General features: G+C 39.3%; 10 protein-coding genes and 2 pseudogenes across 18 annotated transcripts; 3 read left to right on the top strand and 9 right to left on the bottom strand.

Annotated features, from left to right (window-relative positions):
- Positions 1–578: 578 nt before the first annotated feature.
- Positions 579–2,673, bottom strand: LOC110770302 (uncharacterized). The gene is made up of 3 exons (XM_021974414.2): positions 2,292–2,673; positions 1,891–2,183; positions 579–1,702 (listed from the first exon to the last, which is right to left on the bottom strand). Exons 1-3 carry the CDS (start codon positions 2,482–2,484, stop codon positions 797–799), a joined length of 1,392 nt encoding a protein of 463 aa, XP_021830106.2. The 5' UTR covers positions 2,485–2,673; the 3' UTR covers positions 579–796.
- A 6,889-nt stretch (positions 2,674–9,562) lies between these two features.
- On the bottom strand, positions 9,563–14,470 carry EULS3 (hydroxyproline-rich glycoprotein family protein). The gene is made up of 4 exons (XM_021974422.2): positions 13,690–14,470; positions 13,467–13,589; positions 10,104–10,332; positions 9,563–9,836 (listed from the first exon to the last, which is right to left on the bottom strand). Coding segments are annotated over exons 1-4 (1,017 nt in total). The 5' UTR covers positions 14,353–14,470; the 3' UTR covers positions 9,563–9,834.
- Positions 14,471–52,932: 38,462 nt separating this feature from the next.
- LOC110770315 (NAC domain-containing protein 2) lies at positions 52,933–55,017 on the bottom strand. The gene is made up of 3 exons (XM_021974428.2): positions 54,625–55,017; positions 54,201–54,511; positions 52,933–53,965 (listed from the first exon to the last, which is right to left on the bottom strand). The coding sequence occupies exons 1-3, from the start codon at positions 54,788–54,790 to the stop codon at positions 53,285–53,287; spliced, it is 1,158 nt and encodes a 385-aa protein (XP_021830120.1). The 5' UTR covers positions 54,791–55,017; the 3' UTR covers positions 52,933–53,284.
- Positions 55,018–55,256: 239 nt separating this feature from the next.
- Positions 55,257–65,321, bottom strand: LOC110770319 (Tetratricopeptide repeat (TPR)-like superfamily protein). 6 transcript variants are annotated; one of them, XR_002528729.2, is made up of 8 exons: positions 64,868–65,320; positions 62,884–64,766; positions 61,839–62,066; positions 59,593–59,666; positions 59,383–59,493; positions 58,339–58,394; positions 57,844–57,885; positions 55,257–56,480 (listed from the first exon to the last, which is right to left on the bottom strand). XR_002528729.2 is itself a non-coding variant. In XM_021974435.2 (2 exons), exon 2 carries the CDS (start codon positions 64,762–64,764, stop codon positions 62,971–62,973), a length of 1,794 nt encoding a protein of 597 aa, XP_021830127.1. In that variant the 5' UTR covers positions 64,765–64,766; positions 64,868–65,321; the 3' UTR covers positions 62,617–62,970. The 6 variants fall into 6 exon arrangements, 1 of the variants encoding a protein (XP_021830127.1); XR_002528727.2 differs by lacking the exon at positions 57,844–57,885; XR_002528728.2 differs by lacking the exon at positions 55,257–56,480 and having other exon boundaries at positions 56,576–57,885.
- A 307-nt stretch (positions 65,322–65,628) lies between these two features.
- On the bottom strand, positions 65,629–69,264 carry LOC110770308 (apyrase 2). Its single transcript, XM_021974421.2, has 7 exons — positions 68,185–69,264; positions 67,967–68,059; positions 67,343–67,548; positions 67,092–67,183; positions 66,540–66,757; positions 66,241–66,430; positions 65,629–66,120 (listed from the first exon to the last, which is right to left on the bottom strand). The coding sequence occupies exons 1-7, from the start codon at positions 68,707–68,709 to the stop codon at positions 66,008–66,010; spliced, it is 1,437 nt and encodes a 478-aa protein (XP_021830113.1). The 5' UTR covers positions 68,710–69,264; the 3' UTR covers positions 65,629–66,007.
- Positions 69,265–71,512: 2,248 nt separating this feature from the next.
- Positions 71,513–76,954, bottom strand: SIP1A (small and basic intrinsic protein 1A). Of its 3 annotated transcripts, none has more exons than XM_021974430.2 (4): positions 76,621–76,940; positions 76,099–76,482; positions 75,493–75,765; positions 71,513–71,915 (listed from the first exon to the last, which is right to left on the bottom strand). In XM_021974430.2, exons 2-4 carry the CDS (start codon positions 76,393–76,395, stop codon positions 71,751–71,753), a joined length of 735 nt encoding a protein of 244 aa, XP_021830122.1. In that variant the 5' UTR covers positions 76,396–76,482; positions 76,621–76,940; the 3' UTR covers positions 71,513–71,750. The 3 variants fall into 3 exon arrangements, with proteins under 3 accessions (XP_021830122.1, XP_021830121.1, XP_021830123.1); XM_021974431.2 differs by adding an exon at positions 72,201–72,333 and having other exon boundaries at positions 71,777–71,915; positions 76,099–76,954; XM_021974429.2 differs by having other exon boundaries at positions 76,099–76,940.
- Positions 76,955–80,719: 3,765 nt separating this feature from the next.
- On the bottom strand, positions 80,720–82,293 carry SYP111 (syntaxin of plants 111). The gene is made up of 2 exons (XM_021974433.2): positions 82,096–82,293; positions 80,720–81,944 (listed from the first exon to the last, which is right to left on the bottom strand). The coding sequence occupies exon 2, from the start codon at positions 81,879–81,881 to the stop codon at positions 80,931–80,933; it is 951 nt and encodes a 316-aa protein (XP_021830125.1). The 5' UTR covers positions 81,882–81,944; positions 82,096–82,293; the 3' UTR covers positions 80,720–80,930.
- A 326-nt stretch (positions 82,294–82,619) lies between these two features.
- On the top strand, positions 82,620–85,486 carry LOC110770318 (uncharacterized). Its single transcript, XM_021974434.2, has 7 exons — positions 82,620–82,779; positions 82,936–83,006; positions 83,949–84,052; positions 84,357–84,463; positions 84,837–84,886; positions 84,998–85,080; positions 85,156–85,486. The coding sequence occupies exons 1-7, from the start codon at positions 82,722–82,724 to the stop codon at positions 85,268–85,270; spliced, it is 588 nt and encodes a 195-aa protein (XP_021830126.1). The 5' UTR covers positions 82,620–82,721; the 3' UTR covers positions 85,271–85,486.
- Positions 85,487–86,560: 1,074 nt separating this feature from the next.
- GLYR1 (glyoxylate reductase 1) lies at positions 86,561–94,744 on the top strand. Its single transcript, XM_021974423.2, has 8 exons — positions 86,561–86,842; positions 87,765–87,875; positions 87,950–88,051; positions 89,775–89,876; positions 91,634–91,749; positions 92,342–92,420; positions 92,491–92,661; positions 94,450–94,744. The coding sequence occupies exons 1-8, from the start codon at positions 86,738–86,740 to the stop codon at positions 94,546–94,548; spliced, it is 885 nt and encodes a 294-aa protein (XP_021830115.1). The 5' UTR covers positions 86,561–86,737; the 3' UTR covers positions 94,549–94,744.
- Positions 94,745–96,702: 1,958 nt separating this feature from the next.
- Positions 96,703–101,408, bottom strand: CAC1 (chloroplastic acetylcoenzyme A carboxylase 1). 2 transcript variants are annotated; one of them, XM_021974437.2, is made up of 7 exons: positions 101,128–101,407; positions 98,409–98,462; positions 98,155–98,315; positions 97,749–98,058; positions 97,564–97,635; positions 97,103–97,168; positions 96,703–97,019 (listed from the first exon to the last, which is right to left on the bottom strand). In XM_021974437.2, exons 1-7 carry the CDS (start codon positions 101,278–101,280, stop codon positions 96,996–96,998), a joined length of 840 nt encoding a protein of 279 aa, XP_021830129.1. In that variant the 5' UTR covers positions 101,281–101,407; the 3' UTR covers positions 96,703–96,995. The 2 variants fall into 2 exon arrangements, with proteins under 2 accessions (XP_021830129.1, XP_021830128.1); XM_021974436.2 differs by having other exon boundaries at positions 98,155–98,462; positions 101,128–101,408.
- A 3,543-nt stretch (positions 101,409–104,951) lies between these two features.
- LOC110770304 (uncharacterized) lies at positions 104,952–107,382 on the bottom strand (annotated as a pseudogene).
- A 7,171-nt stretch (positions 107,383–114,553) lies between these two features.
- Positions 114,554–116,903, top strand: LOC148292740 (uncharacterized; annotated as a pseudogene).
- The last annotated feature ends 25,076 nt before the right edge of the window (positions 116,904–141,979 follow it).

Raw genomic sequence — 141,979 nt, 5'->3', positions numbered from 1 at the left:
CTTTCTTTTATAAAAATTATTCGATACAAAGAACCAACTAACGTAGTGGTTTGGAGTAATTATTCCCCACGAAAAGTTCTGGATTCGAATCCTAGCATCTGTGTAACGTGCGTGAGGTTAGTATGTTATCGTCTTACTCAATGGGAAAGGTTCTAAAAAATATATATATATTCAACAACAATTTTTAAGACAGAAGAAATCAAACAATCTCTAAAACTTTTAAGTACAGTGCAACCTTTATTTTGGACTAATATATATCAGAATGAACACAAGATTTCAAAGCTTCTGAATGAGAATTAATATTTCATATATATATCAGAATGAGATGATAAATATCACAATAATTTTGGACAAGGTCCAAGAATACCGTTCAATCAAAGATCACCTCCTCTTGTGTACCACAAATTTAACAAATTTGAATGCAGGAGAGGGAGGAAAGCCAGTTAACAAATTTAAAAACCATGAATTGCACACACACACACATATATATATAATATTTGATAAAGAAAAAAAAGATTTACATGAGGTTCACAATAATCATGAAATCTTGCTTTTTGGTATCTAAAAAGGAAAGAACGTAAATCTGAAAAATTAAGATCAATATCTGGAAACCATGAAATTAAAGTAGTATACAGTATTTGTGTATGCAACAAACTATTCTGATGCCTAATTAATCACCTATACCAGATTAAGAAAGAAATAAAGAAAAAAAAAACCCCCATTAATCCTAAATTAGACAAACAAAACAAACAGCAGGCGCCAGCCTAGCTATAGTTTTTGAGTTGGATGAATGTTCTCAGAAGTCCCACAAGCCTTCAATGTCCGAAATGGGGACGACTGATGGACGTTGATCGTACGATGAACAATTGTCGGCGGTGCTTCCCAATTCTTGCTTTGATGAAACAAGAGATGACGATATCTCGGTGGTGTTGATGTCCGTGCTGATACCGGTGTCTTGGGAGATGCTAAACATGGACTGTGGTGCTGATGAAAACTGCTCCACTTTGCACTGCCTCTCTAAGCCACCTGATGATCCAAAGCCTGCAGCAGCTGATGAAGATGTTTCATTATTCATATTGCTGTTGTTGTTGTTGTTGTTGTTGTTGGCTGCAGCTATTGCTCTTAGCATGGCCTGATCATCTTCGTCATGATCACTAGCAGTATTATTAGTAACTCTGATCATGCCTTGTTGAAAATAATCAGAATTATTGGGATTTGGCTGAAACCAGAAACTTGAAGGATTTGGATTTGGATTTGGATTTGGATTTTGAAACTGATGGTGATGAGGGTATAACATATTGGGGTTACTGAGACTAGTAGCTTGGTAATAACTGCTGGTAGGCTGCACCTGAAAGCTGAAATTTGGCTTCTGGACTTGACCCCCGGAGCCGCCAATCGAAAAGTAACTGAGGTAATTATTGTTATTAATTGCATGATGATCATCTGATGATGACGCTTTAGCTGATGATAGAGATGGTGCAGTACTAGCCAGATTGGTGCCGGGCTTTACGTCATGGTCTCCATAGCCACAAGCCTTGTTGTCGTTGTTGTTCATGATGTTGTTATTGAAACTAGTAGGATCCATAAGAGGTGGGAGGGAAGAATAATCCAAGAGATCATGATCCCCAAAAGAGTTCATCCTGGTTGGTGTCTTTTTGAGCCCCATGTTCTTGTGGAAAACCCTGCACACAACCCATTCATCCTGCGCAGCGCAGCAAATAATAATTAAACTCTATTATTAATTCATAATTAACTTGCAATAGAAGAGAAAAAGGAAAAAAAGGGACCTGGCCCCTACCCCCAAATGAAAGGAAAATCTCAACTAACAAAAGAAAAGTAGCAAAAAAAAGAAGAAAAAAAGCTTGGCATGATGATTTAATATAAGGTTACCTTTGCAGCCTTGGAAAGGTTGGTGTATTGTGAGATTTTGCCTTCAAGTCTGTATTCATGCATGACCCAGTTGGTCTTCTCTCCTTTTGGGGCTCTCCCTCTGTAGAACACAAGAGTCTTCTTCATCCCAACCAGACAACCAGATTTCCCTTTGTTATTGAAGATCTCTTTATCTTTCCCTGTGGCCTTCCAGTACCCAGATTCCGTGGCCCGATTCGTTCTCATCCCCGTAGGATACTTCCGGTCTCTCTGGCAGAAGAAGTACCACTCCTTCTCTCCCATCTTGGCTTTCTCTGCTCATCAATCAAACCGTTGACTAGAGAGATTAATAAGAGTAATATATTCAAAAACATAAACTCATACTCAGGAGGAAAAATATTTCAAAATTAATTACTACTCACTTGGCAAATCCCATGGCTCACACTTGTTCAAATCAGCTTCCCCGATTGCAATAGCCACGAAGCTGCTGTCGATGACCTTCTCCGTGAGATAGCTAGTTATGATTTCCTCATCCGTGGGATGAAACCGAAAACCCGGAGGCAACTCGATGAGCTGATCTTCTTCTCCTCTGTTCGCCACCATGTCTTGTTCCATCCAACAACAAGTATTCTCTTCTTCTCTAAACCCAACAAACAATTTCAGCTGGCTAATTAAGCTGCTATATCTATATATCAGAAACGAAGACACGAAAGGAAAGAGAAAGTTATTGATGAATCTGAGAGAGAGAGAGAGAGAGAGAGAGAGAGAGAGAGAGAGAGAAGAAAGGGTAAGAGAGCAGTTAAGAAAGTAGAACAAATGGGAAAAAGAGGGCTTAAATAGAGAGGAGTTTCTTCTTCAAAACAGCTCACATTCGCAAGATCCGTGGTCCGCAAGGCACTTACTGAGGAAGCCACATAATTTTTTATTATTTTCCCTTTTCTCATCATTATTCTATTTACTGTTTTTGTTTTTGTTTTCTCTGATTTCTTTATTTTCTGTCGCGTCTGTGTGCTTTCTCAACTCTATCTACCTGTTTGAAAACGAAAGCGCCCAAATTAAAAAATTAAAATAAAATAAATATAATATATGAAAAAAGGAGCTTTCTATGTTGGAGGGACCCATGTTTCCAGCGTACCACCACGCCCTTTCACATTCACTATTAATTAATATTATTTAATTAAATTGAAGCTTCGATGAATAGTTGAATCTGTAACCTCCTTTAGAATTTTCATTGCATGTTCCAATCAGTTAAAATCTTTCCAAAAAGTCTCTGTTCAAAGCTCTGGCAAAGGTTCACATCTTTCCTCCTCCTCTTCTTCATGCTTCAATATACATTCATGAATCTATATATATATATATATATATATATATTTATATACCTGCTACTAGCAGGCTGCTAGCCTGCTATATAAGTTTTTTTTTTTCCCTTTGATTCTCATCTTTAATTATGAATTTGTCAAATAAATTAAATACTTAATTATAATTAGGAGGTGCTCATTGGCTTACTGGCTTGGCTAGCTCATGAGCTGCTTTCTGTTTCTCTTGCTGCTTCAAAGTATAATGTTAAAATGTTAAATGTGTTTTTCATCCATATGTAGTGTGTGTGTGAGTTTAGTATATTATCGCCCCTTTCAATAGAAAAGGTCCTCAAAAAAACAAAAAAATCTTAACTGTGCCTTCCACGAGAATATATCAATTAGTCCACATGCCTCCATCTCTAATGTGTAATGTATATATATAAATAGTTATTACTAGAAAATATATGGCGTCCGCACGATAATTGTTAAGATTTCAGAGGGACGGGCATGTGGCCCACCACTAACAATATCGATATTGTCCCTAACTTAACCACCTATTTACCATGTGTGAGATTTTATACAAAAAGCCTCAATATTATTAGGAGTGGAACCATTTATTATAAGTTGTAATTTATTTAGTCAAGTTTCCAATATGGGACTTTATATTCTTCAACACTACTCATCATGTGAGACCACTTTTTTAGTGGGCCACACGTGCAACCAATTCCACATTGGTCACATTTTTTTAAATAAAAAAAATTACGTTATTACCGTGCAGACGCCATGTGTTTTTTATTACTCCTCTATGTTTACAATAATGTTTGTAAGATAATAATATCTAGATGTCCGCATATGAGAAGAACGGATATGCATATATATATATAAAATATGCTGAAATTAATAATTTAAATGCATGGTTCCCGCAAAAATGCAAAGCAGGAAATGACTACCCATTGGAGCGAATCTAGGGGGGGCCTCACAAACCCATAAGTCAAAAGCACCAGAAAAAAAAAACACACGAATTTTCCCAGAATTTTCCAAGTTATTAATAGCTGGCATTGTGGTGAGAACCATGCATGATCGATCAGAATGAATGAATATATGTGTAATATAAGACTTTATTGAAGCAATAAAGCTTTGCCAACTTTTTTTTCAAGTGTTCTTTTCTGTGTGTAAATAATTTGTAAAAATAATAATTAATTAGGGTATTTTTCATTGTTGAAACTACTGCTGCAGCTTCCAAGCAGCTTCAATGAAATATAAATAAAAAAATAATATATCTTATAAGTATCCCTTCCCCACTAATTGAAGCTATAAATTACGACAAAAAAACAAAGAAAAAGAAAAAGAAGCTATAAAAAGTGTGTGTAATAAAATCGTAGCATTTTAAATGGAATGGGCTCACTTGAATTTGGGAAGTCCATATATCGCATGAAAGTGTGCAAAAAGGACCTCAACCTTAACTTCTCAAGTACCTCATTTGGCCTTTGGAACTTAAGGGAGACAAGTACCTCAAACTAAAAAACCATTTCATCTCATGGCTTTAGGTCCTCTTGGAATGTCCCTTAGGTTTAGATAAAAGTAATGATATAAAGAATAAAATAAAAGCTTTTCATGATTGAGTAATTTTATCTACACTTTCAGGCTCCCAAATGTTGAAAGGGTTTTGGTTCTCTCTTGTGTGTAAAGGTGCTCATCTACTCATCTATGTCACTCTCGTGTTCTTTCACTTTTCATTTTTCTTCAATAATTTATCACTTCTTCTGCAAACACGAGCTTAGTTGAGTTGGCAAGACTGGAGCGGATGTACTCCCCATTTTGCATCCGAATTTTAATCCCCCTCATCGTAGTTTAGATTATATTAAATTTGAATATCATTTGTATAAAAAAAATAATTTATGAATTATTCTTAAAAATAAAAAGAAATTGAAATGAACATTACGGCCGCCGACAAAGAAAATCAGCCGGCTTTGCAAAACAAAAACATGACCTCTCTCTATAACTGGTCGATTAATTTATAATTAGAATTATGATTATTTATAATTAACAGTAATTAATGGATTAATACCAGACAAAGGAGATAGGGGCCAACGAAATCCATCCCGCACCCCCACGTGTTGACATTCTCTCATGTTGAATTTTTGATGTTTCATACATAGCTGAGCTGGATATAAAAATATCATAATTAAATTAAGATCATAATTAAGAAGAACTAAGCTAAAAGTAATCAATTCCGTAATCAAGTTCTTAATCAAGACATAGCTCATAGCTCATAGATTGAGTCATCACCTCCCCAAAACAAAACCCAAGAATTGTATTGAAAAATAATTATTAGAAAAATGGTAGAAAGACGTGAAAAACGGAATTAATTCCGGTGGGTGATATAATAATTTAATGAAAACCGGAGAAATATTCAAGAGAAACGCGTGGACCCACCTAACCATGCGCTGCCACCTTAGCAGCACAATAGGGGGGAGCAAATCAATCTCGTAGGAAAGAAGAACAATTGGAATATTTGGGATTTTATTTGGAATATTGGATTGGAATACAAGCTAGTCGAGTCTAGCCTTGAGAGAAAGTGTTGGCTTCATTTGCGTTTGCCCAACTCTCTCTCTCTCTCTCTCTCTCTCTCTCTCTTACACAACACAACACAACTGTTGACTTTTCTACAACGAAACTGCAAAGCAATAGATAGATTAAACAACCCTTCTCCTCTCCCACCATTTAGCTGACATTTTCTGACGACACATAACACATCATCTCTCTCTCTCTCAACCATCATACATACATAAGGCGGATGTCATGTATTTTCTACTATCCGTCTCTGGTTTTATCTCTGTTTATAATGACATCTGCACGATAATAATATGCAAACATCCGAATCAGAGAATAACTGTATGTTTAATATCCAATATTTATCCACCACCATCCAAGTGAATCCGTGTTGTAACATTAACAATCATTCCAACAATTTCAATGAGGAGATCATGATGTATGCAGTTAACAATAAGATGTATGTATGTAGTTATCATGATAATTTTTCATATGAAACATCATCCTGCAAATGACAAGAGGCTATCTAATAATTATAGAGAGAGATATATATGAATATTTTGTTACTCTGCAATCTCTGCTTTATTAAAGATGAATTTCATAGACAAACAACTTTTGATTCAGAAAAGACATATGGAACCAAAACTTAAACTTACTTAAGCAACACCACTATATATATATATATATATATATATATATAAATGTTTTGTTTTCATTGTTTCTAACAAGATGATACAGGACAACTTGAGATTTGAGAATTCACATGATGGGACCATCACCATGGGCAATCTTAAACCTTAATCTTCTTTAATATTTATAGTTTTTTCTTTTTTGTGTATGATTACCCAAGTGGGATCTGCATAAGCATCATCACATATATATATATATATATTAAAGGGATTTGTAATGAATTTCATCAATGATGGAAAATGTAAGCTCCAGCATCAGCAGTGGGGCCCCTTACCATTCCCCTTAAGGCATCACCAGCCAGCCAGTCATCCTAATATCAATATCCTAGTGATATATATATAACTGTTTGTTTCATGGGCTGAGACAGTTGGCTGGCCCCATTATTCAGACAAATTGGGGAATGACCAATCCCATCCCCCAATCCCCCTTGAAAGGGAAACAAATTTAAAAAGCCAACCAAGTTTGGATTGTTGGATTAAGAGATAAGGCCTTTTTTTGTCATCTAATTTCTTTATAATTAATTGCTAATTAAGAATTTAAAGTGGGGATTTGATTCACTACAGGTCAATAATCAATACTGACTTTTTCTTTTTGGGTTGGTATCTGTGTTTTGTGTATAGTCAATAGTCAGACCATTTTAGGCTAACCTCCCCCAACTCTCTCTCTCTCTCTCTCTCTCTCTCTCTCTCTCTCTCTCTCTCTCTCAACATACTGCAATGTATATACATATGCCTAACTGCCCCAACTATATCAAACTAACGGACTAGAACATCAAGAAAACTGTTAGCGTTTCTCTCTATGACTTAATAATTCCTAGGAAATACTTTGCTCTAGGTTTCAAATTTTTTAAGCTTGATGATACAGCTGGGGGAATATGAGCAAGGACTTGATGCACAACATAACATCATGTATCACATAAAATTCAGTGTTGGGTGACATGGACAATGTCAAAATAAATAAAAAAGGGTTCTTAAACATTAAAAAGAAAAGTAAAAGCATCTCCAACAACTAAACTCTTCAAGTTGTATACTTTGTTGACTTATGTGGCTATTGGAAGAGTCAAATTTGCTACTTTAATATTTTGAACCCCTTCAATTTCATTAATGTATTGTTTAACTACTTAAAATTATCATTTCTCACCAACGAGGTCTAGCTAGGGGTCATCATTTGGCCTGCAGGTCAAAGTGGGTAGCCCAAGGCCCAACGGGCCAAAATTCAGCACCGCTCGATAATTAGGCACTTTTGGCCTGGCCCATTCTAAGGTTGGGTAGGGCTTGGGCTTATGTTAGCCTTACATAACTGTTAAACAATACTATAGATTACTACATATCATAACTTGAAAAATTGTTTTCTCTCAAAATTTGACTAAGTAAAATAGACTTTTGAAATGCTAATGTCTTCAATGATATTTTTGGCTGTTTGTATTTCTTACAACTTAAATAATCAAACACGATTTTACAAGATTTTTGTATAAAGTATACATTGACTTATTGAGGTATCAATATTGATATAAACTGTATCTTATACTAAAACTGGATTTTCATATTTTGATTTGTTGAGAATTTGATTTTCTAGTATTTTTTTTTATTGAATTCAAATTGGGGGATACTTCCTTATTTACATTGTAACCTTAAGTAAATGTTTTGTCTTTTTATTTAATTTATTTTTATATTACTCAATTTACTTAAATGTTTAGAATGGAAATAAGGCAAAATATAAAATAAAATAATAAAAAGGCAACGGGTGACCTGGTCCAAAAAATAAAAAAGCCCATGAAGGCTTGGCCTGAACCCGAAACTTTTAGGTTGGGCCACATCGGCCCAATGATGAACCTTAGGTCTAGTCCAATGGAAAAAGAGCCTTGATTTGTAGACCAAAGGTCTCAGGTTCGAATCCCCACGACATCATAGTTGTGTGTGTGAGAAATCTCCCTCCCATGTAGTAGACTATCGCTTATACTAAAATTAAAAAAAAAACTACTACTTTAAAATTATCAAACAGTAAAATATAATTACGAATGTAATATTAAAATATGAAAAAAATCACTCACCACACTTAAGATTTGAGCCACTTGATGGTCTAGCATTGATTTATTCAAATATTCTGAGTTTTCCAAATTGGAATGGATATGGAAATTCTGAATTTTTTTTGGAATAGAATTTTCATTCCGAATTTTTTTGGATTTTAATTGGAATTCCTTGATACCGATCTGATCTGTTTGAAAATCAGCCATAATGGCATGGGTCATACTTCTTCACTCATGTGGATTTTTCCGGCATGGAGGGGGTCATACTTCCTCCTCTGTGGATTCGTCACAGCACTTGGATACTAGTGCCCAATACACCTCAGAAATCAGATAGTAGAATACCCGATGTTGCTTAGTTGGTCTTCGGTTCTTCTCACAATAAAAAATGGGATTTAGGAGAAGCAAAAATGCATGTTTTCCATGGCTTTCAATACGATCGAAAACAGGCCACACCATCATATTTCCAATGCCAAACGCAACAAAGTTGCATACAAAAAAGAAAAGTTTACTAACTGAAACGGGGTAATTATAAAAAAATCACTAGGTTCATTTCATGATATAATCGTTTATAATAAAAAGGGTGATTTGGTTCAATGTATGCAAGTGCTAATCTCGCTGCATCACCTTGCTTATGGTTGGATTAACTGAGAAACAGATTGGTTTATGAGAGATTTAGCCAACCCAAGCACTGAAGCACATGCACTTGCCCATAATGAGATTTATTATAGCCTGCCTGGTCAATAGACAAGTGCAATCTTTTTTTTCTTGGTCTGAACCACGAGGTGGTCCTGGATGGGCCCCAACTATGGGTGGCACCTTTAAGCTTTAACCACAACCCAGACTAATCCCCGCTCACACCGGGTCGGCCCGTAAGGGGTAAAGTATTGGCTAAAGTGGTGACTCCATACAAGAGCGAGGATCGAACCCTTGACCTCTCTTAAGGAATGAGAGTGCCAAACCACTCACACCAACCACCTTGGTTAGACAAGTGCAATCTTTCACCATAAAGACAATAGCACCATAAAGACAATAGCCAATTGCAATCACACACTTCTGTGATTGATACCAGAAGGTAAAACCATAAGCTTCCTCAGTAAACAAACAAATAATGATGACAACCACAAAATTAAGGCATTTCGGAAATACTAGATTATAATGTCAATAAATTAAAAAAACATACAACCAACCTTTTGTTCTTGATAGGTGACGCATTATACATACGAGCCACAGTTGCAGTAGTTGACAGTTGACACCATAATCACACTTTAATATTTTCACACATAATAAACATATAAACTCAAATCGCTCACTGTGAGAACTAGAAGTAGCCTTCCAAACTCAATACTTTTTTAAGTAGACAATATCACGATAAAGCATGGCACAACTGCTGCAAAAGTATCCTGCATTTAGCATCATTAAAGTAGAAATAAATTAGTTGATAGATATAACAAACAAAACACAACTTAGCAGTTGTTGAGACACTTGCGGCTAAAAAAAATAAAAGAATCTCATACTGCAACCATTAAACCTCTTTATTAGGACTTATAACTTATTACATATATAATATTGCTCAGGAAAATTATTGACAAGTCAAAAGACGGAACTAAACATAATGTAAGCTCTGCAGTAAATTGCTTGATCTTTCTCATAATATGTTGAAAACTTACAATAAGGTACAATCTTCCATCGCTGGTTATCTCCTTTGTTTTTATTCCACAGAACTATGATAGTGCCATCATGAACACCTCCAGATTTCTTATCACCATGAAAAGCATCCAGATTAAGGCGAATGTTATTAACCATCCTAACAGTTCTGAAACCATCACCTAGGTCTGCACTCTCAGTCCATAGTATAGACTCATCACGAATATCTGGATTATAAGGTATCAGTTGCACCTGCAGATGAAATGGGATAAATTTAATAAGAATTGTTGAGTTTTCATAGAATCTCTAGATTCTGCACAGAGAAATGCACAATTTAGAATCACATGCATTATACTTTACATATGTGTAAGACTGGGGAAATAACATGATTTTTTACTAGTCTCTCCACATGCACTAACATGCATGTGGACATTGTGAAGAGAATTTTTTTACTGCATATAAATTGATAATTTTTTCAGAATAGAAATTGTTATTTTCTAAGTTTCTAATTCATAGAAAAACATATTTTACAGTTGCACACTTTGTACCCATAAAAGATAAAAATATGTAGCAGGAAAAAAGAAACCCAAGAGAGATTGAATGTGAAATTCTGAAGATTTCAGTAGAACGGCCTCCATACCTGTTTGGCAGAGATTGAGAGACAAGGAACACTTAGATATTTTTGGATCGAGAAAGGAGGTTATTTTGCTATTAATATGGCTTTAAGGATGCAGTTTCTTGATTTCTTTCTAGTGGGTTTGTTAACTAAGAGAACGTCGCTAGTATTCCGCATTCCTCGTCCTTTCCTCAATTTTTTTTTCTAAAACATTTTGCTTGGTTTTTTTGACCATTCTATTCTTTCTATATATAGATTTTCAGCTAGAACTTTCTTCCTTAAGCCTTGATGGGGTTTTTCAAAGTTTCACCAAATAGGGGCTCTTGCTTTATAATATCAGAAATTAAATTTTAGGTCAAATTTTGTACATGGGGTGCAGATGAGACCTTAAATGCTAATTTTGTGTTTGGAGGAGGACATCATTGAAAATAGGCATTAAAAGGAGCACCCTCATGATAGCCTTAGTCAACTTAATTGGGTTCATTTGGGTACAAAGCTGGAGGTGAGGCAATGCCATGGGCATCTGGTTGAGACTTATTTTTCTCATCTCTGCATAATTTGTCCAAGTGGCAATTCATGGTGTAGGAAGAAAAGCTCTCAGTAATATATTAATCAACTGCTAGACCTACAATATATTAGCAATGACAAACATAATACATTGAACCATATATGGCCAGGTTTAGGAAGAAACTTTAAGGGGATATAGAGGCCAATCTTGTCAAGTATCTAGAAGAGTAGAATAGATGTGTTTATCATTTCATTAGCAGAGTACAATGAAGAAATTAAAAGAGACGAAAGGTCTTTCAGTAACTTTTACTCACCCAGCCTCAAGAGTGGCATATATCAACTTTACCATCTAAAATTCCAACTTTGTAAAGAATTTAAGGGTCTGACTGATGTGAGCGTGCCAACTAGCTCTTGGTCTAGTGGTCTCTTCCTTGGAAGAGGTCCAAGTGCAAATCCCCCCTCCCCCAAATCAAAAAGGATCCAACTGATGTAGAATGATAAGGGAAATTTAAGGTGCTAAAGCAATTGAAGGTGCTGGAAATCTATCCATAACAAAACAATACGAAAGAGTATGGAAGTTACACAAAGTAAGTTGAACGCAACTAGAATCACTACAGTTTAATTGGGAATCATTTCCAGCTAATCACTATAGTTTAATTTTTCTGAGACATCAAAATTCCAGAACTTGTATGTGTGTGGGTGTGTTGTGGAGGCCTGATTGCTCTAGACCTCTAAATGGGTATGACTCTGGGGTCTGCTGCACCCTAGAACTCTTCTTGGCCTGCTTATAAACGTTAAATGGAGGAGGCCTGATCGCCATCATGTGACATGATTGACATTATTGACAGTAAACAAAAGCAAGAAGAAATTTATTGTCATGAACATCAAACATGAGATATATGACAGTAGAACAAAGCTAAGGATGCAATACATATGTTTCAGCAGTGTATACTTATGTACAAAATAAAGCAACATCAAACATAATAAATGGAGTAAGGGAGATATGGGAGATAGAAGAAGGACCACATCTGAAGCTGTTTAACATGATGGAAAGTTAACATGAAAATTATGTTTTAAGAGCTTTTGATACAAATATATAAAACATAAAGCAACATGAAACATGAGAAATGGAGTTAGAGGGTACAAGGCAGACAGCTAACAACAACATCTGAAACTTTATAACATTTTGGAACATACGACAAGCAAACAAAATTGGTTTGCATTCTAATTTCTAAAGGTTAACTCTGTTGTGTCAAAACACACACTCATCACCCAAACCATGTGAGAATAGCCTCCAAGTATAAGAAAGACAGAGAAAAAGAAAACACATGTTTGGAAAACTTGTCCACAGCAACAAAAGAGGGAGATCGAAAATCTACTATAAAAAACGCTCATTCTCACACACTCACAATATCATAAGCCCCAGTTTACCCAAACTCTCAACTCTCTTTAACTTTTACACTTTTTTTTTTTTTTTTTGCTAAAACAATATTGGTATCTTTTCATACCCTTACACCCTTTTGGTTTTAGTTCTCTTGGGCACCACTCTCTCTTTATATTTGTCATCTTTGGCACAAAGACTATCCCTAGTCATTCCCCACTTTGGCACAACTACCCTCCAACACACCCTCTCTCTCTCTCTCTCTCTCTCTCTCTCTTGGTGTTTCTCATCTTTGGCAAGGATACTATCTTACTCATGACCCTCTGAGGCAACATTCTCTAGGGTCGTGGTCACTCTCTTAATGCAGCACACCTTCAAACATACCCTAAAAATCTTGTCAAGAGTAAATCAATTAGAAGTACAAAGAGATACGAAAAAAATGAGGAAACTTTCTTTTTTTAAGAGAAAATGAAACTTCTGCAATAATACATAGAATAGGATAAACTAGGAGGTTTTGAATCTAATATGATCTTCATGTGAAATAACAAGTCCCGTTACACATATACGTACATATATGAAATGCTGAAGTGTGACTATTGAATTCTGTCCAAATTCTGGAAAGGGAAACCAAACACCCTTCACTTTTCCCTTTTTTCTAAAAGTAAACCCTAAACCTAATGTATTTTGTTTCCAAAATCACACAGAAATTTTAAAAAGCAGTATGTTGACAAATTAACATTGAAACAAATGAACTTCAAGCTGAGAAGGCAAATAAGCAACGGCATTTTCTCTGATGTATGGAACAAACTGTGCAGATTAAGAAACTTATTACTTCCTAGCACTCCAAATTAAAATCGTAATCATGAGGAGTAAGAATCTTACAGGATGAGTGGCTCCAATGGAATGCTTGAGAGCCTGCCCGGTGGCTTTGTTAACCAGAGCAAAGGACGGGAAGCGCTCCTCATCCTTCACACTTGTGCTGTACTTCTCATCTTTGTACCAGTGCTGCAACCCAATCAAACAAACGCATACAATAATTAAGAGAAATTAGCAAACCGATGTGGAAAGTAGCAAATAAATCAAATTGAGGGAGATGGGTAGTCACCTGGAAGTCATCGGTTTCATGGGAGCGGGCAAGAATGACCTTTCCCTCTGTGATGGCGAGAGAGAAATTGGGGTCAGCCTTTGTGAAGACTCTGAAAGTGGGTTTGTTTGAGAAGTAAGAGGAGGAGGCATGGGGATGGAAGGAGGGCAAATGAGAAGTGTGAGAAGTGTGAGATGTGTGATGGCTTTCAAATTGAGCAGGGGACTGTTGGTCATGGTGAACTTGATGAGCAACATTATGCACAGTAACAGGTGGAGTAGGTTTTTCAGATTTATAGTTGAAAGAGTGAACAGGTGGTGGTGGTGGTTGGTGAAGAAAGCCTTGGGAGGGTGGAGGCGGATGACCATGGAAGGAAGAGTGGGACACGTGGCTCACTTGGGTAGGTGGAGGTCTATCTGCTCCTCCATAGTAAGAATTTGAGGGTGGTTGATCTTCTCCATGGTATAAAGGTGGAGGTGGAGGTTGATCTGCTCCATAATAGGAAGGTGGAGGTTGATCTTGTCTATAGTATGAAGGTGGAGGTTGATCTTCTCTGTAGTATGAAGGTGGAGGCGGAGGTTGATCAAAGCCAGTTCCTGGTGGTGGGTAATTCTGTCTTTCTTCATCATCATCATCCCTCTGATGATGCCTATGGTGGTGGTGCCTTTCATTTGGGAATTCCATTGCTGATTGGTCTGATCTTTGCTGTCAGGATTTTCTTTTTTACATGTTCACTTTTCGGTAGAGATTTTTAAATTAATAAAATTACAAGTTTATTCTCTTGTAAGTACACTCAACCACCGTCTCCGCCTTTAGCCCTTTCCTCCCCGACATCATTATTTGCAACAACTTCCCAACTGATCCTGTAAGAGCATCCACAGTGGGGGGTGTATTTTCGGGGGTGTAAAGTCATTTTTACATCCCCTTTACACCTTCAGGGGGTGTAAATACGCTTTTTGCTCCAATGAGTGGGTGTATTTTCGGGGGTGTAAAGCCACTTTTCTCCATTTTCCCTCATCTTTTTGCAGCTGGGTTCCACCTGCAAGAGATGTAAAAAAAGATGTACAATTGCATCTAAATATACATCTCCAAGGTGGTGATGTAATTATACATTCATATACACCCCCCCATTGCGGGTGATTCCGATCACAATGGGTGTATATTTAACATACACCCCCTTATACACTCCCCCACTGTGGATGCTCTAAGACGTATGTGAGAGTGATTTTCCTCCTTGAGAATATTCGTCTCAAGATCCCTTCTTCCTCTTCGCTTCTTTTTCTTTTTACAAAACAACACGGAGTGAAAAGACTACACTCGGGGGTGTTAGCTAAAGGCCCTCCGATGCCTAAGTTAGGTCGACTGTATTCAGGAGAAACAATAATTAACAAAGAGTACAAAGATTTCTATCGAGGAGGACCGGGTGGTTGGAGCCGTGTGTTATGTGTGTGTGTGTGTGAGAGAGAGAGAGAGAGAGAGAGAGAGAGTGGCGGCTAGGGTTTGTGAGAGGGGATTTCTGTAGAGTTTCAGATGTAGCTCAAGCCTTGTGCGTGACCATGTATTTATAAGAGTTTTGGTGGCTAGGGTTTCTAAAGAATAATTCTTCATATGGAAATGAATTATTTTTTCCTCACTTGAAGAGATCGAATCAAATTAGGGATTTAATTTAGAATCAAATCTCCAATTATGGCAAGAATCCCTAATTCAATCAAATAATCCCCAAATAGATGGGGTTAATTCTTTGACCCAGGGTTTGCAAATATGTGCTTCCACAACATACCTCTCTCTCTTATCTCTTTCCATATTTTTCTTTCTTTCTGTTGAGGCCCAAAAAATCCAAGGATGGGCCCAAATATATTTGTAGCCAAGTACAACACTCAATCGAGAAAGAAGCCCAACCGGCATACGCAAGAATTTGTCGTATGAGCTTGCACAAGTTATGGTCTACGTGCCACACCAAGCAAATACGCAGCTCGCCATGCAGAGAGGTTGCAACAAGCTTGTAAAATGTACTAGTTCCATGAACCCGCGCTTATTGTCTTGTCAAGCACCCCTTGGCCCGGCCATAGCCCGTTACAATATGGTAGAGCTCGAGCACAAATATGCCACATGACACGCAACGTCGAGCAAAAAAATCTTTTATTTTAGTATTGAGCCACTCTACAAGCTTAAGTGGGCCCAAGCCATGCAAATGCATGGGGCTTGCTGAGCGGGTTGTGGTATGAATGGTTATGAGTGTTCATGAGGCCCATTGATGGTCTAAGGAGTGGAAATTTTGGGCTGCTTGGGAGCTCCAAACTCAAGCCCATTTCTTAAGCCCAAATATATGGGTAAGCATAAGAGAGAAAAATAGCCTAGCACCTTAGAAAATATCCAGTATCCAGCATCTTCGAAAATACCCCAGCACCCTATTAAAACCAAATCAAAACCAAGCCATCGTTAAAACCAAGTGAAACCCATGTTCACAGGCTGCTGGAAGTAAGGCACCTTTTAAACCAACATCCTTATGCATTCCTTCCTCTGTAAGCTTTGGTAGGAAAACAAGGAGGACAAGTAAGAGGCGCCTCACCTAGGATGGAAGGAGTCAGCTACAAGAAAACCTTGGAGCCCCAAAAAGCTCTACCCCAGAATGCTTGGATTAAGGAATTTTCACCAAATAGGATTGAATCGAAGGAAGTGAAGAGACATAGAGGAGAAGACTTGGTAAAATTTAGGGAAAGCCAGCAAGGGTTCCTAGGCCAGAAGAGGTTCCCAACGTCTATAAAAGGAGGCACCTCCTACCCAGCAAAACAACCATCCAGAGCATGACCAAGCAATCGTCAAGCTACTGGAATATCTACTCAAGCTACCCATCCTTTTATCCCACTCTCTCCTTTTCTTCCCTCATCAAATCTTCCCAAATTTCCCTCTCCCATTGCTCTGAACCTCTATTTCCCATAAGAAATCCAAGCTTTCTCTCTCTATTGCTAAACTCATGGAGGCTTAGCTCCCATGCCACAAGCTCCTTAGGCCAAGCCATAATATTGATCTATAACAGTTGTCTGTCTTGTTGGTGAAAGGAACCAAAGTGCTTCCTGAGGCTGCATGAACTTTTTGAAGCACTCTTGGGTCCTGATTCTTGAACTTGGGCACATGAGCCCAGGCCCATTTGTAGCTACTGGAACGAAAAAGCCCCTACATAAATCGGCGACTCTACTGGGGAATTTAGCTCGTGCTGTCTTTGGGGCACGGGCCATCCATAGCATGAAGTCGTTACTTGGTTTTGATGAGGTAAAAGCTGCAGTTGATACTTTGAACCTTAAGCAACGAGAATTGGAGGATTAGCGTCGTGAACTGCATGCCCTTCTTTTTGCCAAAGGAGATTCTGCCGATGGCGCGAAATGTGTGGTGGAGGCAGCAGCTAGGTCGTCTCATAAGGCTTATTCTGTTCTCTTCAGGCATATTCCGTAATTTTGACGTTCGTAAGTTTTCATCCTTTCTTTGCTTCCTCAGTTTTTTTTTATTTTTAAAAACAGGATATATCTTCTAGCACCATCTCATCTTGACACCTATCCTTATTCTATCTTGCAGATTGTCTTTCTTCAGCTCAGGGACCAACCGGCTTGGCGCATAGTTTTTTTTTTCATTTTTTTTTTGAAACCATAGGGTGCATTGATCTTTGACATGTACAACTTCGTTTTGCTTGGGCTGTATTTCTTTTGGATACCCCAAAACTTATGTTATCATGGCCTTGTAATGTGGTACTGTTATGTTTGAACTGCTGGAACTTGGATTAATTTCTGGAATGCTTGAGACATGTTGTAATCATGCTTGTCTTATATATTTTGCTTGGTTGGTGGAATTTATTCTCATGAACTACTTGAAACTTTGACAGGTTGGGTAGTCTTAAAACAAGGCAAATGCTGCCAAAATTTTGACAGGATCTTTAAACAAAAGCTCTGATGCATTGCTTTAACATTTTTTGCAAGGCTTTCTTAGTTGTTTGATCCAAAATACGCCTTCTTATCATGCTTTAGAGAAGCCAGATCAATATGTGCATGATTTTGAAAAGGTTCTTGTAAATCCATAAATGCCGTGAAGTTTTGGGCATCCTGATCACCTTAGCTATTAATGGGAGCCAATGGTTTCGTTGTTCCAGCACCTCAATATACATATTAGGTCCACACGATGCAAGTAACTAGCATGATTCTTCCTAATAGCTTGGCTTCGCCCTTTGTTTTTTTTATAAAAATATTTTATTTTACTTTAAAAAGCATATGATTTTCCTCATGCATGGTGTTTGTTAACAACTTGGGATCCCATCTAAGTGGTTTTGCTTGGTATACTTACTGCTAAGCGATGTTTTTCATCTCTTGTGTTTTTTTTTTGAAAATTTGCTTACAATTTTTTTTTCTTATACATATGCACATATATACTCTTTTTTTTTGTTTTCAAAGCAAAGGAAGTTCGAAATAAATAAAGTAGAAAGCTTTAGGGACTGAATTTTTTTTTTTTTTTTTTTCGAAATACTCCTTCATTTCCATTACAAAGTTCATTTTACACCTTGGCAGCTACCATGATGGTGCTTTTTATAAAAGTTTTCCAAAAGCATAAGGTAAGAATATAGAAGGAGTTCATATCTGAAATGGAAAGAAAAGTAATAACAAAAGGATAGAATACAAAGTTAATTTAGCAGTAGTAAGGCTTGAGCCACTTCCCATTGATGGGATCCATTAGTGCGTCTTCCTTGATAGAGACCAAGCGGTAGTAGCCACTGTTGTAAGCTTCTTCGAACGCAAACGGGCCTTCCCATTGCGGGGCAAATTTGGAGGGGCCCTATCTGCCTTCTCAGGTGTTCAGCAACTCTTAGCATGAGGTCTCCCTGCTTGAAGTTCGAGACTGGACTGTCTTGTTATAATCTTGGGCAACAGCTTTGTGGTAAAATGTCGTCTTCTTTTCGGCTTCTGCTCTTTTTTCTTCCAAGGCTTCAAGGTCCATCCAGCGCCAGCTTGAGCATGATTTTGCATCCCATTCAAGGTCATTTACGGTTGATACTCTGGCAGTGGGGATGGTGATCTTGACAGTTGAGATGGCATTGGACCTGTACACGAGTGAGTAAGGAGAGAAACCTGTGGCTCTTCTTGGAGAGGTGCGGGAAGCCCACCAAGCATCCGAGAGGTGAATACTCCAACCCCTTTCATACTTGTATACCATCTTGCTTAGAATTCTCAGTTAAGTTTTGTTTGTGGCTTCAGCTTGACCATTTCCTTGTGGGTAGTAAGGTGTGGAGTGACGATGCTTGATACTGTAACCATTGAGTGTTGAGCTCACTTGCTTGTTAACAAAAGGCGTGCCACTGTCGGTGATGATTTTGTATGGGATTCCAAACCTGCACACGATGTATTCAAGGATGAAATTTGAGACGGCGGCCCTCGTGGCTTTTCAGAAGGGAATTGCTTCGACCCACTTCGTAAAGTACTCAGTGGCAGTAAGGATCCATATGTAGCTGTTGGAAGGTGGATGGATAGTTCCAATTAAGTCAAGCCCCCAAGTATGAAAAGGCCAAGGAGTGCACATGTCCGGTAACAATGTGGGAAGCTTCTGGTTTAGGTTGGCATGGATTTGGCATGCGTGGCACTTCTTCACAAAGTTGTGCGCGTCATTCTTCATTGTAGGCCAGTAGTACCCAAAACTTAGCAACTGCTAGTAAAGCTTCTTCATTCCCTGGTGCTCACCACATTCTCCAGCATATGTTTCTTGCAAGACTTGGTATGCCTCTGCTCCTCCTAAACATTATAATGGCTCACCATTGAATCCTTTATGGTAGAGAGCTGATCCGTCTATGAAGTACCTCTTTGATGTATTTTTAAGCGTGTGAGAATGTTTTGAGTTGGTTGGTAGGGTTGATTGGTTCATAATTGTATATCATTTTGTACCCTTCTAGCTTATGATTTGGTTATGTTATTGAGTTAAACTTGTGCTTTTAATCCATTTTCTGTTTTGATAAGTCCATAATTTCATACACTTGCTTGCCTTCTTTACTTAGTGATTTTGCTTAGTTTCTCTTTATTTTGAGTCACTTACCTCTGTTTGTGTGTTTTGTAGGTTAAGATAGCAAGAGATAACATTTGATGCAATCCATGCATGTTAAGGGCTGATTGGCATATGAGGAATATGAGCTTAAAGACAAACACATTTTGGCTACAACCCCTTTCCAGCCCAATTTCGTAGGTCAACTTCTTGGCCTTGGATCAGCATGCTATGGGGCTCGAATGAGGTGAAGATCTTCATGAAACTTGTTCCAATGGGTGTCTACTACAACATATCCAAATTTCAGCCCAATTGGATATTTGTGGAGTGCTCAGCCCGTCCAACACCCAACCTTGCTCAGCAGGATTTGCAGCTGCCAGCTTTGAGCCTTGTCTCCTCCTTTAAGCCATGTGCCTCACCCATGCTGCAACTGACTTTGGATCCAACATAATGAGTGAAGTGGGGAGGCATTCCAGCTATGAAATTCTAAAGGATCAAGTTGGTACATGCTGGAGTTATTATAGAGAAAGCATGTGCATGCATGTAAAGCAAAGAAATGAAATGAAGTCAATTCCAGTCTCTGTTCGGCTGTCAACTTGCAAGGCCCAAAACGCACACTTCTACTGCTCCGATGGGAATACTTTCTTCATAGAAGTTGTTCCAATGGGTGTCTAGTATAACATATCCAAATTTGAGCACCATTGGATACGTTTTGAAACCTCTGGCCTTCCTACACCAAGACTGGTTCAGAAAACTCGTTTTTCAGCAACCAAAAAGCAACCACATGGGTTGGCAACCAAAAGGCAACCACATGGGTTGGCAGCAAAGGCAGCCACAACTGATCACCTTTGAACCCATGTGAAGATGCTTGAGGTGCAGCAAAAGATGAAGGATGGTGTGGGAGTTCATCATGATGTTCCTCCCTCTTAGCCCTATAAATAGAGAAGCCTTCAAGCTTCAAAACACACCCCAAGGGGGGGAGCTCTCAAACACTTCTCTAGAGCTCCCTTCCCTTCTCTCCCTCAAATTCTCTTAGTTTCCTTTCTAGTTTTCAATTGTTGTAATGAAATATTTGTGCTGAAATTCTCCTTAAGTTTTTCAAGTTCTACTTTACTTTTATTTGTAATGTACATTCTTTCTTAAGTATTCAAGTTTAATTAGTTTCCAAGTTTCAATTATGATTTTTGTTCTTATTCATTATGCTTATAAGTTAATATGCTAGTTTGAATGATTGATCACCATTTAGGCTTGCATGTTAGCTATCTTGGTTTGAATTAAGAGTAGACACCATGCTTTAATTCGAATTGAACTATGGATAAGAAGAGTATGTATGGACATTCGACAACAGGGATTAGATACATGCTTGGTTGTTTAAATTGTTCTTCTATGCTTAATGGGTTCCTAATGCTTAGTTTTAGGTTAGACAACAAATGATCAAATTAGGGAATTAGGAACACAAGGTTTTGACCAAACACCATGGCTTAATCATACTTTAGCTAGAATCAATCCATTAATCTAATTAAACTTGGGAATTTATTTGCTTGAGTTATTTCCTTTTTTCTTGTTTTATTTATTTTCTTTTTCATTTCTGTTTTATGTAGGGGAAATGAATTGGATCATTCAATCACCAATCCTCGTGGGATCGACCTCGCACTTACATATGCTATACTACCAAACGGCTCGTGCACTTGCGAGTATCACAAGTTGAGGATGCAGCTGAATCTATTTTGGTGCAGCTGAATCGAAGCAACAAGTTTTTGGCGCCGTTGCCGGGGATCGGTAACATTGCTTGATTCTATTTGGTTTTCCTATTTTTTTTATTTATAATGTTTAAAGTCTACTTAGTTCTCTATTGTTCATTCCTAATCCTTTTAATTCCATTTCAAGTTTGTGTGTTGGTTTTAGCAATTTATGACAGCTTAATAAAAATGGAGAGAGATGGCAACCTCAATCGTAAAAATGGGAAGTGTGGAGCAATGGGAGAAGTCGACCTCCAAGTGCATCCATGCTCGACCTAATCGCTTCAAGGGGGAGCATTTCAATCCTTTCTCTTCTTTGAATTCTGTTTATTTCTGTTATTGTTTTTGCCTTTTGGTCCGCGTTGGGTTCTTTGTTTTTCTGTGCTGAATCCAACCATATAAAGAACGTGAAATTTGGACTTGCGGTTGGAAAGTTATAGCCTAAAAACTGAACAGAGGTCGAAGCTGAAAAACATAGAAACGAATCTGTCCAAAGGGTGATAAATAGGTGATAGAAAGTGCTGTTTGTGTTTTTCTTTGGTTTCTTGGTTTGTTTCTTTTAGTACAACAATTTATTTCGTTTGTTTGAGTTTGTTTAGAGTACTTAGTTCATTTTCATTTATGGTTTGTTGTTTCATTTTATCTTAATTTGTTTTTGTTTTTTTTTATCTTAGAAAATAAAAAAAGATTTTTTATATGAGCTGACTTATGGTAACCCCAGTGAGCACTTCCGTCAATACAGTGTCTAGGAGTTCTTTAGGCGACACCTTCGGTGTCTAAGAAGTTTGGGTTTTAAGCGGGACCATTGTGACCCCTCCAACCTTCCCGGATCCCCTGGCTGTGTTTTCTGAGGCCCTTAACTGGTCATCCGTGAGTTGCTTGTATATTCGTGTGTTTTTAAATTAAGTTTTTTTTTTATATTTTCTTTGTTATCTTTTCTGTTGAGTATTTGTTCTTGTTTTTGTTTTGTTAAGTTAGTTTATGTATTTTATTTACGTGGTATGGTTAGTTAGTTTATTTCTGAGTGTTAAAACACATTTTTATTTTATTTCAAACTCTGCATTAAAAACAAACAAAAACAAACAACAAAAAAACAACAAAAAAAACAAAAAAAACTTCTTCTTCTTCTTCATCTTCTTTATCTTCATCTTCATCATCATCATGGCTTGCTTCTATTGTCTCGCACTTGTAGAATCTGCAGCAGCTCTACATGGTCATCATTTTTCCTCTGCAGTGCTTCCACATGCTGAGTGGCACAGTAAAGCCGCTTCTGCAAATCTGCCACCATAGCCTTCAAGGAAGCCACTTCCTCGTTCAGCGCTGTGCACTCCCGCATCCTCGCCAGTAATCGCATGCCCAAATTGGTAGCTGAGACTGCATGGAGCACAGATAAAGAGTGGGACTCATCCACTGCCATCTTGTCAGACCTACGTGCCACATGCAGATGATCTGCCGGTGTGAGTATACTGCCAATCATGCCACCCAGCAGCACTGCTCTGTTCGGCCTTGCCTCAGCAAAGTTCGGTATTGCCTCAGCAAAGTTTGAGGCCGTGCCGTGATGATATGTGGAGTTTGGGAAGACAGGAGTTGGAGGAGCCCTTGTCTGGGCATTCGGTGGTGCAAGTGAGAGCTCAAGGTTGAGATCATCAAGGTGAGTGCATGAGGATGCCATTTGTTTTGCTTCTGAATTTTTTGATGTTTTTCCTTGAGTTTGCAGGAAGAAATGCTGGGTATCATCCGCTTGCAGAGGTGTGGTTTAAATAGACATATGCTGATGAGAGAGAGCCAACACCATTTCGGATTTCCCGGGCATGCTCGACCTAATCGCTTCAAGGGGGAGCACATTAACTTTCACTTTACTTTTCTTTTTTCCGTGTTTTCTGGTGTTTTGTGTTTTTGCCCGTTACTTTCATTTTCTAGAGCTTTGTGTTTTTGCTTTTCCCTTTCGGCTATCATCTTTATTTTATTTTAGTTAGGGAACTGTGCTTTCTTTTCCGTTTGATTTAAGTTTGGGAGATGTGCTTTCTTTTTCCGTTTTCTTTTTCCTTCTGCAACTTTACTTTTATTTCCGAAACAAAATAACCAAATACAAAAACAACAAAATAAAATAAAAACAACAATAATGCAGTAGGAAATCATTTCTTCTCGGTGCTTGGTGTCTCGACCATTGGAGCTTTGAGTTTGGCCCTCTGGCTGTCCTCTTCCGGGGCTTCACGAACAGCTTCTTGGGGCTCATCACTTGAGCTCCCAAAGATCGCAATCTTAGCTTGAGCGTAACTACTCTCGCGATCTGCTTGTTTGCGTTTACCCGGTCGGTCTAGGTCCTCCAGCTGTTTTCGCATGTCGCGAGAGTACAACTCTACCATTTTTGATAGGTTTTTATTCTCGTCCCGCAATACTTCTAGCTGGTGTCGATTCACCTCCACTATCCTTGCCCTCTCCCTTTTCAAGCTTTTTATAGCACTCTGACACTCTTCAACCATACTTCGCTCCGCCGCCAACTGACCCTTTAGCACCTCTACCTCATGGGACTTCGCAAGTAGGCGATGACCCAAACTTGCGACTGTTGCCGTACTCTGCACGCTCAGTGCCAGGGCATCGCTCACGACCCGGTTGTCATCCCTTGTCCCCAGCACACGTATATCTTTAGGAGTCACTAAATTTCTAGCCACTCCAATGGCAACATCGTTGTCCAGGAGTATTGAGTCAGTTACTGTCACAGGCCCCCGTGCGGAAGCAAAGTAGGGCATCCATACTGGTGCCGCTGCTTGGCCTCGTGTCTGAGTCGGTGGAGCTAGGTTGAGATCCAACGAAAAAGGGTAGGAAGAGGCCATTTGATTTCTCACTCTTTGTTCTTCTTTCTTTTCTGTTTTGTGTGTTTCTGAGTTTGTGTTTTTCACCCGTTTTTTTTTACCTTTTTATAGACTTAGTCTGCTAAACCCTAGCCGCTGCGATTCTGGGTTATGTGTGGCCCTTACGGCTTATCTCTATATATCGCCGCACCCATTTCCCAACCTCCCCTTAATTGCATTTTCACCTTTCACAACCTTCAAAGTGAAAAAGTCGTCCCGCTTCACCCAAGAGGCCAATAATTCTGGCTTGGGGGATGTGAAAGCGGCCTCTGCGCGCCGACACGTCCCTCACCTCTTTTGCCCGTGACCTCACAGGAGCCGAGACATCAGGGACCACATTCTCTCTTTTCAAAAATCCCGTCTTTGCACTCCCAATTCACGTGTCATCTTAAAAATTAAAAATTAAAAAAATAATAATAAAAAAACGTGTGGGCTTCGGATTTCATTGTGGGTCGGGTTTTCACCGTTGTTTAGGTTTCAAAGTGAGTTAATTTTCTTTTGGGTTGGGCTTTCAATCGTTTGGGTTTTGGTTTGCGTAAGACTGTTTGTTTAGAGCTTTCTGTTTCGAGTGTTTTACTGTTTCGTTTCTTTTGTTTGTTTGTTTTGTAATTTTTATTTTGTAATTATTTTGTTTTTGTATTTTAACTCTTGTGTGTTTTGTGATTTTTTATTGCTTTAATACCTTCATTTGTTATTTTTGACATTGCTTGTGCCTAAATTTTAAACATTGAGGAGAATGTTCATTTCTAGGTTTGGGGGTATTGGAGTTTAACATGTAAATTTGGTTTTTCCTTAATTTAATTTTTTTTTATTTGCTTGTTTTTATTTTTATTTTATTTTGTTTAAGTCTTGCTTTTATTTTATTTTTTTATTTTGAGTCTTGTTTTATTTTGATTTTATTTCACTTTCCGAACACATTTGATGAGATTGTGATAAATGTTTGCATGACTTAAATGAAAATTGAATTTTATTTATTTATTATTATTATTTTTTGTAAAAAAAAATTAATTAATTAATTTGGCATCGTTCTAGCATGATATGTTCGAAACCTTCTTTGCACTTGCCATTTGTTTCATAATTTTCCAATTAAAGGATTTGCATGACCCAAAGAATTGTATCAAGCATAAATTAGACTTATATAACCATATAATGTGAGCTTTTGAGCCGTGTGCTTCATTTCATGAGTGTTATACACATACTCTTATTTTCTTGTCATCAAAGTTGTTGTTTGATCTCATTATTCATTGATTTGGTTGAACACTTAAAAGTCATTCATTCTTTTGCAATTTGATTTCATGACATTTAAGAAATGATATTAAGGCCCTCTTTGGATCGTTTGTGCCTTTCAAGCTAACCTTATGCATGCTTAAGCATGATTTTCCATTGTTAACCATTTTGAGCCTACATGTAAACCTTTTCTTTCATTTTACCAATTATATTTCCTCACCTTAGCCCGAAAAACAAATATTTACCTTTCTAAGGAACTCATGAGCTCTAATTCGGATGTGTTTTTCATGCTAAGTTTGGGAAGGGATATTACATAAAGAAAAAAAAAAGAAAAAAAAAGAAAAAAAAAAGAAGAGAAATTCACACAATTGGTGAAAGAAAAAAAGAAAAAAAAAATGTTGTGATTAAGTGGTGGTTGATTGAAAATTCATTTTTGGGCCTTCAAAAATAAATTGGCATTTGGAAAGGAGTATGAATCATTGTAAATGAAGGTATAAGGAGTTTTGATCATATAAAAGAAAAAAAATCTAATCGTGATGATTCGAAGTCTTGTAAACAATTTTATTTTATGCTCTTACATTTTGTGTTCCTTGGACTTTGTATTATCCATACCTTTCATTTCTTACTCACCTTACACCCTTGGCCCCATTACAACCTATAATAAAGACCTAAATTGATCTTAAATGTCATATGGTTGAATTGCATGCATTTTCTTACTTTTAAGTGTTTTGCATCCTTCTTGAGATCATATTAATGCAAGTTCTTTATCTTCCTATTTTGAGTTAAGTCCTTTATGGTTTAACTCTAATCTCATGTTTATAACTGAGTGATGCATTGTAGCCCTCTTCTGAGTGATTCATTTGTGAGAGGACAACTTTGGTGAGATTTGAAGTTGCATTTGTGTTTGGTATGATTTTTGAAATTGTGTGAAAACTAAGATTGGGGAATTTGTTGCATTTGGCTATCACACTACTACACTTTGAGCATGTTGTGTTTTGAACTTTGCCACCCTGTAAATATTGAAAAAACAAAAAACAAAAAAACTGAGCTTTTATTGTTAAAACTTTTGAGTCATGTGCATGAGTCATTTCTCTTCAGAAAATGTTCGGGAAGATTGTTTTGAGTCTTATTTTTGTTTTATTTTTATTTCTATTTTTGTTTTTGTTTTTGTTTTTGTTTTTGTTTTTTTTTGTTGTTGTTTTGCTTAAAGGACTAACACAATTTTTTTTTTTTTTGTTTTTTTATTTTTTTGTTTTTTTGTTTTTTTGTTTTTTTTTTAAAGTTTTCTAATTACTTTGTTTTACAGAGTCAGTAAAACGTTTGTGGGTATCGTTTCTGTTAAACCCTCAGGAGACACAACTCCTCCTACTAGGGATGCCTAGAGGTTTAAAGGCTTGTTGCATATGCTCAATGCAATTGAGTTACCTGCGGAAGTGGTTTAGTTAACTTCTTGTTTTGTTTTTATCTTTGTTTTCCTTTTGTTTTGCTCGAGGACTAGCAAAATCTAGGTTTGGGGGTATTTGATCGGTTCATAATTGTATATCATTTTGTACCCTTCTAGCTTATGATTTGGTTATGTTATTGAGTTAAACTTGTGCTTTTAATCCATTTTCTGTTTTGATAAGTCCATAATTTCATACACTTGCTTGCCTTCTTTACTTAGTGATTTTGCTTAGTTTCTCTTTATTTTGAGTCACTTACCTCTGTTTGTGTGTTTTGTAGGTTAAGATAGCAAGAGATAACATTTGATGCAATCCATGCATGTTAAGGGCTGATTGGCATATGAGGAATATGAGCTTAAAGACAAACACATTTTGGCTACAACCCCTTTCCAGCCCAATTTCGTAGGTCAACTTCTTGGCCTTGGATCAGCATGCTATGGGGCTCGAATGAGGTGAAGATCTTCATGAAACTTGTTCCAATGGGTGTCTACTACAACATATCCAAATTTCAGCCCAATTGGATATTTGTGGAGTGCTCAGCCCGTCCAACACCCAACCTTGCTCAGCAGGATTTGCAGCTGCCAGCTTTGAGCCTTGTCTCCTCCTTTAAGCCATGTGCCTCACCCATGCTGCAACTGACTTTGGATCCAACATAATGAGTGAAGTGGGGAGGCATTACAGCTATGAAATTCTAAAGGATCAAGTTGGTACATGCTGGAGTTATTATAGAGAAAGCATGTGCATGCATGTAAAGCAAAGAAATGAAATGAAGTCAATTCCAGTCTCTGTTCGGCTGTCAACTTGCAAGGCCCAAAACGCACACTTCTACTGCTCCGATGGGAATACTTTCTTCATAGAAGTTGTTCCAATGGGTGTCTAGTATAACATATCCAAATTTGAGCACCATTGGATACGTTTTGAAACCTCTGGCCTTCCTACACCAAGACTGGTTCAGAAAACTCGTTTTTCAGCAACCAAAAAGCAACCACATGGGTTGGCAACCAAAAGGCAACCACATGGGTTGGCAGCAAAGGCAGCCACAACTGATCACCTTTGAACCCATGTGAAGATGCTTGAGGTGCAGCAAAAGATGAAGGATGGTGTGGGAGTTCATCATGATGTTCCTCCCTCTTAGCCCTATAAATAGAGAAGCCTTCAAGCTTCAAAACACACCCCAAGGGGGGGAGCTCTCAAACACTTCTCTAGAGCTCCCTTCCCTTCTCTCCCTCAAATTCTCTTAGTTTCCTTTCTAGTTTTCAATTGTTGTAATGAAATATTTGTGCTGAAATTCTCCTTAAGTTTTTCAAGTTCTACTTTACTTTTATTTGTAATGTACATTCTTTCTTAAGTATTCAAGTTTAATTAGTTTCCAAGTTTCAATTATGATTTTTGTTCTTATTCATTATGCTTATAAGTTAATATGCTAGTTTGAATGATTGATCACCATTTAGGCTTGCATGTTAGCTATCTTGGTTTGAATTAAGAGTAGACACCATGCTTTAATTCGAATTGAACTATGGATAAGAAGAGTATGTATGGACATTCGACAACAGGGATTAGATACATGCTTGGTTGTTTAAATTGTTCTTCTATGCTTAATGGGTTCCTAATGCTTAGTTTTAGGTTAGACAACAAATGATCAAATTAGGGAATTAGGAACACAAGGTTTTGACCAAACACCATGGCTTAATCATACTTTAGCTAGAATCAATCCATTAATCTAATTAAACTTGGGAATTTATTTGCTTGAGTTATTTCCTTTTTTCTTGTTTTATTTATTTTCTTTTTCATTTCTGTTTTATGTAGGGGAAATGAATTGGATCATTCAATCACCAATCCTCGTGGGATCGACCTCGCACTTACATATGCTATACTACCAAACGGCTCGTGCACTTGCGAGTATCACAAGTTGAGGATGCAGCTGAATCTATTTTGGTGCAGCTGAATCGAAGCAACAAGGGTCCCTTCGATGAAGAATGCTAAGTATGGAGTCCTCCAATCTTCAGCGAAAGAGATGGTGAATGATTCTTCGGCAGAGGGTATCGTAGAACACTTGGGTTAATTAGATTGAACTTCGGCTGCTTATTTCTTCATTTCTGGCCAATAATAACTTTTGCGCTGCAGGCGTCGATACAAGCTAATCTCTGGCTCCAAACTACAAGTGGCATCGTGTATTTCCTGCAGCCTCTTTTATGGCTCTGTTATTCCTATGCAACGGGTCAAAACACCTCATGGGAGATGTTTGTAGAGTAGATTTCCCCAAAAATGATTACATAGTCCTTCAAGTCTCTGATGTCACCTTCTTCATATAGCTTCTTCTTCACAAGCTTTCTCTAATCACTTTCTTCCAGTGGCTCCTCTTGAGGCATTGCTTCGACTGCTGTCATGTCCTTCTTTATCACTGTAATATTGGGTTGCTCATTGACAAATGAGAGCTTTGATCCCAACGTAGCTAAAGCATCAGCATATCTGTTGGTGACCCCTGGGATGTGTTCCATCACAACTTTCTTGAAAGAATTGACAAGCCTTTCAGTTGCTGTACGATACGGGGCCAATGTTGCCTCTTTCACAGTGAAGTTCCCTTGCAACTGACTTAGCACCAAGTTTGAATTGCCAATGACTTTAATCTTCTCTATGCCCATCTCCTTTGTCGTAAACAATCCCATAACAAAAGCTTTGTACTCAGCCACATTATTTGTGCATGGGAAATTCAACTTGAATGAAAGGGTCGTGGCCTGTCCCTCAGGACTAATGAGTACCACACCTGCTTCTTCACCGTTCGATGTAGAAGAATTGTCAAAGTAGAGAGTCCATGGTTCCCCCTCTATAGCAGTGGCAACTATTTCCGACATCTCCCCTAGAACTTCTTTGGAAATAGTGGATTCTTCAACTTCAGGAAATAGAGCCAACATATCAATCACAACTTGTCCCTTGATGGCTCTAGGAGTTGTGCATGTGATATCAAACTCAGATAGTTGCAACAACCAACGTGCAAGGCATCCCGACAACACAAGTCTTGTGAGCAAATACCTTACGGGGTCGCACTTCAATATGGGCTACAACTTGTGAGCAAGGAAGTAATGTCGTAGTCGCTGCGCAGCATAAATAAGGGCAACACATAAGAACTCGATCTTCGGATATCGCGTTTCGGCTCCCTGATATGTTCATAATTGTATATCATTTTGTACCCTTCTAGCTTATGATTTCGTTATGTTTTTTTAGTTAAGCTTGTGCTTTTAATCTCTTTTGTGTTTATCATTCAGTTCATTAAGGTTTAGGTAGCAATGGTGGCTTTGGATAGGAAAAGGTGCAAAATGGTGCAAAAACATGCAAACTGAGTTACAAATTTGTTTCGGCTGAATTGCTTAAGGGAAGCCCAATCCGTGAGCCCATGAAGTTGCTAGTCATGCTGACCTAAGGATGAGCTTATTGTTGCTTGGTCATGATGAGCTATGCATAAGCTATAATTTCTGGTGGGATTTGATGGTGAAGTGCAACAACCAAATAAGAAAAGAAATTGATTTTGTATTGCATTGGTGTGTTAGGTAAGGTTGGTGAAGTGGGTATTGTAGGTGAAAGTCATACTCAATTCAGATTTCTTACTTCCTTCTCCCAATAAATACTATTTCCATTCCACACCAAAAGAACACACATCCTGGGATTCATAATCCCACAAATCATTCCATCCATCCTCCATACTCTCATCTAGGGGTGGGCGCGGTTCGGTTCGGTCCGGTTCTCACCTCAAGCTGGAATTGGAATCGGTATTATTTAACCAGTCTGATTTGGTTCGGTTTAGGCAAAAAAAAATTCAAAAACCGATCGGTTCCGGTTTTGAACCGGATTATTAATTTATTAAAAAAAAATTTCCAAAAAAAAAAAGTTCTAATTTTTTTAATTAAAAAATTATAATAAATAACTTATTTTTTTGGCTTAAATTTTAACAAATAATCCAATTCACACATTTAGAAATTTTTTGAAGTTGAACTTGGAAAAATAGTGATTATAACATTTAAAATATGGCTTTAGATTTTAAAAATTTGTAAAAAAATAAAATAAAATATATGGCTGGTCTGGTTCGGTCTGGTCCGGTGCGGTGTGGTGTAAAATTGAAATCAAAACCGATTGGAACCGGTTCGGTCCAGTTTCGGTCTTATTTGTTGACTTTTTTGGTCAACTAGTTTTTTTTCCGATTTTTTTTCACCGGTTCGGTTTGGTGTTCTGGTTTTCCAGTCCCGATGCCCACCCCTACTCCCACTCCATCCTCCACACTCCCATCGTTTCCCAAACCCATTCATAAATCACCCTCAAACACTCTCACAACCCCAAACACTCTAGCAATCAACCCAAAGCTCTAAACTGCCCTAAATCACCAAAACTGTCCCAACAAGCCTCTCTTCCATTTCCCTATGAATTTCCTCTTTCTCAGTCATCACCACTCACCCAAACTCATCCCAAATCACCTCCTTAATCTTCATACATCCTTCTAGATGTGGGGAAGCTCTTGGAGAAGTATTAGACGTGGAGAAGCTCTTGGAGAAGCATTGGACACCACAAGAACTTCATAAAAGGGTTTTTCTACTCTTATTGCGTTCATTATGTTTTCTCATTTTTGCTTATGTTTCTTTCCCATTATGAGTAGCTAAATCCATAACTAGGGCTTCGATGTAATCGAACATGAATATTCTGGGTTTATAAATTTCAAGATTCAAGTTTGGTTCTTGATTCATGTTCTTATTCATTATGCCTACTTGCCTATATGGTAATCGGAATGCCTAGCTACCATTCAGATTTGTGTATCTTGGTTGGAATTAAGAGTAGACATCATATGCCTTAATTCTAATTGAACTATGAATCTTGGTTGTTTAAAACGTTCTTCTATGCTTAATGGATTTCTAATGCTTAGTTTAGGTTCGATAACAGGGATTTAATTAGGGAATTAGGAATACAAGGTTAGGACCAGACCAATCTTTGAATATGAATTAGACTTGTCACTTGAATCCTTATAACCTAGAATTGAATTGTTATGGTGAATCAAATGCCCTAGTCTCCAAATCTATTTTTTAACCTTCAATACCACCCTTTGTTCCATTTGCTTACTTTGCTTTTGTTTGCAATTTCATTTTGCTTCATTTGTTTTGACAATCACAATCACTCTCCCTTTAAATTCTGTTTTAGACTTAACTTCCTACTTTCTTGAATTCGGTAATCTAAGTACATAACTAAGATTAACTTCTCAGTCCTCGTGGGTATGTGTGAGACCCTGTATATATATATATATATATATATATATATATATATATATATATATATATATATATAATAATAATAATAATAATTATTATTATTTATTAATATGAATTTTTCTTATTTAAATATTTATTGTGAAGATTTATATGTTATTAAATCTTAAGCCTAGTATGAGATTATGCTTTTAGTTGAAAGATGATACCATTCTTGTTATCCATGTGTAGAGACTTAGAATTGGTTTTAATCAAATCATCATTGCCATGCCACCTTGCATGCTACTAAAAAGTGGTGTTGTGATATCATTGGCCAAAGGTGGATGACTCACATTATTCACTCATCTTTCTATCTTATCTTTTGGTGGTGGTGTTGTGATATCATTGGCCAAAGGGGGATGAGTCACATTATTCCATTACATTTCTATCTTATTTTTTTGGTGGATTAAAATATTGTATATATAAATATTATTTAGGTGCATGCATATCCTCTCCTATAAGTATCATGCTTCCTTACTTCAATCATTCATTCCAATCCTTTAAGATAGATTTCTACCATGAAGTAGTGTTAGAGAGAGAGAGAGAGAGAGAGAGAGAGAGAGAGAGAGAGAGAGAGAGAGAGAGAGAGAGAGAGAGAGAGAGAGAGAGAGAGAGAGAGAGAGATAAGGAAGAAAAAGAAACAAGATGAAGAGCGTGTGTGTTTGTCCTGCAATATTTCACTTATCATGGTGAGTGGGTTATGTAATATGTTCTAAAAGTTCTTATTTTGTGATAAATGTTAAAATCGTGGGTTTATTCTATTTACAAACCTCTCTCTATTTTCAAGTCAAGCATGTCTAATTTATGCAATATTTCACACAATATATATTATTTGGAGTTTTTGTGAAGTATGTATTATTCATGGAACATGAGAACTTCAGTGACGGGGTATCCGAAGGATAAATGTACCAGACGGGGACATAGGGCAGTGAGGCCAATAGAGGTCACGTACTGGGTACAATTTGTAAGATATGAAGTAATGATGTGATATGATTTGTATTGTGTATCTTTTTATTATATTTTTCTAGAGTGTGTAAAATGACATTGTTTGACTGACATATTACATAATCTACTCACTGAGCGGTGGTTTGCTCATCCCTCACCTATTTTGGCTTTCAGATTAATTAGTGGGCAAGACAAAGCCGAAATAAGAGAAGTTGGATTAGTTTAGAGTGATAAACTTTTATTTATATCTTGTACCCCTGTAAGATTATCATAATAATTTTTTTTTATATAAATATAATGGTAATGTATTTTAACCAATATTTCAGTCTTTTTTATTTATTTATTTCAATTCACGCACCCTGATTCGGGAATATTCTCTATTCTCGGATCGGGGCATGACAAAATGGTATTAGAGCATAGGGATTAGATACCCTTGGGGAAGAAATGTGATATAGTGTCAGTAAATTTCGAGGACGAAATTTTTTTTAAGGAGGGTAGATTGTGAGAACCTGTAAATATACATATAATAATTATTTATTAATATGAATTTTTCTTACTTAAATATTTATTGTGAAGATTTATATGTTATTAAATCTTAAACCTAGTATAAGATTATCCCTTTAGTTGAAAGATGATGTGAGGGAGCTTATTGCTCTGGTTTTTTCGGGATCCACATATATGCTGCTTTGGTGTACCTGGAACCCCAAGAACTTGCCAGATGAAACACCGAACACGCACTTTTTTGGGTTCATCTTCAATCCGTACAGTTGACACCTTTCCAGCACCCTCCTTAGAACTTCTCGATGGCTTTATCTGGTTTTTGATTTTTCTACAAGATCATCCACATAGTCCTCCACTTCTTTCCCTATCATATCATGGAACACGGCCGTCATAGCCCGTTGGTAAGTAGCACCAACGTTTTTAAGACTGAACGGAATGACGGTGTAGTAGAAATTCCCATATGGTGTTTGAAAGGCCTTATTTGATTGTAGCCACTTAATCCATCCATGAAGGACAGTAAGCCTTGCTTGGAGGTTGAATCGATCAAAATATCCATGTTAGGCAGTGGGAATTCATCCTTTGGGCAAGCTCTGTTGAGGTTTCAGTAGTCAACGCATACCCTTATCAAGCCAGTCTTTTTGTTATTTTTATTTTTTAACAGGGACTATGTTTGCTAGCCAAGTTGGATGCTTGATTGGATTGATGAATGCGGTGGCTAGAAGCTTCTCAATTTCCACCTTGATCTACATTTCAACTTCAGGATGCAAGTTCCACCTTGGCTGCACAACAAGTTTGGTATCATGCTCAACATTCAAAGTGTGACATACTAAGTTTGGATCCAAATAAGGCATCTCCTCGTAGCTCCAAGCGAACATATCTCTGAACTCTTTTAACAGACAAACCAAACCCTCCTTCTCTTTGGCTGTTAAGTGTGTACTGATGGAAATGGGCCTTTGAACAGAGGGATCATCACTTAAGTCGACTGTTTCTAGCTGCTCAGCTACTGCATCAAACCATCTTGCATATGCCTAGGTGCCGGCATTGGCTCCTGGAAGTATAATTTAAGGGAGCTGTGTGATTTGGACTTGCGTGGTTGTCAGCTTGCATAGACAATTGTTATAAGCGATATACCGTATGTTCGTTAGGTAGCGTGACTTTTGAGCACTGAGGCTGAGCGTAAGCACAGTTGTTGACTTCCGAGTGTCTCTTCCTTTCTTGCTCGACAATTGTTATGAGCTCTTCATTGCTAAGATCATGAATTTCAGTCCACGAAGGTAGATACGTTCCAAAAGCTTTGGATGGGTTGCTTCCCGCACCTATACACTCGGTGTAGAATCCTGCTTCCAAATAATGGGCTTCGTTTTGATTGAATGGCGTCTGATTTCCTGGTATGCGAATTGGCCTTAGCTCAATCCTTCCCTTCACACATTAGTGGTAGGTGGAGACTACAAGCTTATGCTTGTTGAGCCATGGGCTCTCAAGCAAGCTACATCCACATCTACCACATAGAACTTAGTAAGCGACCAGATTGGCCCCACCTTCAAGTCTATTTGTATGTAGCCGATTATAACGTCACTCTTATTCCTAAAACCATTGATGCTTGTTTGAGACTGCACTATATTTTATAGTGGGATGTTAGCTGTCATGAGCACAGACAGAGGCAATATGTTGACAAAAGAGCTTGTGTCCACCAAAGCTCTCCTTATGAATACGTCATTGATTTCACCCTTCAAGTAAAGTGGCCCCCTGTGATTTGGATACGGGACTTCCAAGTCCTCGTCAGTGAAGACAATAGCATTGTCATTTTCCAAAAATGACCTCTATGGTTGGGCATTGAAGCAATGAAGACTATACTATGCAGAGATGTTCATAAGGGCTACGGTAGCTGCTTCCCTTACTTGTGGTCCAAAGTCGAGTTGGTCGAAGAGTGACTTGAACTTTGGATTCCTTTGGAGAACCTATGAAGTGGTAGGCCCCGACTTCAGACCTAGATAACACTCCATCACACTCATTTCAGCTTCTGTGAGATTACAGAATGTTACTGCGGTTGTTTCTTGATAATCTTGTTGGCCAAATAGAGTCCCCAAGTGGCATTCTTCTGGCATGCCCAATGTGAGTACTTCGCTGCTGGAACCATCCTCTCATCCATCAGCAAGTGACCAAGGGATGTTATAACTCTAGGGTTTTGAATATTTATGCCAGTAGGCTTTCTCCATGTTTTTGTAAGGGTCCAAATAGCCTCTGGTAGCTTTGGGTCATTTTTCCACAGGTGGCACAATTCATCATCGTTGAGCAAGTCATCAAAGCATGTAATGATGGCAGCCATCTTCTTTCCCCTTCGTTTTGGCAAGGGGTATTCGTCAATAGCTTGCTTCTTAGAGGGTAGCTTATAGGGTAGCCATGTCCATAAACTGGTGATAACGGCAGTATCTCGGATTGCCTTTTTCTTCCCTGGTAAGGCCTGGGGGGTTTGATTGCACCATTAGCAAACATTGTATCAAGAATGACATGGAACTCTTCATCTTTGCACTGCAATGGCGGATACATTTCCTTGTCCTTTCTTTTGCGTTGCTTTGTAGTCACTGGATGATTTGTCATCCACAGCTAATGTCTGGTGCGCTTCCTTCTTTTCACTCCTCCAAGCTTTCTGTCCAGTTGGTCTAACTGACATGCTTGTTTTCCTCACTGCTTCCAACAGCCGGGAAAATTGGCTAATGCCAATATTCTCCAAATAAACTCTGTAGCCTGCCACAATATTACTTATGCAGATCTCTACAAGTGCTTCCTCATCTTTCTCATCATAACAATCCAAAGCCAAGTCCCGGAATTGGCACTAGAAGCCTCCTTATGCCTTTGGTGGGTGTTGTTGAGTTGAGTTGTAGTGATCATTTCCTCATGCTGGAAGTACTTCTTACAAAACCTGCTGGCCAAGTCCTCCCAAGAGTGAACAGAGCCTGGTGCTAATGTTGTGTACCACGTATAGGAATGATCAGTAAGGCTTTTTGAAAATTCCTAGAGACGGAGGTTATGATCACCGGTGTGTGGTCCCAAACCGTCAATGAAGCGGCTGACATGCTCCTTCGGGCTTTCTTTCCTTCTGTCAAAAAGGACAAAGCTTAGTGTCTCATAAGCTTTGGGGTACGGCTGCTGGAGTAGATTTAATGGATATGGTGGTTGAGGGACATATTTCCAATCTTCCTGGCTTTGATTTAGTTCCTTTTCAAGCATGGCAATGACATCTTCCTGGGTGATGAAAGACGGCCCCTTTTGCTCAGAAGCCTTTTCGGCAGTAGCAGCAGCAGCAGCAGCAGACTCCTCTTGGGGTGGTCTCTCGTGTTCTTCGCTTGGCTTGGGGACTGAACTTTTTAGTTCCTTGATTGTGTCCACAATCTCCTTCTGGGTTTGCCTCATAGCATGAATGGTTGCAATGAGATCTGTGAGGGTATAAGCTTCCTTGCTTACAAGCTCTTCTTCTCTACGAGAGGCATTTTGCCTTGACTCCGAGTCATCGTGGTCCAGCTCATCTTGGGAAGCCATGGTATTGTTTCTAGCAGCTTGACGATTGCTTGGTCGTGCTCTAGATGGTTGTTTTGTTGGGTAGAAGGTGCCTCCGTTTATAAGCGCTAGAAGCCTCTTCTGGCCTAGGAACCCTAGCTTGCTTTCCCTAAATTTTCCCAAGTCTACTCTTCCATTTCTCTTCACTTCCTTCAATCCAATCCTTTTTGGTGAAAATTGCTTAATCCAAGCACACTGGGGCAAAGCTTTTTGGGGCTCCAAGGTTTTCCTGCAGCTGACTCCTTCCATCCTGGGTGAGGCACCTCTTGCTTTTCCTCCTTGTTTTCCTACCAAAGCTTGCAGAGGAAAGAATGGATAAGCGTGCTGGTCTAAAAGGTTTCTTACTTCCAGCAGCCAGTGCACATGGGTTTCACTTGGTTTTAACGATGGCTTGGTTTTGATTTGGTTTTAATAGGGTGCTGGGATATTTTCTAAGGCGATGGGCTATTTTTTTCTCTTATGTTTATCTATCTATTTGGGCTCAAGAAAATGGGCCTGAGTTTGGTGCTCCCAAGCAACCCAAAACTTTCACTCCTTGGACCATCAATGGACCTCATGAACACTTGTAACCATCCATACCACAACCAATTCAGCAAGCCCCAGGCATTTATGTGGCTTGGGTCCACTTAAGCTTGTAGCGTGGCTCGGTACTAAAATAAAGATTTTTTTTGCTCGATGTTGCGTGTCATGTGGCGTGTTTGTGCTCGGGCTCTGCCGTATTGTAACGGGCTATGGACGGGCCTAGCGGTGCTTGACAGGACAATAAGTGTGGGTTCATGGAACCAGTACATTTTACAGGCTCATTGCGACCTTTCTGCATAGCGGGTTGCATATTGGCTTGGTGTGGCACGCGGACCATAACTTGTGCAAGCGCATACGACAAATTCTTGCATATCCCGGTCGGGCTTCTTTCTCAATTGAGTATTGTACTGTGGTAAAAATATATTTGGGCCCAGCCTTAGATTTGTTGGGCCTCAACACTTTCCACGCTGCGAGAATGAAATTGGAAATATGTCCTCACTCACACAAAAGAATCTAACATTCTTTATCTATCTTTTTGGCTAGGTTAGTAAAACAAGATAACAAATGATTGGGCATACCTAAAATATTGAATTTTTTTTTAGAAGATAAAACATTGGTTTTGATATCACATGTAACACTTCTTAAGCATTAACAACTAAAAGGCACTATCAATGGGGTCTAGCCAAGTGATCTAAAGTTCAAACCCCAATAACATCTTGGTAGTGTGTGTGTGTGTGAGAGAAACTCCCCTCCCCCCTTAGACTATTGCTTCTATTTTATTTTTTTTAAATAGCTAAAAGGCACTAGCTTCATCCTCACCCTCATCTTCTTAATCATCAAGATGGTATGCTTGTAAACACTGTAAACCTACTACCATAAGTCTTCTCCTCTCAACAAATCTTGTGACACCTAATTTGTTATTCTATTTAACAATTGTGTTTCATGATGCCAATTGTAAATTGATGGTTTTACCAAGGTTAATATTTTTAATTGTTTATGATTAATAAGTTTTTCTTAATTTTTTTTATACAAGCGATATGGGGCAGGAACAAACTATACATATGACTAACCTAGGCTCATCCCACCCAAGTCCACCACCTACCCCATTTTGAAATCTTGGGTCCATCCCTGATATGGGGGTTAGGGGGAATTGGTGATCCACTTGGCGTTAGGGCGGTAGTCCTTGGGAGTCACTAAAGATATCCTAGAAGCATGTGAGTAAAGGTTCGATTGCTGGGTGTGCTGCCAAAACAAAGAGGCAGAGTATGAAAACAAGGGAGATGAGAGGCCAACTGTGAGTAGGGGTAGCAATTTTCGACGCGACCCAATTAACGACTTGAAACCCACATGTAAAATTAGGGTTTTGTAGCATCAATTTTATTGCCGAATCAAGTAGCAACATAGGGGTTGAGGAAATTCTAGTTAGCACCTAAGTTGATAAAAATGCGGATAAGGAGAGATTCGATGGAACACCACTGGATCTGTCAATGGACTTCTCAATCCGATAATCCGATTACAATTTGAATCTAGCAATCCGATTATAAATGGATCCATATATGCATTATAGTTGATCTGATTCGATAATAATCTGGTCCGACTTCGTATGAAGTATAATTTAGTTCTTCTATGCTTTATATTAATATTTTATATGTGTAAATGAGTAATTTTAGTTTTATATGAACTAAATACACTTAAAACAAATTTTTATGTTAAAATATCAAAATTTAATATAAAAAGTAGATAAATACAATAAAAGAACGAGGCTACTAATGAAATTTTGATTTTTTGTACATCTCAAAATAAATCCGATAATAATTTGATCTGATCAGAATCCGATGCGTACCGGATATTGATTGATAGGTGCAATTCAATAGTCCAAATACGATTTGAATCCAATAATCCCATTATAAATGAATTCAAATTTGGATTGAGATATATCTAATCTGTTTACAGGTTTAAACACCAAAGATGCATTGCTCGTAGCCAATGTGTTGGTTGCGCAAATCTCACGGCCTGGGGTTCCGGGCCGAGGGGATGTGCGTTAACAAGTGGCTTCCTGCTTTTGGATGCGGTGCGGTTGTGCACGGGCGTGCCAGCACGGTCTACCGTGCGTCGATATGGTGATGTGGATGAAAATGGTTAAGTGGTGCGCCTGTTTGAGTTCGACTCCTAATCAAACGATTGTGACCGAGAGAGGAACTGATCTCGGCCGTCAGGTTCACGGCCTGAGCTACAAGGCCGTTTAGTGGTGGTGTTGATGGTGGATTTTGGGCGTTGCTCCGGCGCATTGCTCAGGGAGTGACGGTCGTATGATATATGGGGTGAATGAGAGAGTAATAGAGATGGTGCTCCGGCGCCTTGAATTCAAGGGTCGTATGATATATTGATGAATGGATTTTCCTTAAAATCTAACACTACTCCTAGGAAAGCAAGTAAAGATATTGAAAGTGCATTATAGGAAAATATAATTTGTTCCGTGGGAGGCTTTTGTTTAGTGTTTGAACCCTTTGAATGTAGCTCGAACTTGGTATTTATAGGAGGAGGGCTTGGAGGAGTAATCGAGGCTGAAAATCTGCATGGTGGAGCCTGATTAGAGCAAGTGGGTAGTCCAATTGACATTTGGGGTCGTGAAGCATGTTGGTGTGACCCCATGAATCCTGGTAAATCTCGGCCGCCGCCCTGATCGTGGGTTCTGCGCTTCTGGCCGTGGGAACGCATTTATTGCTCTGATAGCTGGGAACCTAACCTCTCAAGCTGTGAGAATCCTTGTGAGAATGTTTGCGTCTAATCACTCTGATTCCTATCACCAAATCCTGACTTCAGTCACTTCCCACCTTCCCTCGTGCATTAAATGCTTATTCGTGGCCAGTGGGTTTGCTGCAATAAACAGAGGCATTACTTCATTAAATGAAGCATGGGACCCTGCTGTCACGTGATGATTTGACTTTAATACCTTTGGCCATGATTTTGTTCGGCCTCGGTCTCGGCTTATAATCGAGGCCGAGGTGATCATGCCTTAGCAATTTTTCTTCTGATTAGGAAGGCCAAACATCTTGGCGAAACACCGCGTTTTAGCCTTACGAGCAAATGCTAGGGCCGAGAAAAAGGGGCTCCTTCTGGCCGTGATTTATTAGGCACAAACATTGCCCCCACATCCCCGAATTCTTCGGTCTCGGCATGCGTAGGGGCCGAATGGATTCCAGGGGATGGACCCTTTGCATTCTTTCTGAAGTGATTGACAACTGGTGCATTAAATACGCAGGACAGTCGGCGCATTTAATGCCCAAGCGCATTTAATGCCCAAGCACGTCGTGCAGGCCATAATTGCCCAGGCTTATGCGAGGCGTCGCTTCGCCTCGTCAAATGAAACGACGGTCTCTGGGCTTCCGACACGTCATCGTGCTTTTTGAGCACACTGTCAGAGCGTTACGTCTCTCTCTCGAGAGACGCCCTTTCATTTCGAATTCTAGCGCCAATATAAAAACCCAAACTTCTTTGCTCTTTCCTTACGCTTTCAGAATTCTCAGACGCCCAAGCTTTGCCAAAAACCTCTCTCAGTCCTTCAATCCCACCGCGCTCTTAAGTCCCTAATTTTACCAGAGAACCTTGCCTGTAACCACGATTTTCTTTCATTCTTGAGTTCCGTCTTTTCAAGAACCCACAAACCCTTACCCTTTTATGGGCTTTCTTCCGGTGTTCTTTACGTTCATCGCCTTTTCTCTGCATTTTCCCTCCAAACAACCAACTTAGATCTGTTTCAATGGCCTCCAGTACCTCTACATCTGTTGAAGCTCGGTCCCAAGCCTTCCAAACTGAGTTCGAGGATATTTGCCGAGAAATCCAAGACTCGGTCCTACCCAATATCATCACGCCTTGGACTGATGATGACGGCGTTGCCACTGATTCCTGCGTTCTCGGCCCCTCTGTTGATGGCGGAATGCCAGGGAGGCTAGTGGCCCATTTGAAGAACAATCTGGTGGACCTCTCGGCCTTTGACGGGGGGGACTTCCAAGATTGGAATGTTGCCAGGCCGCAGCAACAATGGCCAACCTCGACACCGGATTGGGAAAAATGGCTGCCGAGGATGGAGCATTTCTTCGGCCAGCAATGGAAAGATCAAGGCATCTACCACTTGATCAAGCTGTTCGATCGGCCGCTCGCCATGGACCGATCGATCTTGGCTGCCGCCCTGTGCTTTTGGTCGTCGGCCACCAATACAATGAACTTTCGGTTTGGCATGATGACGCCGACTGTTCTAGACATGGCCGCCCTTTTCGGCCTCTCTCCTCTCAGCGTAGAAGTGAACGCCGCACTTGTTGCTCCTGAGGCAGAAGGGAGCTTCAAGGCTGCCTGGCCCGCGGTCACCAAGATAGCCGGGAGCAAGGCGAAAAACATGCTCAACTACTCCAGTTTTTACAGCAACTTCGGCGTAGAGGATGATCGGTTCATAATTGTATATCATTTTGTACCCTTCTAGCTTATGATTTGGTTATGTTATTGAGTTAAACTTGTGCTTTTAATCCATTTTCTGTTTTGATAAGTCCATAATTTCATACACTTGCTTGCCTTCTTTACTTAGTGATTTTGCTTAGTTTCTCTTTATTTTGAGTCACTTACCTCTATTTGTGTGTTTTGTAGGTTAAGATAGCAAGAGATCACACTTGATGCAATCCATGCATGTTAAGGGCTGATTGGCAAAGAGCAAGAGCTTAAAGACAAAACCAAAGTTGGGCCACACTTCTTGTCAGTCCAGTTTCGTAAGTCACCTTGCAGGTCTCATTTCAGCAATCTTCACAACTCGGATGAGGAGACATTCTTCATAGAAGTTGTTCAATTGGGTGTCTAGTATAACATATCCAAAATTCAGCCCAATTGAACATATGTGGAGTCCTTAGCCCGTCCAACACTGAACCATGCTCAGGAGGATTTGCAGCTGCCAGCTTTGAGCCTTGTCTCCTCCTTTAAGCCATGTGCCTCACCCATGCTGCAACTGACTTTGGATCCAACATAATGAGTGAAGTGGGGAGGCATTCCAGCTATGAAATTCTAAAGGAGCAAGCTGGTACATGCTGGAGCTATTATAGAGAAAGCATGTGCATGCATGTAAAGCAAAGAAATGAAATGAAGTCAATTCCAGTCTCTGTTCGGCTGCCAACTTGCAAGGCCCAAAATGCACACTTCTACTGCTCCGATGGGAATACTTTATTCATAGAAGTTGTTCCAATGGGTGTCTAGTATAACATATCCAAATTTGAGCACCATTGGATACGTTTTGAAACCTCTGGCCTTCCTACACCAAGACTGGTTCAGAAAACTCGTTTTTCAGCAACCAAAAGGCAACCACATGGGTTGGCAACCAAAAGGCAACCACATGGGTTGGCAGCAAAGGCAGCCACAACTGATCACCTTTGAACCCATGTGAAGATGCTTGAGGTGCAGCAAAAGATGAAGGATGGTGTGGGAGTTCATCATGATGTTCCTCCCTCTTAGCCCTATAAATAGAGAAGCCTTCAAGCTTCAAAACACACCCCAAGGGGGGGAGCTCTCAAACACTTCTCTAGAGCTCCCTTCCCTTCTCTCCCTCAAATTCTCTTAGTTTTCTTTCTAGTTTTCAATTGTTGTAATGAAATATTTGTGCTGAAATTCTCCTTAAGTTTTTCAAGTTCTACTTTACTTTTATTTGTAATGTACATTCTTTCTTAAGTATTCAAGTTTAATTAGTTTCCAAGTTTCAATTATGATTTTTGTTCTTATTCATTATGCTTATAAGTTAATATGCTAGTTTGAATGATTGATCACCATTTAGGCTTGCATGTTAGCTATCTTGGTTTGAATTAAGAGTAGACACCATGCTTTAATTCGAATTGAACTATGAATAGGAAGAGTATGTATGGACATTCGACAACAGGGATTAGATACATGCTTGGTTGTTTAAATTGTTCTTCTATGCTTAATGGGTTCCTAATGCTTAGTTTTAGGTTAGACAACAAATGATCAAATTAGGGAATTAGGAACACAAGGTTATGACCAAACACCATGGCTTAATCATACTTTAGCTAGAATCAATCCGTTAATCTAATTGAACTTGGGAACTTATTTGCTTGAGTTATTTCATTCTTTCTTGTTTTATTTATTTTCTTTTTTCATTTCTATTTTGTGTAGGGGAAACAAATTGGATCATTCAATCACCAATCCTCGTGGGATCGACCTCGCACTTACATATGCTATACTACCAAACGGCTCGTGCACTTGCGAGTATCACAAGTTGAGGATGCAGCTGAATCCATTTTGGTGCAGCTGAATCGAAGCAACAGAGGACAGCGCCGAAGATGATGTCATCGCCCCCCTCGGCGAAGTTGAGCACGCCGCATTCTTGCTGTACTGGCTGTACAAGTTTGTGTTCTGTACCCATGCGAACAAGGTCACCCTGGAGTTCGCCCACTTGGCCGACTATCTTGCGCAGGGCGGAAGGTTAGAACTCGGCCCATTCCTGCTCGGCCACATCTACCGCACGCTTCATGACATCGTCACCGATGGGATGAAGCCGAAGCACGGTGGTCCACTGTGGGCTTTCCAGTTTTGGCTGCAAGCTTACTTCCCAGAGCTGAGGGGGGTGGCCAACATTACTGACACCGAGCCGTTGGCCAACGCATTCGCCCGAGCCCCCAGGAAGCATAACACATCGGCCCTCTGCTATAAATTTTTCTATGGCCTGGCCGAGAGAACTGGCGCGCAGTTCCGCACCTGCCTTGCTCGGCCATTCCCCCTGTTCCTGGCACATGACCTCTCCGTTATTCCTGATGGCGAGACAGAGAACGATTTGAAGGAGATCTGGGGCTCCTTCCTAGTTTCACGTGATCTTTACTGCGGCCTATCTAAGGCCGGGGCCGAGGTTTATCTGCCAAATTTCGTGGCGCGGCAGTTCGGCCTGATCCAGACGGCCCCACTTCCCCCCTTGTCAATCAACCGGCTCTCGTCCTGGAGGGCCGATGTCACCCAGCAGCACGGCGTAGTTGGCATTTCCTTCCAGCTCCAAAAGGGGATGACCTTCCTGACTCTGACGCCTTGGTCGCGTTGCAATGCATATGACGAGGATGGAAGGGTCTGGTACGAGGAGTGCATATCGGCCAGATTTATCTGGCCCGTTCAAGAGGCCGCGAGGGTGGCTCTGAAGGATGCAGATTGGGACCCCCTCCCCCCTAAGGGCAGCAAAGTGAAGAAGGTATCAACCGGGCCTCTTCGACCGAGTACCCCGGCCGTCGCCGTACCCAGGGTGACGGCCCCTCCTTCGACTGGAGCAACGGTCGCTGCTTCGACCGCGGCCCCAACTCCCAGGACGACGGTCGGGGTGGGGGCGCGGAAGACTATTGCGCATAGGACCGTGCCGTCCTCTCCTCTTGCTCGGCCGAGTGCCGTTGCTGGTAAGCACTCCTTTATATATTTTTTATTTCCTTCGTCCTCGTTTATCTTACTCTTTACTTCTTTTTGCCTCTTTCTCTTCGTATACGCAGGCCCGGGTCGCAAGAGGGGTCGAGAGGCACCAAGCACTGAGGCTGCCCTTGCTGAGGTGGCGCCGGCTGGGAGTGTTGCGGTCGAGACGGTGGCGCCAGAGCGGCCGAGAAAAAGGGCCCTCCTTGTTTGCTCGGAGGGCGAGGATGAGAAGGAAGTCCCCCCTGTGATTATAAGTGAAGCCCCTCCTGTGGCCGTGAGTATTCCTCGATTTCTTCCCTCTTCTCCATTCTTTAGGTCACACCCTCCCCTTGTCTATAAATTCTGATAATTCGGTTCTTCTCTCAGGCCGAGGTGCCGAATGTAGAGGAGGTGGCCGCAGCCGAGGTGGTGATCGAAGAGGTGGGCGCCGCGAAGGCGATGGTTGAGGGGACGGCCACTTCCGCCGAGGTGGTAGAGATGCTGGATGCCGAGTCAGCATTCGAGGAGGTGCCGGCTGCTGAGGAGGCCGCTGAAGAGGTCGCTGAGGAGGCCGCCGAGGAAACTGCTGCGGACGTGCCAGATGATGAAGTCATTGTCGTGGAACGCGGACCGCCCCAGCGGAAGTCCTTTCGGCCGTTTCTGTCGTGCCTTCCTTGGCTGCTACCGCGCCTGCCGAGCCGTTGCCGTCCGCTCCGAGCCGTTTCTTTCGGCCGTTTCGGTTCTTCTCTCAGGCCGAGGTGCCGAATGTAGAGGAGGTGGCCGCAGCCGAGGTGGTGATCGAAGAGGTGGGCGCCGCGAAGGCGATGGTTGAGGGGACGGCCACTTCCGCCGAGGTGGTAGAGATGCTGGATGCCGAGTCAGCATTCGAGGAGGTGCCGGCTGCTGAGGAGGCCGCTGAAGAGGTCGCTGAGGAGGCCGCCGAGGAAACTGCTGCGGACGTGCCAGATGATGAAGTCATTGTCGTGGAACGCGGACCGCCCCAGCGGAAGTCCTTTCGGCCGTTTCTGTCGTGCCTTCCTTGGCTGCTACCGCGCCTGCCGAGCCGTTGCCGTCCGCTCCTAGCCATCCAAGCGACATCGTGTTCCGCTCGGTAAGCGTTTTGCCTTCATTATACTTAGCTTTTATTATTTAGAATTGCGCTACATGCTTCTGACCGAATTTTCGCTTCCAGCCTCCTCGCTCGTCGCCGCTATCCATGGTTGCTGTAATCATGCCCCCAGCGCCGTTGTCCCAGGACTCGACGGTCGTGGCCAAGCTGGCGGTAACCGGGGCCACAGTCGTGGGTGTGCCGAGTCTCGTGCGGGCTATTTCGGCGGTCCCGACCGAGCTTTCGGTCGCCGAAGTTCCCGCCGCGTCGCTCGCCACTACCGTGAGTATTCGGCCTTTTTCTTTATCTTGTCGTTCCTCATGTCCTGGTTGGTTGGTTCTCACCCCCCCCCCCCCCCCCCCCCCTTTTTTTTTTTTTTTTTTTTTTTTTTTTTTTTCCTGTTTCCAGGAGATCACCTCCTCTGATGATCTTGAGGAGTTATACGCCAGCCTCCATGAAGAAGGAGGTAGTTCAACCCCGGCTCCCCTGGACGAGGATTCCAAGACCGTTGTTGAACGGCTCCGAGAGTTCCTCTTCCTTGGAGTTCATCAAATGACCACCGCCAAGGCGTCCTGCCTGGACACGGCTATGGCGCTTGGTCTGTGGAACTCGGCTCAATTGGATGAGTTGCAAGCCCGTCTGGCCGAAGGCGAGGAGATGATCGGCCGGTATGCTGAAGCCGTTATGAGGATGGCCGAGGGAAGCTCGCTCGAGCAAGAGCTGGTGGAGATAAAGGAACAAGTCCGACCCGCTATGGCCTGATTGAAAGAAAATGACCTCGTTGTTCGACGGGAGAATGAAGAACTTGCGCAGGTCGAGGCTCAGATTGCCGAGCTCCAGGCCCGTCGAGACCTCATACTTCAACGCCGAGATGGCGCGGTTGCGGCCGAGAACGAGCTGAAGTCTTCGGCCAGGCAAATCCTTAAAGCAGCGACCGAGACGAAGACGGCATTGGCCGAGCGGAAGCTAATCCGGGCGAGGTGGCAGGCGGACATAGACGGCGGGGATATCGCTTGGCGAAGGATCACCTGCCTGATTTGGGGGATGTTCAGCGAAGGGGTATGAGCGGCGAGCGGCTGTTTTAAATGTTTCTTGGGGATGTAATAATTAACCACATACATACACTTTATTTTATACATATATTTTTGTATGACATCTGTATATATTCTCTGATCGGCCACGATTGGCCGTTCACTCTTTTTGCAAAGACAAACCTTTTAATATGAATATAAGGCCAGGGCCTTCTTTCTTGGACGATCAAATGTGTGCTTCTTGCCTCATGTTGACCGCACCGTTTGTTTAACTCGTTCGCCTATTTCCCCCTCTTTTTCTTTTTGACTTTTTTGTCGTAGGCCCTCGGTGCCATTTTTTCTGGAACTTGGATCGAGTTGTAAGCATCGAGTCTCGACTGTTCTAAGTTTTCTGAACTCCAGGGCGTGGTTTGCGAGCAGTCATTCCTCTTTGGGCTATCTTGCCTGATAATTTGAAGAAATCGAACCCCCAGTTCCAATAGTCTATCAATGTCATGGCCGTAGGTCAAGACGCAAGGAGATGTGTTTACGACCGAATTTTTTGAGGTGCGGCGTGCTAAAAGAACTTGAGGAAATAAGTTGCGCCAAACCCTGGGTTTCCTTGATAGGTACGGCTTTGTGTCACCTGGCGCCCCCGGCTGCCCCCGTGTTAAGCCGTTTTTCATGATAGGCCGGATATCTTCGAACTGAAACCCTTGAAAAGGCCTCTCCCGTTGCGCATCGTTTCGCGGCTTTACCTGCTGGGTCGTTCCAGCAAAGGGCTTGGCCGCTGCAACTGAGCCGGGTGGTATCTGAGGAACGTCGTGGGCTTGACCGAGGTACGTTTGATTCGCCGGCCATCGAGGTACGGCCACCTGGTTCTGTTGGATCGCGTCATAATGGGAACCTAGGTGCGCCTGCGTTATCGTCGGAATGGCCGGATCGTATATTTACAGTGGTAGTGCAGCGGTCAAGCCATTCTGATCGTATTGTTGTGATGGAGCTTCGGTCACGTTGCTCTGGCCGGGTGGCGCTCGGTCGGCCAAAGTATAGGTTGGGCCGAATTGCTGGACCGTAGACAATGCAGGGTTACCCTGCCCTAACGCTTTGGCCAAAGCATGGAGTGGGCCACATGCTGTCTCTGCCGGGTAGGTTGGTCCGGGATTCGCCCATGTGGGCTTGAACTGCCCCCAATTGTTTGTCGGCGGTGGAGAATGCTGGCCGTATCCTGACGCTTGGGTTCGGCCAGAGATGTCGAGGCTGCTGCTTTCGTCTTAAGGCTCGATCCTTTCACGCTCTTGGCTTCTCTGTCCGGCCCTAGTAGGTGTTGCGGGCGAGGTCGCCGGCATCCTTTCCTGGAAGAGCGTCTGCAGTCCCGAGGAGAACCTGTCCATTGCGGCTATAAAGGATGTCTCTATCCTGTGGGCCTGCTTAGACATGAGATCTTCCACCACGGCTTGCTCCTGTATGGACTCGGCCGTGCGATCCGTCATCACTGGGACGCTGGCCGAGACTCTAACCGCGTGTTCGGTCTCGGTGACAGTGATTGGTGAGGTGGACTCATGAGTCTCAGAAGTCATTTCGACTGCTTTGTTTTTGAGCTTTTCCTGTGCCCTAGTTTCCACCATGAGTTTTTGACAAGAGTCCCACTGGGCGTGCCAAAAGTGTTGGCTGCGCAAATCTCACAGCCTAGGGTTCCGGGCCGAAGGGATGTGCGTTAACACGTGGCTTCCTGCTTTTGGATGCGGTGCGGTTGTGCGCGGGCGTACCAGCACGGTCTACCGTGCGTCGATATGGTGATGTGGATGAAAATGGTTAAGTGGTGCGCCTGTTTGAGTTCGACTCCTAATCAAACGATTGTGGCCGAGAGAGGAACTGATCTCGGTCGTCAAGTTCACGGCCTGAGCTACAAGGCCGTTTAATGGTGGTGTTGATGGTGGATTTTGGGCGTTGCTTCGGCGCGTTGCTCAGGGAGCGACGGTCGTATGATATATAGGGTGAATGAGAGAGTACAGAGATGGTGCTCCGACGCCTTGAAAATCAAGAGTCGTATGATATATTGATGAACGGATTTTCCTTACAATCTAACACTACTCCTAGGAAAGCAAGTAAAGATATTGAAAGTGCATTACAGGAAAATATAATTTGCTCTGTGAGAGGCATTTGTTTGGTGTTTGAACCCTTTGAATGTAGCTCGAACTTGGTATTTATAGGAGGAGCGCTTGGAGGAGTAATCGAGGCTGAAAATCTGCATGGTGGAGCCTGATTAGAGCAAGTGGGTAGTCCAATTGACATTTGGGGTCGTGAAGCATGGTGGTGTGACCCCATGAATCCTGGTAAATCTCGTCCGCCGCCCTGATCGTGGGTTCTGCTCTTCTGGCCGTGAGGACGCATTTATTGCTCTGATAGCGGGGAACCTAACCTCTCAAGCTGTGAGAATCCTTGTGAGAATGTTTGTGTCTAATCACTCTGATTCCTATCACCAAATCCTGACTTCAGTCACTTCCCACCTTCCCTCGTGCATTAAATGCTTATTCGTGGCCAGTGGGTTTGCTGCAGTAAACAGAGGCATTACTTCATTAAATGAAGCATGGGACCCTGCTGTCACGTGATGATTTGACTTTAATACCTTTGGCCGTGATTTTGTTCGGCCTCGGTCTCGGCCTATAATCGAGGTCGAGGTGATCATGCCTTAGCAATTTTTCTTCTGATTCAGGAAGGCCAAACATCTTGGCGAAACGCCGCGTTTTAGCCTTACGAGCAAATGCTAGGGCCGAGAAAAAGGGGCTCCTTCTGGCCGTGATTTATTAGGCACAAACACAATGTTTATGATTGCCTGTTAGTGCATTGATTGTAATTAGGTAGGTGTCTCCATCTGTGTTTCCTATGTTTATTGTTGCATCAGGATCCAAATCTAGAGAGTCAAAGGACACAATTAGAAGGATCTAAGGCTTAACACCCCGTTTCCCTTTGGTACAACATTCTTAAAGATCAACCTCATAACAACAATAAATTAGAGGGGTGGAGGTAGGTGGGTTATGTTTCGAGGAGGAAGTGGGTGGGGTCATGTTGAGCGGTTAGGCCATGTTTGGTAGGCTAGACTGGATTGGATATATTCAATTAAAATGGCTCTGGAACCCAACCTCAAACGTGGGTTTACAACAAGCGCAAGCTTCTCGTCGTCTCCCATGCTCAGCCTCTAGTACATCTTCTTTCTCCGGTTTGCCTTCTTCTCTCTCTTCTCACTCTTCTCCTCTTTCTCTCTCCTCTCTCTCCTATCCTCTCTCTTCTCCTTTCTCCTTTCTCCTTTCTCTTGCCTCTCAATTTCTTCTCTCTCCTTTTTTCAGGAAGAGATTGATTTGGCTTTGATTTGGCTCAAACAATGTTAAGATTTCTATCTAAAACTTTGGTTTTTCAATTTTTATTGTTTTGATTTTATTCATTTGGCTTTGATTTGGCATGTGTTTCACGGCTTCTATGCCTAACATGTCAAGCTCATCTCGGCAATCAAATCCATTTTCGTCTCCTTCTTTCCTTTGTTGGACACTGTTCTCATTTCCCAGATCCTTGTGTTATTGGATTGATTACAAATTTAAAAAATTTGTATATTTTTACTACAAATTTAAAAACTCTGTTCTTGTTCTTGTTTCCCAGCTTGATGTTCTTTGTTGGTTGCACAAAATAAATAAATAAAAATTGTCCTGCAAATCTTTGGGTACTGTTCTTTGTTCGGTATTGTTCTTTGATGTTGCTTTTCTGATTTTTCATGGCGATTTTGGGATTCTGTAGTTGGGATTTGGCATTGGATTTGGATGGAGATAAAAATGGGTGTCAATTGAATAAAATAAAATTTTGAAGTCAAGTCCAGTGTGTTGTTTGGTACAAAACTAAACATGATTGGACTTAAGATCCAGGTCAGTGTGTTGTTTGGTACAAAACTAAACATGATTGGACTTAAGATCCAGGTCAGCCCAAACCAGCCCAATTCAATACCTAACAATCAATCTTAACTAGTCCAAGTCAGCATGCCAAACAAGGCCTTAGTGTATGTGAAGTGGTTTGAGGCGAAACGGGTTTGGGTCTTGCATTTGAGGTGTTAAAATGTAAGCCAATTCGATAGCACGAGCCAAAGTGGGCGGTGTGAGGGGGAGAACATCATCCTCAACTTCATCTCTTAATCCACCAATAAAAGTACCTTTAGGCCTTGTTTGGTACACCTCTCAGGCCTGGATTGGATTGAATTAAAATTAAGCCCATGTTTGGTTTACCTACTTCTAGTTCTAAGTAGGGATTATCAATGCAGGCCCACCAACAACACCTCCTTAGAAAGCGTTAGTGAATCCCATGCGGAAGGGGGAACTCAACAATCCCGTGCATTCAGCGCACTTCTGTGCTCATACTTAGCCACTCAATTCAAGTCCATGTAATTACCATCATCCCCCTATGTCGAGTTCTTAATCGACAATGACTCCAACCCTGAACACAACGAAGTGCCCCACCCAATTGCCGAGCAAATCCCATGGATCTGAGTGGGTGTGAGGGCTCGTGCTAGTGCCTACAATACCTAGGCAAATATGAAATCGCCATTGAATGGAAGGACCAAAATTGAGAGAGAGAGAGAGAGAGAGAGAGAGAGAGAGAGAGAGAGAAAGAGAGAGGATGGTGTTACAACTCTCGCTTCCCTTGGAGAGAGCCAGTGGTCCACGAGCTTCATGGCTAGGGATTGGCCTTGTGGTTGATGCTTTTGGGCGATTGTGGCTTTGGGTTAAATAAAAAATAAATATTTATTAGTTTTTTTAATATTTTATTTAATTAAACAAACATATTTTTATTTAATCAAATGAACATATTTTTATTCAAGTCCTAGTCTCAGTCCCGGTCCAGCATTATACCAAACGCAGGACGAGTCTTATTTTGCTTAGTCCTAGTCAAGTTAATTCAGGAAAGGCCTTAAGCATAGTCCATTCCTTAAGCATACTCCATGCCAAGATAATCCTGAGTAACAAATGACGGCTTAAGTTGGTCATCTGTCCAACCTTCAGCTTTTCAAGATAGCTTTCACTTGACTAAAAGTATCTGCCCAGAAGTAAGAGATTCAGTCGTGGAGGAAGAGAAGGGAAGGATTGGATGGTGTAAGTAAGGGACAACGGAGGAAGGAGACTATATGGAAGGGAGGGTGGTGGTGTTGGAGGAGGGAAGGGTGGTGCGGGCGGAGGAGGGTTGCTAGACTAGAGGCACAGTAATCTAATCGGAGTTCTTCCACCATCGATTTTTGAAGGTCGATGTTGGGATTGTTGAGAGTGTAAGGTAGTGACAGGTTTCTGAATATCAGAGAGGTCCGTCTGGAACCCATCTGGGCGAGCGTAGCGTTGATGGTGGAAACAGTGTCCTAAAAATCTTGGAGGTGAGGTGTGAGCTGATCTCGTTGAAGGTCCAGAGTCACATCCATGGTGGAAACGGGGCCGGTGGAGGGCTCACCCTTTCTGCCCATGGCCAATTAGGCTATGATACCAGGCTGATGGCACCGAAAGTAGTAAAACACAGAGAAAGTAAGAACATGTTTGGTATTCTATTTGAATCCAACTTTTTTAAACTTAAAAACAAAATTTGAGTCGAAAGCTCAAATAATCTGTTTGATAGGCCTAGTTTTGAAAATCTGAACTTAAAAATAACTCAAAAAATCCAATTTGAATAAAGTGGTAAATGGTGCCACATGAGACAACAGTGGTGGAAATCCTTTTACACTTTACAAGTTGAATATTGATTGAGATGGGGAATTGGAATCACATTTAATTGGGAGGAAGAAGAAGAAGATCCTCCTGCCAATTGATCTCATAAATATTCATATACCGAGTACCTATATATCTACAGTGTGAAAATCTCATCTGCAAATTCAACCCTAGCTTAGCATGTTCTACTTGTAGAACTTGACCAAAGCTTGGCTTGTTCAACCCTAGTTATTCTTTTTCTTACTTTTCTTTATGAATATAAATTTTTTTGATTTAATTTTGGTTTTATTCTTGAAACTGGAACTGAGGACTACTCAATACTAATTGCTGATGATTCAACAATGAATGGTTGAGTAAGTGTCCTTGAGAGATATTGTCGGACTGAATCGTTGCGTTATTGAAACTGCAATTAGAGTTGACGTATTTCTTTGATGGGTATAGTAGTCCATGATCATCTGCAATTGGATGATCATGGCGCTTGAGCCGGTTTTCGATGCTTGGGATTGCTGGGAAGTTCAAACCATTGAATTGAGGGAGCTTTTGAAGCAAATGACTGTTGATGCTGCCGCTGCTGCTGCTGCTGATATTGGAATGGTCATTAATGAACAACGGTTTCTGGTCTAAACCGGTAGTCCTGGAACAGGGAAACCTATTTGGAGTTGATTGGAGTACGGTTCCAGTTGGGTTAGAGTATTGGCCATCCGCCAGAAAACTAGTGAGTAATGAGTAGTCCATGGCGTCTAGTAAGTTGGAGAAGGAAGAAGATTTCTGGGGCTTGAGATCAGTATTATTAGTACTCATGTTGTGACCAAGGCCGGGAAGGGGACTTTTCAGGCTTGGTAACAGGACATCATTGAGAAAATCTTCTTCTTCTTCAACTTCTTCTTCATGATCGATTGGCAGCACCGCTGCTGAACTTGAGACGTTGGACTTCTTGTAGATTCGACAGAGAACCCAATCATCCAACTGGAAGAGAGAAAAACAAACCAACGAAAGAGTACGTATTGGTCAAGTTATATACCACAAAGTATAGTTCATAAACAGAAAGTGTTAACAGCTCTAAATTAAACTGATCTGCATCACCATCGTGATTCATGATATAAAGCGAAATCGGGGAAATAATTTAGACGCGATATGGAATGCATATGTAATGCAAACAGCTCTAAATTAAATGAAGTAGAAGGTATATATAGTTGCTCACCCTCATGGATAAATCTTTGAGCTTCATGGTTTTGCTGGTGGTGGTGTAGTTGTTTGGATTCTCTGGAAGGCGATATTCATGCATGATCCAGTTGGTCTTGATTCCTTTAGGGGGTCTTCCCTTGTAGAAGACAAGAGCCTTCTTCACACCAACGTTCTGGCGTCCTCCTAATGACGCCACAATCGTCTTATCTGTTCCTGTTGCCTTCCAGTACCCTGACGCGGCTGCCCTGTTCGGCCTTGCGCCATTCGGGTACTTGCGATCTCTAGGACTAAAGAAGTACCATTCTTTCTCACCAAACGCAGCTTTGGCTAATTAACGATATATCAGCATCCATAAAAGAACACGCAATTAGCAATTAATGGCTTAAAAATGCATGTTAACCTTATAAAGTAATGAACCAATGAGGAAATTAATTAATCACCTGGCAATTCCCATGGATCAAACTTGTAGATATCAACTTCAGCTATGATGGAAACGGGTAAGGGTGTGGAGGCCACCTTCTTTGTAAGGTAGTGAAGGATGAGCTCTTCATCTGTAGGGTGGAACCTAAACCCTGGGGGCAGGCTTGATTCTGGGTTTTTCATCATCAAATAAATATTTCCTTCTGGTAGGGATATGATACGCTTGCTATATATATATGCACTAATTGAGCACCTGATTTAAAATTAATACAAGGGGCTGGCTTTGTCTGGTTTAGTTTAGTTGGGTAATATGAAAGAAAGAGGAAAATGGATGTGGAAATTAAGTGAAGGGAGGGGGATATATGCCTCTCTAGACTCCAGTTGTGACAAGACAAACTGGAAATTAAAGAAGAGGAGAATTGAAATTTTTAGGAGAGAAAGAAACGAAGGGCTTTTATGGTTGTGGTTTTTTGTCGGCATGCGGAAAAAGAAGAGATTAGGCCAAGGGGTTGGGATGAAGAATAGAATAGCAGATGATGGTGAGGAAAAAACAAATCATCTGTTACATTTTCTGGAAGAAATATAATACGAGGCCCACAGATACGCTCCCCTCCGATGTCGTATGTGTGCCAGCTGTAAGGCTTTTTTATGTACGTACGTATGTATGTATGTATGTATGTATATCTACAATGTGTCCGTCCATTTATACCAGAGTTTGATTTCCCTTTACACTAGAGTAGTCATAATATCATTTTGTCAACAGAAACGTATGTATGTATGCATGCATGGTCCAATCTCCAATCTCCAATCTCCAATCTCCAAAGGGAATGGAACTGTTGGTTTTGTCCTTCCCAAGTTTTGTTTTCGCGTAAAAGGGAAGAGGGGAAGAGGGGAAGAGGGGAAGAGGAATGAGAGATGACAAAATAATAGATAGATATCATGGAATGGAATAAAGAAGATGCATGGCGGCTAGACAAAGCTCCAAGGATGAGACATCATCAACCTCTTCTCAGATAGAATCGTGACACGTGTTCTTTCATGTTTGGAGAAGCTAGGCCCAGAAGCCCATAATAATCAAGTCCCACACAGTTCACAGCACAAGTAGAAGCCTACTCCTATGATGCCTGCCTAGTCATCAATCATCTTCCTTTTCTTTTTGGTCGAAAAGTCATCAATCATCTTCATCATGCCGTAATAATGCATCTCACCTTGACTTTATTCTTTTTCTCATTTTTCCAAGTGTTTGTTTGAACTTTGAGGTTACTTTTAAAATGCAGATAGAAATATTCCTATGCCCTATCTCTCCCTGCGTGCGCTTGCCACGAGTACAAGCCTACTGTCAGTTTGGTACACAAACTTTGACAGCATAAGTGTTTAGGGCTTTAGTGATTGTCTAACATGGCGTTTCTATCGCCCACATATGTTCAATTACTTTATGCAATGTGGGATGCGAAGCGTGCAGGATCTACACTCTTTCTCGAGACTTCTAATTTGTCATCCTCTAAATCCGTATAATGTTACTAAAGAAGAAAGAAAAACCAATAATAATTCATGTTCACAAATAAAGATAAAAAAATTACTAATAGCTTTTCTTCAAAATCAATGATAATACATTTGATGGTTTCAGAAAGAAGAGATAATAAATGTGATGTTTAAGTATGTCAATTCAATATGGACGTACTCAAACAGCACAAGAAGACAACACAGAAAATAATGGACTGATGGGATTGGCTGGAAATCATGCAAAAAAAGGTTTGAAAAGCAAATTATATTAAAGTTGTCAGATTTACATACGTGGGTGGCATTCTATGAACCAAATTTCTTTCCTCTTTCTTCTTTCTTCTTTCTTCTTTCTTATTATTCTTCTTTATGAAGCCTGCATATATACAAGATTTACAAGAGAAAAAAGAAATCAAATTTCAAACCAGATTGATTTATGAAATGAGCAAAATTAATTTGATGTTTTGTACAAAATCAGTGTGATAGGAACCCTTGTTTTATAGTCTTTTTCATTTTAATATAGCCAACTTACTATATTAAGAGGTTGAATTGTATTGTGTTTGTTGAGTAATATGAATACTTCTCTCGGTGCATTTGGGTTAAGGTTGAACGGTGTTCTATCATTGGTATCAGGCCAGTGAACCTACGCTTCCCTTCTCACGGTGCATGTAATTCCTCTAAATTAGAAACTTATTAGAGGAAACTAGAAATTTCGAGCATGTGGTTGAACTTGAAACTCAAGTCCTAGCTAAATTCTAAAAGAAATTAGAAAATATCTCCTGTTTTTCCTTATGAAGCAAATTCAATCCGGTAATTTGGAGTTGGGACCACTCACTTGTGTTCTTTAATGCTTCACCAATCCTAATATTACTAATTAATATTATAATTATAGTAAGAAATTTAGATGGTCTAGCAGAGGCAGGCCGGTAGCTAAGTAAGACAGACTTGGAGTTTTGGAGGTATTTATTTGGTGAACATTTTCTTTGGTTTAGGTGAACTCAGTGGTTGAATCAACGCCACACTATCATGCCAGCTAAGCATTCACATTTCCGCGTGACATGTCCATTATTGTGGCACCTCGTTAAAAGTTTGACCATGATTTACGTGTCAAGTCTTAAGCTAAGCAACCACATCCAGTTTCGATTCATTTCGTGAGGAATGTTACGGTCAGTCGCCGGACTCATCTTAACGGTTGATGTATTATAGGCTCCACATCCATTAACGACAACGACTACCTATCACTACCTTTATTTCATTCATCTACAAAATTGTGATTTGTTTAACAATGGAAACATCGGGTATTTCATATCAGCCAAGGAAATCCCATTGAAAAAAGTTCCTTGACAAGGACACTCGCAGCCCATACATAATTCATAGATGTAGAACAACAACAATTAAGTTAATTGGTTCCTTCCTTCCTTGGTACCACACGTGGAGGAGTACGTGCGGTTTTGTGACTATTAATTTTGACTTGACTTTCTATCAGCTTTAGTGTTACAGTAACAGATACCAAACAAGGAGGAATAGGAATCTAACCATCACACTAATTTCAAGAGTCTAACCTACAAAAACAGCCTGGATGATATTTCATTCATCGAAGGTTACAAACCCTAAACTGTAGATCCACGTGTCCCAACCATAGCAAACCAAGTGTCCACAGCCCTTTTTCTTTCTTTTTTCTTTTTTCATAATTGAAAATACCATAATAATACTGAGTTATGCAAAATGCAGAGATTTACCAGTTCAAAGCAGCAGCCCTAGTTTGTGGACTCACATTAAATCTGCAGCAATTTGTTTGTTTTTGTGCTCATATTAAATCCTAGTTTAATAATAATTTCCTACTAATTGAAAACTTTTAGCATTCAAATTGAGCACGCCATGATTCCTTGTAAGGAAAAGAAAATGCCAACAAGTGCATCCTAGATTTGGGGAGCTCCCACGATGTATGTATGTATGTATGTATGTATGTATTTATGTATGAAGCCGAACAAAGGGACAAATTGGTGTGGTCATAAGATGATGCAAGGTTTTGGGAGCATCTGCTAAGAAAACGAATAAATTTTTCTATTAAGAAAACGAATGAAACCCAAAAAAGATGATTTTACACTACTCATATTAAACTATTGTTATTCAAAGATGAGCTTTATTTTATTCAACCCACAATGGGCTTCACATTATCTTTGGTTTTATGCACGACTACTCCTTTAGGTCATGCGTGATGAAAAATAAAGTACCTGGAATTTCAAATGTTCTTCCCCTGCCTCCATTCCTCTCCTAAATAAATATTCACCTGAAAATCAAATACTCACATGTCAAAAATGCATGACCGAAACCAACCAACACACCGTAATGTTTTGTGACAATTGACAAAGTAAACCATACTCATGAGCCTTAGACTGAAAAAGACAGATTAAATAACCAAGTGAGGAGTGTAAAATTACCATGGCTAAGGTGGTGATATAAAATATATAAATAAAAAATAGCTCCCCAGATAGAAACTTAGAGGGAAACAAAACAGGCTAACCTAAAAGTAGCAATGAGAATGAGCAGCCCTCCGTCAGATATTCCCATTCAAATCCACCAAAGTGATCCCTTTCAATGCCAGGTGATTAATTTTATCACTACTGTATTAGTTTATAATTTTAGTGTAGATTAGGTCAATGATAGGTATTTCCGCAACACCCGGTCTCAGTTCTTACCTTTTACCCCAGCATGCATGAAGCAACTTAATCTCCTAGCCTAAAACAAAATGTCATTGGTTGTCACATTGAGTTGGTTAGATAGATTGACTTAGCAAATGGGGTAACGTTTTTTTGTTTTTCATAAAAAAACATATTGGACTAGTCAAAAGCATGGAACAGCATAAAAGAATGAGTACTATAAGTTGATTGCCAGCTACAAAAGTCTTGAGTGTGACCCCCAGTAGTTTTCCACGTGCAGTTCACCTAATCTAATGGATAATGCTTATCCAATGTCAAATGCTCATGCACCAATTTTTCCCTTTGAGACAATACAACATGAGCTAGGCCTAACCAGAAACTACGTCACATAGTTAAAACACTATACAAAAGGAACTGCAAGCATATTTCAACAATATAGGAGTTTTTCCATGACCTTCCTAAATATTACAATACTGCTGTGCCGGCACTGTCATTAAAAAGGCTTATGCAACACAAAATATCACGACTAAATAAATGCAGTAAGAAGAAGCAATAGAAATGAAAAACATGATATAGCAAAAGAGATCCATTTCTGGTGGAAAAAAACAGTCCACTAACCGTGAATATGAGTAATTGATAAAGGCTGCTCCATAGTCCAAAGTAGCTAACCATGGTGAACAAAAGTTTGGTAAAAGTTCAGTTTCAGTATTCCTCTAACAGCACGAAAATCTGCATGTTATATAACTTCACCGCAATCAGGCTATGACAGATATTCACAGCACAGAAGCAAAAAGTTTTATTCCAGTCCTTTAACGGGCGAGCAAATACCTGAAGCACTATAGCATCAGTCTGCCAGACAGTGTCACAAAATCACCTATGCACCAATTTAATTTGATTGGATGCTGCAAAAAAGAGTGGAAATGAGGGAAGCTATGAAGTATACTCTTCATATTTCAAGATAAACACACTTTCTTTAATCCATTACTATTTTACATCTATAAAACTAAAAGTTAAGAGAATTCCAAAGTTTTGTCATACAATGAGTTTAGAAACAATTTCTTATTGCAAACTGTTATGATAATGAGCCAACACGAAAGATACACCAGAATTAACTTTACTTAAAGACACCAGCTGCCATAGTTGGTAAAGTCCCTTCGGGTTGTACCATAGACTTGAATCAAATCCCGCCTAGTTGGAGGGGTTTATAGATGGAAAGTACAATCTCTCCGTGTGTAACCCATAGGCCATTGGAAAACAGGAAAATGAATGAACTTTAATTGCTTACACTAAAGTAGCGGAAATGTAATCACAAAAACTTAGAATACCCAAACACCAGAAATTCTCAAAGACAGTGGTCCCATTGACAAACTCACTCAAGTGGGATATCAACCTTCTCCTTTGGTTTGTGAATGATTTGGTAGATTTCTGAATGGAATGATTACAAATGAGGGGATGAGTTCCATTTTATAGTTGCAAACAAATTTCTTTCATGAATGAGCTGAAGACCATTTTCAAGGAAACATCAACATGAAGTATCAAGATCAACTTCACACATACCCAAGTGCGTGTGTATTTATACCTACACGCATCTCCTCTACTACTAGTTAGTATACTAAAAAGACTGAGAAATCATTTGTATCAGACCATCGAGTGACAGTGACACAGGTCAACTTTGACCAGAGGTCCACCAGTAACACAATTATAGTTGACTACAATTGGCTAGAGTGGTGTAATCCATCTTAGATTTGAGGACTACTTGGGATCCTCTATAGTCCATAGTTGGGTTAATGGGCCTTTATGGTATCCCTTGGAAGTTTGTATATGAGATCAAGGAGTCTTACACTCTTTACTTTTTCCCTTTCCTTTGATAAGGATGTAGCCTGACACTCTTCTATCTATGTCTAGGTTATAGCAACTTCAGGACTACTACTTTTCTTTGAAAAAACTTCATTACTATACGCAAGCAAGAAGAAGATACCAAATGCCAGTGTAATTTTGCTCATACCTAATTGTCACGCTCAAAATTTGTGAAACTTCATGAAGTGTTAAATAAGGAAAACATCATTATTAAATTGATACGAATTACTCCGAACAATTTGACCAGTCGTAAGTTTAGAAGCAACTTCAGGACTTATGTAAATGCAATTTCAACAACTACAAAGTAATTTGACAAACTCAAATTTAAGGATCATTTACTGACTTCATGATCTGTATATATACACTTTCATTATCAAGATCATATTATGCAAGCAATCATATAATAACATCCATAACTTCAATTGATGATCATTAAATAACTGTGATAAAGGAATTGTCTAATACTCATAATAAATCCATAACACTGAAGCCCCAAACCCCAAAAACCTTTAATATCCAAAGATCTCCAACTAGGTCAATATTCCATTTTTCCTCAAAATATACAACAGTAAAAAAATGCATGCAAGGGATTTCCACAGACTAATAAGAATATCCACAAAGACTAGAGAAATCCTAACTGCAAATCATCTCTTTACTTTCTTTCTTCAACTCATACCTGAAGGTTGAAATGCAGGCATTAGCTACTAGTTCGGTAAGTAAACTATGCATGATGGTTTTGATTATTCTTTTTCCAATTACATAAGGCAGATAACTACAACTAATCTCGAAACCATTTCTGTCAAATCAAAATTATACCCATTACAAAACCTAAGTCAAATCACAAATAACACTACAATAAGAAACATGCTATATTAAAAAAAAAAGAACATTACAACAGGGGACAAGTTGTCCACTGAACAAGCTAGACTACTCAACTATAACTACAAAACAGAGCTAAAACATAACATTACAGGAATGAAAACTATGACACAGCAGTACTCTAATCATAAAATAAAACTTTAAAAGAACTACTCCTAAACTCCGATCACAAATAACAGTCACATGTAATTTTCCCATATAGAGATTAATTGTGTTTCAAGTAACATATAATTTGCCCATGTAGAGAATATAATTTCTAGTAAGACCTTCCAATACATACCAAAAATATCATTTCCAGTAATATAATCTCCATACCATTTTCACATTACTATACATACCTGTACCATACTAGTCACCAACTGCCAGAAAAATACAACACAGTAGCACACAACGGTTGTCACCAATGTATGCTACAGGGCAATTACAAGGAAGTTGCCACTGTAGGATGCCCCTCAGTCAGTAGTAACAGCCCACAAAGCCACCACAAATGTGTGTACAGTCATACCCACCAGCCATCACCAACAGTATAGACCATATCAGTGAACTAACTGCAGGATGACTCAGTCCTGGTCGAGTCACCAATAACATCAGTTCAAATATAGCAGTGGAGTCGCAATTAGAATTAACGGTTTAGGTGGTGTGTTGGCCTTAACACATATATCACAAATTCTTGAATAAATGATTTTAAACTAAAATAATGTTTTTGAATTGCCATGAAAGATTTCAAAAAACAGTCAACAAAGTGTCGGCATTTATTGGTGCAAACCAAGATTCAAAAATGAAATCACACTTCCTGGTAATACACAGTGGAGGAAAAAAATTTAGACAAAAAAGAAAAATTCCTGCCAGCGTCCATGATCCACAAGATATTTGTTATTAACTTAGAGATCAAAATGGTACAAGACACCCTTGTATAAAATCACATAATTCAAACCATATTCTGTTCAAACTTTATAACTTGAACCTCGGTAAATGGTCCCTACACCTCGGTGTAAGTGTTTCTTGTGGTTATGCATGCACATAGATTTTTTATGTTCCAATTTTCTTCTCAATATTTTGCACTCTCCTGTCACTCTTCTCCAAACCATATTCTGTTCAAACTTATAACATGAAGTGTATGATATAAAGTATAATTAAAAAAATTTATGTATAAAAAAGAAAGTTAACACAAGATGGGATGAGTTACACTGAGAAAATAAAGGATAGCACTCGGTTTAACAGAGGATATAACCCAATTACAGCCCAATTTGCGTGATGGCAAAACCCATATTGGACTTCACAGCATGTTTGAGTTGATCCACGAGTCTAAAACATTTCAGTTCTTTGTTTGTGACAACAAAAGTAAATAGTTGAGTGCACATTGTGACAGAAAATGTTAGGCACCTGTACAAAGTCGATGGAAACTTGATGCTGAAGGTTGCTGACCAGCCATGACCATGTGTACACAGAGATTTCTTATTTCATTTAAACCTACTGCTCCCAAAAAGAAAACCCCCGCTCCCTTACAACTTTCCTAGTTTCAGGTTGCCGAAGGAAATCTTTTTCCTGATGAGATTTATTGGATATTACACTAGTTTTCATGTCTGGCTGACTACAGTCCAGTTGATCTCCTTCTTTATCAGTTGTTTGGAATGTGGAGATCTGCTTACCAGACAGCCATGACTGAAGCATCTCTTCTGTACTTGGTTCTGGTAAATACTGTTTCTCTTTCATCTCCATATAATATTTGTAGGCTTCCTCCAACTTTCCATTCAAAAAGAGCCCATGTATCAGCACAATATATGAGCTACGATCAGGATTGACTCCATTCTCACTCATTTCACTCCACAACTTGAACACGTAATCAAGCTGGCGCCATCGACAAAATTTTCGAATCAACATTATGTAGGTATCAGTATTTGGGTGGCAACCTGTGTATTTCATCATCTCCAAGAGCTCAAACACTTTCTCTCCAGTCCTCAAAATACGGAAGAAGGCATGGTAAGTCTGAATTGTGGGAAGATGGCCTCGCTGCAACATGTCATCAAGGATGTGTCTAGCCTCATCAATTTTCCCGGCCTTGCAGAGAGGTTTGATGAGCGAGTTATAAGTGACAACATTGGGAGCAATACCCTTGTCTTGCATTGTTTTCACAAGATTGGTAGCCTCTTTCAGGAGCCTGCGCTTTCCAAGAGCGTAAATGAGTGCATTGTAAACTTTCCTATCCGCCTCAATCTTCATTGCCTTCATCCGATCGAAGAGCTTGAGCACCCTGTTAATGTTAGAGGCTTTTGAATAGCAAGATATGAGACTTGAATACGAGACAGCATCGTGCACAACACCTCTCTTGCTCATCTCAGTCCAAACTCTCTCGGCCTCACGGGGACTTACAATGATATTGCACCAACCATTGAGGATAATGTTAAAGCTCTTGGTGTTAAAGGGGAAGACATTTCTGTTGCAGAATAGCAATTGCTCAGCTTCTTGTACATTTTTGTAGCGGCAAAGGGCGGAGAGAAGGCCATGGAAGTCATCCATCCCAGCCACCAAGTTAAAGCGCTTATAAGCGTAGAAAGTGTTGATAGCCTTCCCAACATCATGTACACAAGAATATTTTCTAATCATGATCAAGAGAGTGTGAGGAGTGACAAGTGACAAACCTCTCATTTCATCAATCAAACCCCAGGCAGTGTCAAACTTTCTCATTTTGCCCATAATGGAGATCATGCAATGATATTCGCGCAGCGAATGAGCATAGCCTGGCTGCTTTCCAGCCCAGAGGAAGAAGGCGAATGCCGATTCCCAATCGTTGCGAACGCGTGAAAGAACTTCCACCACCAGCTCTGATGAGGCTGCTATGCAACATTCATCAAGCTTCCTTGTCATCTCAGACCCCAACGATTTTCGCAGACTTAATATATTCACAATGCTTTTTACATCTCCAGCAAGACCTTCATCACCATTATGTGAACTGGAGAGTCTCAAGTCGCCGTCGTCTAAGTCCTGGTCGTCGTCGTCAACATCATCATCACGGGCAACAAATTTGCTATTAGCTGTGGAACTGCCATCATCTGAGCTCTGCAACTTCGAATGTGGGCTGCTAGTAGAAGACGACCGAAGGAAGACCACCGGAGTAAAAGAATGCGTTGGAGCTGAAGATAAAGCTGGGACTTGCTTCAAGGCAAATGCAGCAGCAATGGACATAAAAACAGAGGAATGGCTAGGCGTTGGTTTATGTAGCAAAATCGTATACAGGGATTTTATTCTGGCCATGTTTCGCATCATTTCTACAAATCACAGCAATGCCTATCAACTGTTTGTAAAAATAACCAAACCAATCCTTTAATAATCCTTTAATCCTTTAATACAGGGATATGATGTGATGTACCTTTTTTCGGCTGGCCTTCAATTGCGCAGACGCAGACGCAGAGGCAATCAATCCTAAATTTTCAGCCCTTATATCTCAAATTCTGAATGATTTCGCCTTTCATACACTATCAACGAGCGACGAGAGTCTCTGTGTGGCAGTGGGAAGGACTTTTAACTAAAGATTATGTGCATGATATGCATCACTAGACTAGCAACTTGTGCAAATGCAAACTCTCTGTTCTGCGCACCCACAGCTGAAAATTCTGCTATGGCCCGAGATCAAACCCACCACCAACTCCTAACCCAAGGGGCCAAGTAGCAGAAAGAAAAGGACACTCCTACCATTTCAAGCCCAAATGTTTTCCTCGACTAGGCTTGCGCATGGATCAGTTTGGTTCACGAGAAAGCTCAACCCTTTAATCATATCAAATTTATACTAAATTTTGGATAGGCTAAAATCACTACTATAACCGGTACTTTGGGCACAGATCAGTTCGAGTCGGTATTCTAAACTTTCAGTTTGGTTTGGTACAATACGGATATTTTACATTGTGTTGGTTTCATGAGAGTTTTTTTTTTCCTGTAACAAATTTTTTCTTTTAAATATTATGATTTTTCAACTCACAGAAGTGATGATTACAATTTAGATTATGGAAATGAGAATATTAGCATTGGGGTGTTTTATAATCTGAGAGGGAAATGAGCTAGTTCAGCACATCGTCACATTAAACAGAACTAGACGTATTTCCCAGCTCACGGAAGCAGAAAGAAAACCAAAGGTAACGAACTGAATGGTTATGGTAAACATAAATTAGGAAGAACAATCCGTCTCTTACAGCCCCACACACACGCACGAATGAAATGGTGATACCATTTTGCTTACTCAGCCGGCAAAACTAATACAACTAATTGAATCAAATTGTTATCTCAAGAATTGTAAGTCTGAGCTAATTACAAATGAAGACAAATTAAACTATATTCTCTCATTATTCCCAACATATAGACCAAATCCAATTCCCAAATCAACCCAATATCAGTTTATGAGGTCGGCTTCTGAGCATTACCAATCGTGCCGCTCAAAGACCACTGGTCGCCAAAAACTGAAAAGGCCACTGAATTTCTTTGCAATAGGTGATTTAGCAGATAATGCGACCTGCAATTATAATGAGGACACAGCCTCTATGGCACTGCCTAGTGGCCATGCTGCTTCAACCAAGGCGTTATTATACTTGACCTTCTTCACCAACGTAATCTCTTGCCACGGATCTAGACCTGTTTAAGATATAGATGCAACCAGTTTCGACGTATTAGAATTCAGATCTAATTTTATCTTAGATGAAATTTCATTGTCAACTTGCTTAACTAGCTAAATCACAATTGAATGAAACCTACCAAATCCATCTACAAGCAATGTAAATTGGTAAACAAGATCCATGCACAAGAATGGCAGATTGTCCTCCTCAGCGTGTGGATAAATGGATTTAGCATCCTCAAGTTTAGTTTCACAAGCACGCTTAGCTGCCTCCTCAAAATTCCCAGGGCGAACTTTGGCAACAGGTTCGTTTGGGTTAACAAAGCCAGCCTGCATATATAATATGTGGTCAGCAAAACCACGTTGTTGTGTAAGATGAACCCTAAACTTTCCATGCACATTACACAAAAACATATAAAAATCAAGAATGATGAAATACCTCAGCAGCTCTGTCGAAGAAAAATGAAGCTACAAAAAGGTTCCGTTGTCCATCCCCTCCTCCACCGTTCCATACCCCTCCAAAGGTGCACTTCATGTGGGTACATGTTGCTTCATTTACTTTGAGTGCCTTCATAGCTACCCTCTTGCATCCCTCAACACTTGATCCAGATGAGGAAGCCGATGCTTTATAAATTTGACCTCCATAATTGTAAGAACCTGAACAACATACCAAAAGTGCCCAACAAACAGCCTATTACGCACTAATCCAAAACCAGAACGTAAAAATGTCAATGCTCTGTACTTCACATAGAGCTGCCCACCCACATGTGATGATTTCTGACTCATTTAAAATATAGAATACTGTCAATGGAGTTAAAGACCTATAAATTATGACAGTTTTGATATTCTAGAGAATGTAAATGCAGCAGCAATGAAGTAAAAAAGTATAAAAAATGATTCAGCTAAAGTGATGAAGAACAAGAATTTGGGATATATTTATAAGAAAGGGAGAAAAAAACTGTCCGCGTGGAAATGGAGCAAATCAACATACCATCATATCCAGCTAAGATGCAGGGGTTGCCAGAATCATCAGAAACCTTTAAAATCTCTGCTCGAGCTGCTAGTAACCCGTAATGCAAGTAACTGCATAAAAACAAAATTAAAACACAATTAACCTAGTCACACAATCCTATAAGAGTTATGTCATTTGAAATGATGTTGAGGAAATAAACGAATGCAAAACAAAACAATGAAACAGAAAAATAAATCCTGACATCATTAAGCAGGAAGAAAGAGAGAAACCTGTGAACATAGAGGTTATATTTTGTTCCTTTAAGAGTCATTTCTCTTACATACGAATCATCTCCATCTGATAACCTCGGTGCCTTTGCGGCATCTGCCTCTGAGATGGCATAAGCCATTTGAACAGATCCACCCCCAAGATCGACTACACCAACAGTATCTGAATACTTCTTCCCAACATTTCCGAGTAGATAGTTTATTGTCACCTGAAGACAAGAGAAAGTAAAACCATGACTGCTTTTTTTTCTTCTTCTTCTTGGTTATGGATACGTATGCACATACAAGTATGGCAATTATTCCCCAAATCTTGGGTGTTAATCTCTCCATCTTTACTTATGTATGCTTCACAGATAACAATTTCATAAGTTAGTTTTTCAAAAAAATTTGGATTGTTTAATATACTGCATTGTCTGCCATAAAATAAACACCATTGTTTAATCGTTAGGAATTGCATTCAGACTTCTGAATCTTTATCAATTTTTATTCTATGAAAAAAGATATTTTACAGATACCCGGAGAGCAGAGTCCAGAAGGCAGAAGCAATTAAGGGAAGGTATATAAGTGAAATAAATGAGTGCATAAATTGAAAGAATAAAAATAAAACAAAACAAATTCCTAGCATACCCATTGGAAGGAACCCTCTTGAGTTCCATCAATAACAGTGACGGAATCGGGTTTGGAGCTGAGGCTGCTTCTTTCTTTCAGCAGATCCCGAACCTTTCGAAAGAAAGACAAACAACTATGTCAATTGAGTTTCAAAAATGGAAATGCAGATGAATGGAAGAAAAATTAACCAGATTCCGGGGAAAAAGAAAGAGAAAGAAGAAGATAGAGATACATACGGCTTGGAGAATGCGGTCAGAAGCATCGCCCTCCAAAGCCCTCAAACCAGCAGTAGCCCCAACGCGGACGGGAGTGAAGGAGCGCAGGTCTTTTGGGACAGCCCTTTCGGCCTCGTCGAGAAGCCCAGTGAGGGACTCGGCAGCAGAGCGAGGGTCCTTGGCATAAGCGCTCAAGCCAGGCTTGACTTGATCGAAGAGCTCGAGATCCTTGCCGATGGGGAGGAGCTGGAGGTTGTGGTCGAAGCAGAAGACGTGGACGCGGCTGCCGGAGCTGCCGGCGTCAAAGATCACGGCATAAGAGGTCTTGGGAGGCAGCTTGCGGTGGTTGTGGTTGGTGGTGACGGTGGTGGACAGCTCGCCGCCTCCGCCCCCTCCTCCGGGCATGACGTAGAGGACCATGGTGAGGAGGAGGAGAGGGACAGAGATGACGAGGAGGACGCTCCTGTATCTGTACATTTTGTCGGAGAAGGAGTCGTATTGGGGATTGCCCATGCCGATTCCTCTTCCGCCGGGACGCTTGAGCATCTTGTTGTCGGAGTAGTCGGAGAGGGGGTCGTGCTGGGAATGGGAATGATCGGACGGTGGAGAATTGGTCTGGATCAGAGTCTGAGCCTCGAGCAGTTCAGCCGACGAAGGCGATCTGTATCGGATCTGACCGTTGAGATTGAGGGGCTGCTGCTTCCCTTCCTGTGCCGGCTCCAGATTGGAGTATTAATCCTGGGATAAAATAATCCCAACTCTCTGACTCTGCCACTCGAGTTACAGACTGCTCTGCCTGGGATCTAAATCTCTCAGTCTATCTATCTCCTCTCCTCTGTGTCAAAAGGAATTGATAAGCAAAGGAGTTTCAGCCAGCCCCAACCTACAATGCCTTTTGCCTTTTGCTTCCCAGAATCTATACATATACATACATATATATATATATATATATAGAGAGAGAGAGAGAGAGAGAGAGAGAGAGAGAGAGAGAGAGAGGCCACTGCAGTGCAGAGTCTGCAGAGTGCAAGAGACGAGAGCAATGGTTGTTGGGTTGGGATGATGTTTGCGGACTTGGGATGAATGAACCAACATTACCCCTCACGCCTCACCCTCTGCCTACAATTTTATAGCTACAATTTTACGACAAAAAAAAAACACAAAATATGAAATATTGCATTACCATAAACAAATAATTAATCTTAAGAAAAACTCTTTGTGTAAAGTAAAAGTATACACAAAAATAAAACGAATTTCCTAAAAGTATACACATTTCTTATATTTCCCGTAAAGTTCCTCTTTACGTATTTCGTATGGGGCCAGCCTTAGACATACATTACACTTTACATTACCAATTTCAGTATGGTTTCAAACCCACATTTATCTCAAAGTTTTTTTTAAAATTCTTTTTTTTTTTGGTCGAAACAAAGATTAGATTGAGCATTGTCTGAGGATCTCTAAATTCTTACAATCATACATTAATTTTAAGGCTAATGTAGTAAGAAAATCACAAAACCAAATACAATCTCTCTCAAAAGCTCTTTTCCTCTTTTGTCAGAAAACTCAGGCACCTATTCAAAACCCAATTTTCTTTTTGCCCCAGATCTCTACGAAAAAATAAGGAATTGTTGTCATTTTCTAATTGGTTCTTAGTGTGTCAAAAAAATTTAAAAACTAATTAGAAAATGACAAATGACTAGTTTTTGATTTTTCTCTCCAAATAGGCTATGTATGGGTATTTGTAGAATATGTCATGTTAGAATAGGCCTATTTATGAAAAGCCCTTCATTTTTCATCCTTGGTTGTTTGTTGATTGGAAGAATATTTACTTTACAGCTTTAGGGTTTCAATTTCAAGAGGATTGAGGGTTAATTTTAGGAGGAGAAGTCATTCAATTCGTTGATTTCACATAGTCCTGCTAGACAAGAGTTGGTGCTTTGAAGATGCTTTGATTAGTGTCAGGAGAAATTGAGTGGTATGCTCTGTGTCTTTGTGGCACTCTCTCCTCATTTCAGTAGCGTTATGAGGCGATTCATCGGATGCAAGACTCCGATTTGGCACTGGTATTGCTTGTTGATGTTGCTCTGTATTATGAGTTGGCTTCTGGTGAGTTTGTTTTATTGTTTGATTTCTAGCATGTATGAGGTGTTGTGAATTTGTACTGATTTAGTCTCCTTCTTTAGGGGCTGCTGTGTAATGCAAGTTCTGTAGTTCTTCAATGGAAATCTTATTTATCGCAAAAATAAAAATAAAAATAATGTTCTTCTTCTCATGTCCAATGGAAGCCAATTCCTCAACTACCATATTTGATTCTCGAAAAACATACCGAATTTGTAAAATCGGCATTTCAAGCAAGAGATATATACATTGCTTCATAAAAGATGCATTGTTTATTTATTTATTAACATAAGCGATATTCTAAACCGCAGAGGAGGAGCAGGAGGTTTCTCAAACACACTGTCAATGAGTCATGGGGGTTCGAACCTAAGACTATTGGGCTGCAAGTTAAGGCCTTCTTCCACTATGCTAGACCTCGTTGGCAAAGTTGCATTATTTTTTGTTGACGAGGGTTGAAAGATTTTTATATATATGATGGTCACCTGTTTTGGACGATAAGTTGTTCCAATTTAAATGACATGAGAGTGAAGAGTCATGTACGAATGACTTTAGGATTCAATATCTTAAACTTCTGAATAGGTTACATAGAATGGTTAATGCAAGTCTGTTAATTAGGTTGGGATAGCCTAAAGGTGTGACCATGACAATGGACACTCTCTCAACTTTATCATGCATGGTAAGAGCAGTTGGCCTTATGGTCATTGCAATGAGTAAACACTTTCTCCCAGTTGTTATCACAAGCTTAACTTTATGCTTTTCGCTATTCTCTCTTTGAAACCTTTAAACACCGTGTGTTAGTACTATGACTGGCCAAACAACTAGATGCAATGTTAAGAGTCCCACATCGACATATTGCAAGACGTGAGGGCTCTCCCTTACCTACCTATAAAGGGAGACCACTCTCCACTTTGAAGGGTATTCGATATCTTCTTCCCCCTCTATTTGGGATCAACCCTTTGTACAATGTAATCACAACTACTTATTACAATGAGAACATCTCTTTTTGCAAACGAAGCATATTCTAGCAAACTATGTACATCTGTTGTCTGACGCATAATCACACCCAGATCCTGGGGACATTAGGCCCCCCATCAAAGAATATCACGGTGGGCGTTTCCAAATGCCTCGTGTACTATATCGGGCATCGCTTGGAAAAGTAGATCAATCAAAAAGATGGCGGAAAATCTGGAAGAAAAAAAAGGATGGCAGAAAACAGAGCTGGAAGGGAGAAATATCTAATGAACGGATGGCAAAGCCTGCCATTTAACCCAGCTATTATCAATGCTCTCTAGTTGAACATGCTGAAATTCATTGCCAGCAGGCGCATAAAGAATGCCAACGCCAAAACACAACTTGACTAGACAGTCATTTTATTTGATCCACAATTTGAAGACAGGTTTACCAACCCTAAGGTCCTCCTTATCTTCGGATGAAAATGACCAGAAAGAAGCTACCCGCCTCGCCTCTTCTCTTCAGGCCTTCTTGGCCTTCTTCTTTTTGCCTTTGGCAGGTAGGGGGGGAAAGACAGCACGGAAGATCCAACCAGCCAATATTGCTCCTATGAAGGGGCAAATCCAATAAACATAAAACTGCTCCCATGTGTTGTGCCAATTGTTTAGATATGCCCAACCAAATGCCTGCGAACACAACAAATAATACATTTTATAAGGTCACTAGATATGATAACAGCACAAAAAAGATCTAATATTATTTTATTTAAAATCAAATGATACAAAAGAATAACAGCAACAGATTTAGAAAAGAGAGAAATAACTTGACCAAAAAACAAAAGAAAAAATATCATAAATAATTCAGTTGCCAAGCCATTTGCTTCTCCATTCATAAATCAATCCAACAGAGGATTCAGATTCTGAAAACTATTCAAGCAAAAGAAATGAACAAAGGGATAGTGGTTGTAGTACCTTAGCAGTTGTAAAGTGAAGTCTGAGTTCAATACAATCCAAAGGAAACTGTCCAAGGTGCACAACTCAACACATAAAATTGCCATCTCTTCCCACGAGGGAATAACCAAAACAATGAACGATCAGTCTTTGCCTATAAAATTCACGACATGTATCAGAACTATATAAGTTCTAGACTATTTGAAGTGATGAAGATTGTACATGCATTGTTCTTGAGTGAAACAAGCGAGCCCCTTCCAATTTATCTAGTAACCTGACCATCTCAGCTATCTCCGCCTCGTTCAGATTTTTCTCCTAAGACCAAAGTTCCAACTATAATGGTACAAAGAAGGATCCGCAAAACATGAAATACTCTCTTGATGTTTTTTGGACAGTCAGAATAATCTGGGATACAGTTCTTTCAACAGTCCAACCTCCAACCAACAATCCCCCCAGAACATCACCCTCTCCCTGTTGCTTACTACAAATTCACAACAGAAATGAAGGAAACCTGAAGGAAATATCTTTCCAAGGGCTACAACTTGAGCCTCTCACTAAAAGGTTTGCATCCCACCCATTAGTAGCCTCCCCATATTTACTTCTTATCACCTTATGCCATAACAAACTTGTTTCCCTCAGATACCTCCATAACCACTTAGCAAGTAAAGCTTTATTCCTCTCACTCAAATTGGCCACACCTAAACCCCCATCCTCCTTACTTAAGGCCATCACCAAAGTTCAGACTCTGCTTTTTCGGGAAGGCCATTAGTAACTGAAGAAGTGTAATGTTAAAAAGTTATATCTCATGGAACAAAAACAAGACTAGTCCTCTGCTATCAACTTTACGACCAAACCCCACTATATTTCTCATCCTAGACACCATACTTGTTGAATTTTCCTACAACACTAATTCTAAAATTTCCCCTTCCCGTAAATCCAAACTGGCGAGACCAATTATCCAACATTAAATTCAATATGAGATGAAAAACAACCTAAATTCCTCTTCAACTAACGCGGTAACCTTTCAATGTTGTCAAATAGAAGTATAGGGAAATGGGCTATTAATGGCTTGAAATCTTAGATTGAACATGTTTATCTTGCTTATTATATACTTGATCTTACAATTAACAAAACAAATTGGCAACAACTTTCTCTGGATTAAGAAGTCATCAACGCATTTGAGATTTTGAGTTTGTTATCATTTCAACTATTAGTCAGTTTAAGTCAAGCATTTGTCATTCACCAAATGACTTGTCAAAAGATAAACAAAGCATTTACAAACGGCCTAGAAAGGAAATACAAGATCAAAATTAAGAAGAGGCAAAACATCATCAGACATACAATAATTCAAACAATAAACCTAACTGGAAGCTCTCCTTAGATTTTAAATAGAAGAGATGTATTTTTCAACTGAAGTTAGAAACTCACCAATTAATACATCTTACTCTCTTCTTCCCAGGAAGATTATCTTTCATTTAAAGAAGAAAACAAAATACATTTCAAGGAAACAGTAATTAATGCATTCACACTAGCCTATTCAGTCCTGTATTTCCTTCATTACCCACAATTTTCACTGTTTAAAATCTAAACATAACAGCGATACAGAGAGATACTTCAAGAAAATGAAATCATTGTGCCTTGACTTCTTTTATACTCAGAAATTCCCCAAACCCGCTTCGCGAACTTGGACTACCTGCCCAACCCTACAATCTTTTGTGCCTTGACTTTTCAAACTGGGAAAATGGTTCCAGATAGGGGGAAAGTAGAGAGGAACCTTTTAAACAATAAGGAAACATTGGCATTTATATTTTAATCGTTAAGGTCCTATCAAAAAAATATCATAACCAGTAAGGAAATACCACTAATGTGGTGAATACAGCAGTCCTTACATTCTATTGTTGTATTACTTTTCCAGTGATATATTACAACCAAAAGAATTTTGAAACTAAAGCTACGAAAGGACTGCTGTCACGAACAAATTGAAGGGTTATTTATGTCGAACTTATGAACAGAAGATGGCCACAGTAAAATAACAGAAATAGAACTAGAAACGGAATTCATACTTAATGAATCAGATGAAAATAAACAAAGTTCCTAACATCTGTGCGCAACTCTCTTCCTCCGTCTCTCTTTCCGTTTGTCTAACTTCTAATCTAAGATGGCCGTAAATTTTTTTAATCTTTTATAATGTCGCATATTCATACTCAATGAATCAGATGAAAATAAACATGTTCAAATATTTATGCACAACTCTCTCTCACTCTCTCTCTCTCTCTCTCTCTCTCTCTCTCTCTCTCACACACACACACACACACACACACACACAAACACACACAGGGGTGGAGCTAGAATTGTAAAGTTGGGGGGGCCAAAATAGAAAATACAAGTATATCAAACACCAAAGTATTCAAGATACATGTGAGAGCTAAATATTTCTAACTTAAACATGTCTGCTTTGTTTGAGAGGGGCCATTAACTTAAATTATAAGTTGTCTATTACTAATTCTATATATTATATATAATACAATAGAGGACACATAAATAATCTTGGGGAGCCAGGGTCACTCATGGCCTAGGAGTGGCTTCGCCACTGCACACACACACACGAAGCATACAAAGAGTAGTGGCTGGAGAGGTTTTTTTCGAGAGGGTGAACACCAAAAATGTGGGCAAAATAAAGGTGATAGTGCAAGGAGACAAGGCATTTATAAGGAAGGTAGAAAGTACATTGAAATAGAAGCCAAAGAGGATAAACGTTTCTTGTTTTTCTCCTCTCCTGTAGCTTTTATATTTTTTAGCATAATTGTGTTTATTACTCTGCTTTACAGACAGGAAGATGCCATTTCCATTTTGTCCATGTGTCCCATAAATCATATATTGACAACTACCGTACAAACAAAAGCCGAAGAGCATAATAGCAATGTCAAAGAATAAAGAAAGATATCACAAGGGGTTCAATGATAGTAACCAAACACACTTAGTATTATGATAAGCACCACCAATCTGATATAGCGTATCTCATTTACTACAATAGAAAATATCCCATCCTCGTAATGGATCAAGGGGAAACAATGAATTTCTTAAACATGAGTTCCAATAGTAAAACATACATCTTAAGGACGAGTTATCAAAAAGCAGCACACTAGCACAGGAAAAGTATAACCATTATTGTAGGATTTTTATAGTGATGCTGTATTAAATTTAATATGTTTCCTACTACTGCAAGGAATCGATATGGTATATGCAAAAGAGAAAGAATGACATTATAACTATGATTAATGAAAAAAAAAAAAAAAGAGCATGGTTTACTTACATTGGCTGGATTCATGGAAGGGCCGGTATAGACAGAACCGGCAACAACCAATGTGACAGTGACCACAGAAAGTAGCAACATCTTCAAAACTGGGCTACGAGGACCCTTGAGTATGATTACAAGGACAAGAAAGGAGATTACGAAAGTCAATACCCCCTCAGCGATAGCTCCAGTATGCACGTCAACTTTTAATGAAGGCCCTCCAAGCATGTGCTTGTACTGCTGTGGCATGACCTCGTTAATGGCTAGTACTCCACCCACAGCACCCAAAGCCTATGGAAGAAAAGAGAGATGTATTTTATATGAAATTTTGATCGTTAATTAGGATTTTTTATATTAAGCAGCCTAGAATCATTTTGGGTTCTTTTCTATACATCCATAGGTTGAGAGCAAGGCATAAAGTAAGTTTCTTTTTTGCAACAATGAGCAGAGCAGATTCTGTTAGTTAAATTGCAACAGCAGAGCAGTCAGCAGCAGATGATAAATTCTTAAATGATGCATTGCATAGTTTTGATATGGGCAATAAGAATTGAACAAAACTGAGTAGAGAGAGAGAGAGAGAGTGATTAATTAGTAAGGAAGGCTTATGGTTTAGGGTGAGGTGACCTGAGCAGGGAAGCGGAGGGCCATGGAGAAGAGGGTGTCGGCGCCAAGGCCGGCGGCGTAAAAGGAGGCAGTGCCAGTGGGGTTGAAGCTGGCCCCACCCAAGGCGTCTCCGAGGAAGGTGAAGACAAATACAAGGACGAAGACAAGGGCGGTGGTGATGAAGAGAGGCGGCCATGAAAGGTCCTGAACCCCAACGGCATTTGCGATGAAGCTGGTGGCTAGTCCAAGCGTCGATGCGCAGGAAATCCACAAGAAGGTGAGCACAGTGTCTCCAACAGCTGCCTTAGTCGCACCCATCTCTTCTGATATCTGATCTCTTTTCTTCTTCGTTGTTGTCTTTCCAAGTAAAAATACGAGCAGAGCAGATGTCTTTGCTTTGTCTATCTATTTGGTCAAAGGCAGAAGGGAAGACACCATCAACATTCATTCAAGATTCAAGGATATACAGCCTTGTTGGAGTTTATAATAATAAAATAATATACAAAAAGAAAATTGACAAAATAATTGAGTGAGAAACTAAACTGACTGACTGACTGGTATGTAATGTAATTGTAACTGAAATTAAACAAATTGGTTGGAGGAGAGGAGATGAAGGAGATGATGGAGATCCTAGACTGATGTGATGAGACTAGTAGGCGGTTATAGAGTTAGCAGGCGGAAGAAGACGTTTCCATTCACCACACACACTCTCTCTCTCTCTCATACGCAATTGTTGGAGATGAGCCTTCTCACTTCACTACTACTAGGATTGGGGCAGTTGGGTTGGGCCCATGTATTACTTTCTTCCTTCGCTTTCCTGGACCTTTTTATTCGTGAAAAGCTCTTCTTCTTTTTTATGAGCAAGGAGGACAACCCCCACTTACAAACAGGGGACCAAGTTTTGAGTCTTCTTATATTACTAGACCAACTTCTGAAAACCTCTGCTAAAAACCCCTTTACTCAAATAAAGTCATCTGTTACTCATGCCGATACATGATGATGTGGCAGATGTAGGCCCAATTTATTTTTTTGGCTGCTACTTTTTTTTTATTTATAAATGGTGACAGAAATTTATTAGATCAATGGAAAAAAAAAACAAGAGAGAGTACAAAAGACAAATATTGTAAAGCAAGTCATCTTATTAGCAGCGAACATGGGTAAATCTTCCCTAGCCAAAGAGCTGAAAAGATATGTAGAGAAAAACTCAACAAACTCAACAAAGTCTCTAAAATTATGAGAGAAAAATAACATATACAGCTGAATAGAGTTTTTGAACTTTTTGAACAAACAAGATCAAAACCAAAGAACTAAAACAACGCTAACAAAAAGGAAAAACAAATGTCATTAATCTTCCTTTAGGACATGACGTAGAGAGCATCACCTAGTCACTCCATAGCCTATGTTTGTGCAAATTTCTCACGGAAGAATATTTGCATGTAGATCATTCACCTTTTGAGCTTCCTTATCTCTCTTCCTCGGTTCCTGCAAAACAAATAGGAGTAAAAGACCACACCCGAGAGGTGTTGGCCAAAGGCCCTCCGATGTCTAAGTTAGTTCAATTGAATATTTGAGAAACAATAATTAAAAGGGGTATGGAGTTTTCTCTTACGGGGAGAGTTAGGTGGCTGGAGCCGTGTGTGGCGGCACTTGGCCGTGTGACATTACTATCATTGAAAATGATTAATTTTCTTTGGAGTAGCAAATGCAATTAATCCAACACTTCCTTCAAGAAAAATTTATAGTTTCTATAGTTTGATGGTTTTTTTGTTGTCAACAATATGATGTTTTTTTTTATACATATATTTTATGATTTTATGTAGTTGAATGAAATTGCTATGTTTAAAAATATATATATACATGTGCAAAAAAAAAAAAACATTTCCATGTTAAACTGTGATTACATACAAAGGGTCTCATTTTAATTTATGGCCCTAGTGTAAGATTTGCATTCAAAACCCTAAGGTGGTCTTCTAATCATTTAAGGATAACTAGTTCAATGTCAATTAGGATTACATGGATCGATTAAATTTAAGACTTGATATATATGACTGATTTAAGATAAATACAAGTGCTTAAGGTTTCCTAATTCTAAATGGATTGAGATACCTACTCCTATTGGTTAAAGGAGTTTAAGTAATCCATGATGAGGAGGATACTTAAACTACACCTATAAAAGGGAGGTCCCTATGCTAACGGCATAATAACGTTCTCATATTATTCTACCCCATCAAGAAGAGACTCGAGAGCCGTATAGCATAGAGATACTGCCCTAATACAAATCTGCCCGAACCAGTCAAGAACACAGCTCCTGCAGAATTCCAGTTTCTTCCCAAGCAAGTAATCAAAGTTCCTGCTGCAGTAATTCTCACAATGTCGAATTAAGGTATGTGTTGTGAATATATAAACCTAGTAAAGTTTACACCTAGGTCATTCAAAAGTCAGGCCCGTCGTGCTTTGAGATTGGTGTCATATCAGCACAAATCCTTAGCTTCACATCCATTCCATATACTGCAACCTAACTAAGTTTAATGAACACTGATATGTGGCATATTGGTTGGCCCAACTATTGTTCCTTCTTTGTCATTGCTTGTTATCACAAATAGGGCTTAGGCATCACCATTCCAAAGAATAAGCTACTTGGGAAGAATACTATAACTTTGTACGTGCCAAAAGTATTTGTGGGCTTTTGGTGAACATTGTGATGCCTTAGGTTTCTAACATGCTATATTTTGGCTGCTATGGTTTACTTGTTGATCAAGAAATGAAAGATTGGACCCTAGAATGGGCTCAAATATTGGTTTTTCTCAAGTGCGTTAGGTGTGCCACTATTAGTGTTTTACTCTCCTAGTAAAAAGAGGTGAAATTGTGTAATGAATGTATTGCCCTTGTTTGATCTTAACCTCTAACCAAAACCACTGTGCTCCAAGTGGGGAATCTAGCTTCAATAGGTTCTTTTCTAAGCCTCAACTAAGAGGACTTCAATATTTCACTTGCTATGAAATAAAACTCGAAAGGAATGAAGATTTTAACTAAATATCGGACAGAAAGTACAATACAAGTTTAAAGGTAAAAAGTGTTCGATGAATACAGTGCAGTTACAAGAAAGCAAATACAAGTCCAAGTATACCTAAATAAACTCAAATGAAAACAATAAAAGGCCTAACAAGGCCTAGGGGAACCATATCGGACAGAAATAACTCTTCTCGGACACAACTATAATCTACTTGAGATAGTACAATATGTCCAATAAGATTTTGTCAACAATATATGCAGTATACATAAGATGTGACATATACAAAGTTGATTTTAAAGACGCTGGAATTGGTGACCAACTTATAAAATCATACCAAGCAATAAAGTTGGAAAAGCATTAAAGTTACAAACAATAGCAATGTAATTCCAAGGAGTTGTCCATTGGGAATTAAACATGTTATGTGTTTGGGAGAAGTTCCAATTAGGAGTTATCAATTGGGAACTCAAAGAATATGAGAGGATTTGATTCAAGTCCTGGCTTTGGTCTGCCGTGAGATACTTTGACAAGGTGTTTGAGTCGAGGGCATTTGAATGTTGTTCAAATTGGTTCTTTGTTCTTGGAATTGGCTGTCCTTTGGATCGTAAGTTCTGCTTCCATTTATAGACTCCTTGAATCCTGAAATTGCACGTTTGGTAAAGAGATGTCTTAGCCTTGTGCCCATTCTTTCTCTGTAGGTGAAATGGTGGACTTTGATTTTACTTTGATCCACGTGTTTATCTGTGTTTTACCAAGTTTGATGATGATGATGAGTCTCACAGTTTAAATCACATTTAATGCGATTGCTCAACCTTTCTTTGCCACCTAAGTCTTCTTTAGCCGTCGAAATCAACTTTGAGTTCAAATTTGGGTACTCACACCACACTATTAATTGGGTAAAAGCTGCTTAACAACTGTTTTATAGGAAAGTCAAAGTTTTTGGAGAAGATTGACATTGGGCCCCAATCTTTGGACATTTAGTTTTCTAATTCTGAACGGCCCAAAAAACCATTTTACTGAGAGAGTCCTTTTGTTGGGCCTTTAGACATTCTTAATCCAAACGTATTGTATCGTGAAAACAAATCAAAGCGCGTTACGTGTGGCAACATCATGGTTTGAAATATTACTCAAAGTATGTTAATTAATTATTTGCGGTATAAGAATGAACTGGGTATTCTGAATTAACAATAATTTGTATTTAAAACCATTCATCTTGGCTATAATTACATTAATTGATTTCTTACATTCTGTCTGTCCGACGGGTCCTGGTCTGCTTGATTGACCATGCGTTGGTCAATGTTTATCATTTAGAGTTGACTTTTGTTCAATGGGCCTGGGCCTTAGACATGGTTGATTAGTTTGGTCAACGTTTGACCATTTGAATGGGTTTTGTTTATTGGGCCTTCGTTGCTTATAGAATTTGCCCAAATAATTAGGAAATTGGCCTATGCTAATTTTGATCCTTGAGGAGAGTCTATCTATTGGGAGGGGGGAATGTTGCTGAGTTGGGCATTTAATCTGAGCTAGCTAAGTCAGTTTCTGGTTGGGAAATGTTAGCTAATATTAGGGTTTAGGTGGAATTATTTATATTGTATGAGATATGCCCAGTTAAGTGATACTAAAAAATACCAATAGTAGTAATGTTTTAATCATATTTCCATGAATAAAAGAATGAACCAAAACAAACATATCCAACTTCACAGAAGAAATTTGACCCAACAAAAAAGAAAAAGAAAAAGAAAAAGAAAGAACAAGTCCACAGACGAAACTAAACAGCATTAACATACCCCCCAAGGCCTCAACACAAGCAATTGAAGCAAACTCAAAGTACTGCCAATTGAATTCAAGAATTAGCGAAGCTAGTGGCAATGGGGATGACAATGACAAGAATGAGCAGGAGCAGGATTATGACTCCAATACACATCCACTTCCTGCTGCTCCTCTGGTATCCCTTGGCAGTCGTCAGATGTTTTGTTCCATCCTTCACATAGTGGGAAGCGTTCATGACATGGTGTTCAATATCATCCATCTGCTCTCCCTGAGCCTCCACCATCACAGCCATGTCTAAGAATATCTGATGCAGCTCCAGCAGGCTCTTCTCAATCTCCTTCGCCGCGTCGTGCCTGTCCTGTATCTCCACCACAGTTTCCAGCACCTTTCCCCTCCCATGCTCTTGTATGGCCTTCCCAAGAAACTCCTCGCCGCCGTTTCCATCCCCATTCGAGATGATCTTTTCGATAACCTCCTCATCCGGGTGCTCTCCAGTCACCGTGAAGTAGCGTCTCCCCACAGTCTCCTTGTACTCGGTCATCATCCTCTGTCTCAGGCCCTGGAAATCCATCATAAGCTCCTTGAGCTTCTTTCGCAGTCCGTTGGTGACGGCAATTCTGGTCCTGTAAATCGGGGTGCCTTCTTTGTAGGCGGAGAGCCTCCTGTTGGCTGCGTTGGCGCGGTCCATGTCCTCCAGCTGAGATCTGATAGTCCTGGTTTTCTTCAGCACCGTCATAATGTCCGCATTAATTCTGCTGCGCAAGGACTGCAAAGCTTCAGACTTATGGAGGGACTTGCTCTCCTCGTTGGTTTGCTGTAGACGCCCCAGAATGTCCCGGACAGAACCCATCTCCTGCTTCACCTTTTCGGCCTCTTCCAAGAACAGACCAAGGTCGGTGTGCATATGGGTCGTGGAAGATGACATCTCCACATTATTATGCCCAGCTTCAAGGTCCAAATCTTTCATAGCCTCTTTCTTTAGATCCACATAGTTGGTGAAGGATTTTGTCATCAGGTCGTTCATCTTTCTTGCCTTTTCTTTTCCTTCCCTTTCCTTTCCTTTTAAGTTTGTTGGCAGCCAAAGATCCTGCATTTTTAATCGATTTGTACAAATTAAACAAAACTAGATTATAATTTATACCCAGATTCAAAAATTGCCTTTTTAATTCATTTAACTAGCTACTACTATATAAAGGAAATTGTCGAAATGGATTAGTTTGAAGAGAATTTTTGCCTACCTTTGCCAAATACAGAGTGGGAGGAGCTGCAAGCACTTCGGTTGCTTATTTTTGGGAATGAGCGAGAATTAGGCAAGAAATCAATCAGCGGCAAGATATCTCAGGTTCTTTCTTCACTTTCAAATGAAATGCAACAAAGAGCTAAGCGGATGACCAGCTTTATCACAATGAAATTTCTAAACGGCTATATTCAAGTTTTAAAGAACTCTGTATTAGAAAAGTAGCCGTTGATTGGCAACAAAAAATTTAAGAAAAGAGAAAAGTAGCCGTTGAGATCCCAACGGCTATAATTCAAATATAATCCGTCAGCTGAGGAGAGGAGAGAGGAGGTTTGGGCTCTGCTTAACCATAAACCAAGTAGGAACTTCACTTTCACTTTTGAGGCCCATTCTCTTCCAACGTCTTTCTTGGCCCATAAAATCTTCTGAGGCCCATCCATTTTTACCTTTGGAGAATTGCCCAATCGCTATGCTTGTTTCTAGAGCCCACCACTTCTCTTTTCATTTTCATTTTCTTTGTCATTTGAGAAAAACAAGAAAAGAATTATAAGAGGAGAGCTGTTTTTGTGTTTGCAGTTTTTCTGTTGGAGTTTAGGGTTTAGTAAGAGGAGAGGTTCGACAATTATTATGTTTGCTTCTAGAGTTTCAAGAATCGGAGTTTTGATACTCAAACAACTCTCCGAAGGTATGCACTGAAATTTACAATTGTTTATTTAGCTAATGTCTGTCTGTTGGAAGCTCACATTGTTAAAAGAAATCCCATTTTTTCTCAAGTATTTTTCTTCTACTTGTCATTCTCATATGGTTGGTTCCAATTGCATCCATCTTTTGCAATCTGCAGGCAAACCCACATCCATAAGCAGAGCAGGATACAATACGAGTAGTTGTTACAACCAATACTTGCAACCTCTGGTCAGTTTCCTCCTCTGATAGAATTTGCTAGTTGGTGTAACATTTTGTTTCTTGTATTCATCCTGGATGCTTAAGTTTTAGGTCTATCAATCAGTACATCATGAAGGGTTGAAGAACAAGAACATTTAAACAAAACCATTTAATGAAATGCCACAAATTGAATTATTCTGGATCTTCTTGTTGTTTTTTAGTGATTACTTCTGTCTTCGAATAATGGGTGGCTGTCGGCAAAGTTTAGTCCTTTGAGAATTATAAGGTAGGAAAGGAGAGCCTGAACCATATATGCTTTCTTCTTTCATTTCTTGGTGGTGCCATATTAGAAACCATTACTTGTTATATTACATTTGACATTTGGGAAGCCCAAGTGATATTAACTACTATCTCTCGTCATTCTTTTCCTCTTAATGTCACATAGTGTGCATGATTCTTTGTTATATGGTATATGGTATAGAATGAGATACTCTTGCAGGACACTGTAGAGTGCCTTGCAAATTTTGAAGTTAAATGGACTGTATTCATTCCAAGTTAAGTTTTATTTGTAAAAAGGTGATCTTTATCATTATGAGTGAATTAGTCATGTTTCATTATGTTGCTAAACTTAGGTCAACATTTAAGAACAATGGAAATAAATTTAATAAAACAAAGTTGGTTTAATGATGTAATTTTGGCAAGCAATTTGAGAATTGCCAAGACCATTTTAAATTCTAAATGAAGGCATATATGACATTTTCAAGTTCTTCGTATTATTTTAGGTATTTTCTGAAGAAGTTGGGAACTGAAATCATATTTGAATTGTGAAACGTGGATTGAAGGATGATTAATGTGAAGTGTCGAGTAGTTTTTACATTTATGTATTTTAGTAGAATGAGCTTGCGTAGGTGCATTCATGTTTTTGTTCTTATATTTATGGTTTCTTTGTCTTATGAACAATTTGATCAACAGTCTGAAAGTAAGTTGTTGCGGGGAGCCATATTTCACACGCATCATCTTTTTTCTACTGTTAGTGCTGGCAATTCTTCAAATGAAGGGATTGAGCAGAAAGAAAAGTAAGTTCTTTTGGGTTTAAATGGTTTAACTCTAATGCATTAAAAATTGTGATCAGTAATGATGTGAGGAGATAGATTCAGGGGAGTATAATAATAGGGAGAGAAAGCAGTCAAATGCACATGCACGGATTAAACACATATTTCTGCATTTATTTGTGCAAAATTAATTGCAAATTGGTTTAGCTTTAGCAATGTTTTTCTGTATGTCAATTAGGAGCACCTCATGGCCCTAATTTTCCTTTGAGTTGAGATCTGATGTAAGATTATTATGTTGTTTCTTCACACACAGATGATTTATTTGCAGGATATCTGTGACATTTGTTGACAAGGATGGAGAGGAAATACATATTAAGGTTCCTACTGGAATGTCTATGCTAGAAGCTGCCCATGAAAATGATATAGATCTTGAAGGCAAGGTTCTGGTGCTTATTTAATGTAGTCTTTTTGATCTTAAACCCAAGTCTGTTCCATCAATTGCTGTTGTCCCCTGGACATTTGTTTTACTGGAGTCACTTGTTTAAAGTTTCATCATTTTCATGCATCTTTCTACTGATAGTACTGATAGCATAGGCCTTTGTCAATTAGATTGGCAAATACTTATTGGTTGCTTTGGACTGTACATTGGGTGATCTCCCCTCCCTCTCACCTGTATTGTTGCATACTTATTTCTTAAAATGGATCAGACTTAGTTGTTTGGAACCACAAGAGAGATAGTCACTGCTATGTCAAATAGTTCTTAATCATATTTGCAGAATCTGATGCTCTGTTGTGTCTCTCATATCAGGAGCGTGTGAAGGTTCACTTGCCTGTTCAACATGTCATGTGATTGTGATGGTACGTTGTTTATGTTACAAAGAAATATGCTTTTTGAACTTAAATTTGGTTTTAATAGAACTGAAGAATGATCCTGCAGGATATGGAGCTAACTGTAGAATCATCCTGCAGGATATGGACCATTACAACAAATTAGAAGACCCAACTGATGAGGAAAATGATATGTTGGACTTGGCCTTTGGGCTTACGGAAACGTAGGTTAACAAATTTTCGTGTGGTATTTTTTTTGCATTTGGTTCATACTGAAATATATGTTTGTGACATTGTAGTTCACGCTTGGGTTGTCAAGTGATTGCAAAACCTGAACTTGATGGAATTCGTTTAGCTATTCCTGCTGCCACCCGAAACTTTGCTGTTGATGGCTATGTTCCTAAACCACACTAGAGATGCTACAACGCTTCTGGAAGAGTTGATTGAGTGTTACGTTTAACATCCCAGTTTTGTAACTCCTGTATTTTATTGGACCAATGAGCACAACTTGAGTCCTATTATTTATTTATTTATTACTAATACGGATTATAGGTTTGCAGCTTATTCATGAACTCTCTGTGACATAATATTTACAGTTTGATCTCAATAATCCAGGGTCTGTTATTTTTATTCGGTTTTTTGTACTCGGGGCCTGTAAGCGCTTTTTGACCATAAAATTAGCTTCTGATAACTTTTGGCAGAAAAAACTTGTACTTATGGGTCACAAAAGCTCTTTCTAAGTGCTCTTTATGAATCACTTTTTTTTGGTGTTTTTTTAAAAAACTTTCTTCCAATATAAGCGCTTCTAAAAATGCACTTATGAGCAGTGTTTTCTACAAACTGGTTGCTTGTTTGCTTATTGTGGCTCGACTTTCAACTAAATTTGGAATTGACCAATCCTTGCTCGAAATTCATTTTTGTTCTAAAACACTTGAGAAATCTCCCCCTCTCTCTCTGACCGGTCGGCTAGCTAGACTAATTGGTCACTCATCAAGCAACAAATTCCGACGGGTCAGTTAGCTACTCTGACCTTCCTTTCACGACGACAAATTCCAACAGGTCAGTTAGTTACTCAAATATTTCCCTTCGCGGCACATCACTATTTCCCTTGGAGGCACAGGTTGGTTGGTTACTCAAATCTTTCCCTTCGTGGCACTGTAATTTAAAGTATTATTAACTTTTTACAGTCGCTCAAAACCTGATAATTAGTTGGACCTTGTAATAATCTTGTTTTCTTGCTTTAAACTTCATATTTAAATAGTGAGCTAATTGCAAGGGGCTTGTTGCTCTAGTAGTTAAGAGTTTTATCTTTATGTTCTAAGTCTTAGGTTCGATTCCTCTGTCTTCCAATACCGGCTTGTATAAAAAATAAAAAATAGTGAACTAATTAACAATGAAGTTGCCTTGCAACACTAAAACACTGAAATAAATAAATAAATAAATAAATAAATAAATAAATAAATAAATAAATAAAGATGCAGAACTCAAACAAAACAAAAAAGATAAAAAAAGAAAGAAAGATGCAGAACAGCAGCAACGTGGACGGCTGCAACTGGCTGCCCCCCAAGATTAGTGGGGGAAGTGAAGAGACAAACAGAAGAATCAGGGATTGACGTGGAACCGCATCCACCCGTCCAAAAAACGACAGGAGAGCACCCCACCATTGGCTTTCATTTCAACCTTTATATCTGCCATTTCTTTTGTTTTAAAATTGAAATTGAGCTTCACTCCAATGTCTGCTTGATGATGATACAGTGAATATCTCGATATAATTGCTGACACTCCTTATTTTTATATTGAGATTGAGTGTGTACTTATTTGTTGGCGAGAAAGAGAGAGACATAGAGACAGACAGAGAGAGAAACAGAGAGAGAGAGAGAGATGGAGGTCGGGTTTTTGGGGCTGGGAATAATGGGGAAAGCCATGTCCATGAATCTGCTTCGCCATGGCTTCAAGGTCACCGTTTGGAACAGGACCCTCTCTAAGGTACTTATTGTTGTTATTGAAGAAGATACTTATTCTTTTGAATGTTGCTTAATGTTATAATCATCACTGGTTACTGTTGTTACGTACCCTATGAATTCAAGAGCCAAGTTTGTCTACTAAATCATGTATGTATGTATGTATGTATGTATGTATACATGTAAGAATGCCAAGTGCTAACATATGTTGATGGACTGAGAATCTGGGCATACATTCAAACAAATATTAATCTGGGATTCTGACAAGAGAACATTTATCTAAATGTATGTATGTACTTGTGTATTTTTCGAGCTATCTATCTGGAAGTAATTTCTTCTCGGTTTTTTCGTGCAAAGTTGTTCGGCTGTTAATTTACATTTATACTTGTCTCATCATATTAAACAGAGTGGCTTATTTGAAAATTTTCCTGCTTGGTGTAAGTAACTCTGGACTTCAAGCATTACAGAAAAAGTTGGTCGTAATAATAGTTATTGCCTACATTTATTTTCTTGCAACCTTTTAAAAGAAGTTGTAGATAACGTGGTCTGCATAAAATTAAGGTACCAGTTGTGTTAATGTTTTATGTGGGTTACATATACACTCGTTATTTTTGCACCTAATCAGTGAGTTAAATCATTGTAGAATGCACACATGGATTTGAGTGGGGCACTGAAAACTGTAATGTAAGGAGCAATCCATTATTATTTGAGAAATTTAAATTGTTATTAAAGTTAGAAGCTTTTCAAATTTGAATAAGCAACACATTGCCACATTGCTTTTGGGTTTCAAGAACCAACCTGCTAGTTAACCTAATTCAAATTTTATTCCATGGAAAGCTCAGTGTGTTCCTGTTATCGTCACTGAAAATCTCCACATGGTCTGTAATTGAGCTTGAGCTTAGGCTAAACCTCTACCGTATTTTGTGACCTGAAAACTTCAATTGCAGTGTGACGAGCTCGTGGAGCATGGTGCTTCTGTTGCAGAAACCCCTGCAGCAGTGGTTAAGAAGTGCAAGTATACAATTGCAATGTTATCTGATCCTTCTGCTGCTCTTTTGGTTGGTATTTTTCACTTTGGTATTTTGACATGTCATTTACTTGACTTCTACTTATCGAAATGCAAAATACCTAGGTGGTTTTTGGCAAAGATGGCATTCTTGAGCAGATTTGTGCCGGAAAAGGTTACGTCGACATGTCTACAGTTGATGCTGATACTTCTTCAAAGATTAATGAGGTTTGAGTTACTTACTCATGCTCCTCGATTGTTTTAACTTAAATAATAAATATTTTACTGTTGTTTAGGGTGTTCTTCTGGAGCCCACATTGTTTTAGAAATTTAGAACATAACTAAGATGTTTTTATGCATATGTCTGTGGTAGAATTTCGTATCTGAAAAATCTAAGTTAGAGGATGAACTTGTATGAGTAGGCTAAAGAATGAATATTCCCAGAAGATTGTCTCAAATGGCTGACAATCTGTGAACGGTTAACTGCTTGTGTTCCATGGTAGACTTTCAATGAGAAAAAGGACATAGTTAATACTTAATGCAAATGAAAGACATTTTTGATCTGTGGTTTTCTGATAGATGCAGGATTGTTCTGACTCAGCACATTATGTTTTGTATTATTCATGTATTGTTGATGTAGATATGTAGGAAGGTAGGGTAGGTTCTTGACTAAATCTGGATGTAAGGTGAAGGATTTGCTAGGGTGAAGTTTATCTGTATCGTGGTGACCAGTGAAGACTTGGGGCTGAAAAAAAGTATGGTTCTAAGATGAGAAAAACCAAGAATTACTGGTTTGGCTTTGTTTCCTATTTACTATTGCCTTGCAGGAATTAACGTCTAAGAAAATAAAAAAGAATAGGAGATGAAGAAGAAACTCACATCACTGTAGAGTTTTAAATTTAAAATAGTAGGTGATGCATGTCCATGAGTTTCACCACCAATTTTCATACTGATAGGGGCAAACCTAGAATTGTAAGGTTGGGGAGCTGAATATTAAATAAAGTACAGAACATATATTAATATTCGAAAGTTACATGGTAGAGCTAAATATTTACTTGTTTATGTTGGAGAGGGGGCATTAACTTCAATTACAATCAATATCTATTTACTATATATATGTTACTGAACTTAGGATTCTGAGGCTAGACTAGGCAGTAGAGTAGAGTTAGAGTTCTAAGCTCTGTAATAAGCAGCCTTCATCTGTTATAGTATTTCCGCACTCTTATGGCATATTATTTGCATAAATTGAAAGTGAAAAAGAAACTAAACGTTAAAATTCTGGGTTCAGTACACATCAGATGAAGGCAACTCATACTCTTTCAAAAATCTTGAAATTTAGGAATCTGCAGAAAGTTCTTTATATTTGTCTTTGAGAAACTGTTTGTTTAGAAGACTTTTTACAGGTTGGTAGCTGTTCCTTTTCCTGGTTGGATGAACTTGCAGTATGAAAGGAAATAGTTAAATATTTAAAACCAGAACACAAGGGTGTTCTATAGCCAAGTTAAGTTTACCAGATTATAGCCGACTGAATTAAAGAAAGGAGAAACTATAGACTGAAAATTTGTTTATGCAAGGTCCAAAAGAAAGGCTCTGCATGATTAGACATATCCCTAGTCAAGGCCTGCACAATGCAACCAGCCTTTGCCTGACTGTTTAAGTCCCTAAGATTGGTCCCGAGATGTGCATCACCAATTATGCATTGATTTGGAGATGCTACTTTGCACTGACGATACTACAAACTGTTGAGTTTTTACTCATCCATATATTTCCTTACCTGTTAAAGCTTCAGGATGGTTTCTGGATTTTTCAATTTTTTGGAAAATGACTGTAATTTTTATAATGTAATTTCCTTGGTATCTACTATTTTGATTCATCAAATAAATGAATAAAAAAATATAATCGGAGAAGTATCTTTCTACATATTATTAAGGTTCGCATAAAATATCTACAGGCAATTACAGCAAAGGGTGGTTACTTCCTTGAAGCTCCTGTTTCAGGTAGCAAAAAGCCCGCCGAAGATGGTCAATTGGTTATCCTTGCAGCTGGGGAGAAGGTAAATAGAGTAACGGTTGTTTTGCAGTTTGTCGCTATATACACAGTCCTTGCTACCTGCCAGATATATTTTGAGATCTTATAGGGAGTAACATTGTTATAGACATACTTGTGAATGTTCTTGGGGTACTTATGTATTTAGTGTCATTTTACCTTCAGTTATGAAACATAGATGAAATTTTTTTACATTTCACCTTCTTGCACATGCTTTGGAAGGTTCACCATTGAATACAAGCGTGCACATGGGTTGGGTAAATTTGCGTTGGGATAATCAGGTTTATATCTGTTAACCAATGTGTTGAATTCAGTAAGAGTCTTGTATAACTTGAAGTTAAGTCGCTTAGAAATATGGGGTTACATTAGTTATCAATTTGAGGGTTACATTAGTGATCAATATGATCTTATTGTTTTCAAAGTTATTTTGATCGAGGGTTTTCTAGGAGCTTTAATTATAAAAAAAGGGTTCTCCAGGAGCTTTTTACAATGGTAGTTTTCTTGAGTCTAAATATATCTGTTTATTCGGCATTCACCTAAAAAGCAATCATAATATTTGAAGGAAGAGGAATCATAGTTCTATTAGGTTGAATAAATCCAAGGTTCCTTTATGTATACTTTATTGTTTACAAAGTATTTAGATTTTGGTTATGGAATAATCAGGTTTTGGGGCTTGTTTACGTACTTGGTATCAGAATAGGAATAATAAAATTAAATAAAAAGAATCTGGATAGGAAGGAATAGAAATGAGGCATTTCCTATTAAAGTGTTTACTCATTGTCTGAAATGGAACGAGGATACGATTGATTTTTCATTAACATGTTTACTAACTTCCAGGAATCAGATTCAAATCTAGTTTGATTACTTCAGTTCTATTGGGATGAATAAATTCACAATTTTATAAGTATACTTCGTAGTCGAGAAAAAAAAAAGAGATATTTGATTACTGAGTTTTTGTTGCATTTTTAAGTCTTTGGATAATAAAAAGAAATCTGAATAGGATTCCACTTACGGCATCAACATGTTATATAACCAAGTTGAATAGAATGAAAAAGTAATAACAGAGCTTTAGCTACTGCATCAACATGTTATGAGTGCTTTTTTGGAGCAGTCATGACATGAGTTTCTTTCTTTAATTCCACTGAAGTTTGTGATATGTGCAATAGATATGAGTAACTACGCCGTACCTCTGTATGGTTATCTTCAGATTTTGGATCTCGTATTGCCACTAAAAGAGTAAAGCTGGCTTTTTCGAATTCTAATCCATGCTAGGCAAAGTTAAATCTTAGTTAAGAGTCCTTGACTGTGAAAGTTAGAGCTTGTACCACATGGGCTTTACATATATATATATTCGCAAACACCACTAGATCCCTGCATAACCCCACCCCCCAAACAAAAAGAGTAAAAGAAGTATTGTTTTTATTTTTATTCCTGAACACCTCAAAGTTGTACATATCTTGCAGTTTAAAGAAAGCGAAATTCAAGCAGAACAATATATAGTGAAGGGAACCAAAAAAAAAAAAATCTCCTCTAGGGTATTATAAAGTTCTTCTTTTCCCAGGGCTAGAGAGTTGCAGAGTTTTTAGTAAGGGATGGGCGACAAAATACAAATAACTATATTATACTCTTCGGTTCAGAGTCAAGATTGCAATACCTATGGTTAAGTAAGGAGTAGGATTCCTTCACATGCTTATTCCTGTCCATAGGTTACAAATGTGTTTATTTGTAACATTGCTGCAACAGTTCAACTGTTTATAAATGTAGGCATTGTACGAGGAAGTGATTCCTGCTTTTAATGTCATGGGAAAGAAGTCTTTCTATCTGGGGCAGGTTGGAAATGGAGCAAAAATGAAACTTGTTGTCAATATGATAATGGGAAGGTAATGGTTGCTTCCTCACAAATATCCATATTACAATGGAGACTCGTTTTTGCAGCTGTCTTTTCTAGTAGGAAAATATGATACACTAATATTGTGTTGGAAGTTCAGAAGCAGTATTCACAATGTCAGATCTAATACTGTCTCATACTATATCCTGGCCTATTCCTTTTAAGAATGCATCAACTTGTTTAAAAATGTTTTCATGCTCATGGAATAAGGTTGATATATTATGTGATGTTATTCATTCTGTGGTAATCTACCGAGTGCTTTGACAAATTTCAGTTAACATGAATCCTTTTCTTGCAATGGAGCATCTCTTATTTTGACAATGTAAAGATATTTAGTTTCAAAAGTTTTTTCTCCTATTTGAATATTTCAGTATTTACATATCTGGCTTGAGTATTTATATGTGCTTTTACATAGATGGAGCATCTTACTGCCTAATAAAAGAATAGTAATTAAAGATTAGAAAAAATCTAATGCAAGTTGACATCACATAATAATGAACTTGTTCCTTCTCATATTGTATGTATGTATGTTCATACAACCAAAGCAATCATGATTTCATATTGTGCTGTTCTCTCCCTTGCAGCATGATCAATGCATTCTCTGAGGGACTTGTTCTTGCTGGAAGAAGTGGACTGGATCCTAGTGTTCTTCTTGATGTATTGGTGAGTAACAACGTAGACTTTCTTTTACTGGTAATGGATTCTCTTACCATTTATGAATTTATACTGGCAGGATCTGGGTGGAATTGCAAATCCAATGTTTAGAATGAAAGGACCCACTATGATTCAGGGCAGTCACTCTCCTGCATTTCCTTTAAAACATCAGCAGAAAGACATGAGATTGGCTCTTGCCCTTGGGGATGAAACTGCTACATCAATGCCAGTAGCTGCTGCGGCTAACGAGGTTATGCTCTTCATTCCTTCTTTGATAACTGTCTACAAAGTCAGTCTTGTAAGATTTCTGTTATACACATACAAAAGGTATTAACCTCGAGAAGCCATAGAAGCCATTGGAGATTCACGGCAAGGGCCAAAGATCTTCCTCTCTCTCTACACTCCTCATGCACACTTATATGGGGTAGGTATTTTGTGCTTGTGTAGTGTATAAGAGGGGGGGGATCTAAATCTTATATTTATAGGTGTGAGTATTAGGTTTTCTTGCCATAAAGAAAACCTTAACACTTATCCTTATCACCATCCATCATCCACAACCTAGTAGGATGGATGTCCCTATCGTTTTAGGACTTTACTTCACCTTAAGTAACTGGATCACCAAATAAATTTTCATTTTCTTTTATCCTTAAGCAATTAAGATTCCTAGATAGATAGATGCAAGCTCAAATTAAGTGCTACATGCTCCCACTTGGGTGCCACATCTATACAAGAACCATCTTTAAGATCAAGAATCAATATATCCTTATTCACACAACTTTGGAAGTAGTTTGATAACAATATTTATCTCAAACTTGTGTCAAATATTGTCAACTCATAGGATTATAGATAGTAGTAATCTCTTATCAAGTAGACAATACTACTCTATAGTCAAATATCCACAAAGTACCATCAAGTTATGGTCTGAGTTATATGATACGTGATCTTGATGTGAAGGTTAATACACTTAGTATATAGTCCAGTTTATGATCACAATATGATCTATCCTTAATGCTTTATGAGAAATCCTTAAAGTCAATAAAGACAACCTTAACAATGTAGCAAAAAAGTGTAAATAGAACTGTACCTTAACTTTATCCATTGTAAAACTTTAAAACAAACATAAGAATCCTATCATGGATAAGAATCCTATCATATCCATGTATTCATAACTGAAAAGAAAAGTGATCTAGAAAAATAATATAATACAAACGCGGATCAGTGGATCATATCACCTGTGTTGATGTAATCTACACAAGTTTGTCCCTCTACTTTCTCTTTCACTAGCAGGTACTTGACATCATCATGCTTAACTCCAGTTGATCTTGTATTTTTCTTGCAAAAGAAGATGGCTCCCTTACTATCACAATATAACTAAGTGAGCTTAGACATTGATTCGACAACTTGTTCCTTATTATCACTCTCTCTGAAAACAAGCATCTAGTCTTTGACAATCCTTCTTAGTTAGTTTGTCAGAAAATATCAGTGACGCCAACCTAATTTTGAAAATCCATAATAAATCCATTTCTTGTAAGTGCCTAAAGAAACATGTGATTTTCACAGGAGTTTATTCGAAGTGCTGAACAATATCCACATGTGATACTCAAATTGGACAACATATTCCAGATTTCTGTCTACTTAATCTTTGACCTCTTGCTGAACAATTTTCTTCCATTAATGATAACTTTTATGCAAGAACCATTAACAAAGACTCCATAACTTTCATGATAACTTATCATATATTGTAAATTCTCAAAGGTGAGCAACTTATCTCGAAAACCCTTTAAATTCAACATACTGCCAATTGGTTTTTTTTTTTTTTAAGTGTTTGTCAATACTTGATAGTGTTGGTATCCGTCGTTTAAATTGAAATCTCATGTGTTTATACTTTGAACTACTTGCAGTTTATCTTGAAGCAATGAGATTTGAAGTCATAGTACAGTATTTTTATTTGTTGGAAAGAAATGAGTTTTGGAAACTATTTCTAGTGGAAAAAGATTGATATCAGAACTAAAATATTTGTTATTTACATGTATCTTAGGCTTTCAAGAAGGCAAGAAGCATGGGGCTTGGGGACCTTGACTTTTCAGCTGTGTATGAGACCGTGAAGGCTCTTGAACAACCCTCTCAAAAAAGCTAACTGCTTGAAGCAAAGCTTTGTATCATTACTGAAAGGGTGATTCTATGCTCACCCTAAAACTTTGCTCTCAACGCTGCAGGATTTAACAATAGACAAGTTTTATGGGCACGTTTCTCTCCTTGTAAAATAACTTAGTTACTTCAAAGCTCAAAACTCTAAGCAATAAAATATTTCTTAAAATATTTCAAGAAAAAAAGGGATATGATGTTTAAGCCAGCAACTATTTCCCTCTACACAATTATCTCAATAAATATCACGCCATTGATCCTAGAACTGATCCAAAACAGATTTCAACTTATGGTTTAGAGATCTCAAGTTGACAACTCCTTTTCATCACAGCTTTTCAGATTGCTAACTTTTCAGATTGCTCTGCCATCTTGCTAGTATGATTTCCAATTGACATACCATCCCAGTTGTTCTTTGAAGACCCGAGCGAGAAGACCTTTTTTCGGCTTGAATATAGTATTTCTGCCTCTAGATTACATTATATTTATGTTATTTACTGAGTTGAAGCAAACAATTAATCCCTTTACCTATGAATCGAATCAAATTAAATTTCATGCGTGTTTTCAGTTCATCTTGCTTGTTTTGCTTTACAATCAAATTTCAATCCTCCTTTTTTTTTTTTACTAGATAAATATTAAAGTTCTCAACGCATAGAAAAAAAAATAATTTGCGACAGTTTTCCACACGTAGCACAATGGTTTGGTTTAAATGTCATGTTATGTAATACAAATGTTATTTAATTTCTCAGTCTCTGGGACTCTTTGCAATGCTTTATAGTGACACGCTCCCATGCAAAACAATCTACTGGCCTATCTTTGAGGCTGGTTAGATTAGGGTTCAACACACCAATCTTTGGCATCAAACAGAAAACATGTTATGGAAAAACCTCATGCTGAAGAAAGTTAAGCCAACTTTGGGTTAGTCTGGCTTGTCTAATTATTGTAACAACAGTTTCAACTCTTTCGGGGTTAATGCGTGTTTCTTGTTTCTCTGTGGGAGAATGGAGGTATGCTGGACTGGTTTATGCTCGACGTGATATGATTAGTGTTTCCGATGGATCCCTCCAATTCGTTAACCTTTGTAGATAGTGTTTGTATTCGCACACCCCTTTGTGGGTAATGTTTGTAAACTCGTTGTGGGTCGTATTGGCCTTTGTGGCCTTTGTGTTTGTGGTTGAAATTATACAATAGTACCGTAGCACCAGCTGGCGTTGCTGAGTGGTACTACGATCCAATAAGATTAAGCCATGTGTACAACTTAGACATGTCAACAGAACCATAAAGTTTTGCCGTTAGTGCCGACGTTAAAAAAACAACATGTGGTTATGCCCACCCAAAAGCTTGAAGTCCTCCCAACGCTGGCTTTTAGACCCTGATTGCGTCAATATTTCAGATCTAAGATTAGATCAACAAATTTCTATGCAATAATATTCTTTGACCAATTGCTGTGCAACAAAATTATTTGACATTGGGTCATTACCCAAAAAGGCAAAGGCTTTGAGCCTGATGTGGGAGGCGAAGGGGTCAATTTTAAAGGGGATATTCAACGGCAAGATTTTCGACCAAAAAAAAAAAAAAACGGCAAGATTTTCAGCGTTGTATCCACCGCCACAGTCGTTTTAACAAATTTCAGCCATAGCTTATGGGAGAAAATGAAAAAAATCTCGAAGAGACCTCATCGGAGACAATGGCGGAGGCGCTGGAACCCAAAAACTGCATAAATTCAGACCCGAAATCAGTAGCAATTGGCGCAAGTGACTTGATAAACTCCCGAGTCTGCGATGGGTATCGGTGAGCAGTTAATTTTGGCGGCGAGTTTGGGTCAACTTCTCAGGCAGCGCAGCCCACAGATATATATATATATATATTTTTTTTGTCTGAGCCCACAGAGAATTTAGTCTCGGGTATTTCTAATTTGCAGCGATGGCGGTGGTTAAGGGTTAACGGCAGTCTATTAAGTTTGTTGCCGACTGTATAAGCTGTACACATGGCTGAATCTAATTGGACCGTAGTACCACTCAGCAACGCCAGCTGGTGCTACGGTAGTATTGTATAATTTCTCCAGTTCAAGAATCAGTAAAAGAAAGATGAGCCACCAATAGCTTTAGGGATAAATTGTCATGTTACGTCACAACTTAAATACGAGCAATAAGCTAATACATTATTTTATTACAAAAGCATCAAGAATTGCATTGTCCCAGCCAATATATACACAAAGAAAAAGAGAACAAAAACAGGACAAATAGCCCAGTGTAGAGAACATTATCAGCTATGGTAAGAGATATTCGTAGAATAGACAATCGAAACTTTACCTACTTTTAAAGCCAACAAAAACGTTCTACCGTATCAAAACAGTGCCACAACACAATATTTCAAAGTAATGCACCCGTCTCTTGACCTTCTCTCAGACCTTCGCGTACTTACATGCTCAACCATTATGCTCTAGGGTTGGATGGCAAACAGTGGCTGCAAGAAATCAAAAGAAGACAAGATAATGTTATAGGATATCTTCATGTGATCATTTCTCAAGGATGTCCAAGAGAACTCACCGTGTCGACACTAACAGGTTTCCCATCCTCCACGAGGATCTCAACTACGGTTCCAGATTGATCAGCCTGAAGAAAATATATCACTCAATCCACATTACTGACTGAATATATTTTTTCTTTGATTGATTAAGCAGATATGGTGAGAGACACAAGAAAATTATCATGCTTATAGACATTGATTAACATAAATAATAGACTGTTGCAACTTAAAAATACACTTGCAAGAAAGGAGAGCTGAGAAATAAAACAAAAAACAGGTGCAGTGTGAAAGCTAATTTATAGTCATATATGAATTCTTTTATTAAAAAAAAACATTATATCATGTAATTGAAAAGTTAAACAAAGAGCAAAGAGAGGGTGGTTACAAGCAGCAGTGGAAATAAACAAGTCATCTTAGAAAGTAGTATCTAATTATTGTGATGTGCCAAGAACATAAGAGATCCGGTAGAAGAAAAACTTACTTCTATCTCGTTCATCAATTTCATGGCCTCAATGATACACAAGACTTGTCCCTTCTGTATTTTGTCCCCAACCTATTGGGAAAGTTTTCATGTAAGACCAAAAAAAGTAATGCAGCAACAAAAACACTTAAGCAACCACTAAGGAACATAGGCTGCAAGTAAAATTCTAAGTAGAGAAGAAAAACCTTCACAAGTGGTGGTTCACCAGGTGCCGGGCTTCGATAGAATGTCCCTGCCATAGGACATTTAAGAGGGGGCAGTGATGTTTTGGCTGACTTAGCATTAGGTGAAGATGGTGCAGGGAAAGTTGCTGGAGGAGATGATGGGGCCGACGAAGAGGCAGGAGCCGCTGGAGCAACTGGAGGAGGGGCTGCTTGCATCATAGGCACTGGAGCAGGTACCAGAGGTTGAGGCAAGGCTTCCTTTTTACGAATTATGACTTCAAAGTCAAGCTGTTTCAGCTGCAGCTCAACAATGTCTCTTGAGTCAACAAGCCTACAATCCAGAAACAAGAATCAAGATGATATTATCCAACCACACTTCAGATCAGATGGTTAAACTAATAAAGAACTGAAGATGGGGGTTGCTCACTTTACAAGACTTGCAACTTGAGCTATGAATTCAGATATTGATTCCTCTGTATCCAAAACTGCAGGACAAGACTCATTCGATGTCTTTCGATCCTTGGACTCCTGGCCTGGAAGCTCCAATTCTCTTGGGGGCGTAGCTGCAACATTGGATGATCCATCCACCTTGAAGGCAACAGATGATCCAAGGAGCATGTCCAGGAAGGAAAGAAAATTTGAAAAGTGATCCTCTAACGAAAACCATTTAAAGAACCTTACCTCATCCAATTGACCTTTCACCACAGTGGAACAGTTCCGACTAGGCTGCCAACCCTAACATTTGGACCAGCTTCAAACTTCATTATTCCACATGATTAAAATTGACCAGAGTAAAAAAAAAAAAAAGAAGCACACAGACATATATGCATATAATCCCCAATAAAAAAACTGTACTTTCATACTCTGTGAAAAGAAAAACTTATTTGTCACATATATGTAAATAATCCCCAATAAAAAAATAACAGTGCTTTCACATTCTGTGAAAAGCAAAATTTCTCAGGTAAAACAGCAAAAGAAGATGACTCAAAAGTCTGATGAGGTTCAAAAAACAAACCAAATACAACATGTATCACTGCAAAACTAAAGACAACAACTTCTGACAAAGAAGGGCACTTAATGTTGATAGATTGATTGGTTTTGTGTGCGACTGTGACACACACACACACACAGACAGACAGAGAGAGAGATAGATAGATAGATAGATAATATATATATATATATATACATACATACATACATACACAGAGAGCTTCCATTGAGGGATCCCTCAAATAAGTTATTTGAGGGTTTAGGGTTTAGGGCTTATTTGAGGGAAACCCTTGTAGGGCCCACTCCGCATTGTATTTCACTAATCCAAACCATCTATTTTTTAAATAATCATTCAAAGATCATCTCTACAAAAAATCACTCGAATCTAATATCATTTGACCACTCAATTGAGTTATTGAAATTTTAGTACTTTCTTGAAGCACCGTATTCATTCATTTTGTAAGACACATTTGGATGTCAAAACGGTTTCCGATTTGTCTAATTTTTTGCGAGAATGATCTATGAATGTAGACTTAAAAAATAGATTGTTTGGATCATTGAAAAAGAATTAGTAGGGAACCCCAAAGGGTGTCCCTCAAATAAAATTATTTGAGGGATCCCTCAATAGAAGAGGATTGATAAATATATATATATATATATATATATATAGAGAGAGAGAGAGAGAGAGAGAGAGAGAGAGAGAATCTCCCTATTATTCAAGATTCAAACTCACCAATCCAGTCTAAATTATGGTTTAAAAATTGCTAACAAAGCAGGACTGAAAAAATTCTGCTACTTCACATAATTTGGAAGTTGAGAATCATCTTTTGTCAGCAGATCAAGGGAGAGGTTTTCTATTCACAAAAATCTATCAGCTACTAAGAAGACTCAGAAAGCTTAAATACTCTAGTGCCTCCTCAAAGTATGGTCAAACCCCACATTGCCCCTTGAAAGTCACAATGACACACCTTGCCCCATCGATTGACTCTTGGCATCTTATTTTGCCTTACACCGTCAAGTCCATTAACGAATCTGTCAAAACAATGACATGGCACGAACGGTACTTACTATTTTGCAAAAATGTTTGCCATGTGTAAAAAAAAACTTATATATAGATAATAATAATTCAAAAATAAAAAATATCCCCAGGTTCTTCCTCCCTCTTCCCCTCTCTGTCACCCCACATTTCCCAAGGATCCCAGCTGTGCCATCCCCGTCAGCATTGGCCACAGTACCACCTCCAAAACCACTCCTCTCACATTCCTGCAACCCACACCATTGCCAATTCCCCCTCTCCAAACGAAACCCAACTACCATACCAAGAACACGTACACCGTAGTAAACACAGAGCTCCAGGCATCCACATTCAAATACCAACTTCAGGTAGTAGAACTACTCTAGACCCCGAGTAACTACATTCATCTTCCACTAGTCAGTCGGTATCCATTTTTGATAGAGAACATCCCCTCTCTCTGTCTCATCTCTCACAGTCTCTCACCTCTTCACCCCTCACATTTCAATGGATGAAGAGGATCCAATAACCCACCAGGGATCCCATATAACTCAAAGTTGGAAAATCCATTCTAACAAAATCACTATCAAGGGTAAGTAACATAATAAATCAAAGGATCTGAGGAAACGCCATTGCATGATGTGATCTGGCAGATTATTAACATTGAAGTTCTAACATAAAAGAAAGTAAATACCATTTCCTTCATTTCTTAGGTTCAAATAACACATTTGCATACATCATAACACAGATCAACCATTTGAATTGATTATTTGGACAATTTCAACGATGTATTAAAATGGAGCACGTCCAAGAACCAATCCATATGTGATTGACATAAAAATCAACAACTCAGAATGAATGAGGGGTAAATACATTGGAGTAAACAAACAGCTGCGACCATCGAAATAAGTAAGTCGATACATTGGAGTAAACATAACAGTCGTCAACTTCACCTTTAAATTTCCAAGCAATAGAAAAGTCAAAAGACTAACAATTTCCCCAGAAAATAAAAAAGTTCCAACTGGGTATTTGGTAGTATTCGTTTAAGTACTAAACCAAGGTGTTAAAGTATTAATTTTTGTTAAAGTTAGCTTTTTATTTATTTATAATTTCTTTCAGAAATGGCCATTGAGGAAGCTAAACTTTGGGTATTTTTATTTCTAAACAATTTCGTGTTTATTAAAAGTTCCTCGTATATGAAATTTTGAATTAATACACAATTCCTGAACTGAAACAACAAAACCACCTTGCACAAGAATATAGAAATGACTCAACCAATAATACAAAATTGCAAATAATTGATAAAATTCTTAATCTTTCGTTCCCGCATTTTCCCGGAAAACAAAATGTAGCTGAGAAAAAACAAGAAAATCAAATTTCAGGGAGACAGAGGAATACCTTGGAGAAGAATCGGAGCTTAGGCTTGGGAGAGAGACCAAAGGAGACATTAGATAAACAATTGTGCTTGTAAGTATTGTTATTGGTTTTATAATGAGCCAAATTTGTGCTGGTCGTTGCAGCCGCCGAGGTTGTCGCTAGAGACGACGCCATTCTTCTTTAGAGCTTCAGAGGCAAAAACTGCAAATGTTTTCAAACAATCAAAGACTCGTAACAATGACATAACAATCAGCTCAGCCTCAGCATCAGGTCGATGAAACCGAGAACGCACAGCATGGCAAAACCTATGCGCCAGCTTTCCACACGTGTCCTTTTATTAATTAATTAGGAAAGTTGTTCAAAAATCTATACAATACTGGAGCACGGTTAGAGGTGTCAAACAAGACGGGCCAACCCAGTACGGTACGAGTCCAGCTTGTTTAAATGGGGCATAGTACGAGTACAAATATTAATGGGTCGTGTTGGAATAAAAAAATTAGGTCCAATGGACTGAGCAGGCTTGCAACCCAATATGAATCTTGCTTGGCCCGAGCTCGACACGAATTTGGCCTGGCCCACTTAGAAGAATTTAAGAATTGTTGCAAAATATTACTAAGTCAAGCTCTGCACACATCACTAAATATGTTTGGTACCACAAAACCGAAAAAAGTTAAAAATAGCAAAACACCAAGTTCAAGAAGAAGAAAACGGTCAATATATCCATTGAACCTGTAAACACAGTCTTCCATGTTCTTATTCATAAATAGGGTTTTATTTTTTGGGTGGTTATTTAGTGAGAACACATATATGAGAATATTACATGAGAACACCATTGAATCTAATTTAACGGTTGCGTGAAAAGCAATGGTAAGTGAAACTGTTGTATTAGAATGAGGCCTTCTTCTCTCTCCTCCCTCCAAAACGTCCCCTCCAAAACAGATGTTCGCTTTGTTCAATTAGGAGGCCAATTTTTTTAATTGCTTTGATATTATGTTTGAGGAAAAACATGAACACTGAAGAGAGAGCGTCCCTATAATTCCTTATCCTCTTTGAGGAAGAACACTGAAGAGTGCCCTAATCTTTTTGGCTTGATCATTCAGGCGAAACAAAGCAATCTTTGATTTTATAGTTTCATCTTTGTGGTTTGGTCTTTCGAGTCAAAACATTCGTCAATCCTTGAGCAATGTCAAAACTGGCGTTGAGTTGGAAACTGGTGACTGCGACCCTTGTGGTTATGTTATCTTGGTTTTGAAATCCTTGAGCACGGTCAAAACAGGGGTTGAGGAAGGTCAAATGTTTTTGGGGTTGACGCCCAGATCTAAAAGGGCAACATTGTCATATTTGTTGAAATTTTGAAGTTTGAAATCACTTACGAGGTAAGTGATATACTGTATTTGTCAATTTTAGTATTGGACATCAGCATGAGTTACGTTAGTTTGTATGGAGGTTTTTTAATGTTTCATGAGAGACTCAAAACTGATTCGTGTGTGTAGAATACTTATTTACTAATGTTTCATACTATATTTCGTTTATTTATCTGTAAAATATATATATATATATATATATATATATATATATATATATAAATGTATATTTCAGTGTTTTTAGTTTTCATATAATATTTATTTGGTTAATATATATTTGAAGATCCTGTATCTTTAATGTTTCTCTAAAGACTCATTTGCATATTGTGTTATGGTTAATATATATTTGAATGCTCCTTGAAAGCATGTGCCAATGATGTTATGATGGTGGTGATGTGATATTTAGGGTTAAATTATAAAAATTGTGAAATGGAGTGTGAAAGGCAGGTGATACTGGAAGTAAATTTGGAGTTCAAATAAAAAATGAGACTTGAATTTGATTGTTGTGAGGATGTGTTCAAGTTCTATAATATGTATGCCGCGAAAGTCGGATTCAGCATTCGGTGTTCTACAACGAGAACAAGCACATTAACAGGACAGGTAACAAGGAAAGAATATGTATGTTGTAAACAAAGGTATTCGTTGACAAACAATGTTAGTCGTAAAAGAAGATAGCGAGGTTGTACTCCAACTGGTTGCAAGGCTAAACTTGAGATTTTGAAGGTACAAGACAAGAATAAGCACATTGTTGTAGGTTTCAATGAGGTACACAACCATGAAATGACCACATTTGATAAATTCTATCTATTGAGATCTCATCGTATCTTAACATAGTCTACAAAGGTCTATAGTGTACATATGAGCAAAGTTAATATCCTTGTACATAAACAGGTAAGCTTTCTTGAGGTGCAAGTAAGGGGATTGGAAAATGTTGGGTTTGTAAAGAGAGATGTCTATAATTATGCAAGGGACATGTGATAAGTGCATTATTTCCTATATTTGTGTACCTCTTATATTTGGTTTTTGTAGGGAAAGTTAATTAAAAATAACATCATTACCTTACTTTCCTTATTTTCAGCTATTCTGCGCTCTCGGAAGGGTTTTGACTAAAAGTTTACTTTTCGAATGAATTTTAGCGCAAGGCCAATTAGAGAAGAAAGCTAAGACATTGAAGATCATTATATCAAAGTTTCATAATTTTCTACTAAGCCAAATGCTCCAGACTTGCAAGTCAAGACAGCCTAAGTTGAAATCTTGTTAGAACTGCACTGCTGTGGAAGATTGAAGGTTTGAAGACTTTTCCAATTTTTCCGAGTGGCATGTGATATATGTTTGGAAAGCTTAGAGATCAAGCTATAGTTATCATATTTTTCCAGAATTTTCTAGTAAGTGGAAAGACCCCAAAACGTGCGTGCTATTTGGCTGACGTGTTTCCAAGTCAAAGAAGGATTCTTTCCTAGTTTGTTTCCTTAATTCTTTGGGATTTTGTTTTGCTTTAGGAGAGTTTTTCCAGACCTTTTTAGAGTAGGGTTTAGTCGTTTTAAACTATATAAGGTCACCTTAAGCTCTTTCTATGGACCATCTTGACACCATATACTTCTTCACCATATTTCAATACACCCACAAAATATATCAGAGAGAGCCAAAAGTTGTTGCCGCGGTGCTTTTGGAGCCTAGGAAGGTGTTGTTGTGGAGAATCCAGAGATCAAATCTATCTACCAAATTGGTTTTATGACAACAATTCTTTTGTTTTGTCATGAACTAATTTTCCTTGCTAGGTCTACGATGTAGCCTAACCATGAATACTTATTTTTGATTACTAATCCATGTTGAGTATTTGTTACTATTCTTAATGCTTTGGATATTTGGCCAATATTTAATTGATTTGATGATCCGAGTGGAGACCCAGAGGAGATGTTTGGTGTTTAATTCTCGTAACAAATACCATGTCTTGAATGAGTGCCCGAGAGAGACTAACACGACTCATTCAATTTTCTTGTAGGTTCTCATAGAACTTAAGTGGAATTGGTTATGGTGAAATTGGATGCTCTAGTGTATCATCAACTTGATTTTCCACCATTAATTAAATTGCTATTTTTCATATTTGTTTTAATTTAGTTTAATAAATCAATCACTCTCATTAATTAATTGTTTAAATAAACTTATGAATTAATTATAATTTGTACTTAAAAGGAAATTATAGTCTTCGTGGGAACGACACTTCACTTATCTCTATATTACTTGTGCGGATAATTTCACAACAACATGCAATGGCGGAACCAAGAATTTTTGTAGGGGTGGGCTAATATAATATATATATTTTTCTCTTATGGGAGACATGTTATATTACTTATTTTTCTTAAAACAATCAAGTTCATTCACATACCAAACAAATATAATGCAAAGAAGTACATAATATATGTAAAACATAAAATTAAACACATTGTCAAACATCAAATTAAACACATATTGCCAAACATCCTAGTGAAGTAGAACCCTACGCTCCTTGAGTTTCTCCAAATATGTGATTATTGAATATGAATCAATATCCATAGAAAGTTCTTTTTCAATGTAGACAATAAGGGAATCTGTCAAATACTCATTCTCCATCTTGTTACGAAGTACAATTTTAATATGTTTCATAGCTGAAAATGCTCGTTCTATAGTCACCGTAGAAACTGGAAGAGTTAACACTAAACTAATCATCCTATTAATCAAATAATATGTCTGTGCTCTGATTGTTTGAGTTAATCGTTGACATAGTTCAAAAAGAGTAGACATATTTTGGAAGATATCAAGATGTAGTTTAGACTCAAAAAGTTCTAGCTGATACCTCAATAAACGCAAGTCTTTGGAAGTGAAATCTCTTGGATAAAATTTCTCAACAAGCTTGCAAATATCATCAATCTTAAATGCTTTAAAATCATTGCTAGGGTCCAAAGCAGAGCTAAGAGTAAGAAGTTCTATTGTTCCTTTACTGAATCTAGTGTTTAACTCTTCCAATTGATAATATATGGTGTCATTGAATAAATCAACCCGGTAGTGATGTTCAACTGTAATATCATCATGTTGTTGACAAGAACGACTTGTACCAATTTTGTAAAGAGCATTCGTATCTGGCATATCAATGTCATGTTTTTTTTGCAAATGATTCCACTTTCTCAAAGAAAATATCCCAACCATCCAATCTTAATTTCTTAAGAACATCTTTTGTACTATGAACTAAATTCATAGCAGTCAAGATATCTTGAGATTTGTTTTGTAATGCTCGACAAAGGCCATCAGTAACTCCCATCATTTTTTCCAACAAATGCAAAATAAATATGAACTCAAAAGATGTCATCGCTTTGAACGTACCAGTAGCTTCCCCGTGTATAGAGTTAGTGGCTCCATCCTTAATTAAGGTCTCAATCACTGAACAAGATGCATTATACATTTCTATCAAGTCCGAAACAGAATCATAATGAGAACCCCAACGAGTAGCTCCAGGCCGATGCAAGGTACCAATTTGATTAGCCCCTCTACCTGTCTCACGTTCACCAGTATCCAGCATATGTGCAATATCAGTTGCTTGAGTAGATTGTAATTCACCATGGCGCTTAGGAGAAGCAGTAATAAGATTGATAATGGAATTCAAGGTTGAAAAGAATAGCCAAATAGGAGCCACATCTTTTGCTGCTGCAACTAATGCTAATTGTAGTATGTAAGCAAAACAATGTACATAATATGCATAAGGGCAATCTCTAAGAAATAATGCTTGTAATCCATTCCAAGCACCTCGCATATTGCTAGCACCATCATATCCTGGACCTCGCATTTTATTAATTTGGAGATCACAATTAATTAGGACTCGAGATATCTCTTTTTTAAGTGTTGAAGAACTAGTGTCTTCAACCCTCACAATCTCAAAAAAACGTTCTTGTACAAAACCATCCTTGTCAACAAATCTTAAAACAATGGCCATTTGCTCTCTGTTAGATTCATCTTTTGCTTCATCAACCAGAATACAATAAGTTGATTCCCCAACTTCCTCACGAATTTTAGTTCTCACTTAGTCAGCGAGAATATGCAAAATCTCCTTTTGAATCAATGGTGAGGTATATTTAGCATTTCTCGGGGCATTCTCTAAAACAACTTCAGCAACTTTATCATTCCAATGTGCTGTATATTTTATCAATTCAATGAAATTTCCTCGATTCATTGAGTCTATGGATTCATCATGACCTCTAAAAGCACATGCTTGAAATGTAAGCCACCGAACACTCTCAATTGTTGCCTTTAGCCATAACCAATTCTTCCAAATTTGCTCTTTTGGTTGTTTGTGAATAACTTTCTCAATATGTTGAGATGATTTCATTAAATCATCAGCACATCTTACACAAGTGTTATGTGGTGAAGATTGACCTCCAACATGTTGCAAAAATGCACATTTCTTTCCATCATTCACTCTTTTCCAATTATTGAACCCATCAATAATTAGTGAAGACCTATTTGCTGGATTCTTTTCAAACACAAAGCATGGTAAACAATACGCCTTATCTGTTGTAGGAGAATACTCTAACCATGGAAATTGTGAGAACCAAGAATATTGAAATCGACGTCTTTGTTGCCCGAACAAAGTCCTTGGATACTCAAAAAGTTTAGGTTGATAAGGCCCTAATTTGATATAAGCCCTTCGAATCTCATCACACTGATTAATGGGGTGTTCACAGATTGGAATACGTTTCCCTGGATCTCGTTCTAAAGAACTAGTGTCAAACTGAATTGAAGTATCAACATTAGATGCAGAATGTGTGTTCTCAGTATCAACGTTAGATACAGAAGGTGTATTCTCATTATCATTACCACTTTTTCTAAAGAATGAATGAATAGTCTTTCCTCTCTTCGCTGGTCTATTATCATCATGTGACATTATATCCTAACAAAAAAAATATCATACACCAACAATCATATATATATATATATATATATATATATATATATATATATATATTCTTACAGTGAGAACAAAAAATACATATATAATCAATAAATATAAACAATAACAATTTACTCTATGAAATAGAACATTTATCAATTGAAATCTTGAATATATAATTATTGTTGTCTCTTTTCTTGTTGCTCTAAGAATCCCCAAAATTTAATACTCAAATCTTAAAATTTAACAATAACAATTCAAATTTAGAATTAAATAAGACGAAAGAGATAAACCTACCAAAATATTGAAGAACCCACTGAATGATTTTGAAAAGGAAGATAGCAGATGTTTCAGTGTACTTTTCTCTTTTACTTTGTTTCGAAGTCCTCTTCTTTTTGGGGTTTACAATCTGTTGCTGTGCCTGTGGTGATTTTTTTTACTTTTTCGAATCCCTTGTTTTTTTAAGGGTTGAATGATATGCTATTATGTTATTGTTGTTGTTGTTGCCCTAATTGAATAATCCACCAAACAGCATGTGGGCCTTATTTTAATGATATACTATTATATTCCTTTCCTGTTTTTAAAAAAATATTGTTGTAAAGGTGTTTTTGTCTTACTTTACTCTTTTGTGTGGGCTGAGAAAAACAAAAGTATTGTTTTGTGCTAATGGGCTAACATTGAATTATAATAGTTTGTTCATATATTGAAGCTTAAACAGAAAATTTTGCCCCAGGCTACAGCCCATGTGAGCCCCTTGCTAGTTCCACCCTTGACAACATGCGTGTGGAGTTGAGTGGGCATGATGCAGAGCTACTTAAGGAGCATTTTTTAGATGAGCAAGAAAAGAATGAATCATTTTATTTCAAGATGGAAGTAGATTTAGAAGGAATGACGGGTAATGTTTTCTAGTCAGATACAAGGTCAAGATGAGCTTATGAGTTTTTTTTAGAGATGCAGTGGTATTTGATACGACATTCAACACGAACAGCTATAGGATGGTCTTTGCGCCCTTGTTAGGTGTTAATAACCATCAACATACAATGGTTTTTGGTTGTGCATTCCTAACCAGGTGAGTCACCCAAAATTATCACCATTGATGAAGATGCAGCCATGTCAAAGACAATTGCTGTAACTCCCCTGAAAACATTCCATATAGATATTGCATATGGCATATCTTGAATAAGTTTACAGAGAAACCCGGCATTGGTGAATATTTTTTGAAAATGTGCAAATGCATAAGGGTATGGACACGAAAGAAGAATTTGATGCGAAATGGGACGAAATCATCACAAACAATGGGTTGAAAGACCATCCGTGACTGAGCTCAATTCATGCTTTGCGGGAGAATTAAGTTCCATAATATGTAAAACATGTGTTTTCGGCTGGGATGTCAAGTAGTCAATTGGCCAAAAGCTGTCATTTATTTTTCAAACAATATATTAACCCAAAAAATACATTGATGGAATTCATAGTACGTTTTGAAAGAGCTCTTAGTTCACAAAGGCACAAGGAGTTAATGGTTGATCATGTTGATAACAATGAAAAACCTCCAATGCCATTTCGAATACTAATGCAACATCAAATGACACACATTTACACTTGGGCAATTCGTGAAATGTTTGAGAGGGAAGACTTCAAAAGCTTTTGATGCTTGTTCGAACTTGTAGAGCAAGATGAGACCCACTGTAGGTATAAAGTAAGTGAGCAGGTAAAAACGGGGGTTACACGGATGAAGGAGCTTGTGCATGATAAAGATGCCGATAAAGCTTATTGCAGCTGCAAAGGATTTGAATTTTGGGGTATTTCGTGCCAACACATCCTAACATTTTTAATAATGAAGCAGGTTGAGCACTTTCCAGACAAGTACATATTGAAACGATGGCTTCAAAGTGCAAAGTATAGTGTAGTTTTTGATAAGAATGATAAAGAAGTTACAGATTGCATTGACAATTTGCTTTTGGTTAAGAGATCGAAACTTTGCAAAGTTGTAGGTGATTTGATTGATTTAGCTTTGTTGTGCGATGAAGGTTTTGAGTTGCTGGAAAAATCATTTAACGACATTCGTGGGAAGCTTACTAGGTTAGTGTCATCAAGAGCTCATGTCGAAGAGCCCAATGAAGAGGTCAGAACTAGTTCTCCTCAAGTGAGAATGAAAGATCCACATCGAGTCAAAGCAAAAGGCCGTGCAAAAAGAGTTAAAGGACAAAAAGAGAAGGCAGCAGAATGACATAAACGTCGGTGCACTAATGTAAGAAGATTGATCATGATAGACAGAGTTGTCCAAAACTTGCGAGTCCGTAAGTGAATATATCGCATATTGTGGATGTGGCAGCTCTTCATTTATAGCTTTGAATTTTTTGTCGTCATTGTTTATTTTTTTTTGTCGATGTGGCAGCTCTTCATTTATGCAGCCAGTTGCTAAGCATATGCAGCCTACTCAGAGCACCCAAAACAGTGAACCTATTATGACAGAATCATTTATGCAAGAGTTTGATTTCATTTACGATCTCGTAGTTTGAATATTTGTTATTACCTATTTGCGTCATTTTTGAATGTATCTGGAAGTGTTAGTAAATCTTAGGTAAATGGTTCATGTCCGATACTGAATTATGGTTTGTTAAACACATAAACACAGTCAAACCTATAAAAACAAAATTACCTTTTAATTCAATAATTATGAAGTGTCACACATATATTGCATGACTTACATTCGGAGTTACATAAAAAAGAAAAAAAAGAAATTAAGGTAAATAATAAATTACTTGAAGGGCCACTTAGTTCTCAGCATTAGAGTCATCAGTTGACTCAAAGCGGCCATGTTCCTCCCAATCTAGAATGAGTTTGTCATTGTAGCAATTCTGGCACCACTCTAAGTTTGGGGGTTTACACTTACAAACAATGGGAGATGGGGACTTTAGGGGAGAAGGGGTTGGGGACCGATAATAATGAATATTGTCTGGACATATCGCAAAAATATCCCTGCATGTCCCACAAGGACGGCTGTGAATGGCACAATGCTTGCAATAATTAGGGAATCTCAACGTGAGTTTTATACACAAATTTCCAACAGTTCCAATCAATATCAAAATATCTGTGTTAGTAAGGGAAACTTAAAACCATCACTATGTGTTAGTAATGTCTCAAAGAACCAAATTTCTATGTCAAAGAATCTTGAATGAAATTTTCTCCCCACCGATAATGAATTAAACAAAAAATTTGAGCATTATTAGTAAATGAACTCTGGTAACCCAGAAGTTAGTGATTGAACTATGGTAATAACATACAACCTAAGGCTCTGATACCACATGTAAAACCAAATAAGCTGTATGTAATCAACACAAACCAAGATCGGCCATTAACATGTAAACACTAACCGAGATTGGGAATTAACAAAAAACAAACAACTCAATAACGATGGCTTAGGGATTCATATGGCTATCACCAGTCATGCATTATCGTTGCCTTTTCAATCATTATAGGCATCTATTGGTTGGTGGCCGTGCTCTGTTGGGTGTACACCACATAGATGATTCCTGTGCAGCTGACTAGGTTATGGCGTCCCAATCAAAATTTTTGTAAGCATTTGCAGCGAATCGTCGGAATTTCTCAAAACCTTCGTTGAAAGTCACAAACATTGCTTGGCCATGCTTGTCACCTCCTTTGTGTATGCTCAAAGTCTTGTATGTAGCATCCTCCTCTGTCATATGCAAATCCTCTGTTTTGTGCTTTCTTCTTTGGGCACAAATTCTGTACTTCTCTTTTTTGTAACACGCTTTGTTAACTTGCCGCGTCAAATAAGCCAACTTCTGCTCAGCTCTGACATACTTTTCAGTCCAATAATGGACCAAGGAAGAGTTGTGTTTCAGTTTGTTCTTCATATCATTTGTTTCCAGAGCGGGATCATCAGAGTCTCCCTCGCTTGCGGAGGAGGTTGGAAGAGGCAGTGGTGATGGACGGGACCTTGGATATTCTAGGGCATATTCCCATGACCCATTGGAGTCCCCCTGATTCACATTAGCGCTTGAACCAGCGGACATGTTCAACAAATTTCAGATTGGGGGATTCGGCTGAAAATTCAAATTTCAAACAAAATGTCGATGCACACCAATTGGGGGATTTCACTCCTTTTTTAAAAAAGCAATTAGGTTGGTCCCCTTTTAAGGACTTCAGATCACCTGTGTCTGTGCCCTCCCTGTCTCCTTGCCTAATTTGTTGACATGTGACCCTTGACTTAACATAGCCAATCATTGTTAACTCCCGTTAGAGAACAAAAAAGAACAAAAAAAAGTGAAGACTATTCTTTCTTTGATTCATCGAGTCATGTCATACTCTCAAATATCACCACCCACCAATCGAACATGCTCTCAAATACTCAAAATCATTTTTTGTTTTGTTTCATTTGCTCTTATTTTCTCTATCGCTTTCAATTTCAATGCTTGAGTAGATTTGATATAATTTTTTTTTTCTCTATTTCATATATTTTGATTTGGTTTTGGTATATATACATAGTGGGTTATTCATCCATCTGGTTGTTCATTCATCTATCAACACTGTTTTAGAAATCTATTTTTGGTTTTAGGTTTTTGAAATCGGTAATAGAAAAAGTGATGGAGGAAAAGCAAACAATCACATGAACAATTAGCAAATAGTCCCAATAACAATGTTTTCATAAATTCAGAGAAACCAGAGGGAAATGTGCTTAGAGGCTTAAAGAGAGAAGAAAATAACAACTTGTTTTTTTTTTGTTTTGGATTCGAATAAGAAATTATGAGAAACAAGATTTGATGATTGAGACTTGTTTAGCTCTAGTGAATGGTGAGATTGTAAAAAAAGAGAGAAGATGAAGAAGATTATTATTTTTCATTGAAAGAGATGAAGAAGATAGAGAGTCTAGAGATTGTAGTTTCAATTCCGTGCCTTTTAGCAATTTTTATTAGAGAAAAGAAATATGTCTAGAGAAAATAATATAATAAAACTCCGATTAATGCACAAACATTTATCAAGACAAAGGTATTCATAATAAACTTGTTGATGCTATTTTTGGGAGGGTCAACTTAGGTAGGGAATATTGGATCTTCAATAGGGGAGAAGGTGAGGACCTTCGGTATTTTGAGAACCTACAAAAGGCAAGGAGGAAGAAGCACTCGTCAAGCTTCGGACACCGGTGTGGTGCTAGCTGAAGGCTCTCCGATGCTTAAGTCAGCTATATGTGGTAATTTTGACAGAGTAATAGTAAAGGTGAGAAAATATTCTCCGATGCATTGTTCCCTATTTATAGGGAAGTGAAAATGGGAGTTTTGCACAAAGTTTCGATGTGGGACTTTGTGCAAACCGCTGTGGTGGTGACACGTGGTCCCAGAGATTAGGTTCAGCAGTCCGGAGCTTCGGCAAGTGGCTGCCGCTTTAGAAGAGTGTCTTCCTTCGGCATGTTAGAAGGTGTTGACGTCACTCTCTTTCTAAGGTTTTATCTGTGTGTACCTTTGGGGTACTTCAGCAGGGGAGAAGGCATGTTAGCCTTGGTGCCCGTTGTTTTGATATTGGATATGCTCAGTTGATTATGGTGTAAACAGTAGTCCCCCATGTTCTGGATTGGGAACTTGTGAGATTTTTGTATAATCATGACCAAGCATTCTTGATCTAGTAAGAGCCGTAGGGCATTCCCTAGTCCCCCAAGTTGACAAGCTAGAAGGTGCGCCAATCTATAAGGCTGCGTTTGGTTCATGGGAAAGGAATCGTGGGGGTGGGAAACTAATTGCTTTCCCATGTTTGGTAAGTCAGGCATGGGAAAGCGTTGCCTAACACATGAGAAAGTAGCAGGGAAAGTGAATCCTTCCTTTCTACTTGGGTTTCACTTTCCCTTCCCATGGGAAAGTAAGACTAACTTTTTTTTCTGACTAATTTGTCCTTACTAACAATTCATAATCACAGTTTTTATACAACAATTATTGGTATTTTTTATTTTAATTTAATAGGGGTACAATTGGGAAACTAAACAAAATTTGCTTTCCATTCCTACTCAAAACAAACATGGGAAAGGAAAAAAAGTGATATTTCCGGGTCACTTTCCTGGCATTACCAAACATGGGAAAGGAATCACCATTTCCCATCCCTTGGGAAATGACATGGGAAATGATTTCCCATCAAATTCATTCCGTGAACCAAACGGGGCCTAAAGGTATGGCTCAACTGCCAGAGATTGCTACGAGCCTTCGAGAGCTTTTTTTAGAGAATGCTGGGCCTTCGGCATGGAGCAGGGGAGGGCCCATGGTGTGACCTTAGAGTGAGCAAGAGGAAATTTTGAGGCCTTTAGACCTTTGGCACGATCCTTGTCATTTGGCAAGGAGCTAAGGTAAGTCTGGGCTTAGGCATGAGGTGTGGTCACCAGAAGGGTTTTTGCGTGCCCTTTGGGCCTTTGCCAGTCCCTACCATTCGACAAGGAAGGGTGGTGGGGCTTGGGCTTGTCACGCTTCCATTGTCGTCCTTAAGTAGATTCGGCAGCGGTTGGGAGGAATCCTGCTCGAATAGGGCTGTTTGTAGGTATTTTTTGTGAGCCCCCTTTTTCTTTTGCACGGGCCTTGCTGTTTGGCAAGGCTGTTTCGACCCTCCCCCCTCCCCCTTTTTTTTTGTTTTTGTTTTTTTGTTTTGAATTTCCGTTTGAAGCAGGTATGTGAAATTTAAGAGGGAAGGTGAAACGGTGCTAGGGTTTTTGCGTAACTTTAGGTGTCAGTACCCTTGAGTCTTTATAAATAGGACTTCTTAGGGGAAGAAGGTATAACACTTGTGGCTTGAGAGAAAATTTTCTAAGGGGTGAGAAGGAGGGGAGGAGATTTCCGGCGACGAATTCCGGCTTGGTACTCGTGGTGGTGCGATTTCCGGCCTCCTGTCTGTGGTGGTGCAAATAAGGTTAGACCTCATTTCCCTTGAACTTCTGGATTGAAATGTCCTTTATGGTATGAACGTCTTGAACATTTGGATGAACATGTTGAATATGGATATGAACTTGTTGAATGTGGATATGAACTCGTTGAATTCCATTCGTAGAGCAAAGAACATGTAGGTCTGATTGTCTGTTTCTGGCTTTTTGTGTTTCGATCCGTCTTGCATGTGAATTAGTTATTTTTTCTTGTTTCTGCATATTGTAGATGTCTGAGAGTTCTGATAAAGAATGTCAGGACCCCCTGCCTCTGGTGGGGAAGATACCGAAAGTGATGAGCCGAGCCTGTATATGTGTTATGAGGGTGAGAGTTCCCAGTCAGAGCATGTGATAGAAGGTGTGATAGAGAGTAGGATGGTAGGGCTCGAGGGAGGGGGGGGGGGGGGGGGAGGGCATCAGTAGATTCTTGAGAGGCTGAGTATATGGAGATGCAGAGGAATTATAGTATGTTAGAGGTTGTGGCTGATTGGGTTCTGGCTTTGCCTCATACACCATAGGTGGGCTCGAGCAATCAGGTTGGGCCATCGGGGTCTGTGGAGGTAGCCGTGGCTTCTGCATCAGAGGGCTTGGAAGTACGGGTTGGTATCCCATTACCGAGGAAGAATACACTGACAGAGGAAAAGCTGACTGAGCTTCGGTCAGATTATAGTGTTCCACCTTCGGTGGGGTTGAGGCTAATGACTGCAGTAGATGTGGTGAGATATCCTCCAGAGGGATGTGTGCTCATTTTTACGGATATGTATAAGCATGACCTGGGATTACCTTTTCATCCGTGGGTACAGATGATGTTGGCTAAACTGAGGTATGCACCGGGGCAGTACAATCCCAATTTTTGGATTCTGCTGCATGGGGTATATATTGCTTGGTGGTTGGCGAAATTGGGGGAGCCAACGTTTGAGCAGTTCATGTACCTTTATTCAGTGTCTAGGCAGCAATGAAATTTTGGCTAGGTGCAAGCCAATTGCCGAAAGGCGAAAGAGAGAGGTTACTTCATTAGTCACTTGCCTTCTTCTCAGAAATCAAGGAGGAACAGTTGGTGTCTGGCCTACGGTGACTGGGAGTGTCCTTCGGGGAAGACCGTTGCTAAACACGTTCCTAGCCATTTCCAGTCTATAGGTCCTGGGTCTCCTCCTTCAAGACTGATTGTTTTTTTTTGTTGTGTTTTAACTATTCTCACTCTTAGTTCTCCATTGTTGTTTGCAATTGCAAGTACGGAGGTTTGAGTGGTATATAAACTTTGTTGCAGGTTCAATGAAGTGGGGGCTAATCTCAAAGGAGAAGGAAGACGAAGTGGAGAAGGTGAGATTGTTGCTATCAGAGATCGATCAGGAGTATAGAAATTTAGTCACACCGAAGAATCTTCTGGAGTTTGGACTCTTGCAAGGGAGTAAGTGTCTGAGATATTGTTGTTTTTGCCTTCTTTTGCTTCATCTTCCCTTTATTTTTGTGGTTGTGACTAACTCGGCTTTTTGATGTGCAGTGGCAGGTGTGATAAAAGGAGCGACAAAGGTAGTCGTGCATATTGATGAAGCCGAAAAGCAAAGGTGGCTGAAGGAGAAGAGAGAAAGGGATAAGACATCTCGGGCGAAAAGAGTTGAGAAGGAGGGCGGCAGGCAGGCTACCGAGAAGCGCCCTCGAGACGATGATAAGGGGCTTATCTCTAAAGCATTGGCGGGGAAGAGAAAAGCTCTAGAGGAGGCCCACCAGGATGTGATAGAGGTAGAGCTGAGGCTTCCGCCCTTTGACCTGCGGGCACATCCGAAGCTTCCCTTCGGTATGGAGGAGGTGTTTTATGAGGGGATGGAGGGGGTGGACTTCGGTGGGTTGCATCGGCAGAAGAAGGAGGTGAGCCTGGCCATGCATCGGCAGGAGGTGCCCCTAGTCAATGTCTTCCTGGAAGGAGTCAAGAATGACCCTGAGGCTTTGGCGAGGACGCAGACCTCCTCCTTTGCAGAGAGGGCGCAGAAGACGATCCTTACGTCTGCCTATGTGAGTTATGCCTTTGTAGCAACTTCTTATTTGTTATGCTTGTTTTTCTTGAATTGACAATACTTTGTGTTTGTAGGCCTTTGGCGAGATGTACGTCAATCTGGGTAAGGCAAATAAGGAGATCGAAAGGATGAAGAGGTGCGAGGAGATGGCCAAAAGTAAGATAGCGGATGCGCAGGAGGCTATCCGAGAGAGGAACGCCTTGATTTTGCAGAAGGCGGCACTTGCGAGAGAGGTGGATGAGCTGAAGGAGAGGTTGGCATCTTCTAAGCGGGCGTTTGCCGAGGTGGAATAGAAGAAGGCCGAAGAGATATCTGTTGCCCGAGCCGAGGCGGTTGAGTCGTTCAGTACTTCAGAGGAGTTGAACAGTTATATCCTGGACTGGTTGGTGGATGAGCAGATTCTCTGTGAGGAGACCTTGGCGAAGTTCAACCCTTTGCTTGAGATTAACTTCGATACGAGTGGTGTGCCACCTTTGGCTAGTCCTGCTGCTGATGCTACTGAGCCTGCCGCCACGGATGCCCCTGAGGAGGAGACTGCCATCACTGCCCCTGAGCCTGCCGCCGTGGATGAGCCGCCTTCCGAAGCTTGAGGGCTTCTCTTTTGTTATGTATTTGCTTATTTTTGGAATAGTGATGTTTTCCTTTGGTTTTGTATAAACATTTTGCCTTGCCATGGGCAAGGTTGCCTTTATTTCTATGATATTAGACATATTGTTCATAGTAATCATTGTGTTTGCAAATTGATAAACATGCGAGTGATAGAGATGAGCTGAAGTCAGGCGTTTCATTAAATAGATGCCGAAAGGCAAGGGGTACATAGAGTGTGAGCCTAAGGCCTAGGATAAGTGCCAAGGCATGGGGAAACAGAGAGTCTAAATATCGTTCTGTGATCACTTGTGGTAGTACTTGAGGTGATCAGCGTTCCAAGGATGAGGTAGGACTTTTCCATTGGAATCACAGAGCTAATAGGTGCCTAGGCGGCAGACCTTGGTGACCTCATAAGGGCTTTCCCACGTAGGTCCCAGGGTACCCTCGGTAGAGTTTTTGGTGGCCAAGGAAACCTTGCACATGACCCAATTTCCCAGCTTGAAGGCACGAGGTTTCACTCGGGAGTCGTAGTATTTGGCGAATCGTTGCTTGTAGGAGGAGTTATGCTGTTTGCCTGGTTGCGGAGTTCTTTGATGAGGTCGAGGTTCAAGGCCAACAGCCCGTTGTTAGCTTCGGCGTCATAGGTGGAGGTTCGGTATGTGGGCTAGCCGTTCTCTACCAGAGCGACGGCCTAAGTACCAAAAGAAAGGGAGAAAGGCGTCTCTCCTGTGGAGGTACGGAAGGTGGTGCGGTAGGACCAAAGAGCCTCTAGGAGTAATTCTGGCCAACAACCCTTGGCCTTGTCAAGTTTGGTCTTCATGGTCTTCTTGATAATTTTGTTCACAGCTTCAACTTGGCCATTGGATTGGGGGTGGGCTAGGGATGCAAGACAGAGGTGGATCTTGAGGTTGGAGCAGAATTGTTTGAACTTTGTGTTATCGATTTGCCTTCCGTTGTCTGTGACAATTGTTTGGGGGATGCCGAAGCCACATATGACATTTTGCCAGACGAATGTTTCTATGTGAGCTGCGATGATGGTGGTTAAGGCTTCGGCTTCAGCCCACTTGGTGAAATAGTCCACAACGACAACTGCGTTCTTTACCTGGCCTTTGCCCTCAGGCATAGGTCCGATGAGATCCAGTCCCCATTGGGCGAATGGCCAAGGACTGACCATGGCCGTCAATGGTTTGGCTGGGAGCTGTGGGATTTTGGCAAATCGCTGGCATTTGTCGCACTTCTGGGTGAAAGCGTGGGAATCAGTGTGAAGTGAGGGCCAAAAGTAGCCATGCCGAATGGTCTTGTGAGCTAGTGAGCAAGCGCATGAGTGGTTGCCCTCATGGATCTCTCGAAGGACATAGTTGCCCTCCTCTAGAGTCAGACACCGAAGGTAGGGGAGGCTGAAGACGCGTTTGTATAGAGTGCTATTAATGACTAGGTATCGAGCAGAGCGATAGCGAACACACCGTGCTTCGGTAGGGTCGGCATGTAGTGTCTGGTTTTGTAAGAACTGAAGGATGGGGTCCATCCAAGTGGGGCTTTTGTCGATGGTGCAAATGGTTGGTGTTTGAGTGCTAGGTTGGTCCAGGAACTCCATGTGGATGTTGCAACCTATGCCCTGTTCTAAGGCCGAAGCTAGCCTTGCCAGAGCATTGGCGTGGCTGATTTCAGAGCGTGGAATCTGGCTTATGCGATAAGCGTCAAAAGTTGTCAACAGGTGATGGGTAAGCTGGAGGTATGCCGTTATGGAGGTATCTTTGGCGGTAAAGTCCTTGTTGACTTGATGAACGACGAGTTGTGAGTTGCTGAATATCTGGATTTGTTTAGCGCTCATCTCTTTGGCAAGCCGAAGGCCAGCTAAGAGTGCTTCGTACATTGTTAGAGGCATGGAATTTAAAGTAGAGGGTGTATTCGAAGATGACTTTATCAGGGGATATAAGGACGAGGCCCGCCCTACAACCCTGGGCGTTGGAGGAGACATCGACATACAATGTCCATAGAGGCTGGGTTAGGTTGATGTTGCCGTTGATGGCGATGTGGACCAGGGTTAGGGGGAGAATAGGTTCGGGTATGATCTGGGGGGCGGCCAAAACTTGGGGTTCTGTGAATTCGGAGATGAAGTCTGCGATAGCCTGCCCCTTGGTAGCTGGGCGAGGCTTATAATGGATATCAAATTCACCAAGCTCGATGGCCCACTTGACCAGTCTGTTAGAACTCTCTGGTTTTTGCAATACCTGTCTTAGCAGTTGGTTGGTTAGGGCATGGATGGTATGCGCCTGGAAATAAGGTCGGAGGTGTCTGGCGGAAACTACTAGGGCAAAGGCTAGCTTCTCAATATCTGGGTATCGAGCCTTAGCATCCTGCAAGGCTTTGCTAACGTAGTGCATCAGATGTTCAGCACTCTTCTGTGGTCGGATGAGCACCGAGCTAATTGCCGTGGCTGACACGGAGAGGTAAATGGTGAGGATGTCGCCAGGCTCGGGTGTTGACAGTAGAGGTGCCTGGCTCATATATTCTTTGAGCTTGTTGAAAGCTTTGTCACATTCTGGGCTCCAGGTGATGTTACGCTTAGTGCCTTTGAGGGCCTTGAAGAAGGGGGCACAGTGATCAGTAGCCTTGGAGATAAATCTGGTGAGGGCCGCAATGCGTCTGGTAAGGCTCTGAATGTCCTTGACCGTCTTCGGTACCTTCATGTCCAGGATGACCTAGATTTTTTCTAGATTAGCTTCAATACCCCACTGGCTGATCATGAAGCCAAGGAATTTGCCCGAAGCGACGCCGAAGGCACACTTCGTGGGGTTGAGTCGCATGTTGTACTGCTTCAGGATTGCAAACATGGCAGATAAGTTAGGGATGTGTTGGTCAGCGGTGCAACTTTTTACTAGCATGTCATCGACATAAACTTCCGTAGTGTTGCCGATCAGTGGGGTGCAGAGGTTGTTGACAAGGCGCTGATAAGTAGCTCCGGCATTTTTGAGGCCGAAGGGCATCACCTTGTAGCAATAGAGGCCATGATCGGTAAAGAACAAAGTGTGGGCCTGATCGTCAGGGTGCATGAAGATCTGGTTATACCCCGAGTAGACATTCATGAAGCTAAGAAGGGCATGGCTCGCAGTGGCATCAACAAGTTGGTCAATTTGAGGCAGAGGGAAGTTATCCTTGGGACATACTCGATTGAGGTTGGTGTAGTCCACACACATGTGCCAACCCTTCCTTGGTTTTCGGACCATGACCACATTTGCCAACCACGTGGGATAGTCTACCTCCTTGATGAAGCCAATACTCCGAAGCTTCTTCACCTCCATCTTCATGGCTTCGTACCTCTTCAGTAGGGGTGGGCATGTAAACTGCAAAACCGAACAACCGAGTCGAACCGAGCCGTAAAAAACCACAAAAAATCGAGTTGACCAAAAAAGTCAACAACCGTTGAAAAAATCGAACCTGACCGGTTCAGATCGGTTCCCATTCCGGTTTTGTTCACCTAAAAATCGAAACGGCCATATTATATATATATATATTTATTATTTTATTTACATGTGGGGCTCTGATTCGTGGGGTTGTGTGTCTTGCACATTAAAAAAGAATTGATATTAATAAAACAAGTTGGGTGATTGTATAATGCATGCGTGATGTGATGTATTGGGAAGAGAGAAGGGTTCTTTCTCTTGTATGGCAGACTCAATAGCTCTTTTCTTCCTTTTTGTGTGTCTATTCCCTATGCCATAATTAATCAAATCAATCTTTTTATATTTCTCATTTCTCACTCTTCTCCATTCTCTCTCTCTCTCAATTCTCTCCGCCTCCTCTCTCTTATTTATTTCCTCTCATTTCTTCTCTCTTATTCCTTCTTTCCCCTCTTCTTTCTTCCTCTCTCTCTCTCTCTCTCTCTCTCTCTCTCTCTCTCATTTCTTCTTTCTTCACTGTCGACACTATCTCACTCTTCTTCTTCCTCCTTTTTTTTGTTTTTTTTTCTATCCCTCTCTTCTTCTTCATCTTCTCTCCTCTCTTTTTCTTTTCTCCCTTCCATGTGTCCATGCTCTCTCTCTCTCTCTCTGTCTCTCTCTCTCTTCTTCTTCTTCTTCTTCCTCCTTTTTGTTTTGTTTTTTTTAACTATCCTTCTCTTCTTCTTCTTCTCTCTTTTTCCTTTTTTCTCCTCTCTCTCTCTCTCTCTCTCTCTCTCTCTCTCTCTCTCTCCTGAAGAAAACCTAGCCTCAACTTCTTCTTCTCCTCTTCTTCTCTGTCTGATTTCTCTTTTTATTTTGCTGGATCTGTTTTGCTCATTGGATTGGACGATCTGTTTTTTGTTTTACAGGATCTGTTGCTGGAAAAATGCAGCAAGAGAAGCTGCAAGATTTTTGTTATTTTACTGAAATCTGATTTTGGGTTTTTTTTTTCCTTCAACCATGAGCCGACAAATGTCTAACTCACCTGTGAAGATGATTGTTTGATGGAGAAGTTTGAAAAAGAAAAAAAAGACCTGGGATTGTTTGCCGGTCCAGACCGGGAAAACTGCAACCAAACTGGATCTAAACAGGTCCGGGTTAGTTCGGTTAAATAATTAATTTTTCATCACAATCGGACCGGACTGAATCGGTTGAACAGTACAATTTTGGTTCTAAATTTTATTGAAATTCGAGCTGAACCGGACCGTGCCCAGGCCCACTCTCCGGGTCATAAGCGCGACGCTTCTGCCGGACTGGGCGTACGACAAGGTTAATGCTTAGCCGATGTGAGGTGATGTTAGGTGATATCCCAGGCATATCATTGTAGGACCAAGCAAAAACCTCGGAGTTGAGGCGGAGGAAGGCTATGAGGGCGGAGCGAAGGTCGGGTAGGAAGGAGGTGCTGATCCGTACTTGCTGATCTGGGAGGTCATCATGAAGGCAGACAAGTTTGAGATCCTTCACTGGTTCGGCCTAGGGGGTGACAGATTCTTCCCAAGGGTCCTCAGGTCGTTCAGTGCTGGCGTGGGGTGGTGGCGGTGCTGTGGTCACCGAAACGGCTTCACGTCTTGATATGCGGGTGGTCGATTTGACTGCCAAAGCATAACAACTTTGGGCACCAAGTTGGTCGCCTCACACCGTGCTCGTCCCATGAAGGGTGGGGAACTTCAGCATTAGCATGTGTGTAGAGATGAAGACTCGTAGTTGGGCCAAGGCTGGGAGTCCAAGGATGACGTTGTAGGCTGTAGGACAATCGACGATGAGGAAGGGAGTGGTGACCGTTCTCTGCTGGGGTGCTGAACCGATGGAGATGGGGAGGTGGATGCTTCCTATGGGTTGGAGAATATCACCAGAGAAGCTCACGAGAGGTGTAATGCTTTAGTCGAGCAGGTGCTCTGGGACCTGGAGTTCGTTGAAGGCTTCCGCGAACATGATGCTAACTGAGCTATCAGTGTCAACCAAGATACGCCCAACATCAAAGTTGGAGATGTCTACCCGAATGATCAGCGGGTCGTCATGAGGGAAGATGACACCATGCTCATCCTCCTCGCTGAAGGTGATGGGTTCCCAGCCCTGCCTGGGCATCTTCGGCATGCGGCCACGCTCAGTGCTAAAGACTTGATGTGCATAGGAATAACGAACGTAAAGCTTGATTGAGTTATTGAATGTTCCGGCCAATGTAGGACCAATGTTGATGGTGGAAATCATGTTGATTTGCCGTTGGTGAAATTTTGGGGGAGGTGGAAGGTTGTGCACATACTTGTCTAGTTTACCCTCACGAATGACTCCTTCAATGATATTGCGCAGGGCGACGCAAGATTCTGTATCATGGCCATTAAACTAGTGGAAACGGTAGAAGACTTCTGTGTTCTGCAGAGGCTTGTTGGTCGGTCTTCGGGGAGGAGGTTTGGGTATGATGGGATCTTCGTTGACCAGGACATCTTCGTAGGTAGTGTTCAATGTGGTGAACACTTTGAACCTGGGCTTGGGTGTGAAGGGCAGCGGAGCACGACCATCTGTCCTTGGAGGGTTGCTTCTACCGGACTGATGGTGGTTGCCGTGTCAGCCACCTTCCCATTGTTGAAGGAGTACTGGTAGCCATCCTTCCTCTTGGGGTGCTGGGTACTCAGATTATCAGGAGCGGGAGCAGAATGGTGAGGGTTGGCTGGGGTGGGTGCCGAAACAGGAGGGGGGTTGCCAAAGGTGCTCCGTGATGAGTTGGCCGGGCCACGCTTGGAGTTAAAGTGTTTGGCCTTGGCATGGACGGCTGCCTGCTTCATGAGTTCAGCATAAGTGTTCCACGGGTTGCTGTGGAACAGGTAGCGAAAGTTGAATTCGCGAAGACCGCTCTTGAAGGCGTTGAAGGCAGCTCGATCATCCGTGTCTTGGCAGCGGGAATACTCGTGGCTGAAGTGGGTGGCATACTCCCGCAAGGGCTCATCTTCACCCTGCTGAAGCATGTACAAGTCGTCCGTAGAATACAATCGATCGATCTGAATCATGAAGTGATCTAGGAAAGTCTGCTTTAGGTTGTCGAAGGGGTTGATGGTGCGAGGGTTCAGCCGATAGAAACAGTTCAAAGCAGGATCGCTAAGGGTGGAGGGAAAAAGGAGGCACATGCCTTCGTCACTGAGACCCTTGCACCCGAGGGCAGATTGAAAAAAGTGGATGTGGGTCAGGGGGTCCTTTTTGCCTGTGTAAAAGGCGATGCGAAGTGGCTGAACGTCCTTCTCCTGGCGGTAGTTAAGGATGCGCTCAGTGAAGGGGCCAGGTTGTGGCTTCGTCCAGAGGGTTTCATGGCTACGATAGTGCTCGTTCTCAAGACGTTGGACCTTCTCGAAGAGGAGTCACATGGCAGGGTCGGCATGAGGGAGAACACTGGGTGCCGAAGGTCTGTTGTGTTTAGTGAGTTGGGGTGGGTAGTCTTCCCATTTTTTGAAGTGTTCGGAATGGTAGGGCTCCCAGTCCTCAGGGTGGTAAGGTTCCTAATCGTCCAAGTCCCCAACTCCTTCCTGGGTAGGCATGCGGGTTGGCTTCGGTGGGGGACCGAGGTGAGCCACCCGAGGGTCATCGGGGTCTACAGGGATGGGGATGGGCTTTGGCCGAAGTTTCGAAATACGATCTCTACAATCCTTGTAGATTTTGGTTGGGGCATGGGGCCGATCCCTTGGTGGGGAGATATGGAGGGGCCGTGACTTGGTCGTTTTTGGATGAAGATGGCCTTTGCCTTTGTCAGGCCTAGACTGAATGGGGGCGCTATGACGGGAGATGATTTGTTGGTTTGGTTGGGTGTGTTCAACACCTTGAGTGAGATCTTACTAAATGAATTGGTGGCGAGTGTTATCCCAATTACGCTTCAGGGCTCGGCAGTCGTGCTCCAATTCAACATTCTTGGTACGAAGGTGTTCGTAGTTCTCTGTCATCTTTGCGACACTGGCACGAAGGCGCTCCACTTCGTCCTGGAGATGTGCATCGGCCGAAGGCTTCTTTCGGGATGAATCTCCTCGACGGGTATGGTGTTGGGTATCAAGGCTAGCGTCACTCGGCATAGCGGAGTGCGAGGGGCAGAAGAGGCGACGGGGCCTGATGGGGGAGGGAGCCAGCGGAACTGGTAGATGGAGGAGGGATTCAGAAGTCGATTCCCACAGATGGCGCCAAACTGTTGATGCTCTTTTTGGGAGGGTCAACTTAGGTAGGGAATATTGGATCTTCAATAGGGGAGAAGGTGAGGACCTTCGGTATTTTGAAAACCTGCAGAGGGCAAGGAGGAAGAAGCACTCGTCAAGCTTCGGACACCGTTGTGGTGCCAGCCAAAGGCTCTCCGATGCTTAAGTCAGCTATATGTGGTAATTTTGACAGAGTAACAGTAAATGTGAGAAAATAGTTACTCTTTTTACTTGGGCACTGTTCCCTATTTATAGGGAAGTGAAAATGGGAGTTTTGCACAAAGTTTCGATGTGGGACTTTGTGCAAACCGCTGTGGTGGTGACACGTGTTCCTGGAGATTAGGTTCAGCAGTCGGGAGCTTCGGCAGGTGGCTACCGCTTCAGAAGAGTGTCTTCCTTCGGCATGTTAGAAGGTGTTGACGTCACTCTCTTTCTAAGGTTTTATCTGTGTGTACCTTTGGGGTACTTCAGCAGGAGAGAAGGCGTGTCAGCCTTGGTGCCCGTTGCTTTGATATTGGATATGCTTGGTTGATTATGGTGTAAACAAAACCAAAAATATTTTTCTTAATAATTCTGATTTTTCTTCACATCTTACAGCTTGGATACCATAGGATACCATATTAAGTATCCAAACCACAATTTTTACACCTTCATGAGCGCACATATGTTCATAACAAACGTACTAAAAATAAACCAAAAATATTTTTCTTAATAATTCTGGTTTTTCTTCACATCTTGCATCTTGGATACACATAGGATACCGTATGAAGTGTCCAAACCACAATTTTTACACCTTCATGAGCGAACATATGTTCATAACAAACGTATTCAAAATGAACAAAAAAAATTTTTCTTAATAATTTTGGTTTTTCTTCACATCTTACATATTGGATACACACAGGATACCGCATTAAGTGTCCAAATCCCAATTTTCACACATTCATGAGTGCAAATATGTTCAAAACAAATGTACTCAAAATGAACCAAAATAATTTTCTTACTTCTTACTTTTGGTTTACTCCATGGTAATCCCGTCCCAGTTGTACCCTAGGACAACACATCTTGCATACTCGCAGAAGAGGTCAAAGCCTTTACGTGCTTCTGCTTCCCTCATCTGCACATCCTCATTCGAACCACTCAATCTTCGAAAAGTTTTTTCTTTCGCAAACCTAACCTGAGTTTCATTTTTTTCACTAATCAGATCGGAGGTGTAATTTGGCTTTCTTTAGACATATCTGTTGCAGTTTGATTTCCACCATCAATGCCTTGTATCTATGCTGTTCGATACCAGCTGCATCTTCAACATCATATGAAAAATTTATGCATTTGGCAACTTCTTCAGCAATATTTTCACCTTTATTCTTCCTCTGTGATAAAGCCTCCGCATTTTTTTGTGGTGGAGTTTTTAAAAGTATGGGGGGGATTTTGGGAGGTGAAGACATTGAAAGTTTAGAGTTGTTTGGAGTAAATGGTTGCAATGGGAAGTAAAGTAATGAATTTTGGTATTTATACAGTAGAAGTCTTTTCATTTTACTCGCCAAAATGAAACGTATGACTTGGTCCGGTTGAAATGTAAGTTTAGTTACCTTTATAACTATAATATTTGATTTTCTTTATTGGTGATGTGATTTGCACAATTAGTATTATAAATGGACTTGACTCCACCTCCACTTGCTGCGAGAAGAACAATAATTAGATGTCTCCACTTTCATCGAGTTGTGTGAAGCGTCGTTTCAATCACACCAGTTGGAAAACGTCACAATAATAAGTCTATACCCACCGTCTTCTTGGTCTAGAAAGACTCCTACACCATTAATTATTTTTCCAGAAACAATATGACGACGCTTAGGAAATGCTACAATAATATGTCTATACCCACCGTCTTCTTGGTCCAGAAAGACTCCTACACCGTTAATTATTTCTCCAGAAATAATATGACCACGGTTGGGAAACACCACAATATATAAGTCTACACCCACTGCCTTGTTGTCCCAGAAAGATTCTTACACCGTTAATTATTTCTCGATAAACCATTTTCTTACCCTCTTTTCCAACAATCCAGATGGACATCCCACTGTTGCCATGGTTTAAGGAGATGCTTTCAATTGGAAGGCACTCCTCTGAAGATCTGTATAGCATGGCTGGGTCATGTAAGTTATTTCAAGAAATACTCAATGATCATAAGGTTTGGCAAACCGTGTCAATAGAGAAGTACACGTGGCATGAGGAATGGTACGGGTTTCATGAATGCAAAATTGTCCAAGTGCAAAGAACATAACAATCTAGAAATCACTTACAAGCAAGCTTTTCATGACTTTTTAATATGCAACGATGATGAGGAGGTCAACAACATGCGGGTGGTGGGTATGGCAGGGCATATGGATGCTTGTTATGTTGTTAGCTTGCTTGGGCTATTGAACCCTAGTAAGGGCAAGGAGGATGTGATGGAATTTTTGAGCCATCTATGCAAAACCAAGAAAATTGACATACAAGCATGCATGGATTCAATTATAGGTCGACTACTGAGGTATAGTTTGGGCTTGGTGACTCCTTCAACGCTTGCAAAGTTTACTATTGACATTGTGTTTGGGTGTTGTCTAAAATCCAATCCAATGTCAAGGTGGATTCCAACTCCAAGTAGAGGCGAAACCCAATTCTAAGAGACGTTTACCTTAGGCCTTTGTGCCTTGAATTTTCCTTATACATACGTGCAGGTCTTAGCCTTATGGCCTGTGCATTCTCAATGGCCATTAAGCGGACTATTTGATAAATATATTATATTTTAGGTGATAATTCATGCATATTATGTATTATGACACCTTAAGGATGTATGTGGATGTATGTATTATGACACCTCAGTGTGACACCCTGACCCAATTTTAACCATATATTTAATCTATTTAATTTATTTAATTGTGAAATTACAATTTTGCCCTTGGGAGTAGGGTCACTTTAGTCACCTTTTGTTCGGGAAAGAATTTGGGGAATTGAGTTAGACGTTGCGTCGGGCTCCTCGAAGCAAGTTCGTAGACATGTGGCACGCCCAATTCCGAGTTGTAACGAAGGAGGAAAGGTCTAGAAATGAAAAAGATGTACTGGGAATTTTTAAAGGCCAATTTCTATTTATTTTTCTTTTCTTCTTCTTCTTCCCCACCTCCCTCTCTCTCTCTCTCTCTCTCTCTCTCTCTCTCTCTCTCTCTCTCCGTCGTACATAAAAAGGCCAAAACTTTGGCCAGTGATTTCTTCGTATCAAAGTCCCCTACCTAACCCAGCCCTTTTTGTAGCTCAAAACCGCAAGGATTTTGGATTGGAACGACTGGAAGTGTCGGTGGTTTTCAAAGTTTCAAATGCAGTTTCCGGCGACTCCTACCATAGAATCCGACGAATGAGGTATGAAAATTCATCTCCTCATCGTGCTCTACCTGTTTATATAGTTAGTTTGGGTTAATTTTGGAGTTTTGAAGATTGATTTAAATACTCATATTGGGTCGTGGCCCATTAACAAAAGTTGCTCCCCTAATTCATCCACCCACGCGCCACCAGCGCATGGGCCATGGGGTGGTGGCCCATTTTTTCCTAAAATGTTCCTCATGTCATCTTGAGTACGAGGGTATGCTCGGATTTGAATCGGTCGAACGGATTTACGCATATTAGGCGGTATCCGGATTCGATATGTTCGGACTGTTGGATCGGCTCCATTTCCAACTATGTTGATCTAGGTACCTCTAGTGATGCAGGGCAGCGGCTATAAGCAGCTGTCCAGTGACCCAAACATACCCAAAATACAGAGGATAGAAGGATAAAGCAGTAGAATCAAAGTTGGAACGAAGATAACTGAGTTCTAGGGCAAAATCCCAATAGAAACTCTATAGACTAAAGTCTGAAATTATATTCATCAACAAAAACTAAATACAAGAGTCTCTTAATAGCTTATTTTATACTAGAAAATAGAAAACCTAATTTACATAGAAATTAAAAACCTAAACAAGAAATTGAACCAAATCCTAGTAAGAATAGAAAAACAAGTAATAAAATAACCTATTAATTTAATATAACTAAAACTTAGCCTTATTGGCTGATGCCCACTTAGATTAGGAAAGTCTAATAGATGCTCCTACATCAACTCCTCCGGGTTGGGAAGAATTCTTCCTCAAATTCCAATCGTTTGGTGAAAACTTCCTAGACATAACCTCCTCTTAGATAAGTTGTCCATAGAACTTTGGCCTTGATATTGAAGCTTCTCACTCCAAAGAAATAGTTATTTAGAATATTTGATCCTTTTGGAACAGTATTAGATATCTTTTGCGGCCAAGCTCTCAGCCCAAAAACTCTTCACGCCAAAAACTAGTAGTCACTACTACAAAAATTGAAATAGACGACGGTAATCCACCGTCATGTATTCGGTTTTTCAACCATCGTGAAATCGAGCGACATCTTTTGATGCATAAAACCACGACGGTAAATCCCCGTCGTCTATTATTTGTAAAGACGACGCTTTTACTCAAAACCGTCGTCTATTATGAAGTAAAGACGACCCTTTTTATATGAAAATGGTCGTCTATTATGAAGTAAAGACGACCTTTTTTATATGAAAATGGTCGTCTATTATATGGAAAGACGACGGTTTTTTTTATAAAAAGGGTCGTCTATTATAAGTAAAGACGACCCTTTTTATAAAAAAAACCGTCGTTTTTACTTAATAATAGACGACCCTTTTTATAAAAAAACGGTCGTCTATTATATGTAAAGATGACGGTTTTTTATAAAAAGGGTCGTCTATTATTAAGTAAAGACGACGGTTAAAAATGGTCGTCTATTATGAAGTAAAGACGACCCTTTTTATATGAAAATGGTCGTCTATTATGAAGTAAAGACGACCCTTTTCATATAAAAAGGGTCGTCTATTATATGTAAAGACGACGGTTTTTTTATTATAAAAAGAGTCGTCTATTATTAAGTAAAGAACTATGTTTTATTATATCAAAAGACGTCGGTTTTGTTAAAAAGCCATCATCTATTAAATGTGAAGACGACGATTTCTTGAAATATTGTCGTCTATTAACTCTAAGACAACGATTTTGTAGTAAAACCGTCGTTGATTGTATATAAAAAGACGTTATGGTGTTAAAAGAGGTCATTGATAATATATACAGATGACGGTTTTTCCAATAAAACCATCGTTTTATTATCTTTAGTTTTTTGAAGAGTAAATAGTTATTACATAGTCAACCAATCTTTATTCTATTACATACATACTTCCTACCTATAATTAGAAATAACGGAGCTCACAAATTCTACTAATTTGATTTTAACTTCATCAATTTGTTCTTGGGTTGACTTAGCTCTGCCTTCTTGCACATTTTTCTAGTTGTTGGTGTCGGAAAAGGAAAGACCTGCACGAAAGAGACCCCAATACTCTTAAACATAAACTTGTTTAGCAGTAACCTAACCTTAGCAAAAAGATCTATGCAACTCTAGAATGACAGCAGAACACAATTGGCATAATTGGCAAAGTACCTGTTCTTGTGGTGGCACCATAACAAATGAAAAATCAGAGATTCAGAAAATTAACAATGAAATTCCAAAATAATTAAAGTAAACAACAAAAACAAAAAGTATTTTGGACCTGATGATGTTGTCGGTCCAAAAACAAACGGATCTAGTGAGGGATGGGTATGTTTTGCCTCATCTTCTTCGTCAGCTTCTTCTTGATTAAGAAGGCCTTGTGGGACGGCTGTGCATATTTATAAAAAACCCAAATGAGAAACTCACTTAAATCCCACGAAATTAGCACAATACATGAACAAACATATATATACCGATTTCCATAAGTCTTTCTAGATCGAGTCGCTGAGTTTGATGAGCGAGTTGAGTGCCTGAGAGCGAGATCTTCTTTGAAGAAAGTGAAGGTCGAGATCTTTCAAATCAAACCTTTCAACCAGCTTTGATTCTCAAATACAGAACCTCCCTCTACATCTTGTGGATCTGCGAAGACCTCAATCTCTCAACTCCTTCATTGATATCGATTTTTTGATGATTTTGTAGAGAGTTTCATGAGGGTGTTTTAGAGAGTGCAGGAGGGTTTCAAGGAGGGAGAGATAAGGTTTTCAAAGACGGGGGAAAATCTGAAAATTTGTCGAGCGCGAATTCACTTAAGTAGCCTTTTTTTAGCGTGTTTTAAAAGACGACGCTTGTTAATGAGAAATAAGGTTTTCAAAGACGGGTGAAAATTTGAAAATTTGTCGAGCGCGAATTCACTTAGGCGGCCATTTTTTAGCGTGTTTTAAAAGACGACGCTTTAAAAAAAAAAAATCCGTCATCTTAACATATAATAGACGACCCTTTTTATATAAAAAAGGTTGTCTTTACTTCATAATAAACGACCATTTTCATATAAAAAGGGTCGTTTTTACTTCATAATAAACGACCCTTTTTATATAAAAAGGGTCGTCTTTACTTCATAATAGACGACCCTTTTTATATAAAAATGGTCATCTTTACTTCATAATAGACGACCATTTTCATATAAAAAGGGTCGTCTTTACTTCATAATAGACGACCATTTTTTTTAAAAACCGTCATCTTTACTTCACAATAGACGACCCTTTTTTTAAAAAAGCGTCATCTTTACTTCATAATAGACGACCCTTTTTAAAAAAAAACCGTCATCTTTACTTCACAATAGACGACCCTTTTTTATTTATACTTTCATTAAATACAACATAAGATTTTGTGGTATCCACTAGTGTAAATATTTTAAATTGAAGATCAAATTGAGTCATTGTATTCATATAGGGTCAAGGAGTGTAGCTGTAAAAAATCATCAAAATCGGAGTTGAAATAACCGTTAAATCTTGATTTTTCATTTATAACCGTCGAAATGTTTTGTCCCGTTACTTGATCTCTGATTTATTTTTATTTTTCCAATTTTTGGCGTATATGATCTCGATGTGTAAACAAACAAGTTTGACGGTTGGATCGTTGAAATTAGTTTCGTAGAATGCGTATGCCATCAAAACAATATATTCACTAACAATTAAGAGTTTATTTATACTTTTATTAAATATAACATAAGATTTGGTGGTATCCACTAGTGTAAATATTTTAAATTGATGATCGAATGCAGTCATTGTATTCATATAGGGTCAAGGAGTGTAGCTGTAAAAAATCATCAAAATCAGAGTTGAAATAACCGTTAAATCTTGATTTTTCGTTTATAACCGTCGAAATGTTTTGTCACGTTACTTGATCTCCAATTTTTTTTTTTCCAATTTTTGGCGTATATGATCTCGATGTGTAAACAAACAAGTTTGACGGTTGGATCGTTGAAACTAGTTTCGTAGAATGCGTATGCCATCAAAACAATATATTCACTAACAATTAAGAGATTATTTATACTTTCATTAAATATAACATAAGATTTTGTGGTATCCACTAGTGTAAATATTTTAAATTGAAGATCGAATGCAGTCATTGTATTCATATAGGGTCAAGGAGTGTAGCTGTAAAAAATCATCAAAATCAGAGTTGAAATAACTGTTAAATCGTGATTTTTCGTTTATAACCGTCGAAAAGTTTTGTCCTATTACTTAATCTCTGAATGTTTATTTTTTCCGATTTTTGGCGTATATGATCTCGAAGTGTAAACAAACAAATTTGACGCTTGGATCGTTGAAACTAGTTTCGTAGAATGCGTATGCCATCAAAACAATATATTCACTAACAATTAAGAGTTTATTTATACTTTTATTAAATATAACATAAGATTTGGTGGTATCCACTAGTGTAAATATTTTAAATTGACGATCGAATGCAGTCATTGTATTCATATAGGGTCAAGGAGTGTAGCTGTAAAAAATCATCAAAATCAGAGTTGAAATAACCGTTAAATCTTGATTTTTCGTTTATAACCGTCGAAATGTTTTGTCACGTTACGTGATCTCTGATTTATTTTCCGATTTTTGACGTATATGATCTCGATGTGTAAACAAACAAGTTTGACGGTTGGATCGTTGAAACTAGTTTCGTAGAATGCGTATGCCATCAAAACAATATATTCACTAACAATTAAGAGATTATTTATACTTTCATTAAATATAACATAAGATTTTGTGGTATCCACTAGTGTAAATATTTTAAATTGACGATCGAATGCAGTCATTGTATTCATATAGGGTCAAGGAGTGTAGCTATAAAAAATCATCAAACTCAGAGTTGAAATAACAGTTAAATCTTGATTTTTCGTTTATAACCGTCGAAATGTTTTGTCCCGTTACTTGATCTCTGATTTTTTTTTTTTCCGATTTTCGGCGTATATGATCTCGAAGTGTAAACAAACAAATTTGACGGTTGGATCGTGGAAACTAGTTTCGTAGAATGCGTATGCCATCAAAACAATATATTCACTAACAATTAAAAGTTTATTTATACTTTCATTAAATATAACATAAGATTTGGTGGTATCCACTAGTGTAAATATTTGAAATTGGCGATCGAATGCAGTCATTGTATTCATATAGGGTCAAGGAGTGTAGCTGTAAAAAATCATCAAAATCAGAGTTGAAATAACCGTTAAATCTTGTTTTTAAAAAACCGTCATCTTTACTTCACAATAGACGACCCTTTTTAAAAACAAACCGTCATCTTTTCATATAATAGACGACCCTTTTTAAAAAAAACCGTCATCTTTACTTCATAATAGACGACCCTTTTTTAAAAAAAACCGTCATCTTTACTTCATAATAGACGACCCTTTTTATATAAAATGGGTCGTCTTTACTTCATAATACACGACCCTTTTTATAAAAAAACCGTCGTCTTTACTTAATAATAGACGACCCTTTTTATAAAAAAAGCCGTCGTCTTTACATATAATGGACGACCATTTTTATAAAAAAACCGTCGTCTTTACTTATAATAGACGACCCTTATAAAAAAACCGTCGTCTTTACATATAATAAACGACCCTTTTTTATAAAAAAAAGGGTCGTCTTTACTTAATAATAGACGACCATTTTCATATAAAAAGGGTCGTCTTTACTTCATAATACACGACCCTTTTTATAAAAACACCGTCGTCTTTACTTCATAATACACGACCCTTTTTATAAAAAAAACCGTCGTCTTTACTTAATAATAGACGACCCTTTTTATAAAAAAACCGTCGTCTTTACTTATAATAGACGACAGTTCTTTCAAAACAACCATGTCTTTACCAAAAAAAGGACACTTGATTTTTAAAAGACGACGCTTGTCATACCTGCTGTCGTTGTTTTTTGGTCAGATTTTAACTCTGAAGAAAAGCTTTTTAATAAGACGACGCTTTTTTATTTGTGTGCGTCGTTATAAAAAAATTCTCAACAGTATCTCCATTTTTTAGTTGTTTAAGTCACTTATCCACGACGGTTTTTTGTTACCGTCGTCTTTTTAAAAACAACGACGGTTTTTTGTTCTACCGTCGTCTTTTTTTGGTCGTCTTTTGCCCTTTTTGTAGTAGTGAGTCTAACAAGGTCAATGACGTTCTTGGTAGTTTGCAAATTAAAAGAATCAACCGCAAGAAAATCAGCATACTTGTAAGTATCACCTTTGAAGGAATTCATCTCATCTCCAACAATTCCCTCAAGAATTTCTTGAATCCCCTTTCCTTCAAACTTGGGTTGATTGTGTTGCTTCAAAAGTTAAAACCAAACTTCTTCGTGATTCACTGCCTTCAAGATTACACTAGATTCAGTTTGTTTACTCTCACCAAATACCTTGTCAAAAGCTTTCTCAATTCCCAAACAAACTTCACAATCTTCTTCCAAACAACAGTCAAACAAGGGAGGGTTTTCTACATTTAGGAGATTGTCATCTTCCAATTTGTTCGAAGCTCCCTCGACGTCCTTCTTAGCAACAAGTGGATATACAGACGCCACTTCCTTGCTTTCAATGTCAAAGTTATGGGCTCTCAAATGACCATTAACCCTTGCATCTTTAGAAGCATGGCAGAATCCTTCTTCAAGCGGCTGCAAAGTCCACTTTCTCCCATCCTTATAGAATGAATAGGTGTTAGCTTTAGTAGAATGCATCATGTCTTTGTCAAACAATCATGGTCTTCCCAATAAGATATGACATGCGTCTGTGGGAACAATATCACACCAAGCTTCATCCTCAATGGTATTATCCATAATGAATTTAACCAAACACCTTGAAGTGATTGGTACCTCGATTCGCTTTGGAAACCATGCAACCTTGTAGGGATTAGGATGCTTCTCAATTGGTAACTTCAATTTTTCTACCGCCTCTTTTGAGATAATGTTTTCACTACTTCCTCCATCAAGAATCACGTTGCACACTTTTCCCCCACAAAGGACTCGTGTTCGGAATATATTATGTCGACGCCAATCTTCTTCCTCAATTTTTGGAGTTGTCATCACTCGCCTTACCAACAAACATTCTCCTTCAACTAGTAAGAGATCAATAACTTCCTCTTCGTTGCCATAAACATCAAACGCTGGTTTTGGAAAGTTGATCTTATCACCTACCAAATTTATTCTTCTTTGTGGACAAGCGTAAAATTTATGCCCTGCCTCTCCGCAATTGCAACATCGAGCTTGTGAAGTACTTCCACCCTTGGAATCCTTGACATTAGCGCTATTTGGAGGATGAAATTGTGTTATTTCCTTCCCTTTTTCACTCTTATCAGGACCCAAGTTCCTACCACCTTTTCGGGTACTTGGATTGGCTTCTTCATCACTTTGGACACCATGAACAACAATAGTATCTCTTTTCCAACCCGTATCTGGGCAGCTAAAAACTGCTCTCTTTCCACCACGACGCGATAGTCTTCGCCTTGCCATTAAAGCATATTGTCGAGCATCTTCAAGGTTGAACAAACGGACCACGCCCATCTCATCTCGAATTGTTTGATTCAAACTAGAAAGATAACAGGATGTCATCTACTCATCAGTCAATTTCAAACCAACTTGAATTGAGAGATTATTAAAATATGACATATATTCTTCAACAGACGTGTCTCGTTGCTTTAAGTTATGAAACCGCTCATATGACCCCATGGTATAATCAGCCGGTAAAAACTGGTTTTGTAACTTGGATTTCATACGATCCCATGTATTGATCTTCTGCTTCCATTGCTGAGCTTGCTGCTTTTCAACTCTCTTCCACCATTGAAGCGCGATACTCTTCAGTTTAAGCTTTACAAACAACACCTTGCGATCTTTTGCCATAGGTTTCCATTCAAAATAATTCTCTAGACTTGCCTCCCAATCCAAATAATCTTCGACATGCATCGTTCCATAGAAATCAACAACTTCAATTTTAATTCCTCCACCATTCAAATCCAACGCACAAACCAACTGCTCTTCCAATCCACCTCGATGACCATCACCATGGGTTCCAGCTTCATGAAAAGGGTTGTCGACGTTCGTCTCGTCTTCATAGCCATCCTCACTACCACCTTCCGGTATTTGTAAGGGTTCGCGATTGCGTTCTGGAATCTCCATATAGGCATCAGCGCGTTCCTGTCATTGGAGGGCTTACACTGCTCTCGACAAGTCTTCCATCATACGCCACATCTCAATCATCTCTATGTGTTGGGCTTGGTTCCCTTGTCCACGACCTCTAGCACGTCCAACCATGGTGTGGAGCCAAGATTAAACTAGGCTCTGATACCAATTTGATGCTGGACAGCTGCTTATAGCTGCTGCCCTGCATCATTTAGGATCGTGTAGGAACTTACGGATCGAGAATCGAAGTATCTAGAATATGACATTATTTTATTGTTTTAAATTGTGGGGTTATCAGATGTTATATTGTTATTTGAAGTTGATGCAATATTTGAAATTATGGAATATATGGTTTTGGGATACTTGATCGATTGGTTGTGAAAGTGAGTATTGGGATTCGGCTAGCATTATTAAGAAGTGAGTGGACATTTGTTTTTAAGTGTACTTCGTTTTCTAATTATGGAATTGATTGCATAAATGCGTTGTGATTGAAAATTGATTTAATTTGGGTTAATAAGGATATGGGATCTCTAAGGGTTATTATTTATCATTATTTATTATTATTATGATTTTATCGGAATGTGATGTGGTTCTTCCAGTGATTATTATTGTTATTAGGGTTATTATTAAAGTATATGGATTGGGTGATATTGGGTTGTTTATAAAAGTCTATTGTTTTAATTGTGGAATATAGTATTTTATGGAAATTATGTGTAAACAAGTTTGATTATTATTAGAATTATTTTGGGGTTTTTATGGAAGTTTATGCTTTTGTGAGTTTATTTTTTATATACTATGAATAGATAATTGAGTACATTTAAATATTGAAAACTTGGGAAAAATTGAATTAGGGAGGGTATTTTATTTTATACCATATATATATGGGTTGGGAATCTCACTATCATGCGTACCTTCCCTGTTTATTATACCCACACGTGGTGTTGGATTTTCCGGCGTGTGGGCTTACTTGGTTGTTAGTGCTTTATCACACGTAGTGTTGGATTTTCAGCCGTGTGGTAAAGCAGTCTGCGTGCGTAGGACATGGTTTGGTTGGGCCACACGTGGCGTTGGATTTTCCAGTGTGTATGCTCACTTGGATACTGGTTACTTTATCACACGTGTCATTGGATTTTCCAGCGTGTGGTAAAGCAGTCTGAGCGCATAGGACATGGTTTGGTTGGGCCACACGTGGCGTTGGATTTTCTGGCGTATGTACTCATTTGGATACTAGTTACTTTATCACACGTGGCGTTGGATTTTCCGGCATGTGGTAAAGCAGTTTGCGCACATAGGACATGGTTTGGTTGGGCCACACATGGCATTGGATTTTCTACGTGTTTGCTCACTTGAATACTGGTTACTTTACCACACATGGCGTTGAATTTTCCGGCGTGTGGTGAAGGATTCAGACACTCTGGTTACTGTTAATTTACTACGCGTGGCGTTGGACTCTTCGGTGTGTAGTAAAGTAACAAGGAGAGGGAAAATGATTATTATACTATATCAGGAAAAAGATTAATGTTTAAAAGAATTATGCTTAGTATATTATGATTTTAATTAAAGGGAAAAGATGATTCTAGAATTAACTTATTGGTATTACTGAAAATAATTGTATGTTATCTGAATCGTGATTGTTGATATAAGAACTACGTGTGGCTTGATCCCTTACTAATGGGTACTTAGGTAGCCTGGGGTTTAACCTAGGTGCAACTGCAAAATAAACTGTTTGAGCTGTGCTTGTATTGTTTTAAGTGTAGAAAATGTTTGGTTATGAGGGCAGAGGCTTGTTTGTTTGTTGTGTGTAACTTACTTTGTGCATGCTGAAGTTTGTTGATTTTAAACTGTGTTTTTAACAGGTTGAAAAATTTGGTAAAGTCCGTTTTTCAGGGGAGACTCTGCTGAAATTTCGTAGAAGTCTTGGCTCTCTTTTCCTTTGTTTTAAGGGAAGAAGATATTTGTAATTAGTAAGTGGGCCCGGCATCGGTTGCATGTTGGAAAAACCACAGGATTCGTCATCGATTCCGAGGAATTCGGGGCTGGTCCTGTCACTCAGAGTTTCAAGCCCAACCACAAAAGTAGACTTAAAACTTTTGGATGTTTTCATGCACGTGACGACATCTACTTCAGGAAAGCAATCAAAGAAATCGATGTAAATTTGAAACATTCCTAAGAAGGAGAGAACCAAGGGATCAGATTCTCAATCAGATGATCTCATCAATTCCATGGATTTAGGAAGCCACACAAGGCAAGATTTTGAGCGAAGTTGATCTTCGGGCCATTTAATGGCCAGCCCATTGGTGGATGATCACCCTATGTAAACCCCATCAAATGAAGAGTAAAAGACCCCGACATCAAACACAAAAACCTACTTTTTGTCTTTCATTTTTCTATCTCTAAACTAGGTTTTTATTTTCCAAGCAAGTAGACTAGATTAGTTCTTCATTTTCGTTAGTGTAAGTTTCGTTTATTGCATTTTCCATTACGTTATTTTAAGATTCAAGTTTATTGGTTTACTTTTAAATTGTTATCGAATTTTCTTTAAGTTTAATTTAATTTTAGATTGCTTTATTTTATTGCCTTTATCATTCATATCGTTCTTATTTTGCTCTTTGTTTAATTTATGTTTATCTATCGCTTTGATTTACTTTATCGCACTTTAATTCTTGTCTTTAATTTTAATTGCATCTTTTAATTTAATTTGCATCATTATCATTAAATTTCAAAAATACTAAAATACCCATACGAAACCTAACCACCCTCGACCCCGAGGAAGTGAAAAAACCTAGGCCAAGAGGAGGTTCCTTGCTTGGCCGATCAATCGGCTAGTTAGAAGTCAGAAGCGCAAACACAATAATCCAACTTTTTTCATCCAAGCCAATCAGTGGCTTGGTGGTGGCACGCTTACGCAATCCAAGAGAATAAGGACCAAAAGTTTCTTCCATCGGCCACCTCGGCCGAAAAGAGGGAAACACATTGGTTTTTTTTGAAGAGGATTGTGTTCACTATGAGGGTAATCAAGAGTGGTATTTAGCATGGCACCCATATGACCACGACAGTGGTTTCAACCCAGGGTCCTGCAATTGTTGTGAACCTTGCAAATGGAAGAGTAAGCTCTACTGCTTCTAGCGCTGCCTCTCTATGAGGACCACGTGGATTTTATTTCAATAAATATGGTATGATATGGGCATTAATATTAAAGTGTACAAGTATTATCCATCAAAGGAAATCTCGTCACAATCCCGGAGGAATTGTTCTAGAATTTTTCCCTATTAAATTCAATTTTTAAATCAATATTTAAGTAAAAAGGAATAAAACAAATTGGGTGAGGTGGCGTATGGCGACCTGGGAATGGGCTGCATGTCATTGAAGTTTGTAGCTCCCCACTCTAGCACAGACACATGGCATTTTCGGATTGCTTTATTCAATTTTTTTTTTCTTTCAAAATTCGTTAAAAATGCAGGAAAAAACTAAAAATTATGGGAAAAATTTCTACGTATGTATGGGGAAGAAAACTTCATAGGGCAAGTACAATACTGGGTTCAGGAGTGAATGAAAAATAAAATTAGGAACTCACCCCTAGGTGTGGATGATGCAAATGAAAACACTAGTACACTTCGTAAACCCTACACTCTTATTTGTTCGATCACATTAATCCCTATTGTATGCCGCCGCCTTTTTCCGTATATGTCATCGAAGGAAATCTCGTCACGATCTCAGAGGAATTTTTCTAAAATTTGTCCCCATTAAATTTGATTGTTAAATCAATATTTAAGTGAAAAGGAATATAAAAAAGAAAGAAGGATCGGGTGGCGTGTGGCGGCCTGAGAATGTGCCGCGTTTCATTGAAGTTTGCAACTTCCCACTCCAGTGCGGACACGTGGCATTTTTGGATTACTTTATTCAATTTTGTTGTTGTTGCAAAATTTATTAAAAATGCAGGACAATGCGAAAATTATGGGAAAAATTTATATGTATTTATGGGATCACGAAAGTATCTTAGAAGATTACGGATGGCTCAGACTGCCATAAACTGAAGACGGAGAAAGGATAATCCCTCATGAGTTGACAAACCTCCCTGACATATGGTTGTCTGTCATCTTGAACGAATGACTACTTCGAGGATCGGAACCAACAATTCCCAATGGGAGAAAACAAACCGAAATCATAATACCCAAAACAGATGCGCACATGCTACCTTTTTGCATATCTATGTATTTTACATAATGCAGGACGTCTACACCGGAGATCACCAAAGTATCTTAGAAGTGTACAAATGGCTTAAGTTGCCATAAACTGAAGACGGAGAAAGGAAAATAAAAACATATTTGGTTTTGAACTACATGTCCAAATTTGTATTAATATGATATTGTTCAAGGTAATAAAATAAAACGATAATAATAAGAATTAGAAAACATGAAATCCAATAATGTCGAAACTTCAGGTTCTTAACATGATGTTTCAGCCCAAAATCATAATACATATGCACTTGTTGAAATATCAATTTGGAGGTTGACACAATTAGAACTTCAGGTTCTAGAGTTTACCTATTTTAATGCACATGTGGTTGAAACTTATAGTTTGAATTAGACATAATTAGAACTTTGGGTTCTAAATTTTTTGAACTTCGGGTCATATGAAGAACTTCAGGTCCTTAAATATAAATTATTGAAATAAAAACAAATAACTAAATAAAATAAAATAAAATAAAATAAAATAAAATACTGGAATAAAATAAATTGTTGAAACTTCTAGTTCCTGTTAAAGAAAAATCAAAGAACTCCAAGTCTTGATTTCCTTTCTAAGAATTGCAAAACTCCAAGTCCTTGTATATATATATATATTATATGAATTGAGAACTAGGAGACTTCAGGTCTTTATTTAATTATATTGCTGGCTGCGCAAATCTCACGGCCTGGGGTTCCGGGCCGAAGGGATATGCGTTAACACGTGGCTTCCTTCTTTTGGATGCGGTGCGGTTGTGCGCAGGCATGCCAGTATGGTCTACCGTGCGTCGAGATGGTGATGTGGATGAAAATGGTTAAGTGGTGCGCCTGTTTGGGTTCGACTCTTAATCAAACGATTGTGGCCGAGAGAGGAACTGATCTCGGCCGTCAGGTTCACGGCCTGAGCTACAAGGCCGTTTAGTGGTGGTGCGGATGGTGGGTTTTGGGCGTTGCTCCGGCGCGTTGCTCAGTGAGCGACGGTCGTATGATATATGGGGTGAATGAATGAGTAACAGAGATGGTGCTCCGGCGCCTTGAAAATCAAGGGTCGTATGATATATTGATGAACGGATTTTCCTTACAAACTAACACTACTCCTAGGAAAGCAAATAAAGATATTGAAAGTGCATTACAGGAAAATATAATTTGCTCCGTGGGAGGCTTTGGTTTGGTGTTTGAACCCTTTGAATGTAGCTTGAACTTGGTATTTATAGAAAGAGTTCTTGGAGGAGTAATCGAGGCTGAAAATATGCATGGTGGAGCCTGATCAAAGCAAGTGGGTAGTCCAATCGACATTTGGGATCGTGAAGCATGGTGGTGTGACCCCATGAATCCTGGTAAATCTCGGCTGCCGCCCTGATCGTGGGTTCTGCGCTTCTGGCCGTGGGGACGCATTTAATGCCCTTGTTTGGTGGTTGGTGATCTGACCTCAATTTGCAAGAATGTTTGTGAGCATGTTGGCGCCTAACCACTCTGATTTCTGTCACCAAATCCTGACTTTAGTCACTTCCCTTCTTCCCTCGTGCATTAAATGCCCTTTTGCGGTTAGTGGGTTTGCTAGTCAGAGGCGTTACTTCATTAAATGAAGCGTGGGACCCTGCTGCCATGTGATGATTTGACTCTTAATATCTTCGGCCGTGTCCCCTTCGTCCCTCGACCTCGGCCTATCGATATCGTGTTTGCAAGGCCGAGATGACTATGCCTTCGCAACTTTTCCTTTGTTTTGAGGAAGGCAAAAGTGCTGC

This window comes from Prunus avium, chromosome 7, assembly GCF_965620075.1.
Source record: "Prunus avium chromosome 7, drPruAviu1.hap1.1, whole genome shotgun sequence".
Taxonomy (NCBI): Eukaryota; Viridiplantae; Streptophyta; class Magnoliopsida; order Rosales; family Rosaceae; genus Prunus; species Prunus avium.
The sequence above is the reverse complement of the archived record's forward strand: the minus strand, read 5'-3'. Positions and strand labels throughout refer to the sequence as shown.

Bases quoted from the DNA above. Each gene is read 5' to 3' on its own strand.
- LOC110770308 (XM_021974421.2), bottom strand. From the start codon at position 68,709: ATGCTCAAGCGTCCCGGCGGAAGAGGAATCGGCATGGGCAATCCCCAA. The intron at 68,060-68,184 runs GTATGTATCTCT...TTCTTTCGAAAG, and splicing joins CTGACCGCATTCTCCAAGCC to GTTCGGGATCTGCTGAAAGA. The intron at 67,549-67,966 runs GTATGCTAGGAA...TCTTGTCTTCAG, and splicing joins AAGAGGGTTCCTTCCAATGG to GTGACAATAAACTATCTACT.
- SIP1A (XM_021974429.2), bottom strand. From the start codon at position 76,395: ATGGGTGCGACTAAGGCAGCTGTTGGAGACACTGTGCTCACCTTCTTG. The intron at 75,766-76,098 runs GTCACCTCACCC...TTTCTTCCATAG, and splicing joins CCCTCCGCTTCCCTGCTCAG to GCTTTGGGTGCTGTGGGTGG. The intron at 71,916-75,492 runs GTAAGTAAACCA...TTGTGTTCGCAG, and splicing joins CTTCCATGAATCCAGCCAAT to GCATTTGGTTGGGCATATCT.
- CAC1 (XM_021974436.2), bottom strand. From the start codon at position 101,280: ATGGCGTCGTCTCTAGCGACAACCTCGGCGGCTGCAACGACCAGCACA. The intron at 98,059-98,154 runs GTGAGCAACCCC...TCTGGATTGTAG, and splicing joins CAAGTTGCAAGTCTTGTAAA to GCTTGTTGACTCAAGAGACA. The intron at 97,169-97,563 runs GTAAGTTTTTCT...TATTTTCTTCAG, and splicing joins AATTGATGAACGAGATAGAA to GCTGATCAATCTGGAACCGT.
- GLYR1 (XM_021974423.2), top strand. From the start codon at position 86,738: ATGGAGGTCGGGTTTTTGGGGCTGGGAATAATGGGGAAAGCCATGTCC. The intron at 86,843-87,764 runs GTACTTATTGTT...CTTCAATTGCAG, and splicing joins GGAACAGGACCCTCTCTAAG to TGTGACGAGCTCGTGGAGCA. The intron at 88,052-89,774 runs GTTTGAGTTACT...AAATATCTACAG, and splicing joins CTTCTTCAAAGATTAATGAG to GCAATTACAGCAAAGGGTGG.
- LOC110770315 (XM_021974428.2), bottom strand. From the start codon at position 54,790: ATGATGAAAAACCCAGAATCAAGCCTGCCCCCAGGGTTTAGGTTCCAC. The intron at 54,512-54,624 runs GTGATTAATTAA...ATCGTTAATTAG, and splicing joins TGATCCATGGGAATTGCCAG to CCAAAGCTGCGTTTGGTGAG. The intron at 53,966-54,200 runs GTGAGCAACTAT...TCTCTCTTCCAG, and splicing joins TCAAAGATTTATCCATGAGG to TTGGATGATTGGGTTCTCTG.
- SYP111 (XM_021974433.2), bottom strand. From the start codon at position 81,881: ATGAACGACCTGATGACAAAATCCTTCACCAACTATGTGGATCTAAAG.
- LOC110770318 (XM_021974434.2), top strand. From the start codon at position 82,722: ATGTTTGCTTCTAGAGTTTCAAGAATCGGAGTTTTGATACTCAAACAA. The intron at 83,007-83,948 runs GTCAGTTTCCTC...TTTGATCAACAG, and splicing joins ACCAATACTTGCAACCTCTG to TCTGAAAGTAAGTTGTTGCG. The intron at 84,464-84,836 runs GCAAGGTTCTGG...CTCTCATATCAG, and splicing joins AAATGATATAGATCTTGAAG to GAGCGTGTGAAGGTTCACTT.
- EULS3 (XM_021974422.2), bottom strand. From the start codon at position 14,352: ATGGAATTCCCAAATGAAAGGCACCACCACCATAGGCATCATCAGAGG. The intron at 13,590-13,689 runs GTGACTACCCAT...ATTGGGTTGCAG, and splicing joins ATGAAACCGATGACTTCCAG to CACTGGTACAAAGATGAGAA. The intron at 10,333-13,466 runs GTAAGATTCTTA...TTTCATCTGCAG, and splicing joins CCATTGGAGCCACTCATCCT to GTGCAACTGATACCTTATAA.
- LOC110770319 (XM_021974435.2), bottom strand. From the start codon at position 64,764: ATGATGCGAAACATGGCCAGAATAAAATCCCTGTATACGATTTTGCTA.
- LOC110770302 (XM_021974414.2), bottom strand. From the start codon at position 2,484: ATGGAACAAGACATGGTGGCGAACAGAGGAGAAGAAGATCAGCTCATC. The intron at 2,184-2,291 runs GTGAGTAGTAAT...ATTGATGAGCAG, and splicing joins TGAGCCATGGGATTTGCCAA to AGAAAGCCAAGATGGGAGAG. The intron at 1,703-1,890 runs GTAACCTTATAT...TGCGCTGCGCAG, and splicing joins ACCTTTCCAAGGCTGCAAAG to GATGAATGGGTTGTGTGCAG.